The sequence below is a fragment of the Mesoplodon densirostris genome, chromosome 11 (assembly GCF_025265405.1).
Source record: "Mesoplodon densirostris isolate mMesDen1 chromosome 11, mMesDen1 primary haplotype, whole genome shotgun sequence".
Lineage (NCBI taxonomy): Eukaryota > Metazoa > Chordata > Mammalia > Artiodactyla > Ziphiidae > Mesoplodon > Mesoplodon densirostris.
In genome coordinates, this window is record NC_082671.1 from 32,687,534 (window position 1) to 32,804,173 (window position 116,640).

General features: G+C 40.7%; 1 protein-coding gene across 2 annotated transcripts; it reads left to right on the forward strand.

The window, feature by feature from the left end:
* The first annotated feature begins 239 nt into the window (after window positions 1-239).
* PTPRB (protein tyrosine phosphatase receptor type B) lies at window positions 240-116,356 on the forward strand. 2 transcript variants are annotated; one of them, XM_060112263.1, is made up of 34 exons: window positions 240-294; window positions 1,564-1,959; window positions 11,296-11,546; window positions 30,711-30,984; window positions 43,409-43,684; window positions 44,808-45,065; window positions 46,679-46,942; window positions 47,665-47,934; window positions 48,942-49,202; window positions 58,873-59,139; window positions 63,072-63,335; window positions 67,015-67,278; window positions 67,811-68,074; window positions 69,088-69,351; window positions 71,508-71,777; window positions 75,149-75,412; window positions 77,243-77,506; window positions 78,245-78,526; window positions 81,945-82,223; window positions 82,773-82,922; window positions 85,144-85,387; window positions 92,248-92,354; window positions 95,282-95,381; window positions 96,247-96,330; window positions 96,431-96,448; window positions 96,566-96,647; window positions 98,191-98,281; window positions 99,019-99,095; window positions 100,991-101,125; window positions 102,642-102,764; window positions 102,951-103,114; window positions 104,865-105,000; window positions 114,120-114,240; window positions 116,169-116,356. In XM_060112263.1, exons 1-34 carry the CDS (start codon window positions 240-242, stop codon window positions 116,189-116,191), a joined length of 6,642 nt encoding a protein of 2,213 aa, XP_059968246.1. In that variant the 3' UTR covers window positions 116,192-116,356. The 2 variants fall into 2 exon arrangements, with proteins under 2 accessions (XP_059968246.1, XP_059968247.1); XM_060112264.1 differs by lacking the exons at window positions 240-294; window positions 1,564-1,959; window positions 11,296-11,546 and adding an exon at window positions 29,688-30,288.
* Window positions 116,357-116,640: the final 284 nt, after the last annotated feature.

Here is a 116,640-nt window from a genome sequence, read left to right on the forward strand (position 1 = left end):
AAGGCTGGAATTTTTTCTACATAAAAAAAAGAGAGGCAATCATAATCCCTTCTTTCTAAGGAAACAGAAAAGGACAACTGGTGTAAAACTTCCCCCAAACAATTCAATAGGAGGAAGTGCTCGTCACTGACTTTTTCCCCCCACCATGAAGGCACATTTCCTTCCTAGTCTTTGCTTCTCTTATCTGGGAGATTTTTTTTTTTCCTCCAAGCGAAGCATGAACAGTCGTTAAGTGGAAAATGGAGGCTGAATTTTACGTGGCGATTCTTACTTGCTTCATCTTCGGGAACTCAGGTGAGTGGGTCTGCCTCAGTTTCCTGAGGCATTTCTCCAACAGCCAGCAGTGGAGTCTCTGTCCTTTGAAAAGTGTCTGAAACAAGGCGGAAATGGAGCCGGGTCTCCATGGCAGTTTAGCCAAAGACGATGAGGAGGGGGAATAAAAGGAGGCTGCAATGCCCACACTGTTGAGATTTCTCTCCAAAAGAAAATAAATGGCCTTCTCTTGTGTCTTCCAAATGCCTCAGGCAGCTCCTGAAATGGCATCTTTACAGCAGAGAGTAAAGCAACCCTGAGGGGGGAAGAATGTATCATTATGTAACAGTCTGTGGCATCTCCATGCTTTTTCCCTGACAGGCTATAGTTTTGTTTCCTTTGTGTTAAAGAAAGAAAATATAAGAAATATAATTAAAGGGGGTTGGGGAACTGTGGTGTGTTTTATTTGGAAGTTGTTATTCGAAACGTCTGAATATTTTCATGGGAGAGCTGAGAAAATTAAGTAAAAGCACCTTGAAAATGGTTTTTGAGCTTGAATATCTCATTTTTTAATCCTGATGTTTAACAATTGAGTATTTAGTTTTCTTACATGGAGAATAGGTGATTTTTTTAGTCTATTAGCATTTGAAGGAAGATTGTAGATACTGTCACAAAATAGAGAAATGCTTCTCCCTAGGATTATAAAAAATTTAATTTGTGATAATCAATACTTTCATTTGGTTGTTATTAGCTAGGAGGATGTGCTAAGAGGAATGGGAAATTTTGTTTTATTTGTGGATAAATATATCCAATTTTTAAAAATTGTATTCAAACTAGTCCATTTGTATACTAACACTTATTGCAATAGTAATTTAAGGTTTGGAAAAAGGGTTGCTTTTTTAGAGTGGGGGATGGAGGTGAGGTGGAAGGAGTGAAATGGTTAAAACAGGAACTGGGTTTTTTATAACTTTAACATATTTAATTATTTGGGCTAAAATATCACACCATACTCTTTGGATGGTTTTGTTTCTTTTCCAAGCTTCCTTTCATTATTTCAGTGGGGGTGTATTTTCTTCCCTAAGCCATGTGAAAGGAAAAGAAAGGGAGCTAAGTGTGACATTTTGACATTGTCTGCTTTGGGATTTTAAATCACATGTGTTGAATCTAGGAATAGTCACTTGAAATGATAGCAATTGCAAAAGATAAGTAAACCTCGTACTTTGACCTGGCTGATTTGTGGGTAGGTTGTTTTGTTTTCTGGTGGGCCTTATGATTTGCTACGTAGTACTTGATGAGCTTCTCATCTTCCAGAGGGGTTTCAGATTGTCCATGTCCAGAAACAACAGTGCCTTTTCAAAAATGAGAGAGTGGTCATGGACTTGTGCAATGGGACCAGCCAGAACCAACAGTGGATGTGGACTGAGGATGGAAAGCTCCTTCATGTTAAATCTGCTCTGTGCCTGGGCATCTCTGATTCTTCTGGTGGCCCTTCCCGATCCGCCATCTTTGCCCCTTGCTCCCGGGCACCTCGATGGACTTGCTATGAGAAGGAAGGGTTCCTTGAGGTGGAAAATGCCTCTCTCTTTCTCAAGAAACAAGGCTTCAGGGTAGTGGTCAAGAAGGGCAGGAAGTACCTCCACAGCTGGATGAAAATAGATGTCAACAAAGAGGGAAAACCAGTCAATGAAAGCCTCTGCTCTAAAAAAGGTGAGCTCTTCCTTTCAGAATCGATTCTGAAACTTTTTCTGCTAAATGTCTTGTTTTTTCACATTCAAGGGAAGTCCACATGCCCCAACAAAATTCCTATGGAAGATTCATAAGCTAATGGAAATGGATCACATGATACCCACTGACTTGGAAAACTTCATTATCTTCATTAAAATAAGCTCAACTTTTTCTGTCTATTTCTCATTCTTCCTTCCTTTTTTTCTTGCTTCTTTTGTTAATTCAACAAATATTTCTCAAGCTTCTCTTTTGTTCTAGACATTAAGCACTTTGGTTAAGTACTACTAAATGTGGGTATGTAGCTCTATGTACATATGTATATGCAATGACTAAAGCCAATGATCAGGAAATTAATATTTTTGCTGATTTAGACACTTCTATTCTCTGATTATGAGGAACTATTACAACATCATAATGGTGCTTGCTAAGACTGGGAAGATAATAAATTATGCTTTTGCCAATCTCTTGTACTAATGTTTAAGGGTAGATATTTTTTGGAGATATATTTTGAAATGGTAAGAACCAATGTGCAGCCACAGAGTTTTCTAATTTGTTGATCATTGATGGATATAACCTAGATGATGGACACATATAAAAACTTGTATACACATGCATAAATTTCTGGTACAACATACAGTTCAGTCCTAGACTAGGAATTCTTATTTGTGGATATGGCTTAATTTTCTATTTTATTGAATCATCTTATTGCTTATTTACTCCTCTATTAGAGGTTTGCTTTAGGAAGTCATGAAGGATAAAAGAATTATTACATATTAGGTATAAATCACTGGAGGAATTCTCTAGAAATGAAGCCGTTCATTAAGATTAAAATTTGTCAAGGTTAAGGGAATTGTCCCAGGTAATTAAGTGGCAGAGGTATGATTAGAACCCAAGTTTCTTGATTCCTCTACCAGTACATGTTCCATTTTATAGTACTTCCCAAATGCTTACACAGACTCTTGCCCAATTGGCTACATCCAGAATCATCTGGTGGGGAGAAGGAGTAGAGGGAATCATTGCCATCATTTCTTCCTCTATGATCATCTCCAAGATTTGATTCCAAGAAATCTATATTTGGGCATGATACTTGATTTTTTTTAAAAGTTCCCCAAATAATTTTGATTCACAACCTCATCTGGGGATCAACATCCCCTGTACCTTTAAATCTTTTTATTAGGTGTTGATTTTTGAGGCTTATATGAGTTTTTTCACCACACTGATCTTTGAACAGTTATCTGTCACTCATTCACTTCAAAAATTAGACAAACATCTAATTAGGTGCCAATTAAATGCATGGGTTCTTCTACAATACAAGAAGAGTCCCTGTTCTTATAAAATTTCTGATATGAGAGTAAGATAAAAAAATGTAAATGTTAATTAGAAAATTCACTTTATCAGAAAGTATACAGCATATAGCACCAGTTCATACAATTCCTTTCCTGTAGTTCATCTAACTAGGCCTGTCCCAAACAACACAGAAACATTGTAAATATTTCAGTTGTAAGGTATATGGTTGTACACAAGAAGTGAGATTCCTCCCCAAATCCTAATCAAACCTTATTTAGAAGAATATTCTTTCATTAGAACTTTTTAAAAGCACATATGGATTCAGTAGATATGGGTTATTTAAGATAGAAGATAATTCATGGAAAAACTATCTCCTTTGACCTTCATACAAAACATGCCCAGTGATGGACTTCACTTCAAAAGTAAAGTAGATACAATATACCAGTTACAGTTAACCACTGAACATGCCATATCCAAAAATGCCTGATTATGTGTGTTGGGAAAAAAATGGACTTCTAGAAAAAGCAGAGCTAAAATTTGTACAATTCTAGTTCAAAAAAATCTTATATTTGAATATGCATAGGTACAATGTATACTTTTGCCTTAACATGGTTATAAGCTAACAGACACATTTTTCTTCTCGATCCACACAGAATGATATTGGTTGACCCATAGCATGAACACTCACTGATTTTCTAGAGAATCCATTGTGAAAAATTAAATTGCATGCAGATGTTTGTGATGAATGATTCCAAATGTCCTTTCTTAAAGAGTTGATAACTAAATACTACACTCTTAAGCAGCACAAATATGCATGTTGTTAATCCATAGGATGTGATTTTTTAAATTAGGTTCTTCAGTAAAAGCATACCTGTGAAAGTCAAAATCTGAACTATACATTTCATATTTGTTTCATAGAGGAAACATTCATGATGCCATTCAAGTATCTAAGTAATATTTCTCTATTACCTACTAGGTGCCAGAGCTTGTGCTAGTAACTGAAGTACTCTACACCAGTGATTCTCAACCCAAGCTTCACATCAGAATCCCAGTGGGACCTTTGAAATAGTATTAATATCCAGGCTTCATCCTCTAGGCCAACTAACTCAGGCATTATAATTTTTAAATGCTTCCAAGGTGATTCTAATGTGCAGCCAAAGTTGAGAATCACTAAATATGTCTTGCTTCTTAGGATAATGGGGAAGGCAAATAAGTAAATAGATAATTACAATAGAGTGTAAGTAGGAAAAAAAAATACCCCTCCCTCCAATATATATTCTTGCCAGTGTGTCACATTAAGCAACTGTGGAGTTTTTTTTTTCATTTAAAAGATAATTCTTAAATTGCATACTTTTTAAACAATCCTTTGAGTGCCCACTGGATTTTGTCATAATTTAGCTGTGCTTCATTCTCAATAAGACACCTTTTTTCTTCTTCTACCTCTCCTTTACTCGAGTCCCTCTATACAGGGAGGGTGAATCGAATAGGCTTCCAAAGTGGGTTAAAATTCAATTCAAAAGTTAATGTGAAGGTTTTTGAGAGAAGGACCTATAGTAGGGTCAGATTTCCTCAAATAATCAGCGCTACTGCAATGATTTTTTATTAGGAGAAGAATGTAAAATTGACCTGTCTTTTTAAATTTTCATATAATTTATATTTCTTTAAAACCCCTTGGGACTTCCCTGGTGGTCCACCGGTTGAGACTTCGCCTTCCAATGCAGGGGGTGCAGGTTCGATCCCTGGTTGGGGAGCTAAGATCCCACATGCCTCGCAGCCAAAAAACCAAAACATAAAACAGAAGCAATATTGTAACAAATTCAATAAAGACTTTAAAAATAAATAAATAAAACCCCTTAAAACAAACTTTTAATGGACAAATAGAATTTAATGGGACCTAATCAATGGGAATCTAATTTAAAAGAATATATAGATTGTGTAGAACCAGGATCACCAGTACATAGTAGAATACCAAATTAAAGAAAAGATGGATTGAGATTTTTACCATTCCCTCTGAATTTCAAGTTTACCCTTAAAGAATATACTACACATCTTCATTCTGGACCAAAAAAAAAAAAAAAAAGTGTACCTGGTAGACAGACTCTTTTTTTAAAAATCAAACTTTTAAGATCAATTTTTTAAAAATTAGAGCCTTGGGGCTTCCCTGGTGGCGCAGTGGTTGAGAGTCCGCCTGCCGATGCAGGGGACGCGGGTTCGTGCCCCGATCAGGGAAGATCCCACATGCCGCGGAGCAGCTGGGCCCGTGAGCCACGGCCGCTGAGCCTGCGCGTCCAGAGCCTGTGCTCCGTAACGGGAGAGGCCACAACAGTGAGATGCCCGCATACCACAAAAAAAAAAAAAATTAGAGCCTTATAGCTATTATTCTGAATAGTAAGAGTAATAATAAAAAGCATTGCCTCCAAAATGCCAACATATCTGGCTAAAAATTACAAAATTTCATTCTCCCCATATATTCTTTTGTCAATCAGTTGCCAGATATCCAGTTATCTGGAAACCATCTTACCTTTAGCAGGGTGTCAATAAAACAAGTGATTGACAGATTCTAATTTTTCCTCCCTATATTTTGGTGTTATATTGTATAGCTACATCCTTGGAGTGACTGTATTAAGAGTATGACTTTTAGAAATATTTTGTGTATAATTTCTCAGTCTCTATAAATTCACACAAGGCAGTCCTCAATAATGCAATAAGGAAAAACCAAATTGTGTTTTGTTCAACAGTATAGCAATTTTAAATAATCACACATTTGACTTTTTTAAGGATTATTATTACTTTAGGAGTAAAAATGCATTCTGAGGCTCAAATCTCTAATTTACAAGCTCTTAAAACATAGCACTCCTAAGTAAAGGGCTTCCTGCATAGCAAAAACCTTATAAGCTAAAGCGAAAATTATATTGGTCTACAGTTTGGGGGGTACTTGTACATTTCTAGGAAAGTTCACTAGAAATTCAATTGAAAAAATCATTTTTCCATGACCAAGTCTTTTATATATACAGGAGATGCAAAAGGAAAAGAGTTAGAAAAACTAAATTACTGTGCTATAAAACTGTTAACAGGGATCATAACTTAGAAATCTTCATCTCCTTTAAAGGTAATATTGGTTCCCTTGGTCAATAAATGCTGTCTAAATTAGTAAATGTTTCAACTTCTAAAAGGTGCTGAATATCAGAATTATTGGGAACAATAAAGGAAAGCTAAGGACTACTTTATGCCACTATCGAAGTCATGACTATTGCTTTTCTCTTCTTCCCAATTAAGAAGAATTTTTAAATCAAAAGTTACAGTTGCATCTATTCCAACAGGAAATAGTCTTGACACCACAAGCAGACAACAAAGGTTACAGTGGCTGAATCACTGAAGTTTTATGGACCTACATGATCTGGAAAATAACTCATTCATTGGCCCCCTCTTTTTTATGGGTAACAGAGAAATCTACTCAAAGGATATTACTGATCTGCAAGCATATCTAAGCAAATAATCCTTAGGAGAGGGAAATACAAGCATTCTAAACTTGAAAAGAGCTTCCACAGCACCAGCACAAATCTATTGGCAGGTAGACTATGCTCATGTAGTTCTAGGTCTTCTGGATGAAGAGTACAAAATTCCATCTAGCCTTTGGATACCTATTCCAAGGAATGCCAAGTCTCCCTACAAGTATAAACACCTGGATGATTGTCTAAAATTGTTACTTTCACTAAGATGTTTCATATTGTATGAAGAGAAACATTGTATATGTCAGCCAACCAGTCAACATTTATTCAGCATCTACTACAGATTCATTCATTCAGCTCTCATATTTATCTGAGGACAGGCAAATTTTTGCAGACATATTTTCAATATCCCTGATATAGTTGAGTTAGTAAAATCGCTAAAAGAGATTTCACTGCTGAAGTAAATCATATTGTTGGCTGGCTTGATATACCTGTTGGTTAAAGTAATTGTTTAATTGTATTCATACAGGTGAGGGAATAAACTGCATAAGCATTGTAATAGGTAAATAATCATGTATGCTCTTGGGAGACAGGGTTTTAGTAACTTATTTCCTTTAGGGATTGGTAGGAGTGCTTGTAAATACAGAGAGCTTGATGGGAAATGAACAAAGCAAAACCGAAAGTGTCTTTTGTATACACAGACTCTACTTTGACCAAATTGGCTGTCACAGCCATTTTAGAGTTTTTCTCCTAGCATCATTATAACAACATGGGCCTTGCAATTAACCATGTATTTACATGATCATTGAAAATCATCTGGTCTTGATTATTAATATATGCTTTATACGATCATTAAAAAATATCTAACACAGCATCCAGAGTCCCCCAACAATTTTCAACCTGTGACACATCAATGAACTTATCAGGGCACACCCAGGGCCACAAATGACTTTCATATGTGCTCTTATATCTTTGTGGGTCCCTTTCTCCACTGGGAAAAATAAAATAAGTTAATAGATTTTCATGTGTCCTAACATTCTCATTCTTTCATGATGTGTGAAAAAAAATTTTTAACATTTTCTTTGACCCTGAAAGTTCTTTATGAAAAATTATTTTCAAAGAAATTAAATCATTTCATGGGCCCTAAAATCATGGGCCCTAGGCAATGTTCCAATGTGCTAATGGATGAGCCAGCCCTGGACACACCAAGTTATTCACCCACTTTCCATCTGCCCTTGCCCTGACCCTGTTTAAGTAGCCTCTGGCTCAGCATGTCTCTCCCGCAGCCTGGTAGCCATGAACTTTTAAGCCATTCTCCCCCCCGCCATCCCTCTACCCCACCATCTCATCCTTTTCCAATGTGTGTGTTTGTACCTTCCCAAAAGAAAACATGGGGCATTAGGATAAACCAGGCACATCTTCATAAGGCAACCCATAGTACAGTAGCTGAGTAGTAATTGGCTTTTGAAAAGTATTTCTTTGATTGGCTAAGCTTTCATTTATTTTTTAACCCAAGTTTTTTACTATGCTATCTTTGATGTTTTACTATGCTATGTCCTGGTATCAATGTCCATTTATTAATTTTACTTTTTTCTAATCTTGCATCTCTTCTAAGGTCTGTAAAAAAAAAAATTTAACTTCTGATTATGCCTTCTCATTTGTTGTGTCTCCCATTGTTTGTAAATTCTCCATCTTTGGTACTCTTTTCAACAACTTTTCACTTCCTTACTCACTTTTTCAAATTTTAGGCATGTGTATTTTTTAATGTATCCTTTATTTCATTGACTACATTTTCTGAAATGTTAATTATTCATTTTACCATTTCTAATAATTATTTAGACTATTATAATTCCCAGACCTTTCACTTTATCTTTATTCTATCCCAATCTTGCTTAAAATATTTTATATATTAAATTTAAATATTTATGTATACATATATATATATACAAATCATCATTTTTCTAAGGTATCTTCTGTTTCATTTGTTAACTCTTTTCCAGATTATTTTCCCACTTTTAAAGGGCACATTACATTTTGTGTCTTCCTACAGAATGGAAAGTATCAATATAGTTAAAATATTCTATCTCCAAAATGAGCTTTATTCAAGTTATTTCTTTCAATATGCTCGAAAGTTTTTTGTACCATTTAAAAGAGGGAAACTAACAAATTGTGTATTGTCTTTATTATCATTATACAAAAATTCCATTTCTATTATTGATTTTTTCTGAGGCAATCATAGATGAATTAATAAACTAAAATACATATTGCTTTTTTAAGAAATGTATTCGAAATATGGGCTTGATATGATGCAGTCATTGCAAATCATCTTATAGGTGAGCTATCAGTGCTAAACTTTATTTTTTACACATTAAATGCTAAAACTTCTGAGATTGGACCCAGGACGGTCCGCCTTATTTTGAATTGTGTTCTAAGAGGAATTGTGTATAATGTGGAAACAATGTAGTGGCAATGGTACAATAAAGCTTTTTAAAAATAGCTTCAACATATTGTTCCATTGTGTAAGAACTTTTCCTTGCATTTGTCAAAATATATCTTGTTCTTTCATGAACTGTAAAATGTATATACCTTTTCAAAGAACATCAGAAGACTTATAGAACCCAAAACATCCAAAGATCTGCTATTTTTAGTATAATTTCATAGCACCCATTTCAACAAAGAGCTCAGGCAATAGAAAGATGAACTTATTTTCATCACCTTATATATTTTTAGGATGTATTTTCTTTCCTCCCATCTACTTTATAATCCTTCAGTGTCCACATAAGAAATGATTAGAATTCAGCTTTGCCTCATATTGTATATATGGATAAGATTATATACTTGGATGTATATTACACTTGAGAAACTTATTAGAAGTGCAGGTGCTGGTTCCCACACCAGATCTACTAAATCACAATTTTGGGGGTGGAGGGTGGTAGGGCGGTTAGGCTTCAGTTGTCTAACAAGCCCCAAAAGTGATGTGATGCCTAGCAAAGTTTGCAGATCACTGCTTTGAAATTCATGAAATTTGGAAATCAAATGTTAAGACTAAATTTTCCTTCCTGCTTCTTAAATAGCACAAGTTAAAAACATAGGCACAAAGTGAAGGGGAACCAGACCTGAATATTCTGTAGGTTCTTTCTTTGGAAAAAAGGTGGTGGTCTAAAATGGAAAATGGACTTGTTTGGTTTGGAGGGTTTTAAAAATACATTTAGAAGGTTAATTAAAGACAATTACAGAAGTGTAAAAATTTTTCCATAAGATATTCCAAAGCTACATGCAATGGTGATAAGCTATGTTATTTGCAGAAGAAATTTCAAGCGTGTTTTGATCATTTACCTAATTGGGGGGAAGTCTTGTTTCACCCATTGAATTAATCCTGTAAGCTGATTAAAAAAAAAAATAGTTCTCAAGATGAGAACTTACCAACTGCTCCTTAGTGAAGAAGAGTAATCATAGGTTGACATGCTAAGGCACATAATTACATGCTAGGTATTTGGAAGCTTGTCTCTGTCCTCACCTCATCATTAAAGCTTTTTTTTTTTTTTTTTTTTTGAGGGTCTGAGAGCTAAAATTGTCACAGCTAAAATTGAAATCCCCTGTCAACTCAGGGGATTGGCATTGGCCAAAGCTCAAAATGACCAAAATACTAATCTCCACATACAGAAATTTTTACATCCCAACAATAGATCAATATCTATGTAAAAGGACATTGTAACACCTAACTCAATTAAGACTGCAGAATTAAGACTGCTTCTTGGAGTTTGTTGTAAAGGCATATTGCTAATAGTACAGTTGGGTTTGTCCTGTAAAAGACACCCCAGGGATAAATAAATCTGGTCTGCCAGGCACAATGGAAGTGATAGTGGCACAGGATTCAAGAAGATAAAAACAAACAGAAACTAGGGAGAATGTCTAAACATTTATCAAAGCCTAGATCTGGTAGACGTACAGGTAGGGTTGCCAGATAAAATATACAACACTCAGTTACATTTGAATTTCAGATAAATGACAATTTTTTATATAAGCATATTCCTAATATACAATATAATATAATGTAATGTATATTGGGGATATATTAAATATACTGAATTATTGGTTATTCATGTGAAATTCTAAATGAACTGGGCATCACATATTTTTATTTGCTAAAATTTGGCAACACTGTATACAGGGTACTCTGCACAACCCTCCACATCTCAAGGAAAAGATGCTTAATGGTAATGATTATTTTAGTTACATTTAAGAGAACAGCTGATATTTACATCTTGCTAAATGTTAAAAAATACCATTTCCATTTTGAGCCTCTTTGTATGCTTATAGCACAGTTATAGCCCTGATAGCACAGTTTCCACAACTCTCCCTGCACCCTGTAAAACTAATAGGTGGATAAAATTGATAGATGGGTGAAATGGACAGGGCAAATGAGTATGGTCATACTCAAAGTATCTTCTATTTTTCATATAACTGAAGCTTATCTACATGCCCATTGTTAAAGCGGCCTTTTTCTAAGTAAAATTGCTTTTATGTGAAGAATCCCTAAAACATGAGGGTAATTTTAGCAACTGTCCTTTCTTTACCTCAGCTGGCCTGGGAGCAGAAGTCTCAGTAAGGAGCACTAGAAACACAACTCCTCCCCAAATCCCCACTACTTTTAATGCACTTCCATATAGCCCGGGACACCTTATTAGTAATACCACAGAGACCTTCACAAGAAGTACTACAGAAAACTACAGCCAAAACAGCAGCCAGAGGCAGCACCCCAACCTGCAGATGGCTGGAACTACATCTTGGGTTCCCTGGACTACTCAACCCTTCTCCAGCACCACTGAAGAGGTAAGGGGAGAGGGGAGGGGATGGAGTGTGGTTTGGTAAGGTCTCAGAAAGCCCATTGGTTGAAAAGATTTGCTTTGCTGGAAATACTGCTACTCAAGTGGGAGATCAGGCACTCTGTGTCCTGGGTGCTAATTGTACATGAATGCATTTTGTGTAATGAGAAAACCTTTGGGATAGAATTAAAATTGCTATACCTTTATAAGCTGAAGATAATTATAACTGCACTCCTGTAGGTTGGCCACATTTCTGAAGTGACGTCAGGGTTCATAGGCTTACGATAACCTAAAACCAGGAAATAGAAATTGCAATCAGTCCCTTGCAGGTCCCCCCTGGATATATTTCAAAATCGTTTATGCTTACAAGGGAGCGGAGAGAGTCACAAAGCAATGGAAGATTCAGCAATCACTATAATGGATTTGTGAACACGGAGGAGGATAAGCTGAGTCTCATAGCAATTTCACATCAGCATCCACAACAGGACAGATAAATGGCTGAGAAGCAGCAATGACACAGCCATAGAGTCTGGTCACATAGTGTTTCCATTTCAGGTGTTCATCTCTTCGGTTTTGCTTTCCACTCAGGGTTTTAGGCTATCATTTTAGACAGTAACAGTGTAATTAAAACAAATTTTAAAAGCTAAGATTTTGGGCTTCCCTGGTGGTGCAGTGGTTGAGAGTCCGCCTGTCGATGCAGGGTACACGGGTTCGTGCCCCGGTCCGGGAAGATCCCACATGCCGCGGAGCGGCTGGGCCCGTGAGCCATGGCCGCTGAGCCTGCGCGTCCAGAACCTGTGCTCCGCAACGGGAGAGGCCACAGCAGTGAGAGGCCCGCGTACCGCAAAAAAAGGAAAAAAAAAAAAAACCTAAGGTTTCATTTGGCAATATTTAGCTGTTTCCTAATAAGCAACCCAAATAATTTAAAGAGAGTAAAAGCCCAACACTGTGCATATGACATGCATTTTAGTGCTCTGGTTTCTTTTGTATTGTGCAGAAATGAATATTGCACATGACTCCTGACTAGTGAACACATACCTCATTACTGATGACAAAACAAATAGAGCCAGTACCATATACCTTCCCCTCAACATAGTTCTTGCCTTGCCTCTGAATAGAAGTTCAGAAGGCCTCATGACTTTTCTGGACACTCTTTGTATCACTTTAAAATTCAACACTCACTCTCAACCCATTAGCAAAAATATCCATATCAGAAAATAACCCAAACTCTGAATTCAGTTGAAATGTTAGCTTCTCCTCTCCCATCACCCCACCAAGTTTGGTCCTGAAATAAGGGAAAGGGAGTATGTTCAAATTCTCTCACTTCTCACTCAGCTCTTTACCCACCTCTCCTAGCTTGATCATCATGGTTTCAGATCTGTCTGGGCTTGGAAAGTGGGAAGGGAAGACAGGAAAAAGGAGCAGGAGACTTTTTACTTAAGGAAGCCATCATGAACTGGCACTGTGCTCTCCCTAAATCTCCAAGTCCTGAGCCCTTTCAACCACTGATATCAGTGAGAGATTCACCACTTGTTTTGAAATTGAACTCTTCTTGGTGGAGCACTTGTTCATTTTGCCTCAGCTAAAACTGCATTCTAACATCAGTTTATAAAAGTATTTTTATAGCTGAGCTTAAATATTTATATCTATTTTTTTCTGTACTGATGTGTGTGTGTGTGTGTATATATATATGTACTGATACATACCAGTACACATGTAGTGATATCAGTATATATGTACTAATTTTTATCAGTATACATACAGATATACACATAGGGACAGAGACAGATACTAGTACAAAACAAAAACTGTGTCAAATAAGAAACATGCTGAATAAAAACTACAATAGAAACATATCTGCCTGAACACTAAAGCACTGTCTTTTAGCAAAAAGAATATTTCCCCATCTTTGCCCAAGTCGGACCATTGTGAAAAAAAGACACAGAAAGCTCCCAGACATGGCCAGACTCACTGGGATGAGTCAAGGACAGCCAGGTCTAGAGCTCTGTTGCCGGCATACCATTCCTGGGGGCCAACCCAGCACCGTGTTACAGAGCCCACGTGGTCCAGCCCTAGACCTGGGTTTGCAGCCTTGAGCTGTGGCAACTACTCTGTAGGGTTTTTTGGTTTTTGATTTTTAGTATTTTTCTAAAGTGAAGTTCACTCTAAAGTTTATATGAGCTCCCAGATGGAGCACCAGAATGACTATGCAGCCCAAGATCTCATGTTCCATTTTTTTTCTTGAAGCTCAGGCAAAACCTTAACTATGTCCTTGGAAGCTGAATGTATAAAAGCTATGCTCATCCCAAAGGCAGTTTCTAAAACCGCAGTTTTCCATGACTCTCATGCCTTAGGTGAGGCAATCCTGCTAGATCATCATTTGATTTAGTGGGAGCATTTACTTTATAATAGTCTGTTATAAACAGCTGTAGTTAAATACGTTGAAAAGTAAAAATGGGTCACTTGGGAGGTAAAATCTCTGTCCTTGAAAAGTAATTTTGAAAGGTACTCTACCTCAACACCTAGAAGAGTATTAGAGAGGAATAAAAATTGTTCAACTTAATCGCTTGTAATTGTGTAAAGAAAATCTTTGTGTGTCAGTTATTTTCTTTATCAGCTAGCTCCTGGTTTGGGAGGATTTTGGATTGACTTACTATAGTTGGGCCATGAGTTGGAGTAGTCTGTTATCAGTGATGATAGGAAAAATCTGAATGTGAGCTTTTGGGGGGTAGGGACTGTATTTATTCAACTTTGTAGCTCCAGCACCTGAACATAATGCTTAATGCTTACTAGAGGTGTGTAGAAAGGAAAGGGAAAGAAAGGTGTAGAGTGGAATGGAGCAAAATGGAGTGGAACTGGAGAGTGAAATGGAATGGAATGGAGTGGAGTGAAATTAAGCAGAGGGGAGTGAAATGGAATGGGGAGAATGGGATGGAGTGCTAGGGTATTGAGTTGATTAAAGTGATATAGAAGTGGGTGGAATTGTTGACCACTTGGGTAGCAAATGATGCATCTACTGCCAATGTCCATCTACTGCCAAGGTGTGATGGTCATGCTGAGTAACCATGTTTTTTATATTGCCTAAATATTCGAAGTTTGTGTATATCTAGTATTTAATATGTTTCTATTATCTAATACTCTATATATATATATATATAGTTTCATTCAGGGGCTAATTATCCAGTTCCTTTTTCTCCTTTCTAATTTCCCCCATTTCATCTCTTAATCGCCCTTCAACTGCCCCCCACCACCAAAAAGAAAAAAAATGTGTGAAAGAAAAAGGAGAAGGAAGCAATGATGACTGTCTAGTGACTTTGGAAAATGTTCATGCATCCAACAAATATTTCCTGAGAACTTAACTAGTGTCAGAACAGAGTGGTTAAGAACTCAGGCTTTGAGGTCAAAGGTCTGACTGCCTCTTACTAGCTGGTGACCGAGTCTCAGTTTCCTCATCTATAAAATGAACCTCCACCTCTTAGGGCTGTAGTGAGGACCAGGAGAGACAATGCCTGTAAAATGCTTACTGCAGTACCTGATCCTTAGTAAGCACTTAAGAAGGAATAGCTGTTATTGCTATTTTTTACTGGGACACAAAGATGAATGACAAGTTGTTGCCCTGAAGGAACTCACCATCTGCTGAGGTGTTGAGGGAGATGGAGATTACACGGACTTGTGTGGAATACAAAAGAGAGGTTCCTGACTAGTGTGGAGGTTTTAGTAGGTGTGCAGTAGGTTAATGTCTTCTGGAGGAGGGAATATCTGAACTGAGCTTCACGGAGTATAGGAGTTAAACCAATAGGAGGTGGGGGAGTGGGGAGGGAGAGATGTGTAAGAGCTGAGATGGGACAGGATGGAAAGTTAGAAGTGATTTCAACTTTCACCTAAAATTAGTATTTTTTAAGAAACTTGGGAATTTTATCACTTCAATCCAATCACACATTCCATACTTGCTTATTGAGCACCTACTATCTGCCAGACATTGTGGGGCATGTGAAAAATAAATAATAAAGATGGTGTTACAAAAGCACATAGAGAGCACAATGTTGTCAAAATCATTGCGTATAGGATCAGCAATCTGTTAAGACTGAATAAAAGACTTAGACAGTATAAGAGCCCTGTAATAATTCTCACACATACAGATATTGAACATATATTGATGAACATTTCAAACACATGTTTTCAAATGCATTCTTCATCCAGAAACAGACACTAGTTCCTACTTGTTATTTTAATCACTGACACTATTAGATTATCTGTCATTCCTTTTGTCCCCATACATATGTAGCCACTACGTAGAATTTAGCACACTTGACCAGAAAGAGGAATCGAGAGAAGAAAGAATAAGAACTGAAATACTAAGACCTTTTGCTTGGAAAGGCAATGTCATTACTACTAACTCACATTTATGAAGTGACCACAGTGTTCTCGATCCACAAGCAAAGGATGAGTTAGGACTGGAACATAGGATTGGAAATGGAGGGTGGGATATCACAAAACACTTTCAATGAGAAAGTAGAATATATTTGTGTCTTCCCTTGCATCAAGAGTTCTTTTGAGTTATGAGGGGGGAAACATGAAGAGATGCTATACACCATTTGCAAAGAAGAGAATCTAGGGGATAAAAATAATAGCTAAAATTTGTGTGCCAGCAACTATGCTAAGCACCTTTATATACTCTGGGAGGTGGGTACTTGTATGTATTTTCCATCACTGTGTAACAAACTACCCCAAAACTTAGTAGTTTAAAACAATGACAGCTTATTTTTCTCATGGTTTTGTTGGTCGGGGCAGGGAGCGAGGGCGTTCCTCCGCTGGTTTCACCTGGGCTCACTCTTGCAGTTGCATTCAGCGTCGAGCTAGAAGTTTCACAATAGCCTCTCTTGCATGGCTAGCAGTTGATGGTGGCTGCAGGCTTGGTTCTCCACCTGGCCTCTCATCCTCCACTCGATTATACCAGCTTCTTTACGTGATGGTTTCAGAAAGCTTTGCAAGAGAGGAAACATGGAAGCTACAAGCCTGTTGAGACCTAGGCTCTGTAACCACACATTACTTCTGCTACATTCTACCAGTCAACGGAATCATGAACCAGGCCATATTCCTAAGGTGGAGAAACAGACCCCGCTTCTTGAAGGGAAGAGCTGCAAAGTCACATTGAAAAGGGGCATACATATTGGGTGGGAGGAATATGTGGTCATTAAACAATCTACCATAGTATTTATTAATTTCTTCTTATTATTATTTTGTAGATGCCTCGTTTAAACTTAAAGAGGCAAGGACTCACCCCAGGTCAAATGATTAAAGAATAGCAGAGCAAGGAAGAGAGTATACATACACACACACACACACACACATACACACACACCCTGCACATCTAGTCACCTTATTCTCTTGCACAGAGCTCTTACTAATGAAGGTAAATGCCAAAAGGACATGATTTGGAATCCAGCATCACTCATTAATGCTACTGCAAAGTTGTCCTAAGTTGACTCTCTTTGGAGCAGCATTTTCACGACCTTTTTCCTTTTCCTTCTCTTTCCTCACATAGTCTTATGCCAGTTTGGAAGGTTGTGAACCTGAGCCAATACATGGCTTCAAAACTCTCCTTCTCTCAACCTGGACATGAATTAAATGAATCAACATGTATCATGTGCCTACAGTACTGCCTGGAAAAATAGTGTTTAATTAACATTAGCTACTACTGTTATTATTGTTACCATCACAGTATTATGTGGCAGTGTGTGTCTTTACAAGGACAAAGTTGGTGGAACAAGAAGCTTGTCTACAGTATGAGTCAGGAAATATCTAGCTCAGTGGTTCTCAAAGTATGGACCCAGATTCAGAACTTGTTAGAAATGCAACCACTTGGGCCTTACCCTAGACCAACTGAATCAGTAACTCTGGCTGTAAGGCCCAGCAATCAGTGTTTTAACAAGCCCTCTAAGTCACACAGAGGTGTACTTTTAAATTCCAGAACCACTGATGGAGATAAATCTTGTCCTTCACCCATAGTATCTGTCCCATGGACTTCTAAATGCCTTAGTTTCCCACCACTGATGGCACTTTTGTGCATGTGTCATGAGGGGGTAAGAGGGGGTGGTGCCATAAAAGCTAAATAATCAAGTAGCAGAAATTAATGTATCTAATTCCAGGCTCCTGCTGTGACTTTGCAGAGTGTACAATATTGAAGGAATGGGTCCCAGGGTGGGTGAGTGGAGCCTGGGGAGATAGAGAACTGCTGCTAGACCCTAGGCTTTTTGCGTTCTAGAAAAAGGGGTTCCAGGCACATGGTTCCACCGGGAATGCACGAGACTCTGTATTGGAACATCAGCTGGATTTCAGCACCTGTGCACGCCCTCAGCCAGGCATCCCTGCGTACCACATCCACAGAGATATACTGTGTTCTTGTGCACAAGCCGAGTTGTAGATCAGGCCAGAGGTAGGTGTGAGAAGTGTGACCTGCATGTATTAGCCATTCCCTATGGGCAAGGAGAGACAGGCAGGGCTGGAGGCCGCAGGAAGTCAATCTTTTGGGGACCTGAGCATGGGATACAAGAGGAAGAGTTAAATGTGCAGAAATGTCCTCCAAAGGGAGGGAAGCCAGGCCTTGGAATTTTGTTTAGCATCAAAATCTGAGCAGCCTCCATTTATCATTTGAGCAGTGGACTCTCAAGAGAGGTCCAGTCTGCATCCCCTCTCAGCCATGTGACCTCGGGGGAGACGGTTTGATAAAGCGGTAAAGAGCTAGGGCTCTCATGTCAGAGAAAGCTGGTTTAAATTCAAGTGGTGTCATCTACTAGTTACTCGTCATACTTGTTTCCTCTCTAAAATAAGGATAATTAAGGTACACTATCTGCCTCATAAAACAGTTGTGAGGATTAAAATCTGATTAAGAAAAGTGCTTAGTGCCTTGGCTATACACGATAAGTACTCAATAATGTTAGCAAGCAATACTAACTTCCTGTTGTTGTTTCATCACCCCTACCCTGCCTGCATCACATGGTTGTTCTAAGAACCAGATGGACCAGCGTTATTATGTGAAAATGCTTTCAAAGGAATCAAGCCTTGAACATGCATTAAAAATGTTACGGGGGCTTCCCTGGTAGTGCAGTGGTTGAGAGTCCGCCTGCCGATGCAGGGGACACGGGTTCGTGTCCCGATCCGGGAAGATCCCACGTGCCGTGGAGAGGCTGGGCCCGTGAGCCATGGCCGCTGAGCCTGCACGTCCGGAGCCTGTGCTCCGCAACCAGAGAGGCCACAACTGTGAGAGGCCCACGTACCGCAAAAAAAAAAAAAAAAAATGTTACAGGCTGGTTCTGATTCTACTCAACATCCCTCAATCTGGTTTGAAGGCACACCCCCATCTTCCCTTCCCCACCCTGCCCTGGCCTGGGCCCGAGAGACGGACCACATTTCCTCAGTTCATGAATAGCCATTGTGGTGCTGGTCTGAATTTAACGGCTCTGTGCTTCCTTCCAGTTGGCCCTCAGAGACATCACAAACCAACGTGCGTCTCCAAATAAGTGCGGTGGCAAATGCAAAACACCTCCACCTCCTCCCACCCCAGACCCCTTTATCGTGCTACTTAAACACAGGGGAGTCTCTCCACTGCCACCAGTGCTCTGTGGCCAGAACTAAAGATGGGACAATATTCCCCTTCACTGAGACAAACACCTAGAAGGAGAAGTACAAAGATGTAGCAAAACAAAACACCCCACACCATCTCCTAATGATTCCTCATGACCAAGGGAAGATTCTTAGATTGTCTAGAGTGAATGGGATAAAAGATAAACAGACTTTTCTGAGACTGCCCCTAGTGCAGGAAGTCCATTCTAGTGGGTACGATATTGCGGGAGGGATGTGTTCCTGAAGACCCTAATTTATAATTAGCATCATTCAAGTCTAATTCTGACAAAGGGCTGCAGTTCTCTCAGACGGCCCACTATTATGGATTACTATGTGCCAACAGCATAATATGGTTTACAATTTGCTCGACCCTCTCTGGCTTTAAAATCTCAAGGATTTTTCTTTTCTTTCATTTTCTTTTAGTTATAGGGGATTTTCCTGACTCTCCATTTTGTGCACCAAAAGACTGGGTTCATATTTTGTCCCAGTATAAATCATATGCACATAAAATGCAACCATAAAACAGAATATGTGCATTGAAATGGACTCTTTAACCTGCCAGTATTTCTCTGACACATGGGTTTCCCTCAGCAGATGAGGTCAAGCCCAGATGAGGGTTGATGCAGAGAGGAGAGAACATAGCAAAGGAGGGGAAATGAGATCGAAGGAGAAACCAGGATGTATAAATTGAGATAGGAAGTCTGTGGCTCTCAGCCCTGGTCTTACATACATCAGAATCACCTGGGAAGCTTTTTGAAGATGCAGGTTCCAAAATTCTCCCTCAGACCTACTGAATCAGAATTTACTGACATAGGACATCAGCACCAGAGTGTAAAAATCTCCCCATTGATTCTAATGTGCAATTATGTTTATGATCCATTGGAGAATAATTGAATAGTCAACCTGTTAGAAAAAAACATTGAACACAAGAGAAGAGGAACAGTTCTGCTGGAGATGTATCTATAACTTGAATCTACTCATCAGGAAACATTGGACAAATGCAAATGGAGGAAAACATGTACCATAGAAATAACTAACCTGTATCATTCAAAACAGTCAGTGTAATAAAAATCTTTTTTTTTTTTTTTTTTTGGCTGTACGCGGGCCTCTCACTGTCGTGGCCTCTCCCGTTGCGGAGCACAGGCTCTGGACGCACAGGCTCAGCGGCCATGGCTCACAGGCCCAGCCGCTCCGCAGCATGTGGGATCTTCCTGGACCGGGGCACGAACCCGTGTCCCCTGCATTGGCAGGCAGACTCTCAACCACTGTGCCACCAGGGAAGCCCCATAAAAATCATTTTTAAAGGCTGACAAATTGTTCCAGATTATGGTAGATTAAGAGACTTGACAACTAAATATAACACAGGATCCTGGGTGGACTCCTTAACAGAGAAAAAACAACAACAAAAAATGCTAAAGGGACATGCTTGAGTCAACTGGCGAAGTTGAAATATGGATTGTGGATTAAAACATTATATCAATTTTGCGTTTCTTAAATTTGATATCTTTACTGAAATTACACACTTAATTCAGAAGATATGCAGCCCACTCTGAAATGGTTTAGGTAAAAGTATCATATATAGAGAGAAAGAGATGATAATAAAGCAAATGTGGGGGAATGCTAAAAGAAAAAAGATGAGTGGGTCTTGGTAAGGATATGTCATAGCACTCCATATAATTTTCACCACTTATCTGTAAGTTTGAAATTATTTCCAAACAAAAAAGTTTAAAAAATAAAAAGAGTACTTTGCTTAAGGGCTTTTATAGGGTAGAATCCAAGGGATGCTCCTGAGTTAGCATCCAAGGGATGCTCCTGAGTTAGACCAGTGGCTCAGACTTACAAAGACCTGTCCATCTTCTTCAAGGACCAGGAGGAGAGAGGGGGTGGATGGAGGGAGAGGAAAGCAAACACCGTGAGAAATGATGATGAATTTGCAAGAAAGAGCAATAAATCCAAGGGTCAGAACTGGTGGATGAGCTGGATGATAAGTATGAAGATAAGATAAAGAAACTCTGGAAAAGATTGCTAAGTACTTTAAATCCCTGTAATTTACTCCAGTTACATATTGGTTGCGCCCACATATTCATTCCACTCACAGAATAACAGCTTTGCAAACCAGTTATGAAATACGGTGAAAAGTCACTGAAAGGGGAAATGCTATGAATTCCAGGGGCTGTCTTTGAAGGGAAGATCCTTTTCATCCTTTCCACCCTTGGGGGGAGCTGGCAACAGAATCCTACCATTGCTAAATCCAGATGAGATCACCACTAGGGTAATTTTTATTTGGAAAGTACACAGGAGGTACCTGTTTTTTCATCAAAGCTCTTCTGATCTGGATCTCTAGATCTGGGCCAATGAACACACACTACCAGTGTAGCTTTACCAGGTGGTTGCCCTTCATCTGTGTGTCTGTGAACATTTGTGTTTGCTCCTCTTTTTTTTTTTTTTTTTTTTTTCCACGGTACACGGGCCTCTCACTGTTGTGACCTCTCCCGTTGCGGAGCACAGGCTCCGGACGCGCAGGCTCAGCGGCCATGGCTCACGGGCCCAGCCGCTCCACGGCATGTGGGATCTTCCCGGACCGGGGCACGAACCCGCGTCCCCTACATCAGCAGGCGGATTCTCAACCACTGCGCCACCAGGGAAGCCCAGTGTTTGCTCCTCTTTGTGCAAGGCTGTACTTCCAGCCCAGGACAGCAAAGCTGTGGAGAGGGTACCACAGTTAGATGCTTTGCTAAGAGTTTTGACCTTGGTGGCCTGAATCCAATGACCTCTGGATTATTCTAGAAGGATTCGGTCTTCCATGGAGTCAGAGGCTGCTTGGGCACTAGCTTATCCTAAGGCTTAGGTGCTAAGTATTATTGGATTCTGTGATGCTAAGGGTTCCAGGTCTGCATTGGAGCAACTGAAGAATACAATTGCTTTTAAGATTCCCCAGTACTTAGTCATGTCCTTGTTTAGTGGTGAGGTGTGAATATTTACTGTCAGTAGATGAATAGACATTGAGTCTCCACAACCTGGACATGTTGGGGAGATAACGAAGAGCCATGACTCCTTCCGTCAAGAGGTTTCTAATCTAGCTGATGGTTTTTATCATTATATTTTTGAAAAACATGGTAAAATCCTTTGATCTTCCACTTTGATCACTTTCAGCTTCAACATTCAGGGGACTCTGAGACATGCTGTGTGGACCAGGTGGGCAGAATGCTGGCACAGCACGCCTCCATCTTTTTTTTTTTTTTTGCGGTACGCGAGCCTCTCACTGTTGTGGCCTCTCCCGTTGCGGAGCACAGGCTCCGGACGCGCAGGCTCAGCGGCCATGGCTCACGGGCCCAGCTGCCCCGCGGCACGTGGGATCTTCCCGGACCGGGGCACGAACCCACGTCCCCTGCATCGGCAGGCAGACTCTCAACCACTGCGCCACCAGAGAAGCCCATGCCTCCATCTTTTAATTTTTTTAATGAAAAGTCAAAAATCCAGATATTTTTCCCCTTTAAAATCTCCTATTTTTCTCAACATTACCTGCTTATTCAATTTTTTAAAAACTATATTAAGATCACACTATAAAAGCCAGAAAAGGCGCATGTGCTGGTCAAATAGGGAGCCCTCTGTTTGCGAGCTCCAGTGAATTCATGGGAAATGATGTTCTAATGACAGGATACACAGAAAAAAAGAAGACAGAATCTTTACCCTCCAATCATCACTGTCTAAGGGAGATGAGATGTGTGATCATTTCTTTTGTTTTTATTTTCCTTTCCCTTAAAGCCAATGTTAGCCATGTTTTGTTTATTTACTATCCTAGGGCTTGGATAGTCATGAGAATCATGACCTTGCTCCTGAAACCAGAATGTATAGCAGTCACTCCCATACAGGCAGCTCCACTGGCCGCATTAACGCCTTGATTCAGTTCGTGTGTGGGCTGACTCATTTCCGAGGGGGGGGGTAGTAGCACCGGAAACGTGGGAATGAAGATGCAGCCGAAGTGCTTGAGGTTGGAAAAGTGATTCGTTTACAGTCACATCTGGTTTTAAGTCATTCGTCTGTGTACAGTTACAAAGCTCTGACAAAAGCTATGCAAAGCTCATTTCCTCCAGATTAAAAAAAAAAAAAAAGTGGGGGAAGGGAAGAGGGTAAAAAAATTGATGTAGGGCTTCCCTGGTGGCGCAGTGGTTGAGAGTCTGCCTGCCGATGCAGGGGACACGGGTTCATGCCCCAGTCCGGGAAGATCCCACATGCCGCGGAGTGGCTGGGCCCGTGAGCCATGGCCGCTGAGCCTGCGCGTCCGGAGCCTGTGCTCCGCAACGGGAGAAGCCACAACAGTGAGAGGCCCGCGTACCGCAAAAAAAAAAAAAAATTGATGTAGAAAAAAAAATACCAAGAAACCTTAGAGATGTGCCTGGGAGAGATGGTGGGGCTGCTATTAGAGACACATCCAGCACTCCCACCCCTCCCTTCCAGGATTTAAAAAAAACCTTGGCACTGCCAACAGTCAGAGCAGCCGGTAAATGTCTTCTGTGCTGATCTTCTGAGGAATTTCTCTTGAGTATGGGATTGACAGCAATGGTAATTTATTATTATTTGGATGTTCTCAGAAAGACATTCTCGTCCGTGGACTTTGTCATTCTCTCTAGCATTGCTGGATGCTCAGCATCCATGATTTATTGTTATTCATCTACTATTATTAGCACTAATAATCATACTCTCTAACATTTGTTGTTATTCATATACTATTATTAGTACTAATCATCATACTATCCAACATACTATCATCCTTTAGCCAGGGAGGTGCTGTAAATATAACATGCACTTTCTCATTTTATCCTCCCCCTCATCAAGCCACCCCCAAATGCCTGTATAATTTCCATTTTCCAGGAGAGCTTATGACCTAGGAAGGTTACAATCTAGGAAGCTAGAAAGATTCCTTGAAATATAAATATCCCAATACAGTATCTCTAAACACAAAAGTCACGGTCCTTTTTTAAAAACTGCTTATCAAAATTATCTTACCTTAAATTTTAATAAATCTCTTTTAAATGCATGACAACGGCTGCAGGATAAAAATCGTGTTCACTTTTGCTGTAATGTACTATTGAAACAGTTTCAGATTGAAGCAGAGAAAAGGATTTGCCATCTTGTAATTGTTTTTAACTGACACATTCCCTAATTGCTAGGCTTTCTTCTTTTTAAAAATATCTGGGGAAACAGACATGAGTGTTGCATAACAAAAGGCATCAGAACTGGCCTGTCATCTAACATTTGTTAAGTTTGCTGCATGTTGACCTTTTTCCCTTTAGCATCTGTACTTTATTGAGAAGTTATAAATATCAAACTATGCATATAATATATATTATAGATATACAATATAAAATACATACTATATTATACAAAATATATTATCATATATTACATTACCACTTTACTTATTTGACACCTTCTAAAACTGTTCAAGATCTTCTAAATCATCTATATAGCTTCTTGTAACCAGAGAGCTCAGTGAAATTTAAAAGAATGAGATATCATTAACTCTCTTTCATATAAAGTGACAACTGGATCAGGGTTTAGAGTAGGGGATTGGCAATCTAAGGCTTTTGTTTGGAATTTGGATAGCTCTTTTTCACCAACTAGAGCAGGAAGGCTTGTTAAATACACACACACACACACACACACACAGGCACACATATACATACACACACACACACACATACACCGGCACACATATACATACACACACATACATACACAGGCGCACACACACACAGGCACACACACATACACAGGCACACAAACACATACACAGGCACAGACACATACATACACAGGCACACACACATACATATACAGGCACACACAGGCACACATACACAGGCGCGCACACACACATACACAGGCACACACACACATACAAACAGAGGCACACACAAGGATTATCTGGCTCCACCAGAACATTTCAAATGCCTCAGGTTGTAGTAGGGCCCTAAGGTTTTATGTTTTTAGCAAGTTCTCAGATGATGCTGATACTAGCTTTTGAGAACCACTGTCCTAAAGGTTACTACCTCCTTCCCCTCTCTCCTTTTCCTCCCTTCATCTTCCCTCCCACTCATCTGTTCCCACCTCTTTCTCTTCAGAATCAATCTTCTCTTCTTCCTCTCTTTTATTCCTTTGCTCCACCCCTCCCTCCCTTTTAAGATGATATTTGAGGCATCTAGCAGGAACATATCTAGAAGGACTTGTTTACAGTGTTTATTCAGATAATAATATTTATTGAGCAGGTACAAAGATTCACTCATTCATTCATTCATTCATTCATCTACTCACTCAACAAATATTTGTTGAAACTCCACTATATGCCAAACTCTGTGCAAGAAGAGCAAGACAGACAAAGACTCTGCCCTAAAGTAATTCTCCACATGGCCAGGGAAGGCAGACAGTATACAAACATATAAATAATTGGATTATTACCAAGTGTCATTAATGTTCAGAATTAAATAAATGGGTTGCTGAGATGAAGATTGATAAGAGCACACTTTTCCCCTGTGAGGTCAGAAAGGGCCTGGCCCCATAGGGATGTGTTTAAGCTGAGACCTAAAGATTGGGAGAAAGACAGCTAAGCAGACCTCCTGGGCAGGAGTGGTCCAAGAAAAGGAAATGGCAGGTGCAAAGGCCCTAGGGCAGGAAAAAGTCATCTTCTTGGGGGTGTCTCCAAAACCTAAACCAGGGCCTGGCACACGGTAGGTGCTCAGTCAATATATGCTGAATGAATGAGTAAATGAACTATTAGACCCAGGCCACTGGAGCCTAGGAGGCAAGCAGGAGAGAGGCATGGGGTAAGCAGAGGCCAGGTCATGAAAGGCCTTTTAGGTCATGAGTGAGGATTTTGAATTAACCAATCAACTTTACCAATCCACTCTCACTTCATCCCCCAACCTTCTTTGCACCCAGCTCAAACCCTCATGTAAAGTAACAATTCTCAAAGTGTGACCCTGGGACCCTTGATGATCCGCTGTATCATTCAACATGTATGTTCATGACATGATAAGAGCCATGCTTTCATCCATGAAATCATAATTAATGAATATATAAATTAGAACAATTATTCATTAATTGTTATGACTATTTGTTTAAAAGGCAGCTGTTTAACCAACAGTTTAACATTAGGCACTCATGTCTAACCGAAAGCAGTCCCACCCTTCCCCTGCAGTCTGCGAAAGGTTTCCTAGTGGCAAAGAGAAGAGGTTGTCCCTTGAAAAGTTACAGAGAGGCTGATTCCAAATTCCTGGAATGCAGTAACTTCTAAAGCAAATGTAGTGTCATTACACAGGATAAATAGGTTCAAAGAAGTTGAGGAATTCCAAACAAAGATGAGAACAAAGAATAAAATGAATCATCTTATTTGTACTTTGTAGAGTAGTTTCAAATAAACTCCTCTAGGAAGAGATGTTATCTGGCAGCTTTTCCCAGTCTCTTACTGCCTTGAATCTATTACACATCTCTCTAATTTTTCATATTAATATGTGTTTTTAAAAGGTAAATCAGCTTTTAAAAGGTATTCAGTAAAAACCTGAGTTTAAACTTTCTCTCCTTGTTTCATAGTATGTTCATTCCTATAGGTTATTTAGGACCCACTAATTAATTGGGAGCTTTGCTGTGAGCCTTAAGATTCTCCAAAAAAAAGAACCAGCAGTTATATACCTTTGGGAAAGAAATATCTCTGACTCCCAGTCCTTTCCTTCACAGATTGCTATAATTCTTCATATACATTGGTATCAAAATAGATAAAAGGCACAAGACCCTAAATGTACATGTCTCTCTGATAGATCAATAATTAAATAATTGTATTTGAAGAAATCGCTCCTTCTTTTTCTAATTCCTATTCCCAGGGTTATTTTTAGCAGGTCACTGTTAATAACAGAATTTGGAAGCATCTGAAGAGTGTTATGAGGATATTTTGTTATTGCCTTATTTGATTAGTACTCTTCACATTTTTTTTTCTTTTTTTTTTTTTTTGCGGTACGCGGGCCTCTCACTGTTGTGGCCTCTCCCGTTGCGGAGCACAGGCTCCGGACGTGCAGGCTCAGCGGCCATGGCTCATGGGCCCAGCCACTCTGCGGCATGTGGGATCTTCCCGGACCGGGGCATGAATCCGTGTCCCCTGCATCGGCAGGCGGACTCTCAACCACTGTGCCACCAGGGAAGCCCAGTCCTCTTCACATTTTGCCTTTTTGTTGCAGTTGCCTCTACTATAAGGCAGTATACTGCATTATAGTCAGACAGTGTATTGGATATCAAATACTATTTTAAAATTAACTGTTAAGGTATAATAGGTTGGTAACATGTAATTAAAAAAATATGTGAGAAACCTTGGAGAACTTGAGAAAGACAGGATTTATCGAAGATTTCTGCAAAGGACAGAGGTATTTAGTGAATTTGAGAGGGAATGTTTCAATTCTGAGGCGCAATCTATGAGAAAAATGTAAAAACCTCTTTGGTTTTTGACAAAGAGAAGGATGGGCAGCAGAAGTTAGGTAAGTGGGACCTATGTGATGGATGAATTTGAAAGAGAGCAAACTGTGTGATTTGGATGCAACCTATCACTAGGCAAACTGACACTTGGACAGCACATTAAAGTTTGCATAGGTGCTTTAACATATGTGATCTTATTCTTCATAATAGCTCTGGGTAGTATTTAGAGAAGATATTATTCCAGTTTTACAGACGAGGAAATCACATTGTCTTCTGAACATAGCCAGGAAAGAAAACGGTAATGTTAAAAAGGAATAAAGTTTAAAAAGACCCCTGTAAAGGCTGACGGCAGCCTGTAGGGTTGCAGTCTCTAACGGGGAGAGAAGAGGAGTATCTCTGATGATGCCGAAAGGAATGCCAGGCTGTGAAAAGTCATTGAACTTGGGGGCAAAATACAGAGGGCAAAAGTTCTCTGGTAAGACAAGTGACCTGGGCAGAGAAATAAGAAAGATTCCATTTTCCCAGAAATACACACGTGTTTTAGGTTTGACCTTCCTTGAGTGTCTGGTAACTTGAAAAAGAAATTTGAGATCTCTAGTCTGGCTGCAGATTAAAAGCCCATAGAATCTTTGAAGGAGTAGAAACTTCATCTTTTCATTTAAAAAAATTTTTTTAAACACAAGTTTTCTAAAAGAATTGCAGGGCTTCCCTGGTGGCGCAGTGGTTGCGAGTCCACCTGCCGATGCAGGGGACACGGGTTTGTGCCCTGGTCCGGGAAGATCCCACATGCCGCGGAGCGGCTGGGCCCGTGAGCCAAGGCCGCTGAGCCTGCGCGTCCGGAGCGTGTGCTCCGCAACAGGAGAGGCCACAATAGTGAGAGGCCACCGTACCGCAAAAAAAAAAAAAGAATTGCAATAATTTTCACTTTTTCATTTTTTTCTGCTTTTCCTCCAAGTAGGTACCTTTGATATAGCAATCAATAATATAGCTTTATGTATAATCTATTTGAAAAAGAAAAGAATATGCCATCCTTCCCATTGATGTAGCTCAAGTATTTTGTTTTGAAAAATCTCCTCTCTTCCGGCAGTTGTCAGGGATGGCACCCAAAGAAAAGCAGTCAAACATTATTAAGGTTGTTGCAATGTTTTCCTACTATCACCTATGACTAATTAAACATTTTTGCTCTTTGGTTATCAGGAACTCTTTTAAAATCCATTTTCAGATACATGATCACTCAGGTACGAGGCAGCTGCTAAAAGTTAGCATAAAGTTAGTGCTAAAAACTAAATGAATTTCACTTTCTTGTAATATGTGGGAAGCTGAGCCATCAAGCGTATTTTCCACAAACGAGAGTTCGTATTGCTTTCTTATATTGCTTGGACAGTTATGGATGAAATGACTTTAACTACTGGATGGTCAGTGATGAAACTGCTTTGCTTGTGGGCTGGACGATTGGTGGTGATTATACTTGTTCTTGGTTAGCACCATGTGCACAAGATTTAGGGAGGGCACAGACCTCTACACAAGAGAAAGGGGAAAGTGAATGGCAGGAAAAAATGAAGGTCAAGTTGACAATGGACACCATCCTTTCGGGGTCTTTTTCTCTTGATGGTGTCAGGGGGATACGCGTTGGGACCAATGAATGCTTTGAGGTGAGAAGGGCAAAAGCACTCTAATAAAAGACTTCAGGAAAGAGTGAGGTGACCTAGGGAAATCTGCTGTGGTCAAGTTTAATCCTGGGAAAAGAGGCCCTGGAGAAAGCAGATGAGGAAGATAGGAAGGGGCTTCCCTCGCGTCGCAGTGGTTGAGAGTCCGCCTGCCGATGTAGGGGACACGGGTTCGTGCCCCGATCCGGGAAGATCCCACATGCCGCGGAGTGGCTGGGCCCGTGAGCCATGGCCAATGAGCCTGCGCGTCCGGAGCCTGTGCTCCGCAACGGGAGAGGCCACAACAGTGAGAGGCCCGCGTACCACAAAAAAAAAAAAAAAGATAGGAAGGAAGATAGGAGCGGCAGACGCAGGGTGTGGAGGGAGGGAGGGAGGGGGCGCGGTGCGGAGATGGAAAGTGAGAGCGCGCAAGTCTTATTGCTGCTGAGACGGTGGTGTTGAGGACCACGGACTGGGAAAAAGTGAAAGTCGGTCGGGGAGGCGGAGAAGGAGGCAGAGCTCCGCAGACCCGGCCGGGACCCCTGGAGGGAAAGGCGGGGGCATCTTGGCCCGCCTCGGGCCCCCTTGGCAGCCTCAGGCGTTGGCTCCTCGGGGCTCCCTCCCTCGTCGGCGCATTGTTCCTTTGCCGGGAGACGAGGAAATTGCCTTTTGATTGCGGAAGTCCGCGGCCGGGGCTCGGGGCGAGGCAGCGCGGGTCAGAATGGCAGCGTGGGAAGGGCGGCGCGCTGCCGGCCCCCGCCGCCTCTCGCGTCCGCAGCCGGCCCGGGGCGGCAGCAGCATCAGCGGCGGCGGCGGCGGCCCCCGCGCGAGGTCAGCCCGGAGGCTAGCGCTCTGCGCCCGCGGGGCGCGCTGAGCGCGCGCAACAAGTGCTCCCCGCTCCGCCGGCCGTCGGGGCCGCCCCGCGTCCCAGCCCAGCGGTCGAGTCAGGGGGAACCGCTGAGCGCCATGCGGAGCCATGGAGCCGGGCTGGCCCTGTGGACCGCGCTGAGCCTGCTGCAGGTGAGGGGCCCGAGAAAAGGTCCCCGCGGGCGGACGCGGCCCTCCCCGCCGAGGACAAAATGCCCACTCCGCTCTCTGGTCTGCTGGGTTGTGTTTTGGAGAGGGAGGTGGCAGAATTTCTTCCTCTCCCTGGGGAAGAATGAGCCATCATCTTCTGAGCCCCCAGCCAGACTGACAGCTCGTGCCACTGTCAAAGGCAACAAGCCACCTTCTCTTTCCAGCTGCTCCGGAGAAAAAGCAGCTAGGGAGAAGGTGGCCACCCCCCTGGGCTAAGAGCCTCTTCTCTGGCTGGGGGGCGAAAGGATGGATGGGCTCAGGCTGGGGGCCAGGGGTGAGTGGAGCAGCTTGGGCAGCTTGCTACGGACTCGTCCCTGGGCTGGTCTAGACAGCGGGCTTCAGCTGTTGTTCTGGTTCCTTTGCAGACTGGACTGGGGGAGCCAGTGAGATGCAACTTCACCCTGACGGAGTCCAGGGTCTCCAGCCGCTCCGTGTCTCTACAGTGGAGAACTTTGGCGTCACCCTGTAACTTTAGCCTCATCTGCAGCAGTGACACGTCGAGGGTCGCGTGCTGCCACCCAGTGCGGACAGACAACACCACCTATGGATGTAACCCCAAGGATTTACAAGCGGGAACCATCTATAATTTCAGTATTATGTCTCTGGATGGAGAAGAGAAAACTGTGGTCTTGCAAACAGGTAAAAAGTGACAGGTGCGGTTGGACGGCCAGGCCACTTCCGGCTGAGCCCTGCCTTTTCAAGCTGATGTTTCACTTGAGTTCCAGGCATACAAAATAATAATAATAATAAAGGTAAAAACACCTGTGAAGATAACTATTGACAAAGATTTCTAGTCTCCTCAGATCTGGCCAGAAGCAGCTTGGTTGACTTTCAGAGACTTCCTTAGAGCTGAAAACAGCGGACTAGCCACTTAAACGGGGAGAGCAGCAAAGAGAAACTGTGGGCTGTGGAGGGAATTTGTTAAAGTGATGTGGTTTGAGCTTCCATTGCATTAAATTGTCAAGCCCTGGAATAATTTTAAGTAAATGTTTTTAGAATAAATAATGGAAGTGCAATGATTAGGGATATGACTTTCCTCAACTTAGTTTTATTTTTGGAACCAGGACATAAAATCATCAGGAATAGAGTCACTCTTAGGGGGAAATTAGAAAAGTCCCTTGAGATGAGGGTATGAAAATTATTTTTTATCACTTGTGTAACTAAAACCACGCCAATATCACAGATCATCCTTTGGTTACTCTGCACCTTAAGTCAATCATTTTCTGTTCACTTTTGATAAACCCTTCCATGCATATGTGGTAAGGGTTTGTCTTTCCTGCCTCAGTTTTCTTATCTGTAAAATGAGAGTGTTAGACTTGGTCATTCAGGTCCAGGTTCCAGCCAAGTGCCTACTTAGGTAGGGGCTGTGATGCATGTTACCTCTTTAATCCCCAGAGCCACCTTCAGATGTGCTTGGAATTCTCTAATGACTTCGACGTTTTATGACTTCATTAGTCTTCCTTTTAACGTTAACTTTATTTGTTGCAATAGAGAAGCCTTACTTTCATGGAGAAAGTCAAATTTAACTGAAAAATTCCAGAAGTTAAATTTAGAAATGTGTCGTTCTCGCTATTCTTTCACATTCAACCTGAACAAAGATCACTTCTTTAGCTATACTTCTTTGAAGAGGTGAGAGAACAGTCCGTTATCAGGGCAGTTACCAGTAAGGTCAGGAAATGTGACTAGGTCCTGGTAATAAGTCAATGAATTGTTCTCTTACTAATTAAGAATGCCCAATTACATCACTTGACTTACTTCAGAGGAAAGTTAGATAATTTCTGAGATTTGCAGGAACTTGAATTGAAAAGAGACACCACTTGTTAAGAATGTGGTTGTGTTTTTACAGGGAATCAAAGAGAGACCGAAATCAACCACATAATTAGAACATTTTTCAGGAGTTTAAGTGGCTGAGTTTTTAGTTATAAAGTTCTTGGTTTCTTAGTATATGAAGATGTGAACACTCAGATTGCTAATACTGTGAAATTTATGACGTAGAACTTCCAGATGTGTTCTTTACATTTGATAAGGTGTCTGTATTGAATGGGGCGGAATGATGTTTAAACACAGGTGAGCCATCAGAAGATTATGGGAGAAGAGATGAAGACATTAAGCCAGAATATACTGATTTAACCCAGAGGTTTTACTTTTTTGGAAAAAACATTGATGAAAAAGAACTCACTGTGGGTGTTACTAGTTAGAATATGTTTTGAGTTTAATTATGCATGTAGGTGTTTCAAGTCCAGAGACATTTGTGAAATGTAAGAAATGTTTGCATTTTATTGACTATGTTTAATTAAAAAAAGACTTAGTCAGCATACCCAATTTTTAGTGTTCAGTGTCTTATCATTTTTCTTAAGGAGTTACTTTTTACAGTACCACAAATATACTTTTCACCACAAAATTTGTGAGCTCCATGCCAAATGTGAAGAATGAAATTTGACCAAAAGTGATGTTTGTATAATAATAATTTTTTCATACTTATTTGTGTGATGGTATACCCCTACTTGGGTTTCTCTATATTTTTAAAATAATTTTATTTAAATAAACTTTTTAAGTTAAGATTTTTTTTAATGTTTCAGGGAGAATATTTTTGTTTATTTATTTTTATTTATTTATTTTTTATCAGCTTTTTTTTTCTGCTTTCTATATTTTAAGGACATGTGTGTTTTCTTTTAAGTTAAGAGAAAGTACTAGTATTCCTCTATATTAACTGCTAAGCTACAAAGATGAATGTCACAAATCATATTTTACTGTTATTAAAGCAGGATCAACTAGTAGCATAATATTAAGTCTGAGATATAACTTCAAACAAAAAAAGTCATTCAAATATGTTGTGCTTTTCTTATTCCATTATGCCTATCTTACCAGTACAGAGTAAAATAGAGTGAGAGCAAGGCATGATTTGGCTGGAGGTAAAACAGTTGCTTAGATTATCTCTGTAATCATTCTGTATCATTCCAAGTGTGATTTGTCTGGTTGTTTTTCCTGGTAAATTATCTAAAATAACATAATGTAGACATGACCTTAAAGATCAAAAATTTCAACTAGGGCTTCCCTGGTGGCGCAGTGGTTGAGAGTCCGCCTGCCAATGCAGGGGACAAGGGTTCATGCCCCAGTCCGGGAAGATCCCACATGCCACAGAGCGGCTGGGCCCGTGAGCCATGGCCGCTGAGCCTGCGCGTCCGGAGCCTGTGCTCCGCAATGGGAGAGGCCATAACAGTGAGAGGCCCGCGTACCGCGAAAAAAAAAAATTTCAGTTCAGCAAACATTTATCAAGCATGGATACTGCTGCAGGGAGTTACACCAGGCAGTGATTGATGAGCTTATAAAGATGACAAAAAAAGCATGGTCTCTGCCCTTGTTGTCTTGTACAGAGGTGAAAGAAGGTCAGGATGAAAGTGGTGACAGAGCTTTACCACTTCTTTCTTGGGTGAAGACCTTGCGCTGCCTCTCTCAGGTGTGTTTGGTCATAAATGGTCAATGCAACAACTGTAATAAATTGAAAGCCAAATTATTTAGTTGTGAATTCATCAGAAATAGATTATGAAGGTAACAGATATTGAAGAACTCAACACTTTTGTTAACACTGTGTCCTCAGAATCTAGAGCAGAGGCTGCAAAGTGGCCCCTGGGGGTGTCTAGGTGTCTAAATAATAGACATGCTTTGTTTGGCTCATGTAATGTTTGTGAAATTTTCAGATTATTTCACCAGCATTGAGCAGAAAATTCACATAAATACCAGATGTATGGATTCTCTTAAAATACTGGAAGATCTGGCAAAACTCGGCCAGTCTGCCTAGAACTCTCTAGAGCTGAGTTGTGGTTTCTCTCTTTTCAGATACCAATTCACTGGAATCCCCCTGGACCACTTCAGTTATTTCCTTACCTGAATGTATCCTAAGGACATTTGAGTTTGTTTAAGTGAAACTGTAGAGTTTTCATTTAGAAATTTGGGGGGATTTTTATCTTCCCACCAATAAGAAGTAGTTTTTCAGTACCTAAAATGGCATCTAACCCATGGTAGGTGTTCAATAAATATTAACTGGTTGGGTAGATGGATGGATGAATGGGGAGATGAATGGGTGGATCTATGGATGAATAGGTAGATGATAACAGACAAATATTAACAAATGAAATGACTATTTTAGTGGGAGAATGTACATAAAAATATGATCTATTCTCCTTGTGTTATGGGTAAGTTATGGAGCCCAGGGAAGGAGTCTAGTCGTAGAGAACTTTACCTACAGGAAGAATATCTTAGTGGCATATGACTTCTTGTTAGTCAGTTTCAGGTACTTATTAATCAGCCTAGAGCAAAAGGCAAAAAAAATTTTAGCTCTTTATACATGGCTCATTCCTCTGTCTTTAATTTTAAAAATTTTTAAGAGTTTTAATTACCAAATCACCATATCAGCTATTATTTCCACCTCAAAATGTTGCTTCTTGTATTAGTTTACCAGGGCTTCTGTAACAGGACACCACAAATAGGGTGGCTTAAACAGCAAATTTATTTTCTCACAATTCTGGAGGCTAGAAGTCCCAGATCAAGTTATCAGCAGGTTTCTTCTGAGGCTTCTCTGATTGGCTTGCAGATGCCTACTTCACTATGTCCTCACATGGTCGTCCATCTGTGCTGTCTGTGTCTAATCTTAGGACACCAGTCATATTGGATTGGGGCCTACCCTAAAGATCCCATTTTAACTCAGTTACCTCTTTAGAGGTCTTATCTCCAAATACAGTCACAATTTGAAGTATTGGTGGTTAAGCCTTCAACATATGAATTTTAGAGGGATGCAGTTCAGTCCATAACACTTACATGGCTTTAAACACAGGCCATTATTTCTCAATAATGTCTGTTAAGCTACTGGCATTAAACTCTCTTGCAGAGTTTGTTATAAAAGCATGTTCTTGGCTTCTACCTCATATATAATGAATTTAGAAAGAGTGGAGCCTAGGGTATCTGATTTTAAACAAATATCAAAATGAATCAATGCACACTGAAGTTTAAGAGCTATTGACATAGTTTTTCTATTATTCATTGGCATTAAGATTTTGGTACCATTCCTTTTTATGCCTGGTTAAATCTGTAATGCCTAGGAATATTTGTTGTCTTTCCCAGGAAGAAAATAATACTCTAATATTTGTCTTGTGCTTTTATAGTATGTAAAATACTTTCACCTACCTTGTTTAGTAGGTAAGAGTATAAAATATATATTATACTGACCATATATTGTTTAATTATAGCCACATGGCAATCCTGTGGAGGGAGTATCATGAAGGCACAGGTGGTTAAGAGTTGAGTTCTGAAAGCAGCCGCCTCCATCACTTACTAACCAAGTTGCCTTGAATAAGTTACTCACCTCTTTTAATCTATAAAATAGGGACAATAATAAAGAGAATGCTCACTTCCTAGGGTCATTTTGAGGTTTTAATTGATTCATACATAAATTCTAGAACAGTTTTTGTCACATACTAAGTGTGTAGTAAGTTTCCTATTATTACTTTCAGATTGGAGATGAGATTGATATTCATAAGAATTAACTAATCACAAATCCATAGAGCTAATATATGGTAGACCTAGACCTTGAACCCAGATTTACTGGCCCCAACTCCAATTCTTTCCACTACTCTGTAGAATGGACATAGTTTTTAAGTTGGTTTTTGTTCTTTCAGATTACATATGATAGTTTGTTGTTACTTTTCAATTCAACTTTTTTTTTTTTTTTTTTGGCGGTACGTGGGTGTCTCACTGTTGTGGCCTCTCCCGTTGTGGAGCACAGGCTCCAGACGCGCAGGCTCAGCAGCCATGGCTCACGGACCCAGCCACTCTGCGGCATGTGGGATCTTCCCGGACCGGGACACGAACCCTTGTCCCCTGCATCGGCAAGCAGACTCTCAACCACTGCACCACCAGGGAAGCCCTCAATTCAACTTTTAAAGAGAAAAATATATATTATAAAATACTTTAAATCTATAGCTACTTAGCCTACACAAGGGTAGAATAATGTTTAAATGTGTGTTAGTGTGATGAAATAATATTGATTTTGATTGTGTTGAACTTCTGGTGATGGACTTCAGTATTTAGGAATCAGCCACTTGCAGTATAGTTATTTCAGGAATTCTAAGATCAAGCTGAGCTCTGTATTGGGAATCAACCAACCTAGTTCTCTGCACTTGACTTTTTGTGTGTTTGGAAGCTTCTTCCATTTGTCTGACTACTGGTAGGTGGGCCTGGCATTCTACAGATTAGCAAGAAATAAAATCTAATTTGTCCAGACAGAATGGAAGAAAGTTTGTTTCACCTTCCATTCCCAGACACCAATTCCCTGGAATCCCCCTGGGGGATAAAGAATAATACTGACAACTTTCTGACCTTGTAGGAGAGGTCAAACCCATTCTAAATGTATGAATGTGTATAGACAAAGATGAATCTATGCAACTAAAATTAACATGGTAGGTATACATACAGATTTCCAGGGATTTGGGGTTTTGATTTTGTTTTTCTTCTCTAGATGGAAAAGTTCAAATACATAAAAAGTAAACAGAATAGTATAAGGAATGAGCATGTACTCATCACCTACCTCCAACAGTTACCAACTGACAGACAATCATGTTTCATCTATATCCTCACTCACTCCCCCACCGCATATCATTTTGACGCAGTCCAAGTCATCATTTAATTTCATTTATAAATATTTCAGTATGCCTTTCTGAATGATAAGCATTATTTTTAACATAACGACAATATCAGTATCATACCTAATATTGACAGTAATTCCTTAGTATCTAGATGTCCAGGTTCGGCAGCACACATCAAGCGACAGCTCATGAATTTCTACATGAGAGCAGCTTCTGGGCAACAGTCTGGAAGAGGAGGCCAAAGGATTTCCCTTTGTACTGCATTTATGTAGCATTTAAATAATATTGAGAAAACCTCAATTGGTTCTTGTTTGTTTGTTTGTTTGGCTGCGCTATGTGACTTGCAGGATCTTAGTTCCTGGACCAGGGATCGAACCCGGGGCCCCATAAGTGAGAACGTCAAGTCCTAACTACTGGACCACCAGGGAATTCCCAAGAAAACCTCTATTGTTAATATCAAAGAGAGGAGTAGGGCTGCTGAAAGATGACGGCATGAGGGTGTTAAAGTCTTTGTCAGCTGTCATTGTCCCCTCCATGCTGACATGGTTCTCTAATACTCGACAGAAGTGAGCTTTTCAGTGCTTTTGCTTAAACTGCTCTCTCATTCTGCAGTGGCCTCTCTTCTCTCTGATTTCTGCGTCCTACTTGACCTTCCAACTTGCTCAAGTTCATTTCAAGCCCACCTCTGAGACCTTCCCCTTGGATATCATTCCCCTTTTGCATATTCAGCATTGGTGCTGACCTGTGTTACCCTTAACAGCAAGAACAGCTGCAATACTCACACCAACTGCCATTTACTGAGGCCCCACCATGTGCCAGGGCTGCACTTAACACTTTGGCTCCATTACCTCTTAACACTTACAACTCTGTAAAGTAAGTATTGTTAGTCCCATTTTACAGATGAGGAAACTTAGCCTCGGGGAGGTTAAGCAATTTGCCTAAAGTCACTGTTTGAAGTGATAGTGTTGGGATTTGAACCAGGTTTAGTCTGGCGTCAAAGTCAGCCTCCCTGATAAGTTACCTTTGTGTTTACCTTTTTCACATATGTCTTAAATGCCCGAGTAAACTGTAGACTCTCAGAAGCCAAGTATGATGACCCGTAAAATAACACGGCATTCCTCACTCGTGTTAATCATGATGCAAATGATTGTCAAAGCTGCTTTAATTGCGATGCTGTTAAAACTTTGAAAGTTCCTCGCTACCTGAACTTTATATTTAGTGTATAAAGTTGATAAATGAAATGCATGTTAATCCAATATATTAGCATAATATAGTATATCATGTTTTAATAAGTCAGAAAGCTGACTATAGTCAAACAGCAGCAATTACAAAAGTAAAAGAAAATTACATCTCTATAAACCTATTTAATTAACTGCAGATTGTGGGCAATTGCTTTCTCATTTTCTCCTTCTGCCCATTTTAAAAAAGCTGCACCAAGGAATGGTTTGTGGCTTTTCCCCCACCCTTAACCTGGTTTCCATGAGAAAATTCGCAATTAGTTTATAGGAATAGTTGATGTTCACTCCATTTTATATAGAGTGCTACATAAATGCAGCTTCCAGTCTCCTAACCACCCTGCTTTTAACTAGAATTGTATCCTAATTCCTGTAAAGGTACAGAAATTGAATCTGTAATCCATAAAAAACGGATCTCTTGTCCTGGAGTTAGTGCTGAAAGATAAGGTGTGTTTTGGAGAGGTGGGTGGAGGATAATATCCTGGTTGAGGAGACCTTGAGTTCCTATGGAGAAACTTAGACTTCATCTCATGAAAAGTTCTTGGTGCTCCCCAGGGGATGAGGATGGCAGATGGGAGAGATATACAAAGCGGTTATTTGGCAATAGTGGAAAAAAGACAGAAACTAAGGCAGACACCTAGAAAACTCAGAGTAATCCAGACACAAGGTGATGGAACACCAGGTTAAGGCAGTAAGATTAGGGGGAAAAAAGAAACGAAGAAGAAAAACATTATTTTTTAAAAATCAGTGGAACTTTCCTGGCGGCCGGATTAGATTTAGCTATTATTAGTGTTGTTATTCATTTATCTATGCTACACTATCCAAACCATCAAATGAAAGTTCTGTAAATTTATCTGTTATTTTTCATAGAGATCTGGTTTGATTTTTTTGTTGTTATACTGACTGTGCAACTCATGACATCATTTTCCACCCTGCGACAACTAAGGTGTGATAGAAAAGAACTCACGACTTGGAGCCAAGTGTTAGAAGCTCAGCTGAATTACTTGTTACCTATGTGATGTAAATGAATCACTTAATGCCCCTGACCCTCTATTACAACTAAGAAAGCACATTGTAAACGATCAGATCCTACACAGATATATTGTGTGCTATCATGACTTCAAAAAAAGCTTTTGGCACTAACTTATGGATTGCCTGCTCTCTTGTTATAAGGCTAAATTAATTTATTTCCAAAATAAATACTATCATTTTGAATTCTAAACACTGCAAATTCCTATAGCAGTAGATAATAATGTTTTAATGACCATACAAAAGAATTTTTAAAGCAAATATCACTTCCATTTTATATATATGGGTGTCTCCCTCTTCTTAAGTCAGATTTTTTTAAAAGGGAAAAAAGGAAGAATCCATTTTGTTTCAGGAATTTAGCTAAACTTTATCAGAAAAAGTGGGTTGACAGCAAACCTACTTATGAAATTCTGGGGCTTCCTGATACTGGTAGATTCTTTGAAATACAGCAGATGAATACTATAGAATTTTGCATTTGGCATTCAATATTCCAGATCTTTCTGGAAATAAATACAAAGATGTCTTAAATTGATGGCTAATGATAAATTTTCATATATTGATTGAGATTAAATTGTTGATTTATGGTTTTCAACAGTTCTCAAAGCTTATAATACTTCACTGGTTACTGTATGTATGAGAGCAGTGGGTGGAAAAACCAGAAAGGCTATAAATGCACACGTGTGCATTGATATCTCCAGCCATCAGCATAAATTATGTAAGTCAAGTAGGGTTTTCCAATTACATATGACCTGTCACATTATCAGAAGATTACAGACCTATAACTAAATTTTCAAATAGCATTAAAACTCTCTCTTTCATATATCTATCTAGATATCTAGATAGGTAGATGATAGGTAGGTAGATAGATAAATAGATAGATAGATAGATGCTAGATGAAAATAGCACCCTGATGGAAGTATCTAATTTGTTTCTAATAAAATATTGAAAACTTTTTTTTAATACAGCAGAGTTTTCCTTGGGCTTAGTTAGATTGAAACAAAGTCTGAAAACTACTGAACTCCTGCCGCATGCATAGCAATAGTGGACCACTGCCAGCAAAGGGCTTTATCACAGCATAAATGGGGTTTTAAGTGTTTGTTTCCAGTGCAGGTTCTTGCAGCCCAGGCACTTCCCAATCTCATTGTTCCTTTGTTCTAGCGGATGTACAAAGGATTGACTGTTTTGTTTTCTGGCTCAGAGAGATTAGATAAAGTCTGCATTTCTGAACTTCACCCTCTAGGCACGCAACCTTAAAATTCATTTTCTATAGCTCATATTTTGCAGATTATATATGTTTAGATTATACCGATCATAAGATCATTTTCTTTAACTTTTATCTGGCTGGGTTGTGCATGTAAGTGATAGTATTGATCCCTTTTGAACAATCACTGGAAAGCAGCTGTCCCTCTCATCCTTGTCCTTAAAATGCCTCTTCAGCAAAAATGTGTCACCTCAGTTGGCTATGACAAGGCTGCTCTTGAGTTTCTCTGGCTATTAGAATCGCATGGTAACAAGAAAACTTTCTGTGAGGGGAAATTATGTCCTTTCCTTTTATGATGACGTCCTTAATTATAGAGTGTTATGTAGGATAGAAAATTTAAATAATATTGCCACACACACACACACACACACACACACAAAACCCATACTGTTTTTCCTCAAGAACCCATAAATGAAAATCATCTTGGGAATTTTTTTTAATTTTATCTTAAGGGTTAGAATGTTAGTTCATGGGAATAAACTGATAAGATTTTTCCAAGTGTTTTTTTTTTTTTTGAAGAAGGCAGTTAAAGCTATTAACAGTTTAGTTTCCAAAAAAAATCGTATTCCACTTTTGCCTCCATTTGGTCAGTGATTCAGAGGAAGTTTCTTTTTGTGATCATGTAGACAGAATAAGTTTATATTATGGGTGCCCACTGTGTACCATGTAAAGTCTCTTCTATATCTTGTTACTCCTCCAAACATCCAAGAATATAAGTACTATTATTATACTCCCCAGACAGAGGGGGAAATGGAGGCTTAGAAGGTTAAGTAACTTCCCCAAGTTGCTGATACATGAAGGAGCTGCGATTTGAATTGAGTTCTGACTCCAAAGCCCATGCTCTCTGCCACTTCACCTCCCTGCATCTATGACAAGATCATCCCAATTATAGGAGGAATACTAATACTAATACTAATAATAGCTAACTATTATTGAACACTCACTATGTGCCAGATGCTGTTCTGAGTGCTCTCGATAAAATACTCAACTTAATCTTCATAACAATTCTACTGAAAATATAGCCTTGTTATCAGCATTGCATAGAGGAGATCACTGAGGCACGAGGAGGTTAAGGAATCGCTACCCAGCTACAAAGTGGGAGACCCGGATTCAAGCCCAGGCCGCCAGTCTCGAGAGCCTACACTCTTCAGGTGAACCTGTGCTGCTAGGATATAAACCACACAACCTTATCTTCTAATCTCACCTGTGCTTTGAGCTCTCAAAGTTTCTGTCTTGGCTTGGCCTTGTTTAGCCTATGTATGGGGTCTATAGGTGACCCGTAGTCTACTGAGCTGTCTGGCTATAAATGCCTTCTGAATATAGAATAAGATTACCTTGTTCCTATTTGTATTAATGTTAGTCACAAGAGAAGACTTTCTTAAAACATATACTGTTCTAAGTAGATGCTAGAATTCCTCAATTTCTTTCATGAGTAAGATATAATTTACCAGGAGGTAAAGAACTGAGATCTCTATAGCCATGTCACTAAAACATCTGACCTGACTCTTGAAATTTTGTCTCCAGTATCTTGATCTCACTTTCTAGACCAAGAACCACATAGGATTTCTGAAAATTACCTATATGTAAATGTCAACGTTTCTACTCCCAACATTCAGGGTAGAGAGAGCCTTATTTCTCGGATGGTCCCACTGCATCATCTGCTCACTAAATGTTATTGATTTAGTTCCTAACCTGGAGACGTGCTATTCATCCTATTTCAAGCTCTACAGTGAAGATTCAATACATGGGAAACAGGACTCCTCAAATTAACCCATGGCTTTGAGAATTGAAACTAAGTAAACAGCCAGGGACAGGACTAACCCACCTGCTCTGGGAGCTCTGGCAGCTCCAAACTGTCCCAGAACTCAAGTTTAGAAAATCTGGAGACATAGGGAATCCCAGTTGTTGGGAGAATTCATTTTGGTGAGCACACCTAGCCTAGGCTCATAATCAGGTCTGTATCTTTCATGGTTTTCCAATATCTAAAAACAGCCCAAAGTTTTGTATACATAACCCCCCCAAACCCCACAACCTAAAAAGGGGAAAGTTTAGTACAAATACAAATTTTAGGGCTTCCCTGGTGGCGCAGTGGTTGAGAGTCCGCCTGCCGATGCAGGGGACACGGGTTCGTGCCCCGGTCCGGGAAGATCCCACATGCCACTTAGCGGCTGGGCCCGTGAGCCATGGCCGCTGAGCCTGCGCATCCGGAGCACAACGGGAGAGGCCACAACAGAGAGGCCCGCATACCGCAAAAAAAAAAAAAAAAAAAAAAAAAATACAAATTTTAAAATTATTTCTTAATATCTGTATTTTCTGTTGAGATTTTCAGTATTTATCCAGGCAGAGCCTGGATGTTTGTCAACGTTTGAAAAGTGCAAAACTTGAAAGCCAAAGAAAATATAACCTTGCTTGGATTTCCAAGCTCAGAGCTGTCGTAACAAAAAAAAAGTTTTATTAGAAAAAAAAGAGCTTATATGACTAGTAGCCAAGGTGGATTTCTTTTTTAAGTAAAATAGTAAGTTTAGGAGTGTCATAAAATGCCCATTTGTATCATGAGCTGCAGATTCTTTTTTTTTTTTTTTTTTTTTTTTATTGCGGTACACGGGCCTCTCACTGTTGTGGCCTCTCCCGTTGCGGAGCACAGGCTCCAGACACGCAGGCTCAGCGGCCATGGCTCACGGGCCCAGCCGCTCCGCGGCATGTAGGATCCTCCCGGATCGGGGCACGAACCCGTGTCCCTTGCATTGGCAGGCGGACTCTCAACCACTGCGCCACCAGGGAAGCCCTGAGCTGCATATTTTTAAAGTTTTGAAGGAAAATGCATCTGGATTACAGCAAGGTAAGCATGTATCTGCAAAATTCTTCAAGCCACCTTCTCTTTTTTGTTTTTTGCTCTGCAGATCCTTTACCTCCTGCTAGGTTTGAAGTCAATAAGGAGAAAAGTACTTCCACAAGTTTGCATGTCTGGTGGACTCCTTCTTCCGGGAAAGTCACCTGGTATGAGGTGCAGTTACTTGATGATAACCAAAAGACACAGGGGGCCCAAATTCAAGAAAGAACTTCACAGGATGAATATACATTTTTTAACCTCACTGCTGGTAGTAAATACAAAATTGCCATCACAGCTGTTTCTGGGGATAAACGTTCCTCTACAATTTATGCCAATGGATCAACAGGTAAGACCTGTTTATGGATAGTTGCATATTTAATAGTCAATGATTCTTTTGAAATTATATTACATTCAAGAAATGGGAGTAAGAATGCCCCAAGATCAATAATAAATAGATAGGTGGATAGATAGGTAGGTAGATAGATAGATAGATAGACAGAGAGACAAATAAATACTGTTTGATACAGAGGAAAGTCTGGACTGGAAACAAGGAGGTGGGGTTGTGCTGTTAGCTTGCTGGGTGATTTTGAACAAGTCATGGAACTTCTCTGGGACTGGAATTTTCTCCAAAATGAGGAAGATGTTTCCTAATGGCCCTTCTAACTCAAATGTTAGGCAACAGGATTTTCTGCCTCATTTTCTGAGTTTGTGCAATGAAAATTATTTTTTAAATGTTTTCCCTCCCCTGTATATTCTTCTCTTAACATCAAGTCATGGTGTTTCCTGAATATTCCTATGTTTGGAACAAGTCTTTTCTTGCACCCATGCATCCCGATATCAATGACACATTACCATTTCCTTCCATAACTTACTTTCTTATCATTCACTCTCCCCTCATTTTCTCTCCTGCTCTGTTGCTCTCTTTCCATTTTTCAACTTCTACAGTTCTTTCCTTTCTCTTTTCCCTTTACTGCTATGCCACATCATAATTCATTGACAAAATCTACCTTGATGGGCTTCCCTGGCGCAGTGGTTGGGAGTCCGCCTACCGATGCAGGGGACATGGGTTCGTGCCCTGGTCCGGGAAGATCCCACATGCTGCGGAGCGGCTGGGCCCGTGAGCCATGGCCGCTGAGCTTGCACGTCCGGAGCCTGTGCTCCGCAGCGGGAGAGGCCACAACGGTGAGAGGCCCGCGTACCGCAAGAAGGAAAAAAAAAAAAAAAATCTACCTTGATACCTGTTAAATGGGGGAGACAGATAAACTATGATGTAGCTTTAGGCTGTGGACTTTGAAAAGAGCATTAATCCAGGTTCCAATAAAATTTCAAGAGTGCTATTTTCATTAGCTATTACACAAGTTAGATGTACAGAGAAGCATAAATGGATGTGTGGTTTCAAATGAAATGTGTCTATACCTTCTATAAGGAAATTATGAATGACACTTGGGAAATGCATTGTATCCCACTAGTGCCATCGCCAGTGGAAGATATTGGTATTTCAGCGAAAACGAATTCTCTCCTGATTTCCTGGTCACATGGCTCTGGGAACGTGGAAAGATACCAGCTGATACTAATGGATAAAGGAATTCTAGTTCATAGTTATGCTGTGGACAAATCTACTACTTCCTATGCTTTTCATGGACTGATACCTGGTCACCTCTATAATGTCACCATTGTTACCGAGGCTGCAGGGCTGCAAAACTACAGATGGAAACCAGCCAGGACAAGTAAGTTTCCCTAGCTATTCTGAACAAGAATAAAACCCAAATCAAGGAAATGTTTAATAAACAAGGTTTATTAAATTATTTGGATAATGGTAGTATAGGACAAATTGAAATGCATATGTTGTAGAAGACCTTAATATGTATCCGCTTTTCTACTGAGAGAAAAAGGGATTCCCTTTCGTTCTAAAGTTTAGGCTCGTCCTTGACAACCTTGTGAAATAGCAGAGTTAATCACTGATATAGTCTTAGCTTCTCTTTTTAGTTAAGGATTCCTACTTCCTTCTCTTAAACAGGCATCATCCCCTGCCTTTGTGACATCACTCACAATGAACCAGGATTACTCTTCTCAGTGCTACACAAAGACCTACTCTTAGGTCTTTGTATAAAGAAACAGCCATTGCCCAAACCCTCTATCCAACAAAACAACTCCTGAGACCCAATTCTATAGAACCTGTTCTCATAGCCTAACATAGCCAGAAAACTAATTTGTGCTAAGTTTTAATGAATCATTTATATACATACTTATTCATTCATTAGTTCATTAAATCAATATCTATTAGGTGTAAACTATATACCAGACATTGTAGATATAACAATGTCCAAGAGAGACAAAGTCTTTCCCCTCATGGAGCTTATATTCAAGTGGATTCTAATGCTTCTGGTGGGTCTAATGTGTTAATAAATCCCCTCCTTTGGGAAGCTATGTAACTTTAAGAGAAACTCTAAAATATGTAGTGCCTTAGACATTACTCTAGCGAGGAGAGTTCCTGAAATAATAGGAGGTTGGTGGGAAAGATATTTGGGGACTCCTATATATTTATATACCTTTCGTATCACACCTCAAATATATATATATGTATATTCCCAACAAAAATGTACCATATATTTTAAGAATTATTTATGTATATCAAGAGCAAATTGCACTTCTAACTGGCATATGCAAAAGCAATGTGCCACACCCATTATTTTAATGAGACATTGTGAATTTATATTATGCCATTAGTGAGGCCCAAAATTATAGCATAGGCAAAAGGTAGAAAATATATTTACCAAAGTGTCTCTCCTTTGTAATCATTTTCCTCTGATGAAATAATGACACAACTCCTAAGCTTTAACTTTATCATGATTCAATATGAAAAAGAAACTATTTTTAGCACAAAAAATTTTATGATGGCCAGTCAACCAGTCTATTTATTATGTACTTTCTATTATTAAATACATAAAGACAGGAAGAAATTAGGCAGATGACATTCTTTGAGGATTCCACTTAAAGATTTTCAGAACTGGAAAAGACCATTTTAAGTTTTGTTTGATCAAGCCATCATTAGGCAATAAGGACCCCTAGGCTTAGTAAGATAGACAGAGCTGCCCAGGGTTGCCCAGCCAACCAATGGCCAAGTTTGAGGCAGAATCTAGACTCCTGACTGCCATGTTTGTCCTCTCTCCACTAGCCATACAACCTTTCTTTGGTTTTGCAGTATTATTTTTACCTTGTGAAGTTGTTTTCTTCAGAGCAGGGAGTGTGGCTTGTAGAGATTAAGACACAGGTCAAAATTTGGCCATAAGAGTGGTATGATATCCTGAGTTAAAGTCTCTTTCCCTTTCTTCCTAATTAGCCCCCATGGAAGTCTCAAATCTGAAGGTGACAAATGATGGCACTTTGACCTCTTTAAAAGTCAAGTGGCAAAGACCTTCTGGAGATGTGGATTTCTACAACATTACACTGTCTCACCAAGGAACCATCAAAGAATCCAGAATATTAGCACCCCAGATTACTGAAACTCAATTTAAAGACTTAGCCCCTGGACGACTTTATCAAGTCACCATCAGCTGTGTCTCTGGTGAATTGTCTGCTCATAAGATGGCAGTGGGCAGAACAGGTGAGTCTAAGGCTCCAGAAATTCTTTAGTTGCTCAAATCACTCTCTGATCCACCTTAGAACAGGATAAGTTAGAAGGAAAATCCCTTTCCCAACCTGGGAAGTATGGTCTACATGACTCAGGGTGTCTATGGGCCAGGCTCCGCTATACAGAGTCAAGCCGAGGGTTAATTGCATTCGTCTGATTATTTAAGCAAATGTATTTGGATTGATTCCTGAATGATCTGTGTTTCTGTCTCTGCCCTGTGCTATTTCATGTCACACCACTTAAGTAGCATAAATGAATTAGCATTGATACTAATGAATAAAACATTTCTGATCAACTCTTATAATGAAGGCCAGTTAGCACTTACCCATGTTTCCCATAAATTATTTTATTTATGTCACCAAACATTTATCCAGTGCCTTCTTCCTGTAAATTACCATATTATGAGCTTTCAGAGTTATTAAGACGGTCACATAGCACCGAGCTGATCTCCCTGTGCCATGCGGCTGCTTCCCACTAGCTATCTATTTTACATTTGGTAGTGTATATATGTCCATGCCACTCTCTCACTTCGTCCCAGCTTACCCTTCCCCCTTCCTGCATCCTCAAGCCCATTCGATAGAAATGTTTTGAATTGCAGCTATTAGGTCTCTTATCTACTGTTGCCCATGAAAAGTGAGTGAGCATCCTTACTTTTGGATTTTAGTATCTCCTTTTGACATCATTTCACTGTTTAGTTCCAGAGAATGTTGGGGACCTGGAGGCAAACAGCAATGGTTCTACAAGGTCCCTGGTGGTGAGCTGGTCGCCCCCTGCTGGAGACTGGGAGCAGTACCGTATCCTGCTCTTGAATGATTCTTTGGTGCTGCTCAACACCACCGTGGGAAAGGAGGAAACACACTACGTCATACGTGATGTGGGGCTCATACCGGGAAGACAGTATGAGGTCGAAGTCACTGTTGAGAGCGGAAATCTGAAGAATTCTAAGCGTTGCCATGGCAGGACAGGTAAGCGAATATCAAGATGTTAATGACTGATGGAACCTTAATTTGATCCTTCTTCCAAGTAACCCAGGTAACCGTCAATGTCATACCCCAGGGTTCCCTGTATTTGAGACATTATAGACTGACAAACTGAAATAGGTTGGTATTGTTTAATTTTGTCAAATTAGAGTATTAGAAATCACTTCCACTAGTAGGTTCATTGTTTTTTAAAAGAAAGACCCTTCTAACCAAAAGAACAGGAAGGAAACAATCTGAGAGAATCCTCCCCACAAAGTAGACAGTTGATAACCTTTTGCTGGTGATCACTGTTAGAGAACCACTGCCTTGACCCACTGTTGACTAATGGGGGATTTTCAGGTACCAAGGAAGAGTTGTTAAAGTGGAGAGGGATATATTCAGATTTTAGGGCAGAGGAGAGTGAGGCTACTGAGACATGGGTTTTGGTATTCTTGCTGTCACCATTATACTGTAATTCCTTGGGCAAGTCACAACCTCTCTGAGTCCATTTCCTCAACTTTCAAATAAGAGAGTTGACCTGTTAAACTCAACATGTCTATGAAAATCCCTGTGACATGGAATGCTCCATACTTGGAGTGAAATTCAAATATGTTCTCTTTTAGTCTTGCCTGATAATAAGGAAATAACTACACTGACGCAATGTTCTTAGAAGAACGTCAAAGAAATGGACCAAGAAACGTCTTTAGCTTGCCCTCTGTGTCTTCCAGTTATCTCTTCATTTTCCAAATATTAATATCTGCTGGATGATGATCAAACATAAATGACCCAGTAAAGTATTTTCCAAGAGTATTCTTTTGAGTCCTTATTTCTGGTTATTTTACATGAACAAAGTTTTTTTGTGATTAGCATTTTTTTTCTAAATGCTCATAAGCATTCAGAAAAGAAATGCTCAACTAGAACACTCCTGTGGATGGAAGAGAACAGATCTCTAAAGAATACTGGAGTGTATCCAAGTTAATCAATGACCCGAATGTCCATTGCTTTTTCCCCAGTCCCCCTGGCTGTCCTTCAGCTTCGTGTCAAACACGCCAATGAAACCTCACTGGGTGTCATGTGGCAGACCCCTGCAGCAGAATGGGAGAAATACATCGTTTCACTAATCGACAGAGACCTCTTACTCATCCACAAGTTGCTCCCCAAAGATGCCAAAGAATTCACTTTTACTGACCTGGTGCCTGGACGAAAATACATAGCTACAGTCAGCAGTATTAGTGGAGACCTAAAAAATTCATCTTCAATCAAAGGAAGAACAGGTAACATTTTTTATAAATTTTAGGCTTTAAAAGTATCCTGTCTGCTGAATTGTCTAACATTCAACTTATAAATGTTCATTAAAACCTGTTCTGTACTGGGCATTGTATACTTTTTTTTTTTCATGTTTTCCATGTATTTGCTCTCTGGGCTATAGTCTGGATAATTTCCTCAGCTCTTACTTTTAGTTCATTAGTTCTATCTAATCTATCTTTCTTTAGTTCTATCTAATCTATTTTAAAATCCACCCACTGAGTTTTAAAATTTAATTGTTATATTCTTCACTGTTAAACATGTTCTTTGGTTCTCTTCCAAATATGTTTAGTATTCTGTTGCTCTTTCCATTCTCCTCCTTTATTGCTATAAGCAAATTAATGATTTTTATTTTCATTCTATGTCTGATCAGTATAATATCTGAAATATTCAGGAGTTCAGTGCTGTTGTTTACTGAGTTTTCTGCCTTTTGCTCATGGTGCTTACTTCCTTAAATGTTTGTGATGTTTTATTCTAAACTCATATACCTTGGGATTTTATTCTGTGGGAATTCTTTGGGGCCTTTTTTGAAGGTGGGTTTCAGAAAGAATTTTCTTTTCACTTGGTTCTTTCAGGTGCACAGGATTTCTATCAACCCAGACCTATTTTAATCTAAATTGTCAACTTGAGGTTTTTTGATCACCCAGGGTTTTATGAATTTGGGTTGCAAACTCACTGAAGCTGTCTCGACATTATGAATTCTCAGTGGAAATTTTTTCTTCTCCACCTAGTATTAAGGAGGCTGCAGTATATGGGGAATAGAGAGTAAATATGTATTTCACTTACGCTTAGAATATAAAGTTTCAGGATCCAATATTATGCAGAGTCACCTATGAGGTTCCTCACCCTGGGAAAGTCCTATTCATAGCTCTTGCAAAGCTATAAAATCAAAGCTTAAATTTATGTTTGAAGGATGCCCTCATGGTGACAGTCTGCTTCAGTGATCCAGTTACCTCTCTGTCACTTTCTTATAGGTCTCTGAGAATTCCTTACATTCTTGACAACTCATTCATGCATTTACATTTTTATGTTTTATCCAACATGTGCAGTTGCATGTATTGGGGGGATTTTCATGGTTTGTGCCAGCAATGAAAGTCCAAGGCATTGTTTTAGACTTAAGATCATTTTCATTATTCCCACCACTCATATTGCTGTGTCATAAGGTAAGTGAACGTTTAACTTTGCAAGAAACTACCAAGCTGTTTTCCAAAGTGGTTGTAAGATTTTACATTCCCACCAGCAATGTATGATATTTCCAGTTCCTCCGTATTCTCAGCAACACTTGGTATGTTCAGTTGGTTTGGTTTTTTTAATTTTAGCCATTCTAATAAATGTGTAGAGGTATCTCATGTGATTTTAATTTGCCTTTTCTTAATAACTAATGATTTCAAGCATTTTTTTCATATGCTTATTTACCATCCACTTATCTTTTTGTGGAAGAAGATATTTTCAACTGTTTTGCCCATTTTTTAATAGGGTTCTTTGTTTCTTATCATTGAGTTTTGAGAATTCTTTATTCCAGAATAAGTCCTTTGTCAAAATGTGTGTTGAAATGTTTTCTCTCAGTCTATGACTTGTCTTTTTATTTTATTGAAGTATAGTTGATTTACAATATTATATTAGTTTCAGGTGTTCAGCATTGTGATTCAGCACTTCTATGGAATATACTCCATTAAAAGTTATTATTAAAAGTTATTATAATATAATGGCTATAACTCCATTAAAAGTTAGTATAAGATAATGACTATAATTCCCTGTGCTATACAATATATCCTTGTTGCTTACCTATTTTATACGTAGTAGTTTGTATCTCTTAATCCCATACCCCTAATTTTCCCCTCCCCCCTTTCCTCAACCCTTTGGTAACCACTAGTTTGTCCTCTATATCTGTGAGTCTCTTTCTGTTTTGCACACACACTCATTTGTATTATTTTTTAGATTCCACATATAACTGATATCATACAGTATTTGTCTTTCTCTGTCTGACTTATTTCACTAAGCATAATATTCTCTAGGTACATCCACATTGCTGCAAATGGCAGAGTTTCATTCTTTTACATGGCTGAGTAATATTCCATTGTGTATATATACCACATTTTCTTTTTTTGTTGTTGTTTTTTTAACAATGGCATGGGCTTGGACTGCATTCATTATCAGTATTTTCAAAGGTAAATTGTCTTTTATTTTTAAAATAAATTTATTTATTTTACTTATTTATTTTTGGCTGCTTTGGACCTTGATTGCTGCACTTGGGCTTTCTCTAGTTGCGGCAAGTGGGGGCTACTCTTCGTTGCACTGCATGTGCTTCTCATTGTGGTGGATTCTCTTGTTGCAGAGCACGGCTCTATGCGTGCGGGCTTCAGTAGTTGTGGCACACGGGTTCAGTAGTTGTGGCTTGTGAGCTCTAGAGTGCAGGCTCAGTAGTTGTGGTGCACAGGCTTAGTTGCTCTGTGGCATACGGGATCTTCCCCGACCAGGGAGCGAACCTGTGTCCCCTGCACTGGCAGGTGGATTCTTAACCACTGCACCACCAGGGAGGTCCTTATACCACATTTTCTTTATCCATTCGTCTGTTGATGGGCACTTGGGTTGCTTCCATATCTTGGCTATTGTAAATAGTGCTGCTATGAATATTGGGGTGCATGTATCTTTTCAAATTAGTGTTTTCATTTTTTCCAGATATATACCCAGGAGTGGAATTACTGGATCATATAGGAGTTCTATTTTCAGTTTTTTGAGGAACCTCCATACTGTTTTCCATAGTGGCTGCACCAATTCACATTCCCACCAACAGTGCATGAGGGTTCCCTTTTCTTCCCATCCTCCCGATATTTGTTATCTGTAGACTTTTTGATGATAGCCATTCTGACAGCTGTGAGGTGATAGCTCATTGTGGTTTTGATTTGCATTTCTCTAATAACTAACAATGTTGAGAATCTTTTCATGTGCCTGTTAGCCCCCTGTATGTCTTCTTTGGAAAAAATTCAGGTATTCTGCCCATTCTTTAATTGGGTTGTTTGTTTTTTTATACTGAGTTATACGAGCTGTTTATATATTTTGGATATTAACCCCTTGTCAGTCATATCGTTTGCAAATATCTTTTCCCATTCTATAGGTTTGTCTTTTTGTCAATTATTTCCCTAGCTGTGCAAAAGCTTTTAAGTTTAATTAGGTCTCATTTGTTTAGTTTTGCTTTTATTTCTTTTGCATTAGGAGACAAATCCAAAAACAATATTGCTACGATTTATGCCAAAGAGTGTTCTGCCTATGTTCTCTTCTAGGAGCTTTATGATTTCCACTCTTACATTTGGGTCTTTAATCAATTTTGAGTTCATTTTTGTATATGGTGTGAGGAAATGTTCTAATCTCATTGTTGTACATGTAGCTGTCCAGTTTTCCCAGCACCACTTGCTGAAAAGACTGTCTTTTCTGCAATGTGTATTCTTGCCTCCTTTGCCATAGATTAAATAACCATAGGTGTGTGGGTTTATTTCTGGGCTCTCTATCCTGTTCCATTGATCTATGTGTCTGTTTTTGTGTCAGTATCATACTGTTTTGATTACGGTAGCTTTGTAGTATAATCTGAAGTCTGGGCATATGATAGTTCCAACTTTGTTCTTTTTTCTCAAGATTACTTTGACAATTCATGGTCTTTTGTGATTCCATGTGAATTTTAGGATTATTTGTTCTAGTTCTGTGAAAAATGACATGGGTATTTTGATAAGGATTGAATTAAATCTATAGATTACTTTGGGTAGTATGACCATTTTAACAATATTAATTCTTCCAATCCAAGAGCATGGAATGTCGTTCCATTTCTTTGTATCGTCTTCAGTTTACTTCATCAATGTTTTTATAGTTTTCAGAGTTTATACTTCACCTCCTTGGTTAAGTTTATTCCTAAATATTTTATCCTTTTTGATTTGTGGTTATCATGGGATTCACATATGCTGACCTACAATTATATCTACTTGTTTTAAACTGGTAGTCATTTAAGTTCAAACACATTCTAAAAGATCTACATTTTTTACTCTCCTCCCCCACATTTTGTGGTTTTGATGACATATTTTGCATCTTCTGCCTATCCCTTAACTGTATAGTGTTATTATAGTTGTTTTTACAATTTTTTGTCTTTTAACATATGTACTGGCTTATTTAAGTAGTTGATCCTCCATCATTATTATATATTTGCCTTTCCTAGTGAGATTTTTCCCTTTCGTTTAGATTCTTACTTTTTTTCTATTTAGAGAAGACCCTTCAACATTTCTTTTAGGGTAGATTTAGTATTGATGAACTCTTAGTTTTTACTTGTCTGAGAAGTTCTTTATCTCTACTTCTATTCTAAATGATAATCTTGCTGGGTGGAGTATCCTAGGTTGCAGGTTTTCCCCTTTCAGCACTTGAATATATCATGCCACTCCCTTCTTGCCTGGAATATCTCTGCAGAGAAATCAGCTGATAGCCTTATGGGGATTCCCTTGTATATGACTCTTTGTTTTTCTCTTGTTGCCTTTAGAATTCTCTCTTTAGCTTTTGCCATTTTAATTATGATATGTGGTGTGGCTCTACTTGGGTTTGTCTTGTTTGGGACCCCCTGCACTTCCTGAACCTGGATATCTGTTTCCTTCTTCAAGTTTGGGACGTTTTCAGCCATAATTTCATCAACTACATTTTCAGTCCTCTTCTCTCTCTCTTCTCCTCTGGGATCCCTATAATGCAAATGTTGGTACACTTAATCCCAGAGATCTCCTAAATTGCTTTCATTTTTAAAATTTGTTTTTCTTTTTGCTGTTCTGATTGGGTGATTTACATTATTCTATCTTCCAGATCACTTATGTACCACTTAGTCTGCTCTTCATTCCTTCTAGTATGTTTTTTTTAGTTCAGCTATTGAGTTATTCATTTCTGATTGGATCTTTTTTATATCTTCTGGTTCCTTGTTAAAATGTTCACTGTTTAGATAAATTCTTTTCCCTAATTCAGTTAACATTTTTATTACCAATGTTTTTAATTCTTTACCTGGTAAATTGTTTATTTCTGTTTCATTATTTATTTTTTAGGGGGTTTTTTTTTGCTCTCTCAATTAAGAGTAGTTCCTCTGCTTTTTCATTTTGCTTAACTATCTCTGCCCCTATGAATTTAGGTGAAACAGTTACCTATTGTTGTCTTAAAGGGGTGTTCTTATGTGGGAGCATCCCTATACAGGCTGTGTTCGCCCAGTGTCTTCGGTGCGAGAGCTGGATTTGACATGAATGCAAGTTAAATCTTTCTTCAGGGTGTTGTTTTAGGGTGATAGCTGGCAGCTGTCACCTTGGTAGAGGTTGGGCTGGAGGTGGAGGGGCTAGAGCTGGTGCCAGGTGTGAGGTGGGACTTCCTCTCTGTTCAGTGGCCATCATTGCCCTGTCAGGGGTGGGGTCTAATCCCAAGTTGCTGGGTAGAAACCCTGAGGATCAGGCTTGAGCTGACTTTGTTCACTTTAAGTGTGTGTTTTTCCCTCTCCCAGCACCAGGACCTTTACCCCAGAGGAGGGGAGTGCTGAAGCAAGTGGGGCCTGTGTGCAGACAGAGTTCCAATGCGCTGCCCGTGTAGGTGTCTATGGCTCCACTCAGATGCAGCCTCTGGTGCAGGTCCCCTTTGTCTCTCCCAGCTGATCACTACTACCTGCATCCACTGCCCCCACCCTGTCGTGGAAATGCTCCACAGGGCAGGCGGGACACATGTGAGCTCTACATGTATCCAGAGGTTAGCTGTGGTGGAGTGGCCACCCCGTCAGAGACCTGGGCAGCCTGAGGCACTGCTTGAGTAAGCACCAAGTAGAGGCGTGCTGCTCCAGCCCGTGGTGGAGCTGCTCCGGGTCACCTCTGGGTCCCACAGTCAAGTTTCTTCCCCAGCCGTGGCTGCCTCAGATCCAGTGCCACATTGTGGCATGAAGGGAGTGGGGTCGGAATGTTTGCTTCGCTTGGGCTGGTATGTGTGCCAGGTGGTCATGGGAAACTCGGCAGCCACTAGAGCAGACCTTTCTCTGCTCTGCCTTGGGGGTTAGCCAGCATGTGTGTGCCCCTCATGCGTGGAGTCCAGACTTCCTCAGCTCTTCTCTTTGTCCCAGCAGTTCTCCAACCAGCTAAGGGGGCTTGTCTCCTCATGTAGGACACCAGGACTGAGATGCCCAAACTTGGTTTAACCTGCTCACTCCCCAGGTTGAGTGTCCACCGATATCATCTCCCTTGTCCTCTGAGTCCCCTCTGAGGGGCACAGGTCCTGACCCAATCACTTCTGTTCCCTCCTACCCTATACATGTGTATCTTTCTTACAGTCTTGGTTGTACGAGAGTCTTTTTGCCAGTTTCCCATTAGTTTTCAGTGATAATTACTCCACATGTAGATGTATTTTTGGTGACAGGGAGGTCAGCTCCCTGTCCTCTTACTTCACTATCTTGATCTCCTCCCCTGGCTCATCTTTTCATTAATTTATTAGTATATCTTGCAGAACATAAGTTTTTAATTTTGATGTCAATTTACCAGTTTTTTTCTTTCATGAATCATGCTTTTGGTGTCATACCTAAGAAACCTTTGTCTAACACAAGGTCACCAAAATTTTCTCCTAGAAGTTTCATAGTTTTAGGTTTTAAATTTAGGTGTATAATCAATTTTGAGTTAATTTTTGTATATGTGTGAGATATGGGGCAAAGTTTATTTCTTTGCTTATGCACATCTAATAATTCCAGTCCTATTTGTTGAAAAGACTCTCCTTTCTCCACTGAATTGCCCTTGCATCTCTATAAAAAAAAAATCAATCAACGGTATATGTGTTGGGTCTATTTCTGGACCTTCAAGTCTGTTCCATCAGTCTATGTGTCTACTTTTTTGCCAGTATCACACTGTCTTCATTACTGTAGCTTTCTAGAAGTTTTGAAATCAGATGATGTTAGTCCTCCAACTTTATTCTTCTTTTTCAAAACTGTTTTGGCATATTAATTCCTTTGCTTTCCATATGAAATTTAGAATTGGAATTGAATCTTTTGATCCATGTACAGTAATGTATTTTAATAAGTATGTTTGTACCTAAATCCAAAAGTCAGTGACTTCTGAGAAGGGTTGTGCAAGGTTCCACTCCCTTTGATTATCATAATTCTGGGAAGAGGCACAAAGGAGATGTATGTTGATCAAGTGCCAACTTCAAGATCTGTGTAAAAGATTTGTCAATGGACAGGTTAAAAATCACAGTAGTTGTTAATTAGGTAAAGGGCACAGGCTCATAGGTGAGACAAATCAGGCTTTGGACGCCAGAATGACAATTTGTTAGCACTGTTGTATAGGCTAAGTTACTTACATTATGATCCTTGGTTTCCTCCTCTGTAAAGGGAATTTAAAAAATCAACTCTATAGAGTTTTGAATGAGTACGCAATAATATAACATCTATAAAGCATAGAGTCCATAACTGGCACATAACAGGCAATCAGTTGTTATCATTTTCATTATCATTATTATTATTATATAATACTATAGCATATAGTATTGTAGCATTTTCATGTATAAGAATAGTCCTCTTGAGAATGTGCCAATAAAGAATTACCAGTCTCCTAGACTACAATCTAATCATCAGGTTAAAGAGATTTCCCAATACCACCCCATAACAACCATTAGCTCCAGTAGATCATGTGGCTTTGAGTTCTCATGGAGTAGAGACAGATAAAATAACATTAAGTAAGCAATCTTCAAAAATAGCACCTTTTAGGCAGGAATGTACAGTGGAGAAAGGACAGCCTCTTCAATAAGTGGTGCTGGGAAAACTGGACAGGGACATGTAAAAGTATGAGATTAGATCATTCCCTAACACCATACACAAAAATAAGCTCAAAATGGATTAAAGACTTAAATGTAAGGCCAGAAACAATCAAACTCTTAGAGGAAAACATAGGTAGAACACTCTATGACATAAATCACAGCAAGATCCTTTTGGACCCACCTCCTAGAGAAATGGAAATAAAAACAAAGATAAACACATGGGACCTAATGAAACTTCAAAGCTTTTGCACAGCAAAGGAAACCATAAACAAGACCAAAAGACAACCCTCAGAATGGGAGAAAATATTTGCAAATGAAGCGACTGACAAAGGATTAATCTCCAAAATTTATAAACAGCTCATGCAGCTCAATAGCAAAAAAACAAACAACCCAATCCAAAAATGAGCAGAAGACTTAAATAGGCATTTCTCCAAAGAAGATATACAGACTGCCAACAAACACATGAAAGAATGCTCAACATCATTAATCATTAGAGAAATGCAAATCAAAACTACAATGAGATATCATCTCACACCAGTCAGAATGGCCATGATCAAGAAATCTAGAAACAATAAATGCTGGAGTGGGTGTGGAGAAAAGGGAACACTCTTGCACTGCTGGTGGGAATGTGAATTGGTACAGCCACTATGGAGAACAGTATGGAGGTTCCTTAAAAAACTAAAAATAGAACTACCATATGATCCAGCAATCCCACTACTAGGCATATACCCTGAGAAAACCATAATTCAAAAAGAGACATGCACCAAAATGTTCATTGCAGCTCTATTCACAATAGCCCGGAGCTGGAAACAACCTAAGTGTCCATCATCGGATGAATGGATAAAGAAGATGTGGCACATATATACAATGGAATATTACTCAGCCATAAAAAGAAACGAAACTGAGCTATTTGTAATGAGGTGGATAGACCTAGAGTCTGTCATACAGAGTGAAGTAAGTCAGAAAGAGAAAGACAAATACCGTATGCTAACACATATATATGGAATATAAGAAAAAAAAATGTCATGAAGAACCTAGGGGTAAAACGGGAATAAAGACACAGACCTACTTGAGAATGGACTTGAGGATATGGGGAGGGGGAAGGGTAAGCTGTGACAAAGCGAAAGAGAGGCATGGACATATATACACTACCAAACGTAGGGTAGATAGATAGTGGGAAGCAGCCGCAGAGCACAGGGAGATCAGCTCGGTGCTTTGTGACTGCCTGGAGGGGAGGGATGGGGAGGGTGGGAGGGATGGGGAGGGTGGGAGGGAGGGAGATGCATGAGGGAGGGGATGTGGGAACAGATGTATATGTATGACTGATTCACTTTGTTATAAAGCAGAAACTAATAAAAAAAATGGAAAAAAAAAAATAGCACCTTTTATGTATCTGCCAATCCCATACTCCTAATTTATCCCTCCCTCTCCTTCCCCTTTGGTAACCATAAGTTTGCTTTCTATGTCTGTGAGTCTGTTTCTGTTGGTAAATAAGGTTGTTTGTATTATTTTTTAGAATTCACATATAAGCAATATCATATAATAAAAACAATAGCAGCCTTTTATTATTTAAAATGTAAAAATCAAGACTACCTAATAGGCATGCATCATCTTATCCTTGGATCTGAAACAATTTTGATTTCCCATATAAGCAGCTTTTTCAGAATGGTAGAGTCTCTGTAGGGGAATAGTTCTCCATATTTCACAAGAAATAAAGCTGAGTGTCTATATCAAAAAATATATATATTTTTTTAGCATTTTCAAGACTATCTCCATTTTTTACTCATTTTTGTTACACTTCCTTAGGGTGATGAAGTGTCAGCTGTTTTTTCTTCCCTGTCTACTCTGTTTTAGTGCCTGCCCAAGTGACCGGCTTGCATGTGGCCAACCAAGGGACAACAAGCAGTCTATTCACTAACTGGACCCAAGCACTGGGAGACATAGACTTCTACCAAGTCTTACTGATCCATGAAAACGTGGTCATCAAAAATGAAAGTGTCTCCAGTGAGACCAGCAGATACAGCTTCCACTCCCTCAAGTCGGGCAGCCTCTACTCCATGGTGGTAACCACAGTAAGCGGAGGAATCTCTTCCCGACAAGTGGTGATGGAGGGAAGGACAGGTAAGAAGAGTGTCTGTGACCTACGGCGATCTGAGCACGTGGAACCTCCAGGGTATATCCTAGGTGTTTTAAAACATCCTAAAGACAGACCCAACTCTGATCTTCCTAAAAGCCAATTTTCAATGCTATCCAGACAGTACATGTTGATCTCCCAGGAATGGAAATTGGGTGATGGGTGAGAGTAGGAGAGAATGAATTCTAAATTTTCTAAAATCTCCAATACATGTGTCAGAACTCCTAGAAAACCCTTTGCAATGACATGATAGTCATCTGTTACCTAAGCTTATTCCTTCATCTAGCTGATTTTCTTTGAAATATTTATGTCCGATTAAGGTAAACAAGTCATGAACTTTTTTTAAAAAGTATCTTCCATTCTCTTTCATATTCTTGGTTTCAAGACACAGAAAAAAAAAATGATCTCCAACTTCTATGGTCAAAAGTTAAGCTAGGGCTTCCCTGTTGGTGCAGTGGTTGAGAGTTCGCCTGCCGATGCAGGGGACACGGGTTCATGCCCCGGTCCGGGAAGATCCCGCATGCCGCGGAGTGGCTGGGCCCGTGAGCCATGGCCGCTGGGCCTGTGCGTCCGCAGCCTGTGCTCCGCAACGGGAGAGGCCACGACAGTGAGAGGCCCGCATACCGCAAAAAAAAAAAGTTAAGCTAATAAAATTACCCAATCCCATATATTTTCACAAGCAACATTAAACAGTGCTTAATACTGTATGCCACCTAAACAATGTTCCTTGACCTTAAAGAGCTCATAGTCAAATAGGGCAGAGAGCTAAGTAATCAAATAAATGTCATATGGTCATATGTGTCAGGCAGAGGTGCAGCACCAAAGAAGGGAATATAATTTTCTACACAACACAAAGAAAGAACAAAAACAAACAATATAAAATGTATGTTCCAGTTTCTTAGAAAGATATACAATTAAATAAATCCAATAGAAGCTTTAATAATTATTAGTGAATTCAGGTCAGTGACTTTGCCTGTTTAATTTCATATGATTATGTTAAGTTGGATGTCAGTCTCCTCCCACTATATTTCCAATGCTCAGATTCTGAGTATCAGCGTGAGGTATCCATAGATATATCCTTTTCTAAAATCATGAATCTCACCTGCTTAATGAACCCAAGGACCATTAACTTCATTAACTCTCCCAAAAGAGCAACTAAGTCATTGAAAAAATATCTCATAGTCTAGGTAGAAATTCACTGATGTCTGCCCATTTCTGTCATTCTGTGGCAACTGACACTGTTGCCTGTGTTCTTTCTGATACCTTCCTTCTTCTCTTTTAATGGTTCTTGGCACCGTCCATCAATGTAGCATAATTGGGGGTGAGGGACTGAAAAGCTTAGTTGGGGAATCAAGAGGCCTAGATTCTGGTCCTAGCTCTGCCATTCACTCATCTATCTAAGCCTTCATTTTCTCTTCCATCCCCAATAAATCACCCTAACACAGGGTATCAGAGTGGGGAAGGAGAAATAACAAGTTTAGGAGAGGAGTTGAAAAGGATCTTGCATCCATTTCCCAGTGAGTTGCAGTTGTATTAGATTAGGCTGACTTATTTCCTGCTTATACAAATGTACAATGTGGGTGTTCCTGAGTAGACAACTCTATTGGTTGGTTCTTCTCTAAGCAATAATTAAGGAACCCAGGCTCCTACCATCTGTGGTTCTTCCTTCCTCTAAGTTCTCAGAGGTCTCTCCATTTCTTCAGAGAATGGAGGTTATGGGGAGGAGGAAGACTACTAAAGCTGGAAGTAAACACATCACTTCCACCTACATTCCATTAACGGGAACACAGTTGTATGACTACACCTAACTGCAGGGGCGGCTGGGAAATACAGTCTAGCTGTGTGTCCAAGAGGAAAAGGAAATGGTTTTGTGAGCAAGTAGTCAGATGCCACCACACAGGTTAATTCCCATCTTAAAATACCACAAGGGCTGTCCAGCGTATGGTGCTATACTAAAATAGTTTGATATCTGAGATCACTTGATAAGTGGGACTTGTAATTATTTTTATACCTATATTTTAATGGCAACAGAGGTATCAATATTTGACCATTATATAACAGAAGTATGCAAAAATGAGACAAGAAATTCTTTGAAGAATGATAATAAAGTCTTAAGGAGAGGACAAGATATGAATAGATATAAACATCAGATATTTTATTCAAACACATTGAGTGCAGACATTATCATGAAAAAAGAGAAAAATGGGATATCACTATAGAAACACAATAACTAGAGATTTTGAAAGGTGCCTCAATTAGTAAATTCTGTACATGGTAGATTGTAAAAAAATTCAATGGCTAAAACCTAGATAATCATTACCATCTACTCAAAGTACTGAAGTATTAGTCAACGTTGAAATAATTCACTTATATTTCCACAGAGTTGAAACATGTATATAAACCCTTCCAGCTTAGATAAGGTGGCAAAATATTTAAAACTGAAGATACCAGATGTGCTTAACAAATCTAATTCTAACCTGAGAAAATGCTCATTCTAAAGAAAAAAAATAAATATTATATCTTTTTTTTAAACATGAATTTATATTTTTGGTGAAACTTTTAATAATTATATCTTTCTAATAAAATGTTGATAGTTACAAATATTCCCAGCAGTTTTAAAAAACAAGAATAGTTATTCTGAGAACAACCAAGGGATATACAGATGGTTAGATGGATGAAAGAAGGAAAGGGGAAAAAAAAGGAAGGAAGGCATCAATACATAAATAGTATGGCTAAAAGTTCAATGTTATATCTGGGATATGTCCATGTTCATGGAACAGCATTAGCAGAATTATTTAGTAGAGTGCTGTTTATAATTTTAGTGATGTATAAGTGCTTGTAAATGCACAGAAGACTTTGGGGATTAAACCACAAAGTCAGAGCATATTAGATGAGAAAGATTCTCAAAGGTCATCTAGCCAAATCCTGTCCATTATATGTGATGTACGGATATTGACAATTATATGAAAATATATAGCGGAAGTCAGTCAACCAATGATGAAAACAGTAGTGCAGTTCATATATACTATATATTTTATTCTTATATTCACTACTGACAGTACTATTTGTCATGCATTTATTTCTAATACATGGAACAGCTATTATTCAATACCATGATTATTAATTTGCAGACTGTACTTGTAGGCAGGGAACTCTTTACAGTCATCCACATCTTTTCCATTTTTGTATAGTCGGAAAATTGTTGGTTCTTAGTAAATGCTTGTGACGCTAAAACCCCAACTGAGAGAAGCACATAATTATGGTGGACATCAGAAAGGCCATTATTGCCACAGCATGTCTTTCTGCCCTCAAGTCTGGTCTCCAGACTTATTGCTTCTAGGATAGGCATTTAGGTTTATTTCTCACCACTAGAGGGCAGGAAATGCTTTGCAAAGGGAAATACAACCCCTTCACCTGTGTAAATGATTAGACACCCCAGGAATAAATAAATTAATCGCAAGAAGGTCGAAGCTATCCCAATGTCTAAGACTTTTAGAAAAGCTATTGCACTCTTCACCTTTCCCCTCAAAAACCTTTCTATATTGATGGGTTTGGTTCAAGCTCTTTCATTTAGATAGTTAATGTCTGTTCCCTTTCCTACATAGGGGACTCCCTGACATGTTCACATAAAAAAACCTCCACTTAAAACACTTTACAAACAACCACACCATAAAAATGCAGTAGCAGCATCCTTGTATTTATGAGGCATCCAAAAGACTTCCTTGGATTTTTATCTTGGTTAATCTAATGATGTAAGAACTCTCAGCTTCCAGAAGCTACAGTGAAATCGTCACCCTTCCTTGACCTCATAGGTAATCAGATCTCCTGAGTCCACACTGTTTTTGCCCACCGCAATAGATGGCTCCAACTTTTGACTGTGCCTTTCTTTTAAAATATTCTCCCCCTTGTTAAATCCCAGTCCCTTCCAGTGTGAGTGGAGTAAGGGTGAACAACTCTGGTCGCAATGACTACCTCAGCATATCCTGGCTGCCGGCTCCTGGAGACGTGGATAGCTACGTGGTGACACTCTCCCACGATGGCAGGGTGGTTCAGTCCCTCGTGATTGCCAAGTCTGTCGGTGAATGTTCCTTCAGCTCCCTTACCCCGGGCCGCCTCTACAATGTGACCATAACGACGAGGAGTGGCAAATATGAAAATCACTCCTTCGGCCAAGAGCGGACAGGTGAGGATCTCAGGAGGTTCAGGCCCTATGAGAGCCAGCCGGCTATGTGGTTCAGGGCATCACAGTTCTGCAGCAATTCTGTAATGGGGGGATTAAAGACCGTTGAGATCACAACATTATTATAGAGTCTTCATATTTTCACCCAAGAAGTTCCTTATGTGAGCAGATGTTACCTTTAAAGTAAGATGAACACCATTTTCGTGGCTAGAATTCATAGTATATTCAAATATAGTAACAGGTATTTCTGTTTAGGGTTGCTAGACCCTGGTTCTATGGATGTTCACTACTTTAATCCTTATAAAGTACTTATTGAGGTAGTTGTTATTATACCCATTTTACAGATTCTGATAAGATGCTGAACCAAGGTTCAGGATAACTTGTCCAACTGTTTAACTTGTGAAACAGCCAGTGCACTTCAGATCCTGGATTTAAACCCAGTTCTGAATGACTCCAGAACCTACAAAACTCTCTGTCCTGAAATCCTTCCTGAAATGTCTGTTCGTCAAGACCACTGTTCATCCTTTTACACACAAGGTGAAAATGTGAACCTTTATAATTCTGGGACTAAGAGCAAAATCTTAGCAAAGGCTTTGAAGACCTGGTCTTCGATGTGCTGGAAACTAAGTTTAGACAACTACCGTTTTCCCAATATACTTATGCTTCCTGGGGTTTACATCTGAGATTTCTGCTTAAAGTGAGATTAATATTTTATCAAATCTTTCCTGCTGAGCTATGGTTTGATATTTGCATTTTAAAATGTCAGTTTTTTCATGAGAATCTGGGACAACTGACATCATCCAGTACCCCAGCACAGGGTCTGGAGCCTAGTAGGCTCCAGAGTCATTCATTGAGTAATGAATGTTTGGTAAATGAATAATCAGAAATCACCTAGATCAGGGGTTTTCACCCAGTGCTTCGTGGGTAGACTTTAGGAAAGTAGTAACCCCCAAACTGTCCGTGAACTTGTTAGGGATAGGGCAGGTATGTGCATTTCTTTGGAAAGAGAATGAATGGCTTTTATCAGATTCTCATAATTTCTGTGACCTCAGAAAGTTAAGAACCACTAATTTACATTGTTACAGCATGCTAGCATTGAAAGTGTCCTTAGAATGATCTAATCCCATCTCATTTGAGATAAAGTCCCAGAGAGGAATCTGTGGCTTCTCCAAGGTCACACGGCTGAGCAGTAGCCAAGCCCCTACAGCGCTCCAAGGCTGTTTCCACTATGTCATGCTCTCCCTGAAAGCACTAGTCAGGGATATAAAGAGATAGTCCCTACCCTCAAATTATTACGTATGCCGATAAGCACAATACTGACTGAGATCTGATTTCTATTTACAAAGCAGCCTTATGTCAGTGTCTTCTGTTGATTAATTTGGAGCCTAAAAATTGCCAGAAATTAAAGGATATTTCATCCAACCACTAGCTCCTTGCTTCCCCTTGGTGTCAATTCATGAATGTTTCCTATTCACATGACCTTCATATTGCAAGGCCTTGTGCTAGGATTGATTTTAAATGCAAGAAAAGTGATCCTTTATTCAAAGAACCCTTTTGATGCTTTACCAACATGAACTTGGATTTGGCCCGTGACTTATCAAGGCAAACCACTGCCCCTGACAAGTCAGTTTAACTGGAGAGTCGTGTCTGAGTTGTTGCCATGTTGATTTTGGCTGATTGTCTCAATGCCTTCTACATTTCGGGTGAAAGTGTCAATATTTCTAATTCTGTATCACATCATCTCACCATACAGCAAGGCAAGTCCCACAAATTACCCCCAGTTCCACCTGGAGAGCCCCTTACTGACTTAGCATGGTATTCAGCCTGGTTTTTCTTCCTGCTTTGTCTTCAGTAAATTGCCTGGATTGCTGACCTTTCTTAGCCCATACTTACAGTGTCACTTCAGAATTTCTTCTGTACAAGTCTGTGATGACTAAACTCTAGCAACACTCTGATTGGTTCCAGATAAATATCTTGAAAAAAAGCACACCTGCCCTTGCTCCATATCTGTGGTGAGATATATTCCAGTACAAAAACCAGCACACATAAGCCAACAAAGGATAGTAATGCAACTTGTAGGTGTTAAGAAGCTTCATGAAAAATGTAGCTTAGATACCAAAATATTGAAATTTCTGGGTCATTTCATGCTTTGGAAGAAAGTGGAAGAGAAAACTTGGACATAGGCGTGGCATGTGGTCAGAGCAGAAATCCCTTAACATAAACCAAACATAGACAGAGGCTACACGATCCAGAGAACATGCTAGTATTAAGATAGAAATTTAGGGCCCTGAATCTGATTGAGTTCATACTTCTTTTCAATGCTCCTTCTCATTAATATTTATAAGATCCAGTTATAGCCAAATAGTAACGAATCTAGGGCCTACTTTTGAATTAAAATACAGCCCCAAATGAAAAAATAGAATATCCTTAATATCACGCTCAAAATACAGAATTGCCTTATTTTACAGTGTTCCGGTTAACAAGCACTGATTGATTGATTGATCAGTTGAGAAAAAACCCATGGGTACACAGATTTGTTTGTTCGTTTGTTTATATGTTTATGGGGAATGTCAGGTGCACAAAGTTGGATTAATCATAATTCTTGGTTCAGGATCCTATGCATCAGTTGCCACTTTGCCACTGCAATTTGTTTTTATGGCATTTAATTAAATTTAGACATTTAGTTAATAATTTTTAGTAATTTAATATGTACTTGAGAAACCACTACCCAAAATAAAAGCTAAGGACTTGATAATAATCTATATCAGATCATGTATTTCACACCTCATTGGTCCATTCCAAAGTAACCATCATGTTGACTCTTATTTTTCTCTCTTGCCTTTCATCCTGCAGTTTTATTATTTATGTAATCCTAAAATTATATTTTTTAAATTTTAGTTGTTTTAATACAAAAAAAGGTATTTTTTATGTAGTATGTAATCTCTGGGGACTAAGATTTTTCACTTAGTATTATCTTGATAAGATTCATCCATATTTTGTGTTTTGATATTAAGGGCAAAATTCATATTTTTGTGTTTTGAGTTAAGAAAAATTGTGACTGCTGTATAGTATTTCACTGTGTTTATATACCATTTCATTCATCCAATCTCCTGTAGATGGTCATCCTCTCTCACACTTGGTTTTATCAAGTTTTTAAATTTTGCCAACCAAATGGATGTAAAATGGTATTGTGCCATGGCCCTGACTTGCATTTCCTTGGTCACCAATGATGTTGAACATCTTTTCACGTATTAGTTACCATATGTGTTTCCTCATCTTCCATTTTTCTTTTGGATTGTTTATACTCTTCTTGGTAACTTAGTATCATATCTTGAGTCACCAAGGTATGCTGGAATTATTAATATCACTGCTATCATTCATATTAATCATCAGTTTTTATGTTTAATGCTCCATTTTGTACATGACACTTTGTGTAGGCTAACAACAGGATTAGAATTAATTCATCAGGTCTGTGAAAAGATCCATTTAATCAGTCCAAACTGATTAAACTGATAACAATCTTTCCCCTCCAGAAATTTGTGATCTGAAGTCTAAGATTTTTCTTTTAAATGCACACAGTAAAAATCTACTCACTTTCCTTTATCGTCTCGTGTTGTCATCTGTGATCAATTGCTCCCTCAGAACCATTAAATCTCTAGCTGTCTTCTGTTCTCTTTTGCAGTACCTGACAAGGTCCAGGGAGTCAGTATCAGCAACTCAGCCAGGAGCGACTATTTAAAGGTATCCTGGGTACATGCCACTGGAGACTTTGATCACTATGAAGTCACCATTAAAAACAAAAACAACTTCATTCAAACGAAAAGCATTCCCAAGTCTGAAAACGAGTGTATATTTGTTAAGCTAGTCCCTGGACGGTTGTACAGTGTCACTGTTACTACAAAAAGTGGACAATATGAAGCCAGTGAACAAGGGAATGGAAGAACAAGTAAGTGGAAAGATTGCAAAATTTGGTAGTTGGTTGGGACTTGAAGGTCATCGAGTAAATAATTTATCTGAACCTTGAATTTTCTCTGCTTACTGATCAGTAAATTACATTCCCAGTTAGTCTCAGTTGGAGCTAACATCGTTCAGCCAAGCCATGGCCTATAATTACAGAATATTTATTGGCAGATAAAAGCAAGCATAGTGGGGGAGCAGGAACACCAAACTTCTCATTTTTCTTCCCTGTCCTCCTGCATTGTGGCATTTAAAGTTCTAGATGTCTTGTTTTATCCTATGATTGAGATCAAAACTCATTTTACAATTATATTCTACCAATACTTAGCATATAAGATTTATGCCAGGAAAAAAATTACAATTTTAATAGTTGCTTCCAATTTTTCTTGTTTAATTATGCATGAAGTAGCTGAAGTGGTTTATTTGGGAAAGGGAGATGTTTGCCAGTTCTGTGAATGTGATTCATAAATTATTGTGTAGTAAACTCTGATCAGTCACTTTCCTGAAATGTCTTCTCATAGTCCCAGAGGCTGTTAAGGATCTCACATTGCGGAACAGGAGCACTGAGGACCTTCAGGTGACATGGACACGAGCTGATGGGGACGTCGACCAGTATGAGATCCAACTGCTCTTCAACGATATGAAAGTATTTCCTCCTTTTCACCTTGTCAATACCGCAACTGAGTATCGATTCACCTCCCTCACACCAGGGCGCCAGTATAAAATTCTTGTCTTGACGATCAGTGGAGATGTACAGCAGTCAGCCTTCATTGAGGGCTTCACAGGTAATTGGAAATCTGGCTCTAGAAGCTGACTAGATAGTGTGGTGTATTTAGCATGTTGGGTAGCCAGGCGTTTTGGTTGAGGATTTAAAGGGCTAAGGGGTTGGGGGGTGGCAAGAAGGGAGAAGGTTATCTTGATAGTGACAATAATGTTGTCCAAGCTGGTTTAACAAAACTAAAGTATGAAGTAGGGGGAGAAAAAAAAGCTTTCTGGGGCTTCCCTGGTGGCGCAGTGGTTGAGAGTACGCCTGACGATGCAGGGGACACGGGTTCATGCCCTGGTCTGGGAGGATCCCACATGCCGCGGAGCGGCTGGGCCCGTGAGCCATGGCCGCTGAGCCTGCGCGTCCGGAGCCTGTGCTCCGCAACGGGAGAGGCCGCAACAGTGAGAGGCCTGCATACCGCAAAAAAAAAAAAAAAAAAAAAGCTTTCTGAAAAATAACATTGAATTGATATGAATAGCTGTTGCCTGTGAGGTTTACAGATTAAGTATAAATAACCTGATTGGTTGGTTGGATATTCCTTCTTTGGAACTCTATTAGGAGTGTTGCTATAATAGTTAACATTTATTAAGAGTTTACTGTGAACTAGACACACAGCCAAGTATTTTATATGTACATTTTGTTCAGTCCTAACAATTTCGTGGGCTGGTCGCTATTATTATCATTGCTCTCTTTCGGATAAGGAAACTGAAACTTACAGGGGTTAAGCAGTTGGCCTATAGTCCCACAACTAGTAAATGAGAAAACCAAGACTTGGACCAAGTCAATCTAATTAGCGCCCACTATATAACTGGCATTCTTCATTTCCACTCACTGGCCTTGATGTCCCTCTAAACTTCCCCCATCAACTTCAGTTCAAGTAGAAAAGTTAGAGAAAAATGATAGATGATACCAATTTTTTCCACATGTATTTTTTCAGTAGATGCTAAAAGGTAGGAAGCACGAAACTTTTAGTTGAAAATTTCCACAGTTCATTCTCTAAGTGATGCTTTTAAAATTTATTTTCTTTTTTAGTTCCTAGTGTTGTCAAAAATATTCACATTTCTCCCAACGGGGCGACAGATAGCCTGACGGTGAACTGGACTCCAGGTGGGGGGGACGTGGATTCCTACACGGTGTCAGTGTTCAGGCAGAATCAAAAGGTTGAGTCTCAGACCGTCCCCAAGCTTGTCTCTGAGCACACGTTCCACAGGCTGGAGGCTGGGGAGCAGTACCGGATCGTGATCGCCTCTGTCAGCGGGTCCCAGAAGAACCAGGTAGATGCGCTCGGGCGGACAGGTAAGCGTCCCCCTGGAGAAGGGCCAAATAGTTCTCCATAATGGGACAATGGATGGGCTTGGCCACTCACAAATGGAAAATACCCGAATTCAAAACCACTAAGTTCGTACAATTCAATGTGGTTTCAAGAGCCTTTCTCATAATTTTTTTCTTTGCATTTTTGTTTCTGAATAGAGCGATTCAAAAACAAATGAAAGGTAATTAGAAACGAAATCATGCGAATAGATTTTTATTCTTGCTAAGGGATATAATAGCTGATTCTCTAACTCTGGGTGTTTCAAAATTTTACCCCTTTCTCAAAATTCTTTAAAGAAAAACACACCTATGCCATCTACTTCATTTGTGATGAATTAATAATGTATCTGTTTATTTATATTAATATCACTATTCACATAGTACTTTCAAAACAAAAATAAGCTATCAGCACCACTATAAATGCCAGGTATTTAAAATGATCTTTAGCCATACTACAAGGTAGAGATCATTATCTTCAATTTATAGATGAGGAAAGTAAGGCTTAGAAAGTTTATAAAACATTATCAAGGATACATGTAATAAGACCTAGAGCTATAATTCAAATCTAGGTCTATCTGGCTCCAAGCGTCATGCTCTCTCTACTGTGATACAATATGTACTAGATGTCTTCCATTCTCATGACCACTTATTTAGTTGTGGGGCATGGGCCTCTGTACTGTGTCCTTCTCTGTCTCTATTTCATATATGTATATCTCCAACTATATGTCAAGCACTATGTTAGAAAATGGGAATTCAGCAGCTAGATCAGGCCCCTGACCAAAGAAGCTTACAATATAGTGGAGTCAGGTAAAAGGCAACTAAAGTATAGCACGATAAGTGCTAAAATGAAAGTAATGTCAGGATACTATAGGAGCAAACAAAAAGAGTCAGGGAAGGCTTCCAGGAGGAGGTAACATTTAAAAAGACACTAAGAAATTATCCTGGTGAAGTATGTGTTGATCTGGTTCCAGCAGAAAAGCAAAGGCCTGGACGGAAGAGAAAGCATGACACATTTGCGGAGCTATACACTACTTATGCTAGAATAACGATGTGAGCCATGTGGCCAAGTAGGTAGATGGACCTAACTTCGAAGGGCCTTGTATGCCTTGTTAAAGTGTTTAGAATTGTGGATAACGATTAAAGGGCTTTCAGCATAGCATGCTATGAGAATCTGCCAGACACTGTCTACAGTTAGAAACAGTGGGAAGTGAGGAAGCAAGAGACTTGCAGTACTGTGGGTGAGAGATGATAGTGTCCTAGGCTAGTGAGGAAGAGGAGAGACGTGGAAAGACCCAAGAGATGTAAGATTTAGGAGACAGGAATGACAAGACTCATGTTTGATTATGTAGAAAGGTGAGTGTGACAAGTTTCTGACTTGGATCAAGAGTTGGACCAAGACTTGGACCAACAAAGGGCAATAAGGAGGTGGTGGGAGGGAGACGAGCAGTTCAGTCTGGGCATCTTGAGGGTTGGGGGAGCGTCTGTGGAACATCCAGAGAGGGATATCATTTGCAAAAATAGATGAGAGATCTGAACTGAGAGTTTAAATTTGGGAGTCATCACCACATGGCTCACAATTCAAACCATGGGAGTGGATGAGATCTCTTAAGGATATTATGTAGAATGAGAAAAAATATAAGCTTAGGACATAAAATGTTATTAACAAATAATACTATCTGGCCTTTCACATCAGGAGCTGTAGTACAAACACTGTTATATGCTACTGCTTAGGTCAAGGCTTAAAGCTTTGACTTGAGTTAATCTTGGGAATGAAAGTCTAAACAAGCAACACCATTCAGTCATCCAAACTGCATTCATTGAATGTAAATTTGTTCAGCATTCTTCCACTTTCTAGATACATCAATATGCATCACTCTGCATATTTATCAGTGTCACTTCCACTAATTTTTCTACTTGTTTGACTTCAAGATCCCGTCTAAATCAGAGGAGAAAAAAAAAAGAGAATCTAAGCAGTTATACAGATAATTCAGGCCAAGAAATACTTTCTCCTAAGGGCACATGAAAAGTGTCAATGATGCAACCATGAGGCATCATCTTCCATCTGCAGTTGATTTAGGGAAGTTTTTCTCAATTGGTTACTTAACCCTAATTGATGCAACTGGCCTCTCTTTTCTTTGCAGTCCCAGCGTCTGTCCAGGGAATAACTGCAGACAATGCATACAGTAGTCACTCCTTAATAGTAAGTTGGCAAAAAGCTGTTGGCGTGGCAGAAAGATATGATATCCTGCTTCTAAGTGAAAATGGGATCCTCCTAAGTAACACATCAGAGGCAGCCACGACTAAGCAGCACAAATTTGAAGACCTAACACCAGGAAAGAAATACAAGATACAGATCCTAACCGTCAGTGGAGGCCTCTTTAGCAAGGAAGCCCAAACTGAAGGCCGGACAGGTAATTCGCACAGCTTGTTGTTTCGTACAACACCTCCCTGTCTGCTATTCCTTAAGAACTGTGGGGCCAAAGGGATGAAGCAACACTGGGAGATGATATATATTTCTTGACACAGCAGGAACATTCACCGTGATTTGCCACTTCCGCCAGTCGGCCTACTCACACAGCTTTCAGCCCACCACACTCCAATTCAGATTTTGCATCAAAACTGGCTCTATTCATTTCTTATTTTTGCTGTAATAAATTGCCACAAACTTTGCAACTTCAAACAACACAGATTTATTATCTTATAGTTCTGGAGATCAGAATCTGAAAATAGGTTTTATGGGGCTAAAATCAAGGTGTCAGTTCAAAAAAGGACTGTGTTTCTTCTAGAGACCTCGTGGGGAGAATCCATTCCTCACCCTTTTCAGCTTCTAGAGGCCACTCACGTTCCTTCCAGCAATGGCCTCACTCCAACCTCTGTGTCTGTCACCATATAGCCTTCTCTGCTCTCTTGCCTCCCTCTTCCATCTTTTAAGGACTCTTGTGATCACATTGGTCACCGCTAAGACAATCCAGGATAATCTCAAGATCCCGAACTTAACCACATCTGCAAAGTCCCTTTTGTCACATAAGGTAACATATTCACAGGTTCCGGGGATTAGGACATGGACATCTTTGGGGGCCATTATTCAGACAGCACCACTGGTCTAACTGATTATTTATTTATTAAGCACCTAGGTCTGAAAGGGGTTTGATGTCGATAGGGACATAAAGATAAATTAGGCATGCTTCTTGCCCTGGAAGAAGTGACTGACAATTGGGGGAGACAGACACATGGACAAATAATGACAATGCATTGTGATAAGGGTTGTTTGTGAGAGAGGAATGTCCAGCATCAAGGAGAGCATGGAGTCAGGTGGAATTGGGAAGTCTTCTTGAAAGTGACCTTTCAGTACTGTCATGAAGGATGAAGCAATTCTCTACGTGGAGAAAAGCTAGGACACCCAGTGCAGACAGATGACCACGTGCCAAGACAGGGAGGTGTGAGAAGGAGCAGTGAGATTTTGCGGTGGCCGAAGTGTGTGTTACATGGTGGAGACATGAGGCTGGAAAGGCAGGTTCGGGCCAGATTAGATAGTGCCTGGCGTGCCTTCCTCAGGAATTTATTTTTCATCTTATAAAATAAATAAAAAGAGACAATAAAAGTTTTGCAGCCAGAGAGTGAATGTTCTGTAATAAAAATCTGTACTTTAAAAAAAAAAAAAGGTAAATCAGATGGCAATGGGGGATAGATTGAATGGAGAAGAGACCAAAGGTGGGGAGAGAGGCTCATAAATGAACTTGTATACCAGGCACTGTCCTAAATGCTGGATACACAGAAATGAATAAAACAGCCCTCATGATCATGAAGCCTATATTCTAGTAGGGGAGAAAGGCAATGAATAAAATAAAGAAGTAAAAAATGTAGTATGTTAAATGGTAATAAATACTGAGGAGAAAATTAAAGCAGGAAGTGGGTTAGCAAGTGCTAGACGCTTACAATTTTAGATAGTACAGTCCTGAAAGGTTTTGTTGAGAAGGTGACATATGAGTAAAAGTCTGAAAGAAGTGAGAAAGAGGACCGTGTAGATATCTGGGGAAGAGCATCCCGAAGCGGAGCAAACAGCAAGGCGAAGAACCTGAGGTGAGAGCGTTGGAGAAGCAGTAATGAGGCCACTATTGGTAGAGCACAGTGAGTGACAACAAAGTGAGGGGAGGTCAGAGAGGTAACTGGGGTCCTAAGGTGATGGCAGTCATAGAAACGATAAGGGTCCAAAGCAAAACTAATGCAGGGGCCCTGATGAAGAATAGTAGATATAGTCAAGAAATAGTCCTGCATTAGATAAGATGGCACTTGGTGGCTGAGTAGAGTATAAAATGAGGAACAGAAGAAAGATTCTACAGTTTCTACCTGGTAGAAGATGATTCTATTAACTGATAAGAGAAGCAGGAGGAGAGAGTGTCAAGGAAAAAGATAGAGGGCTCAGTTCTGAACTGAGTTTGTGATGTCTGAATGACTTGCAGAGAGAGGTGATCAATAGGTTATTGATAATAGGGGTCCTGAGCTCAGAAAAGTGAGCTGGAGATAAAGATTTGGACAAAAATTCTAGTTAAATCCATGTTTTAGTCTGTTCAGGATGCTATAACAAGAATACCATAAACTGGGTGGCTTAAACAACAGACATTTATTTCTCACAGTTCCGGAGGCTGGAAGTTCAAGGTCAAGGCTCCAGCAGATTTGGTGTCTGGTGAGGGCCCATTTTCTGGATCACAGTGAGCATCTTCTCACTGTGTCCTCACATGGTGGGAAGGATGAGAGCCCTCTGGGGTCTCTTTTATAAGGCACTGATACCACTCATGAGGTCTCCACCCTCATGGCCTAATCATCTTCCATTCGCTACCCCCTGAAACCATCATTTTGGCCCTCAGGTTTCAACATGAATTTCCGGGGGGGTCGGGGTGGAGACACAAACATGCAGGCCATAACGAGCCATAAAGCAAATGAGACTGACTGTTTCTCTAATATTATAGAATATGAAGGAGACAAAGGGTGAAACCATGGGAAATACCAACTTTTAAGGATCTGGCATAAGGAGAGGGGAAAAGCAAAAGAGCCTGAGAAAGTATTTGGAGAAGAGAACCCAGGAGAGAGGAGACAGATGTCCTGTTCTATTTCCACTGGCATCTTAAGACTTCCATGGTATCAGGCAGCCTCTGTGCCAACAGTTTGGAAGCAGGTCATTTCTGGTAGCACTTGATCACCTTGCCAGCAGGTAGCACGGAAGGCCAAAAGGGTTCCAAAATCCTAATGTAAACCTTTTTTAAAAAATGGTTTTGGCTTTTCCTCTTCCTTCTCTTTCCCATGTCTCTGAATCGAGTTTTCTCTTTCTGCCTGATTTTCCCTTTCTTTCATACCTCGTCTCTCCTTCCCACTGCCCTTCCCTGCAATGGTCATTTCTTAGCTCTCAGAGGGCACTCATAGATAGATTGCTGATCTCTGATCTAGTTCCTAGTATTGGAAAAACATTTATCACACAGTTCAGACTAACATTTATTTTACATGCAAAAAATGTCTTTAAAGATAGTTTTCCATTAGTGGGGTTTTTTTTGTTGTTGTTGTTCTCTTGTGGTTTTGCTTTTTAACATTAACAGCTCCAGCCTCGCTAATTCACAATATTCAGATTTCTTTGCTCTGGGGTCTCCATGTAGCCAATATTCGTAAAGGCAGGGACGGTGTGTTTTGAGCTGCTTGATGGAGTGTGGCCATCTAGATGCCAACCCCGGGCTGGGTCAGGGTTGACTGTACCGAAACTCAGTCTCATTCTCTTGCTCCTCAACCTTTCTAGTCCCAGCAGCTGTCACCAACCTGAGGATCACAGAGAATGCCACCAGACACCTGTCCTTCAGCTGGACCCCCTCAGAGGGGGAGCTCAAATGGTACAACATCTTTCTGTACAACCCCGATCGAACTCTTCAGGAGCGAGCTCAAGTTGGCCCGCAAGTCCAGAGCTTCTCTTTCCAGAACTTGCTACAAGGTCGAATGTACAAAATGGTGATTGTAACTCACAGTGGGGAGCTGTCTAATGAGTCTTCCATATTCGGTAGAACAGGTAAGACCTGAACCCAAGCTGTAATGAATAGCAGGGAAATTGTCACAGTACTCACTGGCTTTTCCTTGATTTGTCCTTAATTTCTTGTTCTACCCAGGGTGTAGCTTTATATGAAATTTGTGACCTTTATATGAAATTTTTGACCCTAAATCAGACCTTTGATTATATATCAGAATAGTTTTTGCACTGGTTTTTGCTTTGTTTCCTACACGTGCTTACCTCATAGAGTTTAGTGAAAAAAATGAATCTGGCTCCTCTATTTGCCAGCAAACTGCTATGCAAGGGTTATAACCCATTGGGGCTCAATTCAAGCTGTGCCTTTCAGCTTTCTACAGGAAATAGATGGAGTGGAGAGCAGGTCCAAAGAAGAGCAGCTACAAATGGGGCCAACAAGCAAAGACTGATGTGAATCAGAAACACAGCACTAGATGAAGTGTACACAAGAGTTCCAGGAAAATGAGAGAGAGAAACATCTCTGGATTTTGCAAATAAGAAACTGAATCTACTCTTTCTCCATAATTTGAGTCCATTATCTCATTTTTTCTATTCAATTTTTATTCTTTTTAAAAATATTTATTTATTTATTTATTTATTTATTTGACTGCGCCAGGTCTTAGTTGCGGCATGTGAACTCTTGAGTTGAAACATGCATGTGAAATCTAGTCCCCTGACCAGGAATGGAACCCTGGCCCCCTGCATTGGGAGCGTTGAGCCTTAGCCACTGGACCACCAGGGAAGTCCCCAATTTTTATTCTTAATTGACAGTTGTTTTTGAGTGCTCTTGTGTGCCAGGCACTGGGCTTACTGTTGCACTAGGAGAGTAGACAAGACTCACAGGGCCCCTGACCTCACAGGGCTTTACACTAGCAGAGAGGAGGAGGCGGCAGGATGGCAGATTTTAAAGGGTGATGATTTTGGAACCCCTTAAATCCTCTGAAGGAAATAAACATTATGTTGTGACACAGCGTGACTCGGCAGGACAAGACTTAGAGACCACTTTAGACAGAGAAGGCTTTTCAGCTGAGACCCGAAGGTGAGAGGAGCCACGGGAAGATCTCATTTTAGTCACTCAACAGGAGTTCTCAGCTTGTCTTCTAAGGGAATGAAAAAGAGCAGTGGATAAGCCGTGAGTGGAATTTCCTAGATGTTACCATCTTCAGGGCCATCTGCCCTCAGCACATCTTCCCTTATCTGCTCATTAACGTTTAAAATTCCTCCAACAAGGGACAACAGTCTTCACCCTCCAAAGAATCATGAAGCTTACATACCCACGGGACAGGTGCCAGCCTGACTAATTTATACTATGGTAGAAATGACTGTTAACACTTCGCTTCCCATGTGAGGTTCCATCAGTATAGACTTTGGGGGAAGAAAGGGCTGAGAGAGAGAACTGAGAACCTAAGAGAGGATGGAGAGGAAGTAAAGAGGCCCAGAGAGGGATGTTATGGGATGGTGGCCCAAGTGAGATGGGCCAGACTGGAAGGAGCAGGAACATTTTATGAACAACTCTCAGGGCTTTTTATATCCTAAGTTATGAACTATTTGACCAGTCTTAGTCATTTCTGAAGATTTCACTTTATATGTTTATCAGAGGACATGTAGTGAGCATACAGAAGTCACCACCTCTTGTGCTTTGTTTTATTTTAATTTGTGCCAGGTCTCTAGACTCCATGCCCCTAAACTCAAGTGACCTGAAGTAGAAGCAAGATCTGACTCTACAATAAGCACTACTCACCCGTACACCCAACATAGCTCATGTTTTCACCTGTGGGCCAAAATGCCTTTGTTTCTATCTGTCTTGTTTTTAGTAAAGGTTGTTCCTCTCTTAAGTCCCAGCCTCTGTGAGTAACCTCAAGGGATCCAATCGAAACATGACAGACAGTCTCTGGTTCAGCTGGAGTCCAGCCTCTGGGGACTTCGACTTTTATGAGCTGATTCTTTATAACCCCAATGGCACAAAGAAGGAAAACTGGAAAGACAAGGACCTGATGGAGTGGCGTTTCCATGGCCTCGTTCCCGGAAGGAAATACACGCTGTGTGTGATAACTCATAGTGGAGATCTCAGCAACAAGGTCACGGGGGAGAGCAGAACAGGTAAGAAGCCCAGTTGCCAATGGCCAAGTGTTGGTGGGAAGTAGCTTCCACAGGCATGTTTTAATTACGGTCTTATTAATAAGAAATAAAATCGGTAATGATGTACCATGTGCTAGCCCCTGAACTTGGGAAGGCTCTGTGATAGAATGGGTAAAGGAGACAGACTTTGAGTGAAAAGATCTAGGTCCTTGGCTTAGCTCTACCACTTACCTATGTGAAGCTGGGCAAGTCACCGAGCATCTCTAAGCCTCAGCTTTCTTATCTGTAAAATGGGGATAATCATATACATCATCATTGTGTTACTATAATCAGTGCTTTCTAAATTTTCTTATTTCTTGGGCACACACAGATAACATTGATATCTGTGTGCCACCCTGGGGTCAATGAACAAGGCTCTCTGCAATTGGATGTAACTGTCTGTGGACTCTAGCCTTCACATCCCCAAATCTGATGGAATAAATATCTTCTTATACTTATAATCCATTCAGGGCACACTCATGCTCCATAGCACCCTGGTAAAAAAGCTCTGGTTATAAAAATTAAAGAAAATGTACATAAAACACTTGAGGACAGTGTCTTACATGTAGTAAACACTGTAAATGGAAGCTCTTATTATTATGTTATCATATTACCTCTTCCTATGAAGTATGTTAAATATATGTCTGATGTCGCTCAGCTATCTTATTTATATATGGCATAGAAGTGTTTACATGATTTTTTACTTTCTCATACATACAGCCCCAAGTCCTCCCAGTCTTATGTCATTTGCTGATGTTGCAAACACATCGTTGGCCATCACCTGGAAAGGGCCACCGGACTGGACAGACTACGATGACTTTGAGCTGCAGTGGTTCCCCAGAGATGCCGTCACAGTCTTCAACCCCTACAGCAACAGAAAATCAGAAGGACGCATCGTGTATGGTCTTCGTCCAGGGAGATCTTATCAATTCAGTGTCAAGACTGTCAGTGGTGATTCCTGGAAAACCTACAGCAAACCAATTTTTGGATCTGTGAGGACAAGTATGACATGTCTTGATTCTCAGATGAAGTGGGGAGGAAGTATGTGTTGCAACATCTTATTCCAATGAGGCTTGGTTTAAATCCACATTTTTACCTGAAATTGGTTAGATTTGAATTCAGACAGAAGTTCTATATAGATTTGTTCATTTATTCAACTTTAACAATGAGAAATAATCTCTGCCCTCATGGAGTTTACAGTTGAGTGGGAGGTACTATCATTAAAAAGACATTTTGGGTGTGATGAAGGAAGTATTTGGCACTAGAGAAATACAGGGTGAAGGCACCTGACCCAATAAAAGGGAGCTTCCTAGAAGAAGAAACATCCAAATCAAAACCCAGGGAAGAGTAAGACTCACCGGGTGGAGATGCAGAAAGAAGTAAAGAATGTTCCAGGTAGAGAGAATAAAAGATTCCAAAACCAGGCAGGAGGCAGGAATAGAAAGGAGTTTAGTTGGCCAGAGGATAAAAGGTGAGGATTAGGAGAATCAGGTCATAAAATGTCTTGTGAGCCATGGTGATGATTTTGAACCTCAGTCCACTGGAGCCACTGAAGGATTTTCAGTCGAGATATAATCAAATTTGCATTTTAGAAAGCCACTATAAGGGTGGAACAGAGAACAGATTGAAAGGGGCAAACTAGAAACAGAGGGACTGGTTAGGACATATTGCTGTAAATTCTAAAGATGAAAATACTTCAACAATAAAGTACATATCGGTTTCTTCCCCAAGGCATTTTGAGATAAATACCACAGACCTCAAAGAAACAGAAGTTTTTGGTATAGGAACCTCAATCCAAATATTTATTTGTTTGTTTGTTTTGGTTTGTTTTTTTGCGGTACGCGGGCCTCTCACTGTTGCGGCCTCTCCCGTTGCGGAGCACAGGCTCCGGACGCGCAGGCTCAGCGGCCATGGCTCACGGGCCCAGCCGCTCCACGGCATGTGGGATCTTCCCAGACCGGGGCACAAACCCATGTCCCCTGCATCGGCAGGCAGACTCTCAACCACTGCGCCACCAGGGAAGCCCCTATTTTTCAATAATACCCAGTAAATGCAGTTTCTGAGATCAGATCAGATAGTTATTGGTTATTGATAAAATACAAAGTTGAAAATTAGAAATTTAGGCCAGTAGCTGTTTTGTTAATTCAACAAACATTAATGCTACAAAAATTATAACTCTTTGGATATTGTATCCAAAGAGTAGTTTGGGATCAGATAGGTGTGTGTCAAGAGAAATATGTGAAAAAGAACTAAGAGTTTTAGTTTATAGCAAGATCAAGAGGGATTTGCAGTGGCATATTGTGGGCTGTGTAATTGAATCACAGGTGTTCGAATCTGAGAGCTCAGTTGAGGTTGGGCTGGTCAGATCACATCTGGAATATTGTATTCGGTCCTGGATGCTAGAATTTAAGAGAGGCATTTACCAAATGGGGCCTGCCCAAGAGGAAAGCAACCAGCACCAAGGGGGACTCAATGCTGAGTTTTACGGGGAATGACGGAATGAACTTTGAGGGTTGCATTAGTTCAGATTGGGTTTGGCTGTGGGTAACAGAAAATACAATATAACAGAGGATTAAACAAAACAGAAGCTGAGAATTCTCATGTAAAATCATTCCAGTGCCCCATTTCTCACAAACACACTCCAGCCATGCTGAACAGCTTGCACTGCTCCACCAGCCACCTTCCCACTCCTCCCAGCACCACCCTTGGTGCCCGGGTTCGTGGTTTTCTCTGCCTAAAATGCCCCTCTCCCAATATCTTGGCAAGGTGTCATCTCTGCCAGAAAGGCTTTGCTAACTCCTGCCCACCACTAATGCCAGAAGCAGAAAGTTGTCTGTCACTTCACACAGCATCCTCTTCCCCATTTCTTCTGGTACATTCTCTTTTCTACCTTGTATTATGACTGGTTTGGACTCATCTCCCTTCCTAGAGGTTACGGCTAATACCTTATTCACTTCTGTACTGTTCACAGTCTCTAGAAGGGCACATCGCACATAGTAGGTACTTGTTTCTTAGTGAATGGAGATGTAACCTGAGTCTTGGAAAACAGGCAGCATTTAGAGGTGAAAAGGAGGAGAGAGAAGGAACTGAGGGAAGAGATCAAAGCAAATTTCCATATTATACTTTGTGTAAATTAGTCAGAATTATGGATTAGGCAGGATGTTTTCAAAGAATTTCTCCAAAGCTGAAAAAGGAGGTGTCTTTGGGTCTCAGCTGTGACTTGGTTTGAAGGGAGCTCAAAAGATTAACATGCAATTAATGTTTGAAAAGACACAATTATTGTCTGCCTCAAAGGCCAATTCTTCCTCTATCCTGAAAAATCCTCGGCTTGATTTTTTTTCCTAAATCATCCTCATCTAACCTGCTGTGCCTTAGCTTACATTTATAGACCTTGATATGAAACAGGAGTTCACTCAGTAGCACACAGATGCTGAGTGTTTGCTGAGGACAAGGACTCCTGTAACAAAGCACGTGTCAGGGGAAGGTGGGTCGTGCTCCAAATCAGAGCAACAGGTGCTGCGCCGGGAGGGCCAAGTGGGTCTACACATAGTTCCCAGAAGAGCATATATAACGGGGTAACCTCCACAGTTTGGTTGTTAACTTGCACAGTCACGTGACTGCTTTTTTTTCAGACTCATGGTTGTGTCACTCACAGGAACAAATAAAATCAGCTGCCATTCAAGTCCCTACTGAGTTAGGCACTCTGTCAGGCAGAAGAAAGTGAATGACCATAAGCACAGGGGGATGAAACAGGGGGATGGAAGAGTCTGGCATATGTGGGGAATCACAGCAGTTCAGTCCCTGGAGCATGGCGTGCGAGCAGGGAGGGGCAGGCAAAAAATGGAAGACAGGGACAGGAGCCAGATCCAGAAGGTAAAAGTGTCAGTGCCATTTCTTACTTTCCTCATTTCAAGAACTAACATTTATTGAGCAGTTAGCACGCCAGCCACTGTTCTGGGCGGCTGTGCATGCTTCAGCTCATTGAGGCACTACAGTAACCATATGAAGTAGGTATTCTTAATTTCCCCACTTTACAGATAGGGCACAGATACGTTAAATCACTTGCCCACGAGTGCGTCGCTGGCAAATAGAATTTGAATTCAGGCAGATCAAGCCGCACCTCTCGGCTACTCTGCCCCACCTTCTATCTGACTTCTGCCACTTGACTTCAGTGCCCACGTGTACATTTGTGTTTCCAGTCACAATGGCACCCGGTGATTTTTCTAAAGGGACAGAATTTTAATGTTTAGTGTTTCTCAAAGCGGAGTCTCATAGGCAGAAATCCCCTTGGAGATCTATGAGAGACAATTCACATGAAGATTGAGAATTATTTATTTAGTTCTCCGAGCTAGTTGGAGCCAAAGGAGCTAAAAGGATGTCTCACAGAGTTGTGAAAAGTATCTCTTCCTGTCTCCTTTAGAGCCAGACAAGATACAGAATCTGCATTGCCGTCCTCAGAACTCCACGGCCATTGCCTGTTCTTGGATCCCTCCCGATTCTGATTTTGATGGGTACAGCATTGAGTGCCGGAAAATGGACACTCAAGAAGTTGAGTTCTCCAGAAAGTTGGAGAAAGAAAAATCTCTGCTTAACATCATGATGCTCGTGCCCCATAAGAGATACCTGGTGTCCATCAAGGTGCAGTCAGCCGGCATGAGCAGTGAGGTGGTCGAAGACAGCACCATCACCATGATAGACCGTAAGTGTCCCTGGAGGCGCGCACAGGGCGTGTGCCTTTCTCCGTGGTATCCACCACCCCTGTTCACGTGCATACGGCTCACCCACATTAGTGTGTCTTGTTGTCACTTGAAGAGGACCTGAAAGGCTCTGGGAAGTAGAAACATTTCTCTGTGTAACGCATGCTGGCAGCAAATAAGTTAAATGATCTTAAAGAACCTGAATGAGTTAGTATTTAAATACATCTCTTCGCCTGACATAGTTAGAGCCATAATGGAGCTTTTAAGCAGTTTGATGCTACAACTTCAGGAAATCCTGCTGAGGAGCTGCCTCTTTCATTATGTTTAATGTGCTACTGGCAAATCACTTCCTCTGCCTGCTTCCCTTCAGGAGAGGAGGAGGTTTTCTTGATTCCAAGCATTACACACACACACACACACACACACACACACACGCACACACGCACACACACAGTCTGATGTAGGTGAGTAGAGATCTTCATTTCACTGATAGTTTATATGTAAAAGCATAGTTGTGACCCTTCTTGGTTCCCTCTCCACCCTTCTTCCAGGCCCTCCTCCTCCACCTCCACATATTCGGGTGAATAAAAAGGATGTGCTAATTAGCAAATCTTCCATCAACTTTACTTTCAACTGCAGCTGGTTCAGCGACACCAATGGAGCTGTGAAATACTTCACAGTGGTGGTGAGAGAGGCTGACGGTAAGTGATCACGAATTAACTCTGCTGTAAGACACAGGATTACTTTCCCAAAAGTCACTGTGGGAGCTCCTTTTGTGACAAGTTTTTAAAAGAAGAAAACTTAATTTTTATGTCATTTCACTTTCTCTCTGCTGGATGCAGGGAGATGTAACAGAAAACTGCTCAAAGGTTCTTTCAGCAATAAAGCCTATTATCTGCTGGGTTTAATTATTAAATGGGCGAGTAATATTAATAGCAACTACATCAGTAATAACAATAACCATCATTTCTTGAGCCCGTACTATGTGCCAGGCACTGTTGGAAGTGCATTGCATGTACTGACTCATTCAGTCTTCTTTGCTACTTATTCAGTCCCGTTCAGCTCCCTTTTCTGCCATTAAGCAGCTATATGCTTCATCTGCCTTCCCCCCTTCCTGCCTCAATACCTGCACCAATCATACACTCCCAAACCACCCACCAATTCACAAAAATATTCAAAAGCTTAAATAAAAGAGGGGAAAAAATGATCATGAAGAGCAGTCCTCCTTTCTCTACTGAATTTTCAATAATATGTTTCATTATCTAGTCCACTAACTTATTCAGTGTTACCCAATTCTTATGGATCAGGCAAATACTAGGTAATTCTTATAATAACATTCCATTACAACCACCAGGTATGATCTTTAGAGCTTATTACATCAGCAGTTACCAAATCATCTGCAGGAGTGCTGTATCTGGGGGCACGCATGTCCATATGTGTATTTGCCACTGAGCTCTTGTGTGTTATTTCTCCAAAACAGATGTTTGTGTCTGGAATGACATTAATATATTCTACATGTCTTATATTTTTCAAAATTGTTTAAGGTGCTGCACTGGAGTTTCTTAAGCATCCCAGACTATTTTAACCCATTTGTGGGCAATGGGAAGCTTTAAACCTGCCATGACAAATGTTGGAGCTAAACAGTATTTCATTCTCACTGTGTATTTTTACATTTTATTTAATTGTACTAGAGCTGGTTATGCATAATTAATTCAATAATTTCAAGGGTGAGTGTTGCATTCCAAGTTTCCTCACACATCCTAATTGGAGATAAATAGGTGAACTGTAGAGAGACTTTAACTTTAAGTAGACTGCCCTGAAGACAGTGTTTTTCTAACTGAATGTAAGGCAGTAGCTGAAAAAAAGTAATACCCCAGAATTCAGCCTCGTGTGCTCCAGCCAGGTGGGTTTCAATTATTGATGTCCATGGAGATGGGCTGTGCTCCCTCTGTTGATCTAAGATAACAAGCCATCTCACATAAGTGTCATTTATAGCATATATACTCTTCCTAAAGACAACCTTCCTTTTAATTACTGCCAACAGGATAATATTTCCAAGATCCATTTATTTTTGAGCAAATTTAATTAAACAATAGAAGTTTAATAAATTGAGATTGAGTCCAGGATACAAAGAAGCCCCACGTACCACTCCTGAAAGTTCACTGTAAATGGTATCCAATCTCTGTAATATTTTCCTTCCTAATTATGCTTTCCTCAAGCCAACATCAAAATGAGTTTGCAGTGCCAAAACACACAGCAGGCTGGGTGGACAGGGGAAGAGTTCTGGGAAGTGTTCTGCCTGAGGGACCAAATTCAAGCCAGGATTAAGCTGTACTCAAGATAACAGAGCGGGACACGGAGCAATTATCAGACTGGGCATGGCAAGGGGAGCGTGCCTGTGAGGCACGCTCTGGCCTCAGACCTGATTCCTCTTATCTTTTCCCCATTTCCCAGGTCATAGGGATCTCCTTATTCGCTCAGCTACAATGGTTATTGGCTGGGTAGAGACCTTTTTGAGTGGCTTGACTCACAGCGGGTAGTGTCCAACTTTCTGGAGTTACGGGACACGTTATCGTTGGATGCATGAGCCACCCTGTCATTCACACATATTTTATTTCCTAGAAAAATGATAGTGTATATGTGTGTGTGTGTGTGTGTGTGTCTGTGTGTGTGTCGGTGTAGATGAATATGCATATATAAAATGTTGTATATGCACTATTTATTTTTAATTTTTACTTATTTTAGAAAAAGTGAATTAAATTAATTTCATTGGGAGAATTTCATAGCATCCTTTGAGATCACAGATTCTGCACTCCAGGGATGACTGGAGATAGTGGGTGAGGAGGTAACCTCAGAAACCTAGTTAGAAATCACTGAAGTCACAAGAAAGTCAGTGCTTCACTGTGGGTTTTCTCCCTCCAGGCAGTGATGAGCTGAAGCCAGAACAACAGCACCCTCTGCCCTCCTACCTGGAATACAGGCACAATGCGTCCATTCGGGTGTATCAGACTGATTATTTTGCCAGCAAATGTGCGGAAAGTCCTGACAGCAACTCTAAGAGTTTTAACATTAAGCTTGGTGCAGAGATGGAGAGCCTGGGTGGAAAATGTGATCCCAATCAGCAAAAATTTTGTGACGGACCGCTGAAGCCGCGCACGGCCTACAGGTTAGATGTATTACCGTCATTTTGCTAGAAGGGACGTGCTGCATCACGGGACGCTCAGCTGTCCGGGCCTCTGATGCACACGAGCTCCTGTAGATTAATAACCTGTGTTACGAGAGTGCTCTGTGTTTCACTAGGTGATTTATAAAAGTTGTGTGCCTGCCTGCGTTCACAGGTAACGTGTAAAGAAGGCCTTCGCATTGTGCAAAAGCTCCAATTCATTGTGTGAAGAATTGAAGGTTCTTAATAAATTGTCCTTTCTCCTAAAACTTCTCTAGTATGAATCAGACAATTTACTTACCATGTTAGCCACCGTGAAAATGTCCAAATAGAAAGATTGAGTTCAGGGAGACTCAAGAAATATGAGGTTTTATATTCCACCTTCAGTGAGGACTGGAATTTACCTTCTAAGGTGTAACAAGATGAAAGTGCTCTTTGGTCCAGATAGAACCCTTGAAGGGAAAGGCCCCTGAATGAGTGGAAGTACCCTCTCCTCTCAGTAAGATGGCAGATGTAAAGGAGCAGCTATTTGGTTTGGCCCCAGGGAGCACTACTACAGCCAACAGGCCCTTCCATCTGTAGGAATTGTCTGTGCCCTTCATCTACACTATGCTCCCCGAAAGCAGGTGTAAGTATACACAGCCCCCCAAACCAGGATCCCCAAGAGATAAAGAACCTAGGCTGCCATCTTGGATATGAGGCCACAGGCATCCAAGATTAATACTTCTGCAGAGGATGTGCCTTCTCTGTTGGGTGTTGGCAGAGCTGATATCCAGCCAGTATGGCAGTCAGTCAGGTTCTCTATGGGCCAGTGTCCATTCTGGTTGGTCAGTGTCCAGGTCTTATTAACTCTTGCATATTTTGAGTATCACCCCTGAACTTCAGCAGAAACTTTTCTGCCAGCTCCAAAGGGAGACAGTGACACGACATCATGTCATTCTGAGCCCCTCCCTTGCATCAACAAAGGCAGGCCAACAGTTTCCCTAAAACAGAGGACTCACTTTGAGCAGGAACTCTGTATAGATACCTCTGCCCAGGACTCACCACAAAAGTGCCACTGCCACACAGCCAAGGTTGGCACCTCCAAAGTAAACACACACAAACTTATTAGTGATGTTTGCTTGAGGAAAAGGCCGTATGAGCCTACCTGAAGGAGATGAGATCTCAGAGAGAGCAAAGGAAAAATATAAAAGAGATCAGAATGTCGGGATCCTTTAGTTCCTATTAGAATCAAGAGACGCCTCAGCTCCTTGGTCACTTGGGCTCCAGGAAATTTGAGGGAAAGTCTTCTAAGGGCTATTTTCTCTTTGTGGGTTGGAAAGTTGAGGCTGTTTTTGTTTGTTTTCTTATTTGCTTTTTGAAAGAGAAGGAGAGAAGATGACTCATTACTATGTTTAAGAAAGAGAACAAGGGGCTTCCCTGGTGGCGCAGTGGTTGAGAGTCCGCCTGCCGATGCAGGGGACGCGGGTTCGTGCCCCGGTCCGGGAGGATCCCGCATGCCGCGGAGCGGCTAGGCCCGTGAGCCGTGGCCGCTGAGCCTGCACGTCCGGAGCCTGTGCTCCGCAACGGGAGAGACCGCAACAGTGAGAGGCCTGCGTACCACAAAAAAAAAAAAGAATGAGAACAAGAAGCTAGAGAGAGTTCATGTGTGGACCAGGCCCCCAGTCTCCCAGCACACTCCTTCCTGTCCATAATAGCAGCCAAGGTCCTAGGAAGAGGCCCTGCATTCGAGTTCCAACACTGCCACTTTTCAGCTGTGTAACCTTGTAAATGGCATTTCAGTTCTCTAATTCTCACTTTCCTCATCTGCAAAACATCACAGGACTGTCCTGAGGAGTCATGTAGATGACAGATCAAACCTAGCCATGTCCCTTCTAGATTAAGGTCTTTCAGTGGTTCCCATTCATTTCCAGGAGCAAGTGAAGATTCCAGAGCAGGGCACACAAAGCCCCCGCCTCCTCCCTCCTGCCTGCCCCGCCAGCTTTGTCTCCCACCATTTGCCCCAAGTACACTCTGCCCTTTTGCTTTGCCCTATTCCTCCGAGTTCCCTTAAATCTGGCTCTTTTAGACCTCTGAGCCTTTGCACATCCTTTTCACTCTATTTGGGATGCCCTCCACTCTCCCGTCTGACTGGTGAATTGCTTCATACACTTTAAAAGCCAGCTCAATCTGCAACTAGCCCGCGCCACCCCTGTTAACCCACAGCTGGGCAGTTGGGCCCTCAGCTACATTTCCACAGCACCCAGTCTCTACACCCCTCTAATCCTCCAGTTAGCAGTGGGTTTTAGCCCTTTGTTTAATAGCCTACCCTCTTCACTAGGCTTCAAGGGCTCACAGTCCAATAGGGGAGACAGACATGACATCAGTCACAAAACAATATGGCAAGTACCGGGCACAAAAGAGATGCCATTAAATGTTTATGAACAGGGCTTCCCTGGTGGCGCAGTGGTTGAGAGTCCGCCTGCCGATGCAGGGGATACGGGTTCGTGCCCCGGTCTGGGAAGATCCCACATGCCGCGGAGCGGCTGGGCCCGTGAGCCATGGCCGCTGGGCCTGTGCGTCCGGAGCCTGTGCTCCGCAATGGGGGAGGCCACAACAGTGAGAGGCCCGCGTACAGCAAAAAAAAAAAAAAAAAAAAAAAAATGTTTATGAACAAATAAGGGAATGAGCCAAGATGCTCTATGAAGAGACACATTCTTATTATAGCTTAATCACCTCCTGCCGTACTAATTTGTTTTCTAGGACACAGCTTTTCTCTATTTCTCCACATTTCGTTCACTCCTGTGAACAGCATGCCAGGCAGATAATGCTTGATACGCGCACAGAGAACTGCATGCTAAGTGACCCCCCGTGTGGTAGCTGCTGAAACCAGGCTCTGTGCAGGCAGAATTCTGCCTGTCTCACGACGATAATCACCATGGTGACCCTCAATGCTCTCAGGCATCTTTTTTTTCAGAGAGAATAGGTAGACAGGAAGGAACATGGAAAAAGAAAAATTAGGATTGAAAAGAAATGAGAAATGCTAGGTTTAGCTGATATGCAAGTTTATTATGTCAACGAATGTATAATGTGTTTCTGTTCATTGTGGGGTTCCTACTATCCGGGTATATAATTAGCGTTGTTCTGTATGGGAAGAGAACGGGCAGATCATGATGGGTGAGAAGCAGTTTGGAGGTTGGGGAAGTGCTGATCTGGTTTTGTTTCTGTTCTAAATAGAATAGCAGCGTGACCACGATCAGGTTTCAGCTCCTCTTGACCTCATTTTCCTCAAATGAAGGAAATTGAACCATGTGATCTGTAACTTTGTGCTATAGAATTCTGATTCTGGACACATTTAAAGTTGAAAAACTTACTATCAGATATCAGTTCATTAAAATAATCTTATATACATAAACAGAAGACATGTCTGTAAAATATGGGCAGAAATGTTGAAGGACATAAGAGGGGTATAGGTAAATAAATGCTATGAAGTTTCAAAAGGCTTCTTGAAGGAGGTATCATTTTGGCTGGGCGCTGAAAAGTAGGGAAGAATTTGAAACTATGGAGATAGAGGCAAGAGGAGATTCACAGTGCAGAGGCAGAAATACAGATTGTTTAGAAAAGAGCAAATACTCCCATTTGAAAGTGGGGGTCATGTAGAGGGGTAGTGGGGAAGACAAAAGCAGGAAGATAGGATGGGACAGGATTCTGAATAGGTGCTAATTGCTGGGCTAGGAAATGTGGTTGTGATGTCCATTACTGGAAGGGTTTAAGGGCAGAGTTCTTGTGGACCTGCTAGTTTTAAGCCAAGCCTACAGTAAGTCATTATCTCCTTCCAGGGTTCCTAAAGGCCCTTATTCATCTGGATCCATTCTGTACTTTGCGTTTGCACCTGTGAATACCAGAATTCCAGAGCAGGACCTGTCAAGGTTGTTATACCCAATGCTTTTATTTTCACAGATGAGAAAACTGAGGCATAAAGAACTTTGGGAACCTTTCACCTAATCAGTGACAGTGAGAGCTAGACCTCAAACCCTATGCTTCCTAGCCCAGGCCCTTTTTGCCACCCCTCCAACAGAAGTCACTGCTGTTAAACCAAAATTAAGCCAAGAGGAAATAAGAGAAAGAGATTTGTACTACGAGTCAGAAAGTACTGAGTTTAGTTTTCTTTTACCAGCTTTCTCTATGATCTTGAGTGAGAAATGGAATCTCCCCAAGCTTCAGGTTCCAAATCTCTGAAATAATATCATAACTTTCTTATACTGGAGAGGTTGGAGATGGTCAAATAGAATCATATTTATAGAAGTTCTTCACACTTACAAATCACTATACAAATAAAAAAGACTTTTTTTAACATCTTTATTGGAGTATAATTGCTTTACAATGGTGTGTTAGATTCTGCTGCATAACAAAGTGAATCAGCTATACATATACATACAACCCCATATCTCCTCCCTCTTGCATCTCCCTCCCACCCTCCCTATCCCACCCCTCTAGGTGGACACAAAGCACCAAGCTGATCTCCCTGTGCTATGCGGCTGCTTCCCACTAGCTATTTTACATTTGATAGTGTATATATGTCCATGCCATGCTCTCACTTCATCCTAGCTTACCCTTCCCTCTCCTCGTGTCCTCAAGTCCATTCTCTATGTCTGCATCTTTATTCCTGTCTTGCCCCTAGGTTCTTCAGAACCTTTTTTTTTTTTTTAAGTTCCATATACATGTGTTAGCATACAGTATTTGTTTTTCTCTTTCTGACTTACTTCACTCTGTAAGACAGTCTCTAGGTCCATCCACCTCACTACAAATAACTCAATTTCATTTCTTTTTATGGCTGAGTAATATTCCATTGTATATATGTGCCACATCTTCTTTATCCATTCATCTGTTGATGGACACTTAGGTTGCTTCCATGTCCTGGCTAGTGTAAATAGTGCTGCAATGAACATTGTGGTACATGACTCTTTTTGAATTATGGTTTTCTCAGGGTATATGCCCAGTAGTGGGATTGCTGGGTCGTATGGTAGTTCTGTTTTTAGTTTTTTAAGGAACCTCCATACTGTTCTCCATAGTGGCTGTATCAATTTACATTCCCACCAACAGTGCAAGAGAGTTCCCTTTTCTCCACACCCTCTCCAGCATTTACTGTTTGTAGGTTTTTTGATGATGGGCATTCTGACTGGTGTGAGGTGATACTTCATTGAAGTTTTGTTTTGTTTTGTTTACATCTTTATTGGAGTATAATTGCTTTACAATGGTGTGCTAGTTTCTGCTTTATATCAAAGTGAATCAGTTATACATATACATATGTTCCCATATCTCTTCCCTCTTGCGTCTCCCTCCCTCCCACCCTCCCTATCCCACCCCTCTAGGTGGTCACAAAGCACCGAGCTGATCTCCCTGTGCTATGCTGCTGCTTCCCACCAGCTATCTATTTTACGTTTCATAGTGTATATATGTCCATGACACTCTCTCGCTTTGTCACAGCTTACCCTTCCCCCTCCCCATATCCTCAAGTCCATTCTCTAGTAGGTCTGTGTCTTTATTCCTGTCTTACCCCTAGGTTCTTCATGACATTTTTTTTTCTTAAATTCCATATATATGTGTTAGCATACGGTATTTGTCTTTCTCTTTCTGACTTACTGCACTCATCGAAGTTTTGATTTGCATTTCCCTAATGATAAGAGATGTCGAGCATCCTTTTATGTGTTTGTTGGCAATCTGTATATCTTTTCTGGAGAAGTGTCTATTTAGATCTTCTGCCCATTTTTGGATTGGGTTGTTTGTTTTTTTGATATTGAGCTGCATGAGCTGCTTATATATTTTGGAGATTAATCCTTTGTCAGTTCCTTCGTTTGCAAATATTTTCTCCCATTCTGAGGGTTGTAAAAGAAACTCTTTTCATGGGAGAGACTCCTTTCAATGTCCAAAGGTATAATACATTAGCAACACACACCGACCCCTCCCCTCCCAGTTAATGTGTGTTGACTCCTTGTTACCCTTTGGGGACATTGCACAATACCTCCATCAACAGTCTGTTATTGCTGGAAGCACAATTTTTGACTTGGAAGGTTTCTTTTAGAGATGGAAATTATAGATGTGATTGTTCAGTATCAGCTTGAAGATGCTGAGGAGATTATACCTGGACCTGGGCATGAGTGAGAAGGAGAGGGCAAAAGGTCAGAACAATTTGTCCTGGCTGGTACTAATGTTGGTACTACTTCAGCATTATTACAGGATGTGCCCAGATACTTTTGGGTGGAGCAAATCTAGATTTTTTTTTTAAGGAAAAAAGAGTCATCCATTACTTTTCCTACGATTTAAATTAACCCTAGAAAAAGTTTTCCCATATAAACTGATCCTCATACTCTCAGTAAACCTATAGTCTGGGAATCTTCAGGATAGAATGGACTGAAGAGGTCACCCAAGCCAATCTATAACTTAGTGCAGGGCTGCTCTCCTACAGATTCCCTGAGAGCTGGTTCTCCAGTCTCTGCTTAAACACCCTCAATGACTGGAAGCTCACTACCTATGAGGCAGCTCATACTCTAAATATTAGAAAGTGATTTTTTGTTCCCATATCGCTCTATGACTTCAGCCTACTAAGCTTAGTTTTACATTCAAGAATGTAAACCTCGAGATGACAGGGACTTATTCTTGGCAGTATATCCAGCTCCTGGACAGGTACTGGCACACAGTAGGGGCTCAATAAATATTTGATGAATAAATGAATGACTGCATGAATGCACGAACCCAGGGCTATCTGATTTCATAATTCATACCCTACCCTACATACATATTGACCAGGTGACCACCCTGTTTCTCCTTGACCCTACTGTGGTGAGTCACTAATTTGTACTTAAATAAATCGGTTTTCTTTTCAGAATCAGCATTCGGGCTTTTACCCAGCTATTTGATGAGGACCTGAAGGAATTCACAAAGCCACTCTATTCAGACACATTTTTCTCTTTGCCCATCACCACTGAGTCAGGTAAGGCTAACCTTTCCATCGACTTTACATAGTCTGCCAAACACCATGTCACCTACAAGAGCCTCTAGCGGGGAGATCTGGGGACTTGGCTGATGGTGTTAAGGGGAACATTTATTTTTGCTTGGATTTTAATCTTTATATGATCATGGATTGATGTGGATTAGAGGAATTTCACAACTTCTGTAGCAGAATGGACTGAAAGGGGATTAATCGTGTAAAGAAGGTAGAAAGAAGTACCAGATTTTTTTCCTATTAAAAATGATTTTTTTAAAAAAACAGTGGATGAAAAACATTCAAATCAAGAGCTTGCACAGGCCAAAACAGAAGTAGGTACAAAAAGCTTTCAAGTCGTTAGTGGGAATGTGTATATGAAATATATACATAGAAATGCATAGAAAAAAAAGACTAGAAGGAAAAAACACCAAAGTATTAATGATGAATATCTCAAAGTAGTGGGATTACAGGTGACTTTTTTCCTTTTGTTTATTGTACATTGTTTTTACATGATAAAAAATGTTAACTTGGCTTTACATAAATTTATGTTAGAGGGAAAGCCTGAGTAATCATAGTAGCTAATTTTACTTTTCATCCTGTGGAGCAGCAGTTTTAAGCATTGTGCTTAGAATATACCTGATCCTCACTACAACCTTTTGAGGTAGATCCTATTATCATCCCCATTTTAAAGGTGAGGATTTGAGATACCAAGAGTTTATGTAACTTGCCCAAGATAGCAGAACTGCAATTCTGGCACTTTCTGCCTGACCTCTTAACCTCTGCACTGCTCGGATTCAGAATATTTCCAACATGCTGAGAATGGCTTTATTTTTTAGCACATTGTTCTTTGAAACCATTATCTGCCCAGCCTTTCCCTGTACCCAGCCTTCCACAATGCTTGGTCTCAGGAAGTTCTTCTTTATAGCTAAAACAGTCTCTCATGCTGTATGACAAAAGATGACTCAGCCTCACAAACACTCCCATCTATTTATGCCACATATAGGGATAATCTCCCACTTTTCAAACCAAAGAGGGATCAGAACACAGGAGGATTTAGATGTGTTTGCTTATAATTTAATGTTAAGTAAGGGATTTGTAAACACAATTCTTCCCTATTTAAATTATTGTTTACAACAAAAATTGTATGTAGTCCAATAAAGGAAGATAGTAAACATATATCCAAAAAAGAATATTAACCACAGTAAAAGAAACATGACTGTGTTGATTTGGTAAGTCTTGAAAAGCACATTGAGTAAACAAATCCAAGGGCTTAAAATGCAACTTCAAAAATGGACTACTCCACAGACCTAAATGTAAGAGCTAAAATGATCAAACTTTTAAAAGAAAACATAGGAGTAAATCTTTGTGACCTTGAGTTAGGAAATGGTTTCTTAGCTATGATACCAAAAGCACAAGCAATAACAACAACAAACTAGATAAATGGGACTTAATTAAAATTTAAAACTCTTATGCTTCAAAGGACACCATGAAGAAAGTGAAAAGACAACCCACAGAATGGGAGAAACTATTTGCAAATCATATATCTGATAAAGGTCAAGTATCCAGAATATACAGAACACTTACAACTCAATAATAAAAAGACAAATAACACAATTTAAAAATGGGTAAAGGATGTGAATAGACATTTCGCCAAAGACAATACATAAATGTCCGATAAGCACATGGAAAGATTCTCAACATCATTAGACATTAGGGAAATGCAAATCATAACCACAATAAAATACTACTTCACACCCACTAGAATGGCTATCATCAAAAAGACAATAACAAGTGTTAGTAAGGATATGGAGAAATCTGAACCCTTATACACTGCTTATAGAATGTATCAATAAAATGGTGTAACTTCTTTGGAAAACAGTTTTGCAATTTCTCAAAATATTAAACCTAGAGTTACCCTCTGACCCAGCAATTCCACTCCTAAGTGTATACCCAAGAGAAATGAAAATAAGAACTTGTATATGGAGATTCATAGCAGCTTTATTCATAATAACCAAAAAAATAGAAATAACCCAAATGTCCATCAATGGCTGAATGGATAAACAAAATGTGATATATCCACACAGTGGAATATTATTCAGCATAAAAAGGAATGAAATACTGATACATGCCACAACATGGATGAACCTTGAAAACATGCTAAGTGAAAGAAGCCAATCACAAACAAAGCACGTATTTATTTCTCAATTTATTGTCCAGAATAGGCAAATCTATGAAGACAAAGTAGATTAGTGGTTGCCAGGGTCTAGGGAGAGGGAATGAAGAATGACTGCTAAGGGGCATTGGGGATTCTTTTAGGGGGTTGATGAAAATGTTATAAAATTGAATGTAAAATAATTGATTGAATTGTGCAGTTTAAATTGGTGACTAGTATGGCATGTGAATTATATTTCAATAAACTGTTTTTAAAATGGGCTACCTGTTCATAAACTCCCAGTGGCAGTATCGAACCAGATAATAAAAATTATTTGGATATATAACAATATCCAGATATATATTTCATTAAAATAATTCTGAGCAATTCACTGGATTTGCCAATGTCCCAGATGTTGTAAAACACGTTTCATACAAGTGAAATAGCATATTTACCTTGGTGGCAAACTGCTGGCCTTTATCTCAAGTGCCCCAAAGCTTTACATACAAGCATAGATGAAGTCCCAAATTCCTTTATAAGCTGAACACCATTGACTTCAAAAGTATAATGACCAACCTGCTGTCACATGGTAGTAGCCAATGTTTCATCTGTTCAGCTGCATACTGCTTAGCCTTTAGATAGTAAATGCCTTAATGTGGGCATTGTTTGAATCCTTCTGTAATAACATTCCTAGGGAGATAGTGTTCCAATAGCTATCTTACTGGTTCTTTAACACTAATTTTCCCACCTGGGTTTGTTGTTGCCCTCTGGATTATTGTAGAGCCTTTGTTTGGAGTTATTGAAGGTGTGAGTGCTGGTCTGTTCTTAATTGGCATGCTGGTAGCTGTTGTTGCCTTATTAATCTGCAGACAGAAAGCCAGGTGAGTACAAAGATCCCTTTGGCAATTGGGTCCACAATTTTAAAGATGCAACTGAAAATGCTCTTTAGCCTGAAAAGTAAGGAGGGAAAATCATTTAATTTCTCCAGGTTAAATTACCTTTGTTTCTTCAGAAAAACAAGAATCAAACCCTAAAACCATGACTCACTTTTTTCAGCCTCTCTACATACCACTGCTGAGTCTTGCCCTCACCAAATGACTGAGGGGCCATCTGTAGCCTCATTTGGATGTGAAATAGCTCCTTTGGCACAGGGAAAAAAAAAATCGTGTGTGCGGTTCAGTTACCTCATGAAGACGGAGATGTCTGCAAATTATGTGCCCGAATACTTTTCTGAAATATGCTGAAAAGTATGATTGACATCTCCATTTTGCGGCTCATATCTGCCATGCTAACTTAAGAAGGGACCAAAAAGAATTAAACAGCATGTGGCCCCAATGCCATGCCCTCTTCTCTTAGGGAATTTCTTTTCTTTGGCATGTCCTCTCTCTTGCAGTCGTGTCTTGCCTCTAAGGTTTACTCTGTGTGTGTGTGTGTGTGTGTGTGTGTGTGTGTGTGTGTGTTTATAGAAAGCTTTATTGAGAGTGTGGGAAGTGATTATGACCTGTAGCCAAAAACCAGAAGACAAATCTTCAGCTATTGCAGGATGGTTTCTGAGTGGGAAAAATCTATTTCTTCTTTATGTTCTTCCTCACTTTTCCCTCCCTCAAAGGGATGTTGGCTGAGTGTAAAATATACATGTACTGAAAAATCCATATTTGCACAAACATGCACAGCCTTACCATAAATGGAGAAATTTGTTTAAATTATTTCATAATCAGAATATAAGTCCTCTCTCTTGTGTTTCAGCCATGGTCGAGAAAGGCCCTCTGCCCGCCTGAGCATTCGTCGGGATAGACCACTGTCTGTCCACTTGAACCTGGGCCAAAAAGGGTGAGCACGTTTTCCTTCACTTCATTTATTGAAAGATGAGTTGACTGTGTTACATGAGATTTGCTAATGAGATCTTTCTCCTTTTGGCTTTTCTTCACAGTAACCGGAAGACTTCTTGGTAAGAGAGAGAACTCATTAGTTACTGTATTATCTACTTTTGAAATGTAGCTGGGGCTGGGTATGGCATTTTCCCTGTTCTTCAGTACTTTTCTTTTCTTTCTATTTTTAACTATAGCCCAATAAAAGTAAATCAGTTTGAAGGACACTTCATGAAGCTGCAGGCCGACTCCAACTACCTTCTATCCAAGGAATATGAGGTACAACTCAGAGGCAATGATGCTTTAGCACCCCTGGTCCTTAGCAGAATTTCCCTCCAAGCCTTCACTGTGGAATCACAGGCTGATTGGGCTCAGGAGTTAGGATGGCACTTAGGGTCTCAGCTGAGCATTCTTTTGTGCCTGAGTCCATTCCCTGCACAATATGCCACCTACTCTCAGAGGCCATTTTGATCTCCGGAATAGTACAGCAGACAAAGCGCTACCCAGACCAGATGGTAAGAAAGAATTGACAAACTTCAAATGCAAACCAATGCTGTCAGTTTTCTTTTTTTTTTTAACATCTTTATTGGAATATAATTGCTTTACAATGTTGTGTTAGTTTCTGCTTTATAACAAAGTGAATCAGCTATATGTATACATATATCCCCATATCTCCTCCCTCTTGAGCCTCCCTCCTACCCTCCCTATCCCACTCCTCTAGGTGGACACAAAGCACCGAGCTGACCTCCCTGTGCTATGCGGCTGCTTCCCACTAGCTATCTATTACATTTGGTAGTGTGTATATGTCCATGCCACTCTCTCACTTTGTCCCAACTTACCTTTCCCCCTCCCCGTGTCCTCAAGTCCATTCTGTATGTCTGTGTCTTTATCCCTGTCCTGCCCCTAGGTTCATCAGAACCTTTTTTTTTTTTTTTTAGATTCCATATATATGTGTTAGCATAGGTATTTCTTTTTCTCTTTCTGACTTACTTCACTCTGTAAGACGGTCTCTAGGTCCATCCACTTCACTACAAATAACTCAATTTCATTTCTTTTTATGGCTGAGTAATATTCCATTGTATATATGTGCCACATCTTTTTTATTCATTCATCTGTCGATGGACACTTAGGTTGCTTCCATGTCCTGGCTATTGTAAATAGAGCTGCAATGAACATTGGGGTACATGTCTCTTTTTGAATTATGGTTTTCTCAGGGTATATGCCCAGTAGTGGGTAGTTCTATTTCAAGTTTTTTAAGGAACCTCCATACTGTTCTCCATAGTGGCTGTATCAATTTACATTCCCACCAACAGTGCAAGAGTGTTCCCTTTTCTCCACACCCTCTCCAGCATTTATCGTTTGTAGATTTTTTGATGAGGGTCATTCTGACCGGTGTGAGGTAAAACCTCACTGTGGTTTTGATTTGCATTTCTCTAATGATTAGTGACGTTGAGCATCCTTTCATGCATTTGTTTTATACAGATTGCTGTCAGTTATTTAAGCTGGCCTTTTGCTTGCCTGGGAGACAATGTGGTTTGGTGAAAAGTGCCCAGGCTTTGGATTCAGTTCCCAGCTTTGCCACCTGTGTGACCTGGGGCAAGTGAATTATCCTGTCTGAGCCTCATCTGTAAAATGGAGATGAGACTAACTCCTGTGGGGCTCTCGTGGGGATCAGAGCTGATGCACAGAGGTTGAATAGGAGACATTCCACAAATGCAGCTAGTGTAACATATGGTTATGTTATTATGTATCTCAGGGACCGTCTGATTTGCCCTTTTCTATCTCACATTCTTCACCTGCAAACTTATTTTTGACCCAACAGGACCTAAAAGACGTGGGTCGAAACCAATCATGTGACATTGCACTCTTGCCAGAGAATAGAGGGAAAAATCGATACAACAATATATTGCCCTGTAAGTTTTGTGTTGAAATTTGTAATACTGTCTTCCTCTAGCCATTTTTTCTCTTTTCCATGAGTAAAATGGGGCAAAGTAATATGGTATAGCCAGATATGGGAGATCAGAGGCTCTGAAAAGTCTTTAAAAAGAAATGACCTGTATGTTATTGCACTTCCCTCCAGGGAGATAACAACCAGCTGAGATTCTGGCTCTGAGAGGCCTCTTATGCTGTTGACATTTCACCATGTGGTCCTAATGCTTCTCCTTAGAGGCCTAAGAGCAGTAACAGGGTTAACAATAAGGGCCAAGCTGGGTTTACTTAAAGTCTGTAGTTAGCAATTTTATATATATATATTTGTTTGTTTATTTATATATGTATATATATTTATGTTATCCTTACCCAATTAGGTGAAGCAATAGAAGGTAGTTTTTCTGGATTGTATTCATTCTAGCAGTGAAAGGGACCTGGCCACTCCATCGGGCAAATGATATGTTATTACAAAGGAAAGCACAGAGGGGGCTTCAGAGAGCATTTGGCTCATCTGCTTGTGCGTTTCTGGGCCACCTGTGCAACCAGAGGCAAGCTAGTGATCCTGTCTAAGCCTCATCTGCAAAATGGAGATGAGAATACCTCCCCTGTGGGGCTGTCATGGGGGTCAGAGCTAACGCACATCAAATACCAAGCATTCTGTAAACAGTAGGAGAATCACCATGACTCACTGACAAATCTCTGTCAATAAATTTCCCTGCAGATGATGCCTCTCGAGTGAAGCTGTCCAATGTGGATGATGACCCGTGCTCTGACTATATTAATGCCAGCTACATCCCTGTAAGTGAACCAACCACGGGGCCATAGTAACTGGGATGAAGCTTTGATGGGTGGCTATCTCCTCCAACACGCTCCCACCGTTCTTAGGTCTGGAAACATGTCAGTTTTAGAGAGAGAAAAAAAAAAGATCATGTCTGATTGCCGTAAAACACAGGCTGTCCTATTCAATCACTGCTAAGGCCCAATTTTCAAAATGGCTATAGTCACATATGATTATAATGAGCCCAGGAGGCATTTTCAAAGGTCATTTTCTCTCTGCAGCCCTTAGTCAAGATTAGAGCTCCCTGAGGAAGCTAGACCTCCGTGGCTAAAGCTGCCTAGCTAGGGAAGCTGATTCAAAGTTATGTGGATTTTTGAAAACCACAGACACCACTCAAAGGTTGTGTCAAACCTTTGGGCTCAGATTCTGGCTAGCATTTCGCCAGCTTCCTACATCACCTACAGTGGAAAAAGCTTTAAGGTCAGACAGACCCCGTTTGAATCCCATCTCTGCCCCTTGCTGACTAGGACCTTGGGCAAGTTATGTCAATTCTTTGGGCCTCCATTTCCTTTTCCAAAAAAAGTGAGGATAATATTTACCTCAAATAATCCTCCATTCACTCCATAAACACTATATAGTAAAGTGCTAACTGTAAGTCAGACTCTGAGCTCTGTACAAGGAGAGGGTCAGATGGAATCCTAACCCTCAGGGAACTCTCAACAGAGTTGTGCCATCAGGAAATGACAAGGTGGGCGATGCCCTTGACAGGCTAGAATGGTGCTTCTCCAACATTAACATATATCCACATCATCTGCGGGTCTTGTTAAAATGAAGCTTCTGACGGGACTTCCCTGGCGGTCCAATGGTTAAGACTCTGTGCTTCCACTGCAGGGGGCGCGGGTTTGATCCCTGGTTGGGGAACTGAGACCCCACATGCTGAGCATCTCAGCCAAAAAAAAAAAAAAAAAAAATGCAGCTTCTGATTCAGCAGGACTGGGGTGGGATCTGGGATTCTGTATTTCTAACAGGCTCCCAGATGATCCCTGTGCCGCTGGTCTGAGGACCACTCTCTGAGTAGCGAGAGGCTATAGGTTGCTGCAGGAGCTTCTGGGAGAACATCCTCCAGCAGAAAGAAAGATAAAGGAAGGCTCAGCAGAGCAGGCACCACGCTGAGACTTGGAGGATAAATAAGGATTCGCCAGACGAGAGGCAGTGGGTAGGGCGGGGATGGGGGTGGCAGAGGTGATACAGTGTAGAGGCCCTGAGGAGAGGCAAGGAGAGAAAGAGCTTCTACTGGGATCTGCAAGTAATTCCATGTTGCTGGAGTGCAGAATGTGTGGGTGGAAATATCCTAGCTCATAGAGTTGTGGTTACAATTAAATAAGATCTGTGAAAATCCTGACCCACAGCATGTTATAGGGTGGATGCTCAATAAACAGTGGGTTCTCTTCCCTTAAGTTTCCCTTGCATGGTGTCTCTTACCAACAACCCCAAGTCAAGTACCTGAAATGACTAAAACTCTTCTATGTTAAATAGGGAAAGAGCCTGATCAATGTCACTTCCTCAGACAGTCCATACACACACACACATGCGCGTGCGTGCACGCACATGCACAGGTATATATATTTACACTCATAATTGAGGGTGAAGTGTTTTCTAAATTATTGCCTGAGTCCTCCACTGCCTTTAAAAATAAACCCAACCTAATAATAAAGAACTTGGCTCTTAACAATAGTTCAGTGTACCGTCCTTTGTCCTTCCTGCTTCCAAGCCTTGATGCGTGTTAGTGTCTTTTCTCTCAAGTCAGGGCCCTGGCAAAGACTTACATCTCACCTAATCTACAGAGCTAACCCTTTGTTTAGAGTTGTGAAGAGGCCCATTGTTTCCGACTCTCCACATTGTACATTCATTGCAGGGCAACAACTTCAGGAGAGAATACATCGCTACTCAGGGACCTCTTCCCGGCACCAAGGATGACTTCTGGAAAATGGCGTGGGAACAGAACGTTCACAACATCGTCATGGTGACCCAGTGTGTGGAGAAAGGCCGAGTGAGTCCACGGTCTTCCTGACATACCAGCCTTGCTTTCCTCTGCCTGGGTGTAATTCTACTCCCCATCCCCATCAGAAGTTAAAGACCATAAAAGCCAAGTAGGGGTCATGTAAGAACACTGTTAGTGAATTAAAACCACTAGGTTATAAAAGGCTCTATCGTAAACCCAGATGATGCCCAATTCTGATTCTGGGTCTGAAGTTTCAGTCAAAGATGTTTGCATTTGGGGCTTCCCTGGTGGCTCAGTGGTTGAGAGTCCGCCTGCCAATGCAGGGGACGTGGGTGCATGCCCCGGTCTGGGAAGATCCCACGTGCCGCGGAGTGGCTGGGCCCGTGAGCTGTGGCTGCTAAGCCTGCGCATCCAGAGCCTGTGCTCCGCAATGGGAGAGGCCACAACAGTGGGAGGCCCGCGTACCGCAAAAAAAAAAAAAAAAAAAAAAAAAAAAAGATGTTGGCATTTGACAACTGGGATTATCAGAAGCGCCCATGACACAGAAGGATTACCTGGCCTCTCGTCTGCTCCATTCTCCTCTGTATGGAGAGAAGAGATAAACTGGCAGAGTCACTGGCGCTGTCCCTCCTTTCAGGAAAGAAAGAGAAGTGAATTTTAGGCTGTGTCTGCAGAAACAGAGTAAAATAGTTATCTGGACAAACTAAGCAAACCTCTTGTACTGGCATTTATAATCCTCTACTTTGTATGGTTACTTTGAGGATTACAAAGAGAGATTACATGAAGTGCCCAGTAACTGTGCTCAATAATTATATGTGCACAGTCTGCTTTCGCCTGTCTCCACCTGTGAATGTGAGCTTGGCTAAATGTTCTGACTTTTCAAAGATCACATGGCACATGGCACTGGATCCAGGTTGGGACAACGCTATCAAAATATTTTAAAAACGGACCAGGGGGCCTCCCTGGTGGCGCAGTGGTTGAGAGTCCGCCTGCCGATGCAGGGGACGCGGGTTCGTGCCCCGGTCTGGGAGGATCCCATATGCCGCGGAGCGGCTGGGCCCGTGAGCCATGGCCGCTGGGCCTGCGCATCCGGAGCCTGTGCTCCACAACGGGAGAGGCCACAACAGTGAGAGGCCCGCATACCGCAAAAAGAAAAAAAAAAAAAAACGGACCAGGGAGACAATGCCTTCCTCTTCCCAACTGGATCTTTCTTCAGAAAAACAAACAAAACCGAGAAATTGTTAAGACATGGCTTATGTGCTAGTGGAATTGAAATGCTGAGGAAATCAACAAAAACTCAAGCCATAGAACACTGAACCTGAAAGGAAAATGAATCCGAAGGTCGGGGGGGTTTGCTCCTTGAACGGTGTCTCTCCTTCACCTGGAGCAGCAGCCCAGCTTCAGCCCTGGCCATGAGCAGGTTAATGCAAAAAAGATGGTCAAATCGCCTTAGCAGCTCACCCTGGATTCCAACTCGGGAAGACATTTCGAGGGGGGAAAGTACAGGTTCATGGAGGAGGCGCGTTTCCGGACTCACTTTTTTTTTCTGCCCGCCTTCCTCTAGGTAAAGTGTGACCATTACTGGCCAGCGGACCAGGATTCCCTCTACTACGGGGACCTCATCCTGCAGATGCTCTCGGAGTCCGTGCTGCCCGAGTGGACCATCCGGGAGTTTCGGATATGCAGCGTATGTTGGTTTGTTTGACTTCGTTTAATAACGCAGCTTGGGCAGATGAAAAACACCCATCAATCCTATTTTCTGCTGGTTTGTTCTCCTGTAGTTTCGCCCATAGGAATCTCTGCATGGGCATGGTTGTCAAATTTGAAGGTTTGCCTCAGGCCGTTCCTCTTATTAGTCGCTCTGCTCTTACAGGAGGAACAGCTGGATGCGCACAGACTCATCCGTCACTTTCACTATACGGTGTGGCCAGACCACGGAGTCCCAGAGACCACCCAGTCCCTGATCCAGTTTGTGAGAACGGTCAGGGACTACATCAACAGGACACCGGGGGCCGGGCCCACCGCAGTGCACTGCAGGTACTCCGCCCCCCGGAGCCAACAAAGTGGCAGCCGGGAGTAGAAATAAGGGTATAAGCCTGAAGAATCTAGTGGCTGGAGGATTTGTCTACCCAACCAGTCTACAGAGGCCCAGGGGATGTTCTTCCACCCTCTTCCACCCACTCCTCCCCAGCCTCACTCCTTTGCACTGTCTCTCACCCCCACTCTCCATCTTTCTCTCCCTCTTGCTCTTTTTCCTACTATAGCAAATGCAAAGTTCTTACGTGACTGCCAGGTCCCCCATAATTAGGCCCCATCTCACCCTGCTATCCAAATGCCCAGAGACTCCCCTCCCACTGTAGCCGGGGAGGAGACAGCTCACACCCATCCTTGCCTCTTACCATTCTTACTCCTGGAATGGCCTTCTCTCTCTCCTCCATCTGTGTAAAACCTAACCAGCCTTCAGTATCCCTGCTCTAGACTTCCTGCCAGGTCGAGTGGTACTTGCCATATGTGGCAACCCAATTTTGCTCTTAAATTTCTGTTCTCTCTTGACTTCTCTTTGCTTCAGTCTGTACGTCCATAAAATCAAGCTAACAAGCAGTCCCTCACTCTCTTTCTCCCTGGGGAGCCTGGTGTTTAGCTAATTAATGTTTGCAGAAACACTCTGATAGCCCTAACTGAATGGCAGTAATAAATAAAGAGCAGGGAATTGCTACAGTAAGAGAAATGTCAGATGTACTCATGTTCTCCAAATCTGCCCAGCACCCTAGGAGCCCTGCTTTTATATGTCATTGGAACCCTGATGCTTTTAATAGGAATGTGAGGCTCTCAAGAGCTTCCTGCTTTCTAAAGAATGGCAGGCATTTTCACCCAATACCACTGAAAAACTGTTCTTCTTTATCTTATAAATATGTGCATCAAAAATCCCCAGGTTGGGCTTCCCTGGTGGCGCAGTGGTTGAGAGTCCGCCTGCCGATGCAGGGGACACGGGTTCGTGCCCCGGTCCAGGAAGATCCCACATGCCGCAGAGTGGCTGGGCCCGTGAGCCAAGGCCACTGAGCCTGCGCGTCCGGAGCCTGTGCTCCGCAACGGGAGAGGCCACGACAGTGAGAGGCCTGCGTACCGAAAAAAAAAAAAAATCCCCAGGTTGCCATCACTTTAGGGAGCAATTTCACAATCCCTGGTAAAGCTGAAGGTGTTCATATTGCTATGATCCAGCAGTTCTGCTTCTAGATATCAACCCTTGAGAAATCCCCACACATGTGCACAATGATGTTCACTGCAACACAGTTTGTAATAGAGAAAAACTAAAAATGATCTCACTGTCTATCAGTAGGGAATGGATTAGTGGTGATTTATGAACTCTTTAAATTAGATCTACATGTAACCATGTAGACAAATTTCAAAAAACAATATTCAATAGAAATGTTGGCAAAAGAATACCTAAAACGTGTTACCATTTTAGTAAATTTTTGAAACACACTAAAAGAATATATTGTGTGTGGATCTACCTGAATATAGGAAGAGTATGAAAGCATGCATGGAAATGATACACAGAAAGTCCTGACCCCTGGCAGGGTGGGAAGATGGAGGAAGGAAGGAGGAAGGATGGAAGGCCAGAGCCTTGGGTTGTATTTCTTTGAGAGAGAACATTGAGAGAAAGAAGTATTCCTATAGTCTCCGCTAACTCGGAAGGGGAAGGAAAGATTGTGCTAGAGTCTCTGCATGCAGTCCAGAAAGGCCAGTTTAATAAAAAGGCTCAGTCTTTCTTTACGCTCTCTTCTAGTGCCGGTGTGGGTAGGACTGGAACCTTTATCGCATTGGACCGAATCCTCCAGCAATTAGATTCCAAAGATTCTGTGGACATTTATGGAGCAGTGCATGACCTAAGACTTCACAGGGTTCACATGGTGCAGACTGAGGTAAGAGTTCGGCTGAAGGACACAGACCAGCCTGTCTGTCTCCCTCCTCTAAAATGTCCAGGGTTTTAATCTGATAAGGGGAAAGAACTATGACTCTTTAGGAGAAGAAAAAGAATTGAATATTGATGTTTTCTAGGACTTTTTATTTTGAAACAAATTTCAGTGACCTTGAGGATGATGTATATTCTTATCTTTACTGAACTGGTTGCCCATCTTCTTTAGTTGGGTAGGAAGAAAAATGGATTTTTTTTTTAATCAATGCATTAACATGGGGAAAGGTCAGATAGTTCATCATGAAGGTCATTTTAAGATAGGCTGGTGATTGAGTGCAAGAACTTCAGTTAGTAAAGAGGAAACAGATTCTAATCTCTTCTCTCCTTCAGCCCACGCCCGCTGCAACCCCACACCAAGGAGTGTACATTAATTGTGAAGGATAAATGCTTCCATTTATACAGTCCTTTGACATTTGCAGGGCATTTCTGAACATGTTATCTCATTAAATTTTCACCCCCCCCCAAAAAAAAAAAACAGATGAGAGAAGTATTATTTTCCATTTCCAGGCTAGAAAACTGAAGTTGAGAGGCTAAAGGGTTTTGCACAGTTATGAAGTGGCTGAGCTGGGACTTGAGCCCTGTTCTAGAGAATCACAAGCCCTAAGCCCCACGTGCCCTGCCCCACAGCCTCAGAGTCAAATCTATGTCCCCAGACAGACCAAGCCTGTCATTCCCCTGTATCATTGCCTTACCAGGCCCAAGTTCTCTTGCCCTTGTGTTTCCCAAGTAACTCTACAAAGTCCTCTATTAAAAAAAAAAAATGCCTGTGGTCCAAAAGGTGAAAAGTTCTACATGCTACCATGTCCCCTGTTAGAGTCACAGGATATATGAAAGCTGTGCAGGTGGCCATGCTCCACAAAACGGAGATGTCCTGCAGCAAAGGCTCCCCTCAAGCTTGGTTGAGCCCACTATTGCTGAAACTGCTTTGACCCCCAGATTCCCTTCTTTTTTTTAAAAATAAATTTATTTATTTATTTATGTATATTTGTTTTTGGCTGCAGTGGGTCTTTGTTGCTGCGCGCAGGCTTTCTCTAGTTGCGGCGAGTGGGGGCTACTCTTCGTCACGTTGCACGGGTTTCTCATTGCGGTGACTTCTCTCTTGTTGCGGAGCACGGGCTCTAGGCGCGCAGGCTTCAGTAGTTGTGGCTCTCGGGCTCTAGAACGCAGGCTTAGTAGTTGTGGTGCATGGGCTTAGTTGCTCTGTGGCATGTGGGATCTTCCCGGACCAGGGCTCGAACCCATGTCCCCTGCATTGGCAGGCGGATTCCCAACCACTGTGCCACCAGGGAAGCCCCTGGATCCCCTTGTTGTATAGCACATATTAATATCCTGCAGATCCTCATATTCTGTTACACGTTTGGGAAAACACTGTCGTCATTGCCTCGTACAGGCAGGGCCCACACCCAGGACCCTCTGTCCACAATTCCATAATAAAATTTTTAATATTTTATTATGAAATTTAAAAAAAATACATGAAACTAGGGAAAATAGTATAATGAATGTCCATGCCCAAACCCCAGTCTCTACAGTTATCAGTATTCTGTGTTCTTTTTGCATTTATAGCCCACATACACTGTTCCCCCAGCCCATGACCTCATTGGAATATTTTAAAGCAAATCCTACTAATACTGTGTATTTAAAAACATATATATTTATATTTTATATTTTATATATTATGCATTATTAATAATATTATATATTTTATTACATATATATTTTTACAGTTGTATATATATATATATTTTTACAGTTAAGGACTCTTTAAAAATCATGACCACAGGGCTTCCCTGGTGGCACAGTGGTTGAGAGTCTGCCTGCCAATGCAGGGGACGCGGGTTCATGCCCTGGTCCGGGAAGATCCCACATGCCACGGAGCGGCTGAGCCTGTGAGCCATGGCCGCTGAGCCTGAGCGTCTGGAGCCTGTGCTCTGCAACGGGAGAGGTCACAACAGTGAGAGGCCCATGTACCGAAAAAAAAAAAAAATCATGACCACAATACCATTATCACACCTAACAATTTTAATCATAATCCCTTAATATCATCTAATATCTAATCAGTGTTAAAATATCCCTAATTATCTCAAAAATTGCTTCTTACACTTAGTTTGCGTTAGAATCCAAAGTCCATACATTGCGTTTGGTTGAAGTCTCTTTTAAATTTCTTTTCATCTGTAACAGTCCTCCCTCTGATTTGTTTTCTGTGCCATTTATTTGTTAAAGAAACCAGTTCATTTTCCATAGATTTTCCCACGTTCTGAATGTGGCTGACTGCTTTCTCATAATGTATTCCATTTTTCATAATGTAAGGTAATGTATTCCTCTATTTCCCATAATTTTTGTCAGTGGGTCATTAGATCTAGAGGCTTCATGAAGTCTGGGCTCCTTTTTACCACCACATGCTTTGTGGGTGGTGCTGAGTACTTCCTGTTGCATCATATCAGGAGGCACTTCCTGTCTGTGTCTCTTCTCCATGCTGATGAAATGACAATGGTCATCCACTATACATTTCCCATCAGCCTTTCGCTTAACGGTTTTGGCAGCCACTGATGACCACTGTCTAGCTCTGTTCTTTAATTAAGGGTTGTAGAATTATATCACACTATATCATAATTGTTTTCCTTCAGCTTTTTCCACAAGACTACGAGTTCCTAGAGGGTAGGAACTTGTTTTCCTTTGCTCTAACCTCAATATTTTTTTTAATCTATTAAATGAATGAACAAATATCCTACAATTATGCTGCTAAAAAGTCAGCATCAATGTTCCATTATTAATTTGTTTTCATTTTCACAAACTCAAACCATACTTAATTTGTAATTTGGGGAAGAGGAGATTATCACATTATAAATAATCGCAAGGGGTGTGTGTGTGGCGGGGCAGTTCAGGCTCCCTGATTATTGTCAGAGCTTCTTGGGCCATGTATCACTTCTGTACACCTGCTCAGAACTCTGGAGACGCATTTTGGCAAAGAGCAGGCACCCCCTACAGTAACTATCACTGGCTAACTTCCAGGGCAGGGGCAACACGATATGCCAAAGCTCTCCCTCCTCCTTGGACATAACTCCGCTTTCCCCTGTTCTCTTCCCCTTCTCCTCCTAACCTCTCTGCGGATTCTATGGTTCTTGTTCTTCAGCCTGCCTTTTCAGTGTTCGAGTTCCCGAGGGTCTGTCCTCAAGGCACAGCTCTTCTTTCTCTCCATCTTCATTCTTCGTGATGTCCTCCACTCCCATGGCTTTGGGAACCACGTAGATGCTCACATCTCCCAAATCTCATTCTCCTTCCCCAGCATTCACCTGAGTACCTGCCTCCTGGACAGTTCCACCAGGAAGCCTTACAGTCATCTCATCTCCAACTCAAAACCCTCAAAACCGAACTCATTACCTTTCTTTAAAAACACAAACAACAGGGACTTCCCTGGTAGTCCAGTGGTTAGGACTCCATGCTTCCATTGCAGGGGGCCCAGGTTCGATCCCTGGTTGGAGATCTGACTTCTGTTCCCGCAGTTCCCATAGTCACATCCGAGCAGTGACTAAGCCCTGTCCATTCTACCAAGCATCTTTCTCCTTGTTCTAGTCTCTCGCCCCTGCCCTTGCCCAGCCCTTTACTAACTCCCAGCGGGCCTTCGCAGTAGCCTCCTTGTGGCTGTCCTGCCTCTAGCTTCTGCCCTAACAGCTCCATCACCACGGCCACCACCAAAGTGCTCTCTCACTGTGTCAACTCCCTGCATAAAAATCGTGGAAAGCTCTTCATTGCTTTAAAATGAAGTTCAAGCTCTTCGTAGCCTGGTTCCAACTTACGTCCCTAGTTTCATGTCATAACGCCACCCATCCCCACTGTTTTAGGGTCTGTCAGAATTAAGGAAGGCTTCCCTCTCTGGGCCAGAATCAACAATTCTTTTGATCATGTTGAATAAAGATTGCAATAAGATAGAAATTTTCTCTTTCCTTTTTCTCTATCAAACAAAATCCCAAACAATATCCAGATATTATCTGTCTTGCTTGAAGGCTCTGCTGAAGGTGGGCTCCTTCTACAGTCTCATATGCTCAGAACCGGCACCACTCACTTGGTTCTGAGAGTGAGTGCAAAGGGGTGCAATCCACAGCTGAGCCCCTGTGGGTGACGGTTCCAGCAAAGGAAAAAGGACATTCTGACATCCCTTGTATTACTTTTCTGGGCCCACAGAGAGAGTCAACCTCAACTTTATTCTACCTTATTTGAGAGACAAAGGGGTGCAGGGCTTCACAAGTTTTGATAAATATATTAAAGAGCAAAGGTTTCTAAACAAGGAGGCATTAGACAGGGAGTTGGAAAGTGTGCCCCCCCTTCTTTTAGCTGCGAGTGTGTCCCTTCTACTTTTAGCCTGGCTTGGGGCATGTTTGCAGCCTGACTCTGAGAGAGACACTCAGACGGAGCAATAACTTGTTAAAGAACAATAGGTGATAGTCACTGTGTTAAAGAACAATAGGTGATAGTCACTGTCCATCAATCTCATCTGCTCCCCACAAGGAGGAAACAGTGGGATGTTATGGGACTCAGTGCTCATTTGGGGGATTGTCCTGGGAGTTTCCCATGACCTATGCACCCTACATTTTAACTACACTAGACTCCTCACAGTTTTCAGAGTATATTTGCACTTTCGTGTTATTTACATCATTTGGAATATCCTATTTCTTTGCTCAAATTCTTAACAAATGTCGCCTTTTCTCTCTAGCTCCGTATTTTCCTCCCTCCAAAGTGAACCTGATGGCTTCTTCTCATGTATGAAGCTTTATAAACAATTCTGTCTTACGTTTATCACTTTATAGTTATTTGTCCACATACCTGCCCCTCTGCTAAACTGTGCATTCAGCGACCATGAAAGGCTATAAGTACAATCCTATAAATATTATCTTGTACTACAGCTATTGGTGAAATTGAATGGAACTAAGCCTTCACCAGCTTGCTGTACATAGGAAAAATGATCTTTTATGATGTGAAGTTCATACATTAGACTTTATCTACTTTTCGTTAAGAATAAAGTGGGACAATGAGGTATCACCTCACACCGGTCAGAAGGGCCATTATCAAAAAATCTACAAACAATAAATGCTGGAGAGGGTGTGGAGAAAAAGGAACCCTCCTAAACTGTTTGTGGGAATGTAAATTGATACAGCCACTATGGAGAACAGTACAGAGGTTCCTTAAAAAACTTAAAATAGAACTACCATATGACCCAGCAATCCCACTACTGGGCATATACCCTGAGAAAACCATAATTCAAAAAGAGTCATGTACCACAATGTTCATTGCAACACTATTTACAGTAGCCAGGACATGGAAGCAACCTAAGTGTCCATTGACAGATGAATGGATAAAGAAGATGTGGCACATAAATACAATGGGATATTACTCAGCCATAAAAAGAAATGAAATTGAGTTATTTGTAGTGAGGTGGATGGACCTAGAGTCTGTCATACAGAGTGAAGTAAGTCAGAAAGAGAAAAAGAAATACCTATGCTAACACATATATATGGAATCTAAAAAAAAAAAAAAAAATGGTTCTGATGAACCTAGGGGCAGGACAGGGATAAAGACACAGACATAGAGAATGGACTTGAGGACATGGGGAGGGGGAAGGGTAAGCTGGGACGAAGTGAGAGAGTAGCACTGACATATATACATGACCACATGTGAAGTGGATGGCTAGTGGGAAGCAGCTGCATAGCACAGGGAGATCAGCTCAGTGCTTTGTGACCACCTAGAGAGGTGGGATAGGGAGGGTGGGAGGGAGGCACAAAAGGGAAGCGATATGGGGATATATGTATACATATAGCTGATTCACTTTGCTGTACAGCAGAAACTAAAACACCATTGTAAAGCAATTATACTCCAATAAAGATGTTAAAAAAAAAGAGAGAGAGAGGGAGAAGCACAATAACAACAAAATAATAATAAAGGAAAGTTTTAATAAAGCACAAGCTAGGGAGAAATTCAGGGTAGATTTTGATTCTAAAGTTTAATGCTTTCTTGCACTCTGATTTGACTGTATGTTTTCCAAAAGAAACCATCAAAGTATTGCCCTTACCAGTAGGATAGACCCAGCATTTGACTGAAGAACATGAACTATCATTATTACTAGGTCAAGTATTGTAACTGCCTTTAAGATTTAAAGATCCAAGAACAAAGAAGAGAGATGAAATGTGAATAAAGAATAAAGGAATTCACACACACAAAAAAAGAAAGTGGGAAGCACATTAACAATCTGAAGGTTTTAGTGGTAATCATTTTCAAATGGGGTATTCTGTTGGGAAAAGAAGAATTTATATTTAAGACAAGGTAAATTAATGAATTTTAACTGGTTTCGAAGCCCAGGGTGGATCATTGTTGAAGAATTTATTAATAACACGTAGCATAGAGGTACGAGAGCTCATTCACAGCCAAACTCTAAGTTCTCAAACTCATTTAATATCCCAGTAGAATTGAAAATATGAATTATGTTTTGGATGGGAGAAAACAGGGAAGTGTCAGTCTATAATTTGGTAGATTGTTTTCAAGATGACAAAAATGATTGCCTATACTAAAAACCATTTTCAGGAGAGTACTCTTCTTGAATTTTCAAGATCAAGGTGTCATAAAACACTCATAACAAGTGAGCTCGGTTTGTGAGCAGAAATGCAGAGAATAGTTATTAATATTAACACAGGCCTCACTTATGATTGATTGGTTTCTTTGAAATATCTTAATCTAATGATTATACCAGACCTATATGATGAGGTCCCATGAGTAGATGACTATGCAACCAGGGGCAATGCCTAGTGCCAACCCATAAAAATAAATACTTGTCCACTTTTAAAGATCATTGATGAGGTAAGATTTTATAGTCTCCCTTTGTGTCTCAAACCTTGAAAATACTCTAAAGCTGACCACATGGATCACCTTAAACATAGGGTCTAGTAATGTTTTTTAATATCCATCTAATTGACAGCAATACAAAGTCTAACACAAACCATTAATAGTCAAAAGATGTTAGCTGTAGAAGAGACCTTGCTCTCCTTGTTTTATAGATGGGGAAACTGAGATCCCCATCTAGGCCAGCTGGTGGCAGACTGCGAGCCCAGGGTCCCTCATCTGAGCAGTGCTGTGTCACTGAGGGAGCCCAAGGCTGAGCACTAAGGTTACACAGACATTCATTCCCTTATTAGACAGCTCAGTTGGTAGTAATGAAGGGCGCCCAATGCACAAGTTTGGCCGCCTATGCCTGAGCTTCTGTTGTCAGTGGAGGTCTTTGTGGTGTCCTTTTGGTCACCAAAACACTGACTCTTCTATACTTGTTTCTATTTCAAAGTAGTTAGTTTCTAAACCACAGACAAAATGCACGATGCTCCTGCACCCAAATGGTGACTTAGGTCAGCAACAACCAGACCCATATCACTATGCCCTGGTAAATGGGTCATACAGACATTCGGAGGAGACAGAAATTGCTTTTCCAATCTAGGAGAGTCTGATAAGGCTTCAAAGCAACACAAAATTTGTCACTTTCTCACACAAACACATAATTATATTTAAATTCTGCTTACAATACTTGCTTCAAAAATTCAGGATAGACTTGTTTTCATACAGGTCGAATTGAAAGTGTGCTGAATTAGTCCATGACTCTTTTTATGAAAATAACTCTGATATGTGACCAGAGTTCATAGTTTAAAATTTGGCTGAAATTTAGTTTTGTCTTGTTCTTTATAACTCATTTTAAACATTACATCTGGTTAACTCTTCGTTCAAATTCTGACCCAAGGAAAGGTGTCGAAGCAGCTTAGAAATTTGAACTAAAAGAATTCTCATCTCTTGAAGCAGAGCCATCACTGGCAGACCATGCATAAAAATATTTTTAAATATCATTCTATTTGTAAAGAATTTAAGCATTTCCTAAAATAAAGAAAAGCTGCACAAAGGAGAGCACAACCTTCTCCAAAGGGACAGCACAAAAAAAAAAAAAAGTAGCTTCCAGATAGCTGACAGGTGGGTCTATCCTCACTGTGTAAGCCTCTGTGGTTTTCTGCAGTCAGCCAACATATTTGAGATTCTTCCATGAGTCAGACTCAGATGCTGAGAGAACCAAGATGTACACACCTATTGTATACACCTCCTTTTTCTCACCATACTCCCCCCGAAAAGGGAATGAAATAGCACAGTATGCAGTGAAATGATTTTCTCATTCAACAATGCAATGAAATTAGGTTTCATCTAAGAAAACTGGTGTAGTGAAAAAGACATGAAGTTTGGGCTCACACACCCAGGATTAAATCCTAGGGTCCCATTTCTCAGCTATGTGACCTTGGAGAAGTTACTTAACTTCTCTGAGTCTCCACTCATATGGATGATTATATCTACTATACGAGGTTGTCAAAATAATCAAATGAGATAATTTATGTAAAATGCATTGCACAGTGTTTGGCATTCATTTGTATATTTAATAACTATTTGTGGAGGACCTACTATGGCCAGACATAGTTGTAGTCCCTCACAGAACATACTCTAAATACGCATGTACAGAAAAGAAGATGAATAAACACCACCTCTCTGCCCATTATCATTATTCTATCCTCTGTGGTAATAGAAAGCAGTCACTCTTCTACATACTAGAGACCATTAGTGAAGGGATGATCAAGAAATTTGCTAACCATATAGAATCCCATTACTGTTGAGGTTTGGTGAGACTCCCTTGTCTTTCTTTTTTTTTAATTAATTTATTTTATTTTATTTATTTTTGGCTACATTGGGTCTTCGTTTCTGTGCACGGGCTTTCTCTAGTTGTGGTGAGCGGGGGCTACTCTTTGTTGCGGTGCGTGGGCTTCCGATTGCTGTGGCTTCTCTTGTTGCAGAGTACAGGCTCTAGGCACGCAAGCTCAGTAGTTGTGGCACACAGGCTTAGTTGCTCCGCGGCATGTGGGATTTTCCCAGACCAGGGCTCGAACCCATATACCCTGCATTGGCAAGCAGATTCTTAACCATTGCGCCACCAGGGAAGCCCCCCTTGTCTTTCTTAGGCTTGAAAATTTGCCTTCCTCTGACATGTCTTCTGCTTTTTCATAGTGTCAGTATGTATACCTACATCAGTGTGTAAGAGATGTTCTCAGAGCAAGGAAGCTACGGAGTGAACAAGAAAACCCCTTGTTTCCAATCTACGAAAATGTGAATCCAGAGTATCACAGAGGTAGGAGCTTACTTCACTAATTTATAAGTTTATTTATCAAAATACAGTGGATCTGGAAACCATTAAAAACCTCAAGCTTTTCCAACGTGCACCACGCATCTCTTCTACCCAAAGGCTTGAGGGAAAGGCCCTCACAAAGTGGCAACAGGGAAGAGAGGCAGAGTGGGGAGGAGAGCCCCCATAGTGGAGCACAGATTTCACATAGTATCTCTTCCTAGGGCTGGGGTGCCCTCTACTCAGGACTCGGCTTAACATTTCTAAGAGATAAGGTTCACTGCTAAGGAGGATGCTTTGAAATAGCAACTGGGAGTTCAAATTGTAAACTCCCTTTGGAGAAGAACTTGGCCACGTGTATCAAGGTCCTTAATATGTTCTTTTCACCCAGTATTTCTACTGCCACCCTAAGTACTGCAAAAGCTTTATGCATGAAGCTTTTCATAGTTAAAGGTCTGAGTGAAAAAATCTAAATGTTTAACAGTGGAGGACTAAGTACACCACAGTGCATTCACTGAGTAGAACATGATGCAGTCATTAAGAATGATATTTTTAAGGATATTATAATAGTATAGATATTCTCATAAATAAGTTAAGTAAGAAAAGAAGAACGTAAAACAAACAAAAACAACACATAAGGGGGAAAAAAAAGACTGGAAAGAAATATACCACAATAGTAAAATAAATTTCTCTGAGCAGTAAAATAATATATGATTTTTCTTCCATTTTATGTTTTTTCTAAATTTCCTAGAACAAGCATGTTACATTTTTTAAATGACAAATTCAGTAAAAAAATGTATAAACTTTGTAAGGCACTGCTTTGATCAGACAATAGTTAATTGACACGTGAAGGGTCTGCCTTTTCCTACTCAGGACCGTCATTAAGATCTAATTTATCACATTGGCTAATTGCAAATTTGAAGTTACATTGTATTAGTTATTTATTACCAGCTAACAAATTACACCAAAACTTAGCACCTTACCTCTATATTTATTATCTCATAGTTTCTGTAGATCAGGAATTTGGGAGGGGCTTAGCTGAGTGGATCTGGCCCGGGGTCTCTCATGAGGTTGCAGTCAAGACATTGGCCGGGCTACAGTCATCTGAAGGCTTGACTGGGGCTGGAGTGCTCACTTCAAGATGTTCACTCATGTAGCTGTTGTCATAAGTTTCAGTTTCTTGCCACACAGACCAATATCCACCTATAGATTTTTTTTTGGGGGGGGAGCCAAACATTATTTTAGAGCTCTTTTATCACCATTTCTAAATGCTCTTCAGTTTTAATTAGTTCTCTGAACCCTCTATACTCACCCATCTAGCCAGTATGTTAAATAGTTAATAACCTGTAAAGCACCCATACATAAGAGGGCTGCTACTTAAGGGAGTTCTTTGTAAATCAGATAATCCTTTTGTTTTGTAAATAATTACCCCCTAATTTATCTGTATAGTAAACTGAGGTTTTTGCATGGCAGATTCTTTAAGAAGCTCCAGGATGGAGGGGGCTCTGGAGGATCTTGGAGGTTCCTTTGTATTGTTTTGACTTGTTTAAGAGTCTTTTTTTTGTGTGATCTTTGGTGCTCCTGAAAGAAGCTAACTATGGCATGGTTAGCTTCAGGCATCTGAAAATTAGGATTCAGGAACAGCTCTGGAACTAACTAGCATTCACAAGCCGTGTAACCCTGAGTGAGTTTCTGTGCCTCTCTGGGTCTGTGGGCTCATCTGTAAAACCAGAAGGGATAGACTGGAATCAGTAGTCCTTTCCAATTCTAGTGATCTATGGTTCTGAATGCAATGACCTGGGATGGTCTTATCCTAAACCATATTGAGCTTCCGTCATTTCTGTGAGTCTTTGCCATTTGTCATTTTCATAAACAGAACAAACAACTGTGACACACCCTGCTATAGCCTCTAATTCTGGTGTCCTTCCTTTCAGATGCGGGTTATTCAAGGCATTGAGAATGCACCCGGAGATCTCCTGGATCAAAACTATTCACTGTGTGATTTCTTTTTAAAAACTTGCTTCATGCCCTACAGAGGTGCCAGCTATTTCTGTTGATACTATGTATAATTTATTAATCTGGAGAATTTTAAAGAATTTATGTAATTTAAAGGTAACAGATATTATTGTACATAGTTGTATTTTGTAGTTTCTTCTGTAAATATGTATTTTTTCATAATGTTTAATATTAAGCTTTATATAATACTATTTTTCCACACTAAAGTGTTCATGGCTTGTTCTACATAAACTAATTCAACCTATATCACAGGATGACTGGTAAAATGTGTACGCAGGTGCTTGCTGTGGTGGGGCCGTGGTTTTTACCAGTTTTAATACTGACTGGACAGGATAAAGGGCAGGGCTGGAGAGAGCAGGGAGTACAGCGGGCTTGGCTGCACTGCTGTCC

Bases quoted from the DNA above. Each gene is read 5' to 3' on its own strand.
- PTPRB (XM_060112263.1), top strand. From the start codon at position 240: ATGGAGGCTGAATTTTACGTGGCGATTCTTACTTGCTTCATCTTCGGG. The intron at 11,547-30,710 runs GTAAGGGGAGAG...GTTCCTTTGCAG, and splicing joins TCTCCAGCACCACTGAAGAG to ACTGGACTGGGGGAGCCAGT. The intron at 63,336-67,014 runs GTGAGGATCTCA...TCTCTTTTGCAG, and splicing joins CTTCGGCCAAGAGCGGACAG to TACCTGACAAGGTCCAGGGA.